The following is a 138156-nucleotide window of genomic DNA, read 5'->3' on the forward strand; positions in this document are numbered from 1 at the left end:
TGAGGTGCTTTAACTGCGAAGCAGGAAGTTTCGATGCATTTTGAAATTAAGCTGGCTGATGAGGATGGAAAAGTTTCAAATTTGGTGGGAAGAACAAGATTTTTCTCTTTTTGTAAACACTAAAAACGATACAGAAACGTTCCTAGAAAATAACGGGCAGCTGATGTGCCCAATTTCTATCAGTAACATATCTTGTACAAACCAGGAACGTTTTCCGCTAGAATTCAGTAACCTTTCTGAAATTATCCTGGAAGCTTCATGAAAAATTCTGGAAATCTTTCAGTTTAAAGCCAGTCGTGTCTCTGGAACTTTAGAGTAAACTTAAGTAGGTATAACATAATATCTTGACACCTTCCAGATTTATCAAGTAAGTTCCAAAAGCAGTATTGTAAATATGGCCGAAGCTAAGAGGGAATTGCAAGCAAGCATCAAGAAACTTACTCACCTTGTTTGAAATTCTTGAAAGCTACGCAGTCTTATTTACTTATTTACTCCTTTCGGGAGATTATTCAGTCTGAACGGGCCGTAATCGGACCGAAGCCGATTTTATAAACTGAGAGCTAAAAATATTTTTCACAACAGTGAGAAGTTTGCGTTCGTGAGACTTGTATTAATTCAGAAAACGTTTGGACAATGATGCTTGATTTTTCCAGGAAGTGTATAAAGACTATTAAAATCCCGAAACGTTACACGGGCATACTCAGTAACGTTTCGGAATTTTTTACAGTGAAGATAATGCTAGACAAGAGCTACAATTTTTAACGTATGTATCACAGTTTGAGCCTATGTGCTTCAGAAAAAGAAAACATTCAACCACATGAGTTTTCATAATGATATATACTGCTGATTTACAATATAAGAAAAAAATTAAGATTCCTTTTTTCCAGCGCACTGTTGACTAATATATAGAGCGTTATTACAGTTTCCCCTTACTTATAGTTTTCCTCAATATAAGTCTTTGATTTAAACTTCCACTTAAGTTATAAAATCGTTCAAAATGTGCGATACTGTTAGTAGTAAATGTTTCAATTTGCTATCAATATTTTTCAATCTTTGAGCATGCTTTGTGTTTAAAATATAATTTGCATTTTTTCTTTGTAATGCCGTTGGGAAGAAATCTGTAATACTGCATTCACGGGAAAGATAGACAAAATGTTAACTAAGAAATGGGCTATTTGGCGACATCAATCATGTAATTGGCTTAGATAAAAACTAATTGTAGCGAAGCAGACGACGATCGAAGAGTTTGTCTCGGATCAAATGAATGGCTATCAATTTACGGTATCCACGATTTTAAAAGAATATAAAAGAATCTGCCAAATAAAAATTAACTGAATTAAATGTTATGAAAAGCTTGGAAAAGCTACGAGAGAAGAAAGCAAAGCAAAGCAAATTGTCTGAAACAATCGCTTCAAAATTATTTCTTACATTAATAGTTGTAGGAAAAAAATCTGAAGTTGTCGGGTCAAAGTCAAGTACAAGTAGGCGAATGCGTAAAATGGAGAATGATTCCCTGTCTCCAAACTAAAATCAAAGATGAATATAAAGCAGTGATAAGCACCGCTCTTCTGGTGAAAAAGAGAAGCTTATCTGAAGACAACAGTACTAGGAAAGCTTTATTCAGAACTTTTGTTTTAAATATATATCTGTTGTCGAGTCATGTGTGAGGATTTGGTGTTTATAAAGTGAAGCCTCTGCGGAATCTTTTGTAAGATACTCTTTGAAATTTGCGACACCTGTTATTGTATGGGGATGGGGATGGGGATGAATGAGTGCTGCTGGAACAGGTCCCTTATGTATCTGAAAACAACGTGTATACGCCATGGTGTATTTAAGATATGTTGGTGCAGTACATGATACCTTAGCAAGTAACGGCGAAAAACCAGTGTCATTCGCGATAAGATCAGCCCGAAAAGGAAACAACGTGTCGGAGTATAGTGGCTGATGACAGTGTTGATATTCACTATAAAGTAAAAGTTTGCTCAAATCTTCAGTACATTTTTCGGGAATCCGTGTGGAACGCTGTAATTCAATGAAAGTGTTCCAGTATTTCTAAAATGTGCTCTAAATGGGCTCAGTTAAAGGAAAAATAGTTGAGATGTGTTTCTAACCTCTACCAAAAGCGCACCAGATGTGTCCTGCCCAGAATATTTGTTAAATTTAAAGTTGGAAACACACACTTAAAAAAAGTCCGCAATATTTAATTCGCTTCTTAATTATCATAACGTGGAATTGCAGCAGACAGACGCGCCAAAGTGCATCATTTGTGACGTCACAAAGGCCACGCCTTGTTTGAAAAATCGGACATTTAAAAAAAATAATTAAAAAATAACTGTTGGGAAAATGAAAGTATTTTCTGCGTCCGTGTTATTATTATTATTATTATTATTATTATTATTATTTGTTTATTCTATCAATTTTGGTGACTAAAAATAATTCTTTTGACTGAAGGAAACAACCCCATTACATTTGCAAACAGTTTTAATCGGCAACAGTTTAAGTGTACAAACAGTTTTAGTTATTTCAAATATTGCAGCGTTATATTTCTTCTTCCTCAAATCTAACAACGGAACCTATATCTAAAAAGAATTGCAGAACTGATCCTAGATTTTTCGGGGGAAATCATTAAACACCTAACGGTTTATTAGTACCACATAACTTATGGATAAGAGAGAATTGCAGATACCGGATAAATCTTCTTTAGTTTATTGATACAAATACACATTTAAGTAACATATCTTGAAAGAATTAAATTTGCAAACAGTTTTAGCATCTCAAACATTTTAGCTTTACTTTACCTCCGTTTTATATAGCTTCTTCAAATGGTATCTAGCACCGAAAACTATTTCCGAAAAGAATTGCGGAACTGATCCAAGAATTTTCGGGGAAATCATCGAGCACCTAACGGTTTATTAATACCACACAACTTAAGGGTAAGGGAGAAAAAGAAATAGTACACCTCCACGTGAACGAAGGGAGAGAAACTTTCGCAAGCTAATGGGAAATCAATTTCGTGATAGAAACTTTTTTTGCGTTTTTTAATCAATTTCTGGGACGTTAATTAAAGATATTTTTTTGTTAAAAAAATTTAACAGCGACATATTTTGTTTGGCAATGAAATAAAATCTGGATGTAGGTCAATGCCAATGGGATTTTAGAAACTAATATGTTGTTCAAACTTATAAATTTATGTATATGATTCCAAACGGATATTCGTGAATAAACGAGGAAAAATACAGGAGAGAAAGATATGTGTGTTGTTAGGTATGATTAGAAATATTTCCTGTTAAATTATTTTTATTCATTTAAGTTTAAAGCTATATGCAGTAATTCAGAGTTTTATAAAGTCACAAGTTCTTTGTTTTAAACTGTTCTAAACATATTTTAACTGTTTTACTGCTTTTGTTGATAAAAAAGGAAAGAAAAACTGTGTCGTAAAGACACACGATAAAAGTGAAACTTTTATCTCCCTCCCCCCCATTCTGAACCGTCACTCCATAGCACGTTAACTATCATGCAGGCTCTTATTTTTTCTGCTTCTGAGGCATATCCACAACAAAACTATATTTTAATAACGAAAGTAGCTTATTGCAACGAGAAAACTAAAGAATACTCGAAATCCGCTTTTTAATTGTTGCCCAGAAGAAAGAGCAACTAACGCTTTATTATTTCCTTGATAAACTGCATCTATTTTGATATGTTTTTTATTTTTACTTCCTTTTTTTTATGAAAGCGATCAAATATTTTTATGAAAAATAATCTGTTAGCTTCATCGTTTGAACGATGCTACTACACTGGCCTCAAAAAGTTAAGGTACAACCGGCTTTTTGCTTCTAATTTGCAAATGGATGAATGTTGAAAGAAAAATTTAGGAGGATATGTGCACTAAATAGTTTTTTATTGAATGCATCATAGAAATTTGTATAAGGGTATTGCAAAAACGATTTATAACAAAAAAAGCAATCTTTGCTGAAAAACCTATTTTTGAAGAAAACAGAACATCACAGCATTATGTAATAAAATGTCATAGAAACAATTCAAAAATGCGTTCGAATAAGGAATGTGTCCCCCTTCCTAACTTGAATGCATTGGTGGCATCGATTTTTCATGCTGTTTATTAAGTTGTCGGACACCGGAATAGGAAGCGAAGACCAGACACAGAGGAAGCCTTGTTCCAACTCATGTAACGAACTTGGAGCAGGATTTAAAGCGGTAACCTATCTGCCAAGATAGTCCCAAAGACGTTCTATCGGATTCAGGTCTGGAGATCGAGCTGGCCATTCCATACACTCCAAACCGTGGTCCTTAAGATACTCTTCAACAATCTGAGCTCGGTGAGTTCGTGCATTACCATCCCTCAGAATGAAGTCATTACCAATAGCACCAGCAAACCAGCATGGATCAAGGATCTCAGACCAGTCAGAGTTCCTCCACGGAACACATGCAGGTCAGTGTGACCACCGAACGAGATCCCTGCCCAAACCAAGATTCCACCCTTTCTATAACTGCGCCCTTCAACAGTATTGGATTGCTGGTATCTAGTGAGCTGTTCCCTCCAGATTAGTAGATGCCCTAAATCAATCTCTAAAATGTAAATCTGTGCTCTTCTGTGAACAGCACAGAAGCCCATTGCTGCTGGGTTCAGGAAACATGTTCTCTTGCCCAGTATAAGCGGATCCTTCGCTGTGGTCCGTTGAGTGGAACAACTAGTCGTCTTTCATAGAGACCTGCATTATGAAGACGAATTCGCACCGTAGTAGCAGAAATTCTTCTTCCTGATGCTACAATGTGGTCTGCGACGAGCTGCGGTACAGTTGTGGTTTTTCTCCTTCGGACTGAAAGAACTAAAAAACGGTAAGCTACATGTGTTGTAGCTCGTGGTGGGCCTGGAACAAGTCTTCTGTACAGAGAATCTTCTGATTGGTATTGATGACAAAGTCGCTAAACAACACTTCGAGACACATTGAGACGTCTAGCAGCATCAGCTTGAGACAATCCTATTTCCATCCATCCAATTGCCAGCCACCTTAACGAATCGGGCAAACGACGTCTCTGAAACATTTTCTAAACTCTTTTGGCAATTGACACCGAAACTGCCAACAACAGTTGAAAATTCAAACAACTTACACACAAAAGTACGAAAGCTTGAGATTTGCATATTTTTTTCTCACTCATAAAGATACGTTCTTTTCTATAAAATAAAAGCCATCGTTTTTCCATAAATGCTTTTAAAAATCGCTATTATCATTCATGTAGACTACGCATTTTATTGTTACTGCCATTTTGTTAATGGTGAGCTTCGAAAAACGTGTTGTACTTTAACTTTTTGAGGCCGGTGTACTTTATTTGGTTGTTTATTTACTTTTTACGTTTCTATTTCATCAGATGAGAGAGAGGCATATTTTGTTTCTAGAAATTAGTTTTAAATAATGTTAAAAAGGTACGTTTGACAGAATTTGCAGTTTTAACTAATTAAGAGAGTTTTGACTGGATGCTAGAAAATCTATGTAGGTGTACGGGAAAGTAGGCTCGTTTAGTTCTAGATGGAACTTTTGCTTACAAAAACAATGTCAAAATTCGGAAGACGTTTTATGAAGCTTCTATGCCGTTTGTATATTGTTGAAATCGTACATTAAACTGTTCTTTCAACAATGTCATTTTTCTGTAAGATGATTTATGTTCCAACATTTTTTTTCAAAAGGCATCCATTAGTAAGTTCCAAAAGAAAGTTTTTCTCTAAACTTATCTAATTCACGCTTCGTAGTTTAGCTAAAATCAGTATTTCATTTCAATTTAGGTATGTATTCCTGTTTTCAGAATCGCTTAAGAAATAAAAAGCTTGCGCATCTGAATACATCATTCCTTCAACTGTTCAACTAAATGCATATTCAATGATTTATCGTTTTACGATAGTAATTTTAATGTCTTTAATAAAAATAAAACATAAAAAAGTTTCAATACAAATACATCTCATGAATATACAACAAATTTGCCTTTTAATGCTTTTTTATTCATTTCAAAAGTAATTTCTTTTCAAATTAAATAATTTTGCTCTAATAATTGCGCATTTAATGATAAATCATTTTACGAATTCTACATTACCATTAGAGGTGTAAAGAGTAGCAATCAGTGAGAATACTGACAAAATTCTCATATAAATAATAGCTGATGATCGAGTAACCCACGTGCTTTAACAATGAAACTCGCGCCACGACATGATAATTTGATAATGCGTGTTGGTAATGTTTAACATGATGGGAAAGGCTTTATCGTGACAAGGCTGAACTCGATCCGGTAACTTAACTGTTTTACTAGTAAGACTGTGATTTCAGGGCAATGAAGAAACGAAAAATCGGTCAACTATGAACGCTACCTACTGGAGTTTAGGGTAAATCTACTGAAGTTAGGGTTACAGTTTCAACAATCAAAATATCACCAAACAGGTAATGGCTTCGTTCAAATGTAGAAGCAATTTTCACCCGTCATACCTTAACGAGCGACTTTCTAGTTAGTGCAAGCAATGCAGTGTAATAAAAGTGTCAGTTAAATTTTAATGCAATTATTAACATTTCTTCGTGCCCCAGGTGTTTCCTTTTAATGATACAAATGTTTTGATAGCTATTAAAAATTCTCAATCACAAATTTTCCGGGAAATTTGTAAGAAGTTCGGAATCTGTATGGGACTTGAAGTCTACCGGATGCTTAGAAAAATTATTTTTAATTTTTTTAGCCTGTTTCAAAGATATGGTAAAAATTTGAAACCTTTTTCAGTTAAATATTTTTTTACATATTGCTACAGATAATGATTTTTTTTAATTCCTAATTTAATTTATTTTTATTGTTATTTTTACTTATTTCTTAAATCATCCATTTATTTCTTATTTTTACTTATTTCTTATCATTATTATTATTATTTCTTTCTTTTTTTTTTTGACTTAGCTGTTTTATTGCACATTATGGTGTATAAAAAAAATCTTTTTTGGAAAATTCAAAATTTCAAGTTGATGAAAAGTTGCCCCTTATACCCACAGTATCACAATAAATAAATAAATAAATAAAAATAAAAAACATTTAGGTGTCCCGCGCAAGGCCAAAAATTTATAATTTCTTTCCAAAAACTCATTTTTTTTTAGTATACACACTTTTTCAATAAAAGATTTTTGAAAAAAATTGACATAACTAAGAAAAAATAATTTCTACCTATGTTGGAGTTTACTTAACCCTTGCAATTGGTTTTGGAGCAATTAGTTTTTCCAAATTCTGTGCTTTCATTCTTTAAACTTTTAATACCGCATCTCAAATCAAAATGTATTTCGACTTCGCGAGAAATTTACAGCATACTATATACAGATTCGAATTTTAAGAATTAAATGAATGTGCTTGTAGCAGGTTGTTGCACGAATTTTCGACACGGACTTTTCTGAAAGAAAGCATAAAATATAAAGCCAAAACAAAGTACACATTTTCTTTAATAAAAAACAAGTTTTTATGTATTTGTGCCCGATTATGTCCAAAACTGGATTTTTTAACAATTAGTTACTTAACTACCAAACGATAAGTATATATAATTTTTGTTGAAAAATGTAATGAAATTTCATATTTAGTCAATATTTATCTACTCCAAGTTGCATGGAGCCTTAAAACACTCTTCAAAGTTCTTAATTTTTCGAAAGTGCATCAAGAAGATGGAAATTATGCAAAGTGATCTCATTCAAATTTTAAATGTTTGTTTTAGAACACAACTGGTTCGGTCTGAGTTTGATGCTCCTCGATAATTAAACTTGAGAGTCTTTGAGCCAAGCACTATTTTTAAGAAAGCGCCGAAGCATTTGTTTGATTTCGACTAAAAGATTTGAAGTAACGATTTCATTGAAGAGGACTCCCAGCTGATATTTTGTACATGAATACATTAGAGAACTTGATAATTTTGAAGTTAAGGTAATTAAAAAGTAAATACTCTGAATTTTCGACAGTGTACTATGTGGTCTACCTTGAGTCAAATCAAAGTTGCTAGTGCTATGGGGTTGTTTCCATCAGTCAAAATTACTACTTTTAGTCACTAAAGTTGATAGAATCACCAAAAAAAAAAAAAAAAAAGCATGGAGAGAGAAAAATCTTTTTTTCTCAAAAATGTTTAACTTTTAATTAATTATTTTTTTACGTCCGATTTTACAAACAAGGCGTGGTCTTTATGACGTCACAAGTGATGAACTTTTGCGAGTACTCCAATGGCACACTGAATGTTCACGCTTGCTGTCTACCGCGTTTCCAGGTAATGATAATTCAGATGCGAATTAAATATTGCGCTTTACGCTTGCTATTAACAATATTGTTGCCACTACATATGAGCAAAGAAGCAAATTAAATAATCCGCTCTGCGCTAATGGCATCAGTGAATGGCATTTCATCACTTCTGATAAGATGTGCAGAAGTTTAAAAAATTAAATTGAATCTGCTCACCGATGAAAATAAATTTTCAAAAATTCATAACTTTGGCAAAATTATTTAAAAAATTGTCAAATCCTATGTTTTTAAGCATGCTCTTCCAGAAAAAAATGCTTTTAAAATTTCGGAAACGGTCCCGTTTTGCATGAATTTCTTGTTTGGTTGTTAATTAATACAGACTTTTAATTACTAAAAAAAGGGTGCATGTGTGTTCATTGAAATAATTATGCGCATGCGTTCGAATTTATATTTCGTAACGTCGTACAGTGCAGGTCTGGTTAGTTAAAGTATGACTTTGAGATTTTTTTACCTGCTTTTCGGGGGACAGGAAAGGAAAATTGGCACTGAGTTGAAATTTATTACTTTCGTGGCAGTTTGCAAAAATATTCGAACTCAAATCCGCGCCAATAACACATTTATTTCTCACTGACTATAGAACTATAGAATATAGAACTATGGAACAATATGTAAACATTTTCGTGATCATAGCTGAACTAATCAGAACCGCACCCCTATAACTCTCTTTTTGAATGTTTCTTTACCTTTTTTTTCTTTATTTTTTAAAGAAAATTCTTTTTACTTAGTCGCTTTTACGTCCATAAAAAAAAAAGCGGATGGCAGTGTGTCTTTGGCAAATTTGTATCTTTAACCACTTTGTGCTACTTTCCATTTTCTTTCAATATTGGGTTAAAAAAAAATATTTTCTGCTTTTTTAAATGGCTTTTCCTTTCTTAATATTTCATTGTACTTTAAGAAAGTAAATAGAAAGCACGGTTCAACATGAATAAAATCGGGAAAATGCGTAAGTTTCATGCATCTTGAACACAAATGCATGTGATGTATGAAATTCCATGCTTCTGCCGAACGATGGGACAAAAACTTGTTGCTCAGTAAAATCAAGCACCATTATAATGAAATAGTTTTGAAATGGAGTTGGAGTGTAAAATCTTTTAACTTATAAATTATTATTTCTTCAAAAAAGGGGGGAAATGGCATTTTGTCACCTCATAGCAACAGTAAGACATCCTACTGTTACTTTTGGACGACGATATCGAACTGTTATTCCTGAATGTTCAGAGCCGATATTCGTGAACGTAACGGACATGGCAAGTTTTTAAGTAGTTCGACGTCGGTGAAGATATAGTTCTATATTGTTTTCGAAAATTTTTCTACGTTGATCGGTTTAAGGACCGTTATTCCTGAATTTTCAGACCCGATATTTGTGACCATAACAGAAGTGGCAATTTTTAACCGACTTCAAAAAGGAGGCGGTTATCAATTTATACCGTATGTATGTTTTTTTTTTTTTTTTTTTGTCCACTCATAGCGTCTCACCTAGTGAACCGATTTTGATAATTCTTTTTTTAATGGATAGGGGATGGCTCAACTTAGGTCCCATTACTTTGTTTGACCATACTTGTTCTTTAGAAAAAAAGTTATGGGCAAAAAAACAGTAAATTTTATGCAATTTCCCTATTAAATGATTAAAATGATATTGTAGCGAAGTTCGTACCTATCATCCGTGGATAACGGTGGCTCAGTGGTAGAATTCTCGCCTCCCACACGAGCGACCCGGGTTCAAATCCCGACTAGGACAAAGTGAATTTTACTAAAATTTCGTTTCTACTGTTTTCCCGTATTTTCTCGAATGTTCTATTAATTTCTGTATCTTTCCAAGTCTGGAAAGTTCCAGCAACTTTCTCAAGTTGCATATAAGGAGATGTAACGTTCATTCGTGGTTCTGAAAAAAGATCTAGAGTTGAGACTAACGAGTATTCGCTTCACTTGGCTTTCACATTGTCTTCGCTATCTTCATCTACGCGACAATATGAAACTCATTGTTATAAAAGTTTGGTGCCATATAACAGTAACATTAATAGTAATTGTAATGATATTTTTTTAAAAGCTTTTCTAAAGCAATACAGTGATATAGAGCCGAAATTCTTACTAAGTAACTTCTTACTTTTACTGAAATATCTACATTTACACTAAAAAGAATGAAATAAAAAATTTTTGAAAAGAAAATAGAACCGACTTCAAAATTGCTCTAAAAAGTGAAAAATAATTTTATTCTTTAAGCACCATCGATAATACTTTTAAACATAATTTTTGAAGTTGACACAAAAACGATAGATAAGATCATTCACAGCCATAACTCAACTACAACTATAAGTTTAACCAGGCCTAACTTCTTCACTACCACATACATTATGCATTGATAACAGCATATTTGAGTAACGATATAAATGTTTCGTTCCTAACTTTGGATAATTTTCTGAAAATAATATGAACGAAGCATCGTTACTCTGGATTTTACTTTTTGTTTTTGTGCCAACTTCAAAAATTATGTTTAAAAGTATTATCGATGGTGCTTAAAGAATAAAATTATTTTTCACTTTTTAGAGCAATTTTGAAGTCGGTTCTATTTTCTTTATATAAATTTTTTATTTACGTCGTTCGACGTCGGTGAAAAATGTAGCTCTATATTGTTTTTGAAAGGTTTTCTACGTCGATCTTTTTTTCTTTTTTTTTTTGTGCTACTAGGGAATGGTACACATGATAAGATTTATTCCTTTTTTAAAGTTTTGCGTCAGATACGTACATTTACTTTTCAATGAAAACAAAGTCTAAAGTCATCCAACCTTTCAACTGCAAAGTATATAGAATTTCTAAGTCTTTTTTCTCATTTTATTTATAATCTCTTTCAATGGTTTCAGTAATAAATTTGAGGAATTGTTACGGTATTGTAACTTAGTTATAAATATATTGTAGATCTCATAGGCGAACGCTTTAAATAATTTAGGTATAACGCCTCATTCCGTTCAGATGTGCGAGCTCACTTTTAAAAATTTTAATGAAATTTATACGGTAAAAATTACTGGCATCCATATTGCCATTGCATTTTACCTTAAAATCTTATTTTACTGGAAAATTGTACGGTAAAATAAAAACAGAGCTCTGTGGCTAGTTGCGTCGAATAAAAAAGGACGATATGCGGGCAGCGAGGTTTGAACCTGGGATACTTTAATTCCTAGACCCCCTATACCAAATGAGGCCCGACAGTAGAGCAGTAATGGAAAAATTATACGCTTCGCTCCATGGGATCTGACACTTCACGTGGTATATCGATTGGCGCTGCAATCGCTAACTTCTTCCGGTGAAATTCTTATGTATTGTAACGGATTCGGTGCGACTTCCACTTTCTTGAAATGAAGACACAGTTCTTGATAAAAGCACAGGAAATTTATTTACACTCTGTACAGGAAAGATCGTCAACAACTGCTAAATTATTCATCAGCAATTAAGCAATTATCACACAACACCGTAAACTCAACGTTTACACACGTATTTACTTCCAAATACGAAAACAACACATCGAAATGCCTCGCAATAAACAGAGCAAAAATGCTCTCAGTTCGAAATCTCAATCGAAACTAAACTGTTTATCCATCGCTAACGGCTTACATACACCGAAAAGAAATCTCTCAAATATTCCAGAAAATGCTACAACGTTCTACAACTACACTTTCATTGATAAAATCAGTGAATGAAATAAGAAAAAAAAAAGGATAGGGGGTTGTATACTTTAGTCATATGTTAAGGGGTTGTATATTCATTACGGGAAACTATTTACAGGTTACGTTACTACAATAATTACTATTTACAGAATTTGTAACATTGCCCCCTTCCCAAGGACTGCACGTCCCGGGCAATACAATCCCCAGAAAGGGTGCAAACACAAGTCTATCACAAGTTCACAAATACACACATTAAATATTAACCAATAATGCATAGGAGACACAATAATAACAAGAAATATTACTAAACATTAAAAGCAAAAAAAAAAAAAAAATCTACAACTTTTATGTTATCAACCATGGTTGTTTACGTAATACTCATGAACTATGGCCATAGTATGGGGCTAACCGATCATAATGTACAACCCTAGGTTTTGCATTAGGTGATTTTTGGATCCTCACTACGACGTCATTCAGTCGGTTAAGGACTTTGTAGGGTCCATCCCAATGCGACTGCAACTTGGGTGAAAGACCTTTCCGTCGGATGGGATTCCATAACCAAACCTTGTCGCCTTCGTTGAATTCATATCCAGTAGAACTTGTGTCGTATCGGGTCTTCATCTTCTCCGCCGCGATGTTGATTCGCTGTCGTGCGAAGTTATGAACGTCTTCCAACCGGGCCTGGAGATCCTGGATGTACTCCTCAGGCGATGCAGGCACATCCGGAGGACGACCGAAGACGAGATCACAAGGTAGCCGAAGCTCTCGTCCGAAGAGCATCTGAGACAGGGCAAATCCGGTAGTCTCGTGGACAGCACTGCGGTAAGCCAGCAGGAACAAAGGTAGCTTCTTGTCCCAATCCTGTTGATTTCTGGATACCATAAGTGAGAGATTATTCAGGATTGTGCGGTTAAATCTCTCCACCATGCCGTCCGATTGTGGATGTAGTGGTGTTGTCCTAGTTTTCTCAATTCCGAAAATTTGTCATAGGCCCTTAAACACAGCAGAGATGAAATTCCTCCCTTGATCGGAATGAATCTGCAAAGGTGTTCCATATCTCGAGATCCAATGTTGGACTAGAGTCTCTGCTACGGTGGTAGCCTCTTGATCTGGAATGGGATATGCTTCCGGCCATTTGGTGAAGTAGTCGATGGAAACAAGAATGTATTTGTTCCCATCAGCAGTTCTTGGTAGAGGACCCAGGATGTCGATCCCAATTCGTTCGAAAGGAGCTCCAACGTTGTACAGATGTAGCTTCCCTCTGCTTCTCTTCTTCGGTCCTTTACGAGCAGCACAGGCGTTACAAGAATGGCACCACTTCTCCACGTCATCCTTCGCCTTGCTCCAGAAGAAGCGCTCCCGAACTTTATTGAGGGTTTTCAAGACACCAAAATGTCCTCCAGTCGCACTACTATGTATTTCTTTCAGAACATCTGAAATCCTTGATCGGGGAAGTAGTAACTGCCACCTAGACGTTTTGCCGTCTTCAGATTCCCATTTTCGGTACAGTACTCCGTTCCGTAAATGGAGCGAGTTCCATAAAGCCCAGTATCTTTTTGTTGCAGGAGTGAAGGTGGAAACGTCCTGCCAGCGAGGGCGTCGACTGTCACTTTCCATGAACTCCAAAATTGGTTTTATGTCTGGGTCTTCAAGTTGATCTTTTCGAACTTGGTCATCACTCCATGGATCAGGTTCTGATGAAGTTGGAGTCACTGTCACCTGATAGGCAGTAGGGCTAGTCGTTCCATACTGTTTCTCGATTCGGGAACAATAATTGCAGTTCTCAGGACAGGGTCTCCTTGATAAAGCGTCTGCATTACCGTGAGACAACCCTTTTCGGTGCTTGATCTCCATGTCATATTCCTGGAGCCGCTGTATCCACCTGGCTATCTGGCCTTCTGGATTCTTGAAGTTCAAAAGCCAAGTTAACGATGCATGATCTGTCCGAAGCAGAAACTTTCGGCCGTAGAGGTAATGATGGAAGTGTTCTACAGCTTTCACTATGGCCAGTAACTCCTTTCTGGTGACGCAGTAATTCCATTCCGACTTGATAAGCATTTGCTCCAGTAAGCGATGACATGTTCATTGCCGTCAATTTCTTGGGATAAAACAGCTCCAATGCCCTCGTTACTCGCATCAGTGTCCAGGATGAAGAATTTTTCAGGCTGAGGATAGGCGAGGATAGGCGTTGATGTTAAAGCCTCCTTCAGTCGTAGAAATACATCTTCGCATTCTTTGGACCATTCAAACTTTTGCTTGCTCTCCGTCAGCTTATGCAAAGGTCGTGCAATGTTGGAAAAACCCTTCACAAACTTCCTGTAGTACGTGCAGAGCCCCAGGAAACTTCGCAGCTGATGGATGTTTTCGGGACGACTCCAACTCTTGACCGCAGATACCTTCTCTGGATCGGTTTGTACACCCTCAGAAAAGATGATGTGACCAAGGTAGTTCACTTCCCGGCGGAACAAATTACATTTGGACGGGCTTAACTTCAGGTTGGCTTCCTTAAGTTTTTGCAGCACCTTCCTAAGATTTGCCAGATGTTCTTCGAAGCTGCGTCCCACGATGATGATATCGTCTAAGTAGACCAGACAGGATTCGTAAGAAAGTCCTCTTAACACTGTCTCCATAAGACGCTCGAACGTAGCTGGTGCATTGCAGAGGCCGAAGGGCATAACTTTAAACTGCCATAAGCCTTGTCCAGTTGTAAACGCTGTCTTTTCTCGGTCCTCAGGGTGTATCTCAACCTGCCAGTAGCCGCTCTTCAAGTCCAGGGTCGAAAACCACTTGTGTCCGGAAAGAGTGTCCAAGGTGTCGTCTATCCGTGGAAGAGGGGAACTGTCTTTTTTGGTGATTTCATTCAGCCGTCGGTAATCGACACAAAATCTGGTGGAGCCATCTTTCTTTCGGACTAAGACGATGGGAGCAGCCCAAGGACTGGATGAAGGTTCGATGACATCATTCTCCTTCATCTCTTTCAGGAGGGTCTCAACTTCTTCCTTCTTGGCGAATGGTAGTCGTCTTGGATGCTGTTTAATAGGGGGGTGTTCTCCAGTGTAAATCCTATGCTGCGTTAAATTCGTACGGTCAACATCCTCCGATGCTAATGAAAACAGATGCTTGAAGTCATCCACCAATTGTTCCGCAGCAGTTCTTTGATCTTTCGATAATGCCGCACTCCCAATTAACTTCGATGTCAAGGACTCGGAAGACACAGTCTCGGGGGAATTGATTCTTCTAATGATGCAGTTTACTGGAGTACAAGCCAACACTTCACCTTTTCGGATATTCCTTGGCCTTTCACTCACGTTGGCGACTCTCACAGGAATTACATCCTTAGAAAGGTCCACAAGCGTAGATGCCACCAGCACTCCCTTTAGGCTATTGCTTAGGTTACGGTATTCAATGAGTCCAAATCGAAAACTATTGCTTTCTTCAATGGAGAAAGGTATTAATGATTCTGACCTTGAGGGAATACATAAATCTGTTTGGGCTATTATTTGATGAGCGGATTTTACATCATTTTCAACGTTGAAGATGGCTATGTCTTCTCTCATCGAGTGCAGTTCATTAGTCTTGAAGTCAAGGGTGAAGTCGTATTTCTTTAAAAAGTCCAATCCGAGAATGAAGGGGTCCATGATATCCGCAACGAATGCCGTATGATGGTAGGTGGCATTCCCAAACACTATTTCCAAGTCCACTTTACCCTCAATCTCAATTTTGTCGCCTGTCACAGTCTGGAGATTTACGCGTGGCGATGTCCACAACAGTTTCAATCCAAATTCACGAGCCACGTCTGTCCTAACGATTGTCACATTGGCTCCAGTGTCGACAATCAGTTTGCAAGGATTCCCATTTACATGGGCGTAAATGAAAAGTCCATCACTGCCACTACTAGAAGAGGAAATCTGCAGAGCTCTGGTGGTGGTGATTTCCTTCCCTCGCGTAGCTTGGCGAGCCGGACAACTCCTTCGCAGGTGTCCTTCACTACCGCATTTCCAGCACTTCTGCTCTTGTTTCTTTTGGGCTGTTATGCTGCTCATATGTCTTGCCAAGTCACAGAGTTGTCTCTCGAGTTCAGCGAGTTGGGACGACATGGAATCAGAAACATCAGCTTCCAGAGTTCGGATGGGATGGCGATCCACACGGGATGCTTGCTGGGCGGCCTCCAACTTCATCGCATACACAACAGCAGAATTTAGGTCTTTGACATCCGCCATCCGTAGAGCTTTCTGGATTTCCGGATCTCGAACCCCGTCGATGTCGAGTGCCAGGTTGTCTCGAACATCCGCAGGACAGTCGCAAAAAACAAGATGAGACAGTCTCTCGATGTCCGCCGCAAGCTCTTGCAGGGTTTCCCCGTTTTCTGGAAACGGGACTTCAACTGGAGTCGGTTGAAATCTTTCTGGCACTTCTCACCGAAGCAAAGCTCCAACGCAGATGTGAGGGCGGCGAAATCCAGGCGCTGGCTGTCCGGAAGGGTCTGGAGAATGTCCGCTGCGTCACCTCTCAGGGATGCTGCAAGATGACAGGCCTTGGTAGCAGAGTCCCATCCGTTCGATTCCGCCACTATCATGAATTGGGTCTTGTACACCTGCCACGAACTTTTCCCATCAAATGTGGCCAGTTTAATGGACGGTCGAGCAACAGATGTGGGAGCGCAAAACTGTACAGAGCTGCTTTCCGCGGTCGCCAATCTCCTTTCCATGTCTTTAGTTATTTCTTCCTTAAATGAAGTAAATTTCTTGTCTTGTTCTTCCAACTTATTTTCCACATTGGCGATGCGCTCTTCCACAGTATCAAATTTTTCTTCCAGAGCATCGACTTTATCTGCCATGGCGGTTAGTTGATTCTCCATCATGGTTTTCATCGACGTTAAGTCACTTTTCTATTCATCTTGACTTGTAGTAATTTTAGTAGTTAAATCACTATTTAACTGTTCTTGGTTAGTCGCTAATTCATTTTTTAATTGTTCTTGATTTGCAGTAAAACTTGCAGTCAAATCACTTTTTAATTGGTCTTGATTCGCCGCCATATCATTTTTCAATTGTTCTTGATTAGCCGCCATATCATTCTTCACAGAGGTGATTGCGTCAAGAAGTTGTTTTAATTGTTCATCCATTGCGCGAGTAATCACCATAAAAATCAAGTCCAAATTTAAAAAGTCTTTATGAAAAAAAATGTCCAAAGTCACACTTACTCCAAGAAAGTCCAGAAGAAGCCCCACATTGGGCGCCAAATTGTAACGGATTCGGTGCGACTTCCACTTTCTTGAAATGAAGACACAGTTCTTGATAAAAGCACAGGAAATTTATTTACACTATGTACAGGAAAGATCGTCAACAACTGCTAAATTATTCATCAGCAATTAAGCAATTATCACACAACACCGTAAACTCAACGTTTACACACGTATTTATTTCCAAATACGAAAACAACACAGCGAAATGCCTCGTAATAAACAGAGTAAAAATGCTCTCAGTTCGAAATCTCAATCGAAACTAAACTGTTTATCCATCGCTAACGGCTTATATACACAGAAAAGAAATCTCTCAAATATTCCAGAAAATGCTACAACGTTCTACAACTACACTTTCATTGATAAAATCAGTGAATGAAATAAGAAAAAAAAAGAATGGGGGGTTGTATACTTTAGTCATATGTTAAGGGGTTGTATATTCATTACGGGAACTATTTACAGGTTACGTTACTACAATAATTACTATTTACAGAATTTGTAACATTATGTACTATACTTTATGGTAATATTTTCCTTAAAATATTCCTGAATTTGCCGGCTGGTGGCGTGATGGTTAGGCACTGCGCCTTCTACGCCTGGAACCCAGGTTCTGACCTGCGTGGCCAGTCGGTGGATTTTCGAGGTGCAGAAAATCTTCAGTGTCCATGTCGTATGATTATTGGGCATGTAAAAGATCCCTTGGGTATTCATTTGGCTTAGAATATCCCTCGTCTAAATTAAATTCCTAGTGCAATTTCGCATCAAATGAGAACCCAGGTGCCTCCATCTGGTGGAAACTGGGCGTCAAAAACACTACTGTGTCATGCTTCAGCGCCTTAATGGTGGCACACGAAAGAGTGACGCATTGCTGGGGAGCGCACTAGGTCTGGTTATGGCCCAGACGCCTCCTGAGGTGGATCTATTATACAGCCCCAATAGGAAAAAAAATGTTCCTGAATTTTCAACAGTGTACTATGTAGTACCCCTTGAGTCACCTCAAAGTTGTTTGTATTTTATATTTAAGATGCCAACAAGAGCTTTAGAGTTCCATATTGTCATAGCACAATCAGTAAATTATACCTCTGTCGGAGAAGTTGTTTTTATTGACGAGTAAAATATACCAAGAGGTAAGCAATTGACAATGCACTGGGTAGTATTATAAGATATTATTTCACCTATCTACATAACTGAACGCCACACACCTATTTGCAGCTCAACATTTGTTACATTTGATCAAGCAAATAAAGTTCCAATCAAAGTCAGTGTCAAATTTAGTGCAGATATTACACCTGCATCTGTGCACCACAATTTCGCCATTCATAGCTGACATAACGCATAATAATTTGAAACCTTTAACATCTTTTAACGTTTTTTCAAAGTTATCTTGTATAATTTTGAATCAATATCAAATTGATAAAACAAACAATCTTCAGTTGAAGGCGTAAATTCTTTTATTACGTTAAAAAATTCAGTTGATGTCTCTCTGAACATTTATGTTTTGTTATTTCCTAGTACTTTTCTGCCAAACTAGAATGTTTTCTCTTTATCCTTTTCTCACCACCTTCCTTGCCCCGTAAGTATGTAGATAAAGATATTCATCTTTAGCAAATCTGTAACTAAAGCTTTTAAAAATCGAGTAATTTTATGTCGTTCCTAGTAAAATGTAAATATTAAATATAGAAAAAAATCTCCATAAAATTTTAATCTCTATCACAAAATCCAAGTTTTACACATGCACACTATTATTACATTCAAAATTTGTGTAATAGATATTGTTGTTAGTTACTTCTTACTGCAAATAAGCAAAATTTGATGATATGGAATTATAACGTACTATTACTTTTATTACTTCTTCTTATATTATTGAAACTTCCATGTTTTATAAAATATAATTCTAATGCGTAATAAAATAAATTGTTACCAATAAATCAATACATCTAATTGTATAATAATATAATTGTTACGATCTCCAAATTTGACCTAGTTGTAGAAATCAAATTATTTTATTACTGCACTACATACATAAATGCTGGGGGGGGGGGGTGCACCAAATGGAAGTTAGTGCTCAATGTCTACAAAAAGCAGGGCTGAGGAATTGGAAATAACATGACCGATTCCGACGAGAATTTCGGAGCCTTCAACTCCGACTCCTTTATCCCAAAAAGAGTTCGACTCAAACTCCGACTCCGAAAACGCTATTATAGTTTCGGATTTAAAAGTAAAACAACAGACTCCGACTCCGTCTCTTGGAATTTTAAACCTTCCGACTCCCGACTCCGACTCCGATTCCACAGCTGTGTTCAAAAGTCGCAATCGGGTCCTGTCCACAACTGTAATTTCTTGCAATTTTTTCTTCCGGAATTCGAATTCTTTTCCGACCTCAGTTCTAGACGTCAATGCCCCACTCGAAAACACCTTCGGACAATGACTGAAAACCTTGGAAGCGTCCATCCCGAAGGCCGCTCCGGTGGGATGAACGAAGAGTCAGGGTCGAAACTCATCCCAAGGTCGATTTCAGGACCTCCAAGGTGATTTCCGAATTCGGCGGCTCTCTGGAAGGTCACCCTCAGTCAAGGAACCCACGGAGGAGAAAAGTTGATCTTGAGAGAGAACGGGGATCAGTGTCAAGGCTTTTGGGAACGGGCCTTGGCCTTGGATGGGGTGTTCCCGTGGGCCAGGTCGATGGTTTTGGGCAGAGAATCCTAACCTTTCTCTCGCGGGCATTGATCTCACTGTCAAGGTAATGCGCCGCGAAATCCCACGATTTCCATGGTAAGAGAGGTATTTCTTATAAAATCCCCCTGCTATCCTTAAGTTCGGGGGGTGACATTCTTTGGGTATGTATAAATATATATATGTATAAATATATATACAAATATGTGTGTGTGCGTGTGTGTGTAAGTGTGTGTGTTTATAAGCATTTCCAATAAGAAGAACCATATTTATTATTGCTTAAAAAAGGAAATAAAACTGAAACTTAAGAAACAAAGTAGAAGAAAAAACTGGATTTATCTTGAACTAGACGACGAAATATTTTTGCTGAAAAATCAAATGATTAAAGGAAAAAAAAAGAAAAAACTAAAATCACATTAAAAATAAAAATATAATGATTTAAAAGATGTAGATCAACCAGGGCCGTAACCAGAATTATGAGTTTCAGGGAAGGTTTTACCAATCACATTTCTTGTGAAATCGATATAATAAATCGAACTGAATTTCATACATATATTTCATTGAGTTTGTAGCAAAAGTTAATTAAATTAAATTATGCTTCTTTAATGGCATTAACATGATCAAATGTAAAAGATGGACGCATCGATTAAATGAAGAAAAAAGTCTGATGTGTATACTACATCACTTCTTCATCCCTGTTAAATATTCGATCTCTTTCTAATATCTCAAAATAATTGATGCGTGTACTACATGCGGGCATTCGAAGTACTTCTTAAATTCATATATTTTTTATACTTGAAAATATGCTAAGTATAGAGTTTGGCACTTTCAAATTTAACGAGTTTTGAATGTTTTTGTTAGCGTCAGGTAGTCAAAAACTGAAAGAAAACGCTGCATTGTTTAAAAAAAATAATAATAAGGTTCGCAATAACTACCGTGAAAGTAAATACTGCAGATAAGGTATTAAGTTTATGTAATTCTGCTGTAATAATTTCATTTTTTTTAAATGAAATTGGGGAAAAGTATACATAAAAAAAAAAAAAACAATAATAATAAACAATAACAATTTTGATCAAATCACTTCTCAGCTAAAAAAATATTAAAATTGGTTCATCTTTTTAGGAGCTACGATTCCACAGACAGACACTCATAGACAATTCAAACTTTTTACTCTGATCTGGTTTTCTTCTGGGGTTGAAAACATTCTACGTAAAAACTTTTATTTGTCATGCATTTCTTCTCTCTCTTTCTGAGAAAAGTAGTCGCCAAATTATGTGTGTTACTCACAAACACTGCGTGATTGTGTGTATAGACAAATATACTACAGATGGGGCAAACATAACCTGTCAGCATTGTGAAGGCTACGCAGATCCTAATCTCAGCATAACGACGTTGCCAGGTTAGGTTTGCCCAAACTATCGACAAACTATGAATACTTAATGATTTTTTTTCTTAAACTGGATTTCTCCACGTCCCAATCTTCAGTGAAAACAGAATTAGCTAAAATGGCAGTAACTGCGAAATAAGATGCAATCAGTAATTTTTCTATATAAAAACTTCAAAAAGCCACTTTCAGATTTACATAAGTTGTTCTTTAATATTCATTTCTTATTTCGAGAAGCATGTACTCAGCATTTAAACATTTTTTTTTTTTTTTTGTAAAAAGTTCCTGCAAAGCTTTTTGATCAACCACACATAAATGAGTCCCTTCTAGTGGGATTAAAAAGAGAGTTATTAAGAGCACATTTTTTCTTAATATCATTACCCACGTTCTAATTCTTTTCTTTCCATTTCTTCTTCTTAATCTCTCTCTTCGTCTTAAACCTCGACCCTTTGCTAAATTAGTGAAAGAAAAAACAAAACAACAGCCAGTGCGAAATCTGATTTTCTCACACCGTGTTCTAGAGGATTACTATCAGGCTTAAGTACCACTTCTCGGAAAAGGAGGTTGATTAGGGGCAGTCATCGTTTCTGACAGAAACACAATCTCTCTCCCTCCCCACACGAAAAAGTACTGAGCGTTCTCCCGTAAAAGCTTTGATTAGAGAGCGACCACATCTTCTGCTAAACGCAGTGTGATGTGGACATGAACTTTGGTTTGCACATTGGAAGAAAAATCATTAACGAAATGTTTATTCGCTGAGTTAGGTTTGTTGAAGTACGTAATGAATCTTATTTAATGATGTAGTTGATTTTATTGCATTTTGATATGAGCAAAATAGATGAACATTGAATTTTCACTGAACTTTTCAGGTCAAAAACTGAAAAAAAAAATTATTTAATTTTTGACGCCTTGAATTCAAATTATGCATATTTCTCGCAATTACGAATTGCGATAGGACCCTACTCGTTGCATCTCATTTTTCTACTAGTGGAATGGAAAGGAAATGGCCACGGAATTTGCACCTGTCTAATAATGACTGGTGGTTTTCTAGATAAGGCAATACGAGGCACATCCATAACGAAGAAATGATGATTAGGATGCGGTAATAAAGATAAGGATTTTATGGCCGATGTAATTAACTTTTAAAATTTTTGTTTAACTTTTAAAATTGAAAGTGACATGGGAACAGTGAACAACGAATTAGTGTGTCTCACTGTTCCCTCATTGCAAAACATGAACTCAATAGCTGTCATTCTCAGACAAAGAAAATTAAGAACATCTTCAAAGAAAATTAACAATTTTTTATTTTTTTAAACTCTTTTGTTTCTAAATGGTTGGCCAAAAATTTAGTGACACATAAAATTTACAAGGGAAAAATATGAATATTTTCCTTTAACTAAGAACTAAAGTTTAGAATAATTTTAAAATTCACCATCATATTCTGCTAAAGCTTAAACGCACTGTACAACAAAAGTAAACTTTACGTAATAAAATATTGTGTTTACTCTAATAGGATTTTTTTGTCGATTCATTGATCAGAACATGCAACGAAACTTTAAAATTTGCCAGTGAGCTGAGTTACGTAATTCGAAAAAATATTTTCTTAATGACAGTTACTATACAATTCAAACTGGGACAGTATAGGTTATAAACCCTTCAATGTAACTAGTATATACGTACGGTATATGTTTCATTTTAAAGTTTTTCGTTAAAATATGATGCTCATCCTGCATTTTTCAATCGCGCTGAAATGTGCCTCAAGCTTGTTCATATGTGCCCCGCTATAGGGGAACATGTGAACATTTAAATACATTATTTAAAAAATCCATAAATTTTTACTAATAATAAAGCTGAAAGTTTGGATCTCTGTCTCTATGCCTAGATATCTGGATATATGTGACGAGCATAGCACTTAGACCGTTCTGCCTATTTTCCTGAAATTTGGCACAAAATTAGTTTGTAGCATGAGGGTGTGCACCTCAAAGCGATTTTTCAAAAATTCGATTTTATTCTTTTTCTATTCCAATTTTAAGAACATTTTACCGAGCAAATTATCACAACGTAGACGTGCAAATTACCATAGCGTAGACGAGCAAATTACCATAACGTGGACGATCAAATTACCATAACGTGGATGAGCAAACTACCATAACATGGGCGAGAAAATTAACACAGCCATATTGGCGAAGAATTTATCATCAATTTTTTGCAAATATACAGGCGAACCAATCGACCTATTAATTTTCTGCTAAGGGCAAAGCCATGCGGGTACCGCTAGTTAAAAAAAAATATATATATTTTTTAAATCCCAAAAAAATCCATGGTACAGAGAAAAGACTCAATCATGCGGATACTTTTGCTGTGAGATATTGATATATTTTCTAAGAAATTAAGACATGAAAGAAATTGTTCACATGTCCTCCCTCCATCTTTTCCCCTACTTTTACATATAAATCTTCGATTTCCAGAAAGCAGTAGGTTCGTGGAATGCTGCTCGTTGTGTGTTGTTCTCAGAATCGCAGAGAGCTAAGGCGGGCTCCTTGTCAGTTATGTCACCAGGCCCCTCCTGCCCCCCCCCCAAAAAAGAGAGAAAAAAGAAGAAAAGAAAAAGAGAAAAAACAAAAAAGAGGGGGGGGGAGAAAAAGAATTCATGCTGCTTACTAGAAAACAATTAACTCTATTTTGTGCCACAATAATAAAAACCTAAAGAGTAAATTTCACTTAATCTTTACGTTTTCTCTTATTCGGAGTTTTTTCTAACCTTTTTCTTTCTTCCTTTGTATTTTTTTCTTTCCTTCTTTTCTTTCTTTCCTTTTTTTTGTGACAGTGTCGCCACCCCTCGCCCCCAAGCCCCGGGCCCCTAGTTTCCGACTAGGCTGACATGGCCTCTCATCGGGCTGGTTGTTCCAGGAATTATACATAGAATGTACCAAAAACGGTATATCTCCAAGCGGAATGGAACCATATGCCACTCTCTCCTTGCGTGCTAAGACGTGCAATCTGATTTCTCTCCACATCTTCCGGCCGGGAGAAGAAGCTCCTAATGGCCAGCTTCTCTCAACTACGGATTCGCGCAGAAGTGAATTGAGCTGTCAGAAGGAGTGTGCTCGGACACTTGTCACGAGCCCAATTAGATATCCCGAGCCCCGGGGCTTCAATTCGGCAATGGACTTCTGTTTCCTTTCTTTCTTCGCAGTCAGTTATGATACCCGCCTTTTCGTCGCGGCTAATTTCGAGTAATTGCTCTTTACTTTAAAAAACTTTTGTGAAGTATCTTGCTTAACGAAGTAGTCACGTTTAACTTTCAGAAAAATCAGGATCGAAATTTTAGTTTTTAAAAACTCGCGGGAATAAGTAAGAATTGCTAACAATCGTTTATGAACTACGCATTGTTGATCGAACGATATGATGGGTACGAGTAAGCAGTTGAGTAAAGACACAGGAAGTTCCAAAATATTTGTCACATTATCCATTTGAATTTATTATCTCCAGCCTCCAACTTGTTTCTTTTAATTTACGTATTTGAGTCAACTCCACACAAACTTTATAAAAACAAATACAGAATGTTATAAAATCTAAATGATACATGTAGTCAATTTGCGATGTTCATTCATCGATGCTGGATTTTTTTTTTTTAAACGCTTTTAAAATAGCATTGCTTTTATTTTTAACATTTGATTTCCGTCTGCTGAAAAATGTTCTTTTCTTTCTTTTATTTTATTACTAAAATGCGTAGAAGTTAAAAACTATTACAATTTCAGGAAAACGATAAATAAAGAAACGCAGTGTTGCAGAGTCAGGCGAAATTCAGTTTTTGCACAAGTATTAGGAGGAAAAAGAATTTTGGACAAAGGTTTTCCTTTAGTTTTTTTTTTTTTTTTTAATTGTGATATTTTTAAAAAAATCTCAAAAAACGCAGTACTTTAAAACTGGTTCCTTTTACACAAACTACATTGAAATACATAATTCATATACAAATCTTGGGTTATGAAATTCTGAAAGCGTTGTTATGCAAAATACAAAACTCCCAAATTTGGATCGTTTGGTCATTCAAGCACAGAAAATTTTCCTTTAAATATTATATCTAAAAATACGTTGCTTACTCGAAATGTTTCAGAACCAAATGATGTGATATTTAAACTGCTTTCTTTCTTTCTTTTTTTTTTTTGGTTCTTAGCCTACTTTCTCGTTAAAGTCAAAAAAAGATTTTTTTTAAAAAAGGCATGAGAGTATCCCAAAAAATCGCTAAAAAGAAAAAAAAATCTGAAAAATAAATAAAATAATCAAACAAACATTGAAAAATTAAAATTGGAAAGTTGGGTTTCAAAATAGGGAAAATGGGTCATTCTACAAAAAACTCGCTTTTTTATGTCCAGGGGGGTTAGTTTCAAAAATATTTATTTTTAAGCACTTTTTAATGAGATTTAGAAAAGTATAACAAATTTTAAAAATGATCAATACAAATTAATGACGTTATAAAAAATTTTAAATGCTTTTTTCACTGAACGGAGGGATACTTGTATGCCTCCGTTACATATCTCAACACATTTCTTCCCATGTACTTTTTCATTTATTTCCTCAATACAAAAAAAAAAAAAATAAATAAAAATAAATAAATAAATAAATAAAAAACAGATTTAATAGTGAAATTTAAATCATTTGATGGTTTTTTAATAGGTTAAAAGAATTATGTTATAAAATAAAAAAATATATAGCATTCATGATCTTTTGAATCACTGTCACGGTATTTCTTGTATCCTCCGCTCAGGATTTAATTAAGTAATAGAATTTCCTATAGACGGCCGTACTGGCAGCTCATTACAGAAGTTTAGAATCACAAGTTAGTCCTTGTCAACTCTGGGTCTTCATAGTGAAGCTAAAAACCTAGTATGAAAGAATTTCAGCATTATTCTCTTTGAATTCAAATAGGTTCGTTTTTGAATTAAAAAGGAAAGAATTGTTTGTGTACAAAAAAAAAATTTATAGTTAAAATTGAATCACTTTTTTTAAGTGAATTCTAAATAACATGTTGCATTAACCCTAAATCAACACAATGATCATAGCAAAACATAAGTATTTGTATCCTCCGTTACAGTATAAATGTAATGGAGGATATACAATCAGAAATGGAGCATACAACTTTTTTTTTAAAATCCATTTTAAGAAAGATGTGTACATTTTAATCAGTTCAAATCGTGTTCATCATACAAGATGCAATGTTCATTTAAATGAAAAGTTTAAAAATAACATTTCAAGTACATATTTACTCTATCCGTTACCCTCCGTTCGCATCCAAAATTTTAACTACAAAAGAAAGTTACAAAATAACCAACAAAGAATGTGACTAACTATGTGAGAGTAAAAAGGTGCCTAAAGGGAACAATATAAAGTAACTTTTGAAAAAATTGACGATTTTTTTTTCATGAATTCCAACTTCAAAGACCTACGTTTTTTTCTATAATGACACAAATGTGTATATGTATTTCTGTCTATACCCGTAGAACAGGGCGGCACGGCCACATCTATTTTACTTGTTTCTACCCTTTATTTCTTCATGAAAAAAATTGGGAATTTGTTCTTTGGAGGGTGGCTAATGTTTCTCGCATCTTCCGGAATATTTTGATGAAATATTTTTAGGCGAAGATGCGTTTCTTGATTAAATTATGTTCACAGCTGAACTCGGAAAATAATCCATCATTTTCTTTTGAGTAAAGACATTTGAGGGTAAAATGGAAAATGGTTTCTGACGCTCACTGACGCTCTTTCAAAATGTTAGAAACAGGATTTCGGAAGTGCTTCTGGAGCGTTTTAGTCTTTAGGTATTTTAAATTTAAATTCTTTGTTTTCAGTTTTGTTAGGTTTAAAAAGAAATTCGTTGATAGAAAATATGTATGTTCAAAAAATTATAAGTTTCATCAGTTGCACTGACTCAAGTGTTCTCTTCTGCCGAATCTTTATCTGAAAATTTTTAAATTGAAATTTTCCTATTTTGAGCTTTGTATGTAACTAATACTCGGTGTACTTTCAAACTGAAAAAAAAAACACACACAACTTTTTAGCGTATTTACATCATTTTTTTTCATGTTAACAGCATGGAGCAATTGGATAGCACAAATGTTTTCCAAGTAACTATGAGGGGTACGGACAGGATTTTTGGAAGAATCAAAACATTAAATAAGAAGTAAACTAAAGTAAAATACTTTAAGTTGAATTTAATTATTTTGTAATATTTTTTCAGTAACAGTGAAACTTTTTATTTATTTCTAGGTGTAAATACTTTCAAAAAAGTCTAATTTTTCTTCATATTCTGCGGAAATCAATGAACAATAGTAGCAACTATTTCGTTTACAATTTTTTTTCTTTTTTGAAAGAGAAGAACAATCGTGTGGTAAATTTCGATAACGGAGAAAACTGTTAACGCACTTTAAGTAGTATAGTTTCAACAATAAAATTTTGTTTAAGTTTATTTCAATGAATATGATTAGTTCATTCTTAATGAATAACTGGTATAACACAAACTAATTTATTTTGAAAATACGTTATTTTATAACATTCGTATGATTTATCTGTTTAGCAGAACTGTTATGGCTCATTCACTTTAAAGTAAATCAATTGCATCGAGTAGCGCGCTTAAAATGTATCATTTTTATTTGATATGGACAAAGATCAATTCATTTACCACTGATTGATTTGCTAATGATATGCCGTTTGTTTTTATTTTCTTTTATAACTGCAAAGGAAGTTTAGTTTTAACAGCCAAGTTTGAGGTTTTTCAAAGTCTTGGAATAATTACTGCCTTTTGTGAACCATTAAATTCCAAAAACTCAAAATATTGCTAATGTATAGTAGTAGACGCTTAGTGCTTAAGAACAGTATGCATTACAAAAAGGCAACAATGATTCCATTACTACTGTTAATACATTTCTAAGATTTGAATTTGAAAATCTTGGGAACAGAAATACGTCGTGAAGCATTTATATGAATAAGGTATGGAAATTTTTTGAATTTTAAATTGTAACTCCTTTGTATTTGACAGATAAAAGATGATTAATGTGTATACCTAACCTTTGCGCTTTTAAAAATTATATATATGTCTGACTTTTTTTATTTTTAACAATATCGATTCCTAAGATGGTGTGCGAGTTTTTTTTGAAAGATATACGATCCCTTGCGATATACTTATGTGCTTATTTTTCTAAATTTTATTTTTTCTTTCATTTTTCAAAGCAGTGTTCAGCATTTGACTTTTCGGGATAATATTTTTGAGTTCAAATTGAGAAGAAAAAAATGTATGTGCATCGTATGGATTCATTTAAAAAAAAAAACTGTTCTCAATAAAAAACAAAACAAAAAAAAAAAAAAAAAAACTTTTTCAAGGTATACAAAAAAAAAAAAAAAAATGTGATTTAACTATTACGAAATCAATATCGATATAAAAATATGATTATGAGAAGCATTTGAAAATAGCGAGGATTTTGAATATGAATACATAAAATGACCTAATGTAGGATTTTCAATTTACACAGTTTACATATTATATTTTGTGAATGAACCATTATGTACGATAGTGAATTTGTTTGCCAAAAAGATTACAAACAAACGAGTACATAATAGATAGAGAAGTTTTACTGGTTTTAACTAAAAACAATTTTACAGATTTTTGAATGAAAAACCCAATTTATGATAGGTACACACTATTTATAATTTTTAATGAACCGTCGCAAATAAAAAAGCACGATTTATTTTTTTATAAAAAAAAATTATAAAAAGGTTACAAATAGAATGTAAAACAGTCGAGAAACAGGATAGATGGTTAAAGACATTCAAAAACTTTGAACATTCAGTTTGCTTCGCTTTTTCAAAGCTTCTGCTTGCTCTTTTTGTCCTATTTTTTCAGTTGATCAATCAACACTTTTTTTTTATGTGGGAGTAAGTTATTACGGAGGAAAATCCAGATTTTAAGTCTGTATTTAGGTTTTGCTTTTTAAAAATGGTGGTGTACGCGTAGGGCAAAATTTGGAAAATAAGACGTATCGGTAACAATTAGACTCTCGAAAGAGAAGAATTGCACTGAATTTTAAGGAATACTTAGTATTCCTAAAACTCAATACTTTATCTTTAACTGATTGTGGGGAAAACATTTTCAGATGAAAAGGACTACTCTACAACTGATTCAGGGTACATTATGCTTACCGATAACTTTTAAGTCACCTGTTTAATAGTAAATTAAAAACTTAACTGCAAAAACTCTAGAAAATCAGAAGACCCACTTTGTTCTGTAGTGTGTGGTGAAGCTTTAGATCGCAGCTAAGTAGCGACAATACGCCATCTTGGGGCTAAATGCCGCTTTCTTGGTACGTTTTCTATAATGAAGAAGCGTGTTTTGCTTCTTGATTAAAGATTAATATAGCGTTGATAAGAAACCACAATCAAGAAGCAAAACTCGCTACTTGAACTGATGATAAAGCACTATCAACAAGCAACACCATAGTAGACATAGGAAGAAAGCGTCGTTTAGCCCCAAGATGACGGAAGCGTCGTTACTTTATTCTACGATTCAGAACTTTAGTGTGTGGTAGGACAAGTTATGCGGTCAATTCTCACTGCACTGCATCTTCAGAACCTTTTTGTTTCTGATTTTCCGACGTCCAAATGGGGAGGAAATTTCTATATTCTATACATCCTGACTGTTCTATAATTTCTTCTCTTGTTTGTATATTTCTGGAAACAATTTTTAGCAGTGCTCATTTTATTATTTCATTTCAGAAGTACCGAAGGGATTTATTTCCCCATTACAGACGGAAGGACGCCAACCAGCACCACAAAGAAGAGAGTTTAAATCACACACCAAGTACGCAATGATGTAAATTTCAGCATGATTTTTTTTTATATAATTCTAAGTCAGATTCTAATACTACTCAAGTTTACCTAGTTTACTGATTCGCAAAGACAATTTTTCGAGCTAAATTCTGCCTAATCTTATTTAATTTAATGTCAACATTTGTTACAATCTTTATGTTGATATTCCATTTTGCGTATAAGGTATGTTCGCCAAATAAGGCCATGTAAAACAATAAGCCCCCCCCCCCCTCAAGCTTCTATGTAGTAAAAACTTGAAAGATCGTGATTTTATCACCATGATAAAGACTAACTGATGATAAAGCACTATCAGCAAGCAGTTTGTTATCAACAGGCAAAAATGTAGAAGCAGCTATTAAGGTTTGTGTTCCAAATAAGGGAAACCTAAAGTTCAGAGCGTAAATAGTATCTCATTCATTTATGATTCAATTGGCGCCAATATTTGTAACTTAATCATCAGTACAGAATATATGAATCAGAAAAATAAAAGTAGAAATAAAAACCCTCAAAGCAAGTTTTTTTAGCAATAATTATGTCTTTTTTTTACTGTATATGTTTTCTGAACATGAGTGTTTGACAATAATGTGAGAATCTAATAAAAATATCTCTGACATTGCAAAAATGGTTGAAAGTTCGGCATAAAATGATAAATGATCTCAGAAAATGTGCTCTTCTTTATGTAGTATCTAACAAACATATTTATTTAAAAAAGGACTTGAAATTATTTCTCTGTTTTTGTATACATAAGTGTTCATAAAAATTTGGTAACAAAGAGTAAAAGTACAAGAAACAAATCAAAATCCCACGCTTTCGTTGAACGATGTAATAAAGGCATTTACTATAAGTAAGGTTTTCTTGAACTCGAAAAATTAGTAATAAAACAACTGGTAATGAAAGACAGTTAAGAAAAAAAAAACAATAACAATATTTTCAAGTTGAGAAACGCTTTTAGCAATTTAACGTATGCGGTTTTTATGATTGCGTGTGTTGCATCTTGCATACAGTTAACCTTAAATGGAATGACTTTTTCTGCATGAAATATTTTTTCCTTTCTTTCTGATATGTGATTTTATTAAAACAAAATGAATTTTTTTGAAAGAAAAAGTAGAAATAATTAGAACTAAATACTCTCCAATCAGGCATTTTTATAGTTAGTAATATCTAAAAAAATTAAAAATTATATACATTTCTTTTCTATAAGGCCTTCAAGTAAGGCGAACTAACTTTAAAAAAGATTTCTTTCAGTAGAAAAAAAAAAGAAAAAAGGGACTAAATAAAACTGATCTATTTTGAAAAGCGCTAATGAACTCGACTTTAATAAAGTTTTCTCGAAATCATCGGTATAACGATAATGATTATCGGATCCCGTTGCCACCTAAAATCGATATTTTGCTGCAGCTGAGCCCTAACTAGACTTTTCTCTTTCCCCTTTGCAGCCTAAGAGCTCTTACGCGAGTCTCTTAAGAGCGTTTGTTTGCGTCAGAGTCATAATTTCAGACTAGCGGTTACCTTTTCGGTTTGATTACCATTCTTGATTATCAAAAGAGATAGTCGCAAGAATAAGTTTACTGAGCTCGAGTGTTTCTGAAAACAGAGAGAGCAATTAGTACGACGGTGGATTGCATTTTATCGATAAGAACTGTCTTAATATTTGCGATTCCTGTAAGATTGTGCTCAAAATAAAGAGTTATTTCATGTTAAGGTTCTTGACCTAGCTGAATCGGGGAGGACTTCATTTTTATGTTGAGAAATATCAACTGATCAATTTTGTACAACTGAATAGAGAAAGAAAAAAAAAAAACACCGGTATATTTATTTCAAAATATGCTTTTGATTTCAATAATCTTCTTTTTCTTTTTTTTCATTTTTTAAAGAAATATAGTACACTGTTAAAATTGCGGGTTGTATACGGTACTTTTTAGGGTGAAATAAAAAGGGTTACACTTTAAGGGGTGGTAGCACCACTAGCACCTTTATATGATTGCCAATTGACTCCTTAAGGGTACCATTTGGCCCTCTGTGGCACCCTATGGCAAACTAATTTGGTTCCTTCTGGTATCCTTAAGGGTGCCAAAAGAGTCAAATAGCAACTTTAAGGAGGTGCCGCAGGGGCTACAACGTTTACCCTAATACGTGCCATACGCAACTCTCAGTTTTAACGGTGTAGACTCCCTGAGCCTATGCATCTGCTCCTTCTTTAAGGGATATGGCGAGTTTTATATAGTCATCGATATTAGAGTCATTGCCAAACCACGTCATCATGCCATTTGATATTTTTTTGCAAGAGACGGTTGTACATTTTAATGCAGGGTACAGGGGGTTTTCAAACTGAACCACTACCATCTAAAACCTGGCTTGCGGCAGCGAGTCAGATTTTAGATGCGTAAGCCAACCAAGTAATATTTTTCCTAGGTTTGTTTAAATCTACTGAGTTTTTTGTGTAGTATTTATACTTTGTCAGTATCTAATTGTACATGAGATAAATGTAACAACTGTCTTCAAAATATTTAATACCATCATGTAATTCAGCTCTTTTATTCTGTCTTATGTAACATCAAGAAATTTGATTTTACTTTTTTTATGCTTTGTTTCACTAGAAATTAAGAATGGTAAGATTCCCAATAAAAATACTTTTAAAAAGTTAGATACCTACTGGAAAAGATATTTAATAAGGCTATACAATACGTTTTTAAAAGGTAATAAATAGCATTTTCACGTATAATAACTGATGAGGATTAAGTAAGAGAATTTTAATGTTATGGAATTGGTAGCTACTGAAATTTGTACCTCAGAGCCAGAAGGACGTAAGTCACATTATGATAATTTTACAGAGGAGAGAAAAAAAAACTTTTTTCTGGTTCATGCAAAGGATAGGACAAGCGCTGTTTTAACCGTGGTAAAAAAAAAATGAAAAGCACTCTTTTTTACGAATTACGTTCACAGGGCTCGATAGGGAATAGACTTCACCATACAATGCACTAATAAACAGAAAATCGCAATTTTCGTCGTCACTCTGGATCTGAGGTACAGAAATAAACCGCTATGGCATCAATTTTTAAGTAACTTTGATTATTTAATGTTTTAACCCAGTGATTCAAGAATGTTAGTTTTTATGCTAACAGAAAAAAATGTTTTACTTTCTTTGTGGATTAATCCGACGTCTGACATCATTTTTTTTTTCGATTTTAATCTTATATACTTAAAAACCCAATATATGTATCTATATATATACCTATGTATCTAAATATGTATGTATCTATACTCGAGTTACTACTCCCGAATACCAGTGAACTGATAATCGAATCAGGTCACAATAGATTCGTAATTTTCCCGTCTTTATGTTTTGCTATTTAGCATTATCTTCCGGTAATACTTAGCGGAGACATTCAAATAAAAACTATATATCTATATTAATTATGGTACTTAGATTTCGACATAAAATCTCTATTTTTCAACTCTTTACTCAATTTAAATTATTATTCAGTGCTCCATCTCTACTTTCCGTAAGAATGCTTTTATTAAAATTGCTATATTGAGAAGAAAGATCTGTTGCCGTTTTTTTTTTCTCGAAACAAAAATTCTGGTTTTTGTTTTGAGGTTTTTCCTGCAGTTGGTGGATTTAAAACTTTTCCTTTTTGGTTATTTATCCGCAATCTGCCGCAAAATGTGTTACTGGTCTTTTTTTTTTTTTTCAAGCCTGATTGTTGAACACGCGTCACTTGACATAACTTTTATTTTCGAGTTAGACCGGGTAAAGCCGGGCGATGCAGCTAGTATTTAAACTAACTGGCCACTAAAACGGTGGTCTGGTTAAACTAACGCCGGTTGATCGGGAGTCTACTGTATTGTATATGTAATATTCTTTATTTTAAATAGTTGAAAAAACTAGCACAGCCGGAAATAGGCTTTCTGAGGCGGGGGGGGGGGATATGGTCATAGCAGCACTAATATGCATGTAAACTTTCAAATACCGTATTAAGAGTGGAAAAAATACTAAATTCACGGGCTTTGGGAAGGGGGTGGGGGGTAGCGTTTTGACTTTGCGCGGAACTCCGGAACGCAAAGATCAATCTTTGAGTGTCATGCTCGCCATGAAACTTAATGAACTTTCAAAAATATTGTGACATGCTTCTTCACATCTGTCGACATATTCTTTTCTAAAATGTCACACCACGCAGAAGCTAAAATTCTTTGTGTTCTGTCAATCCGCAAGGAAAGGGGAGGAAAGCATGGAATAAGCACCTCTAAAGGCATATTTCAAACTCCACTGGGAGTAAGAGAAACCATTCAATATTCCAGCACTCTTTTACAACGATGTTAACGCATTAGTAACTGCTAACAAATATTATTAAGTGTATATAATTGCATCGAAATCTTTAAATGTGTTATAGCATCAGTCATAGAAATAATAGTAATAAAGGAGAAATTTCACAGATTAGAAAAATAAACCCTGTATCATTTATAATGTGTGTGTGCTTGCTTAATTTTTGATGAAATTAAGACTTATGAGTGAAAATATGCATGCTTGAAAAAAATTCATTTTTCAAAGATTCAAAGATGTGCATGTGTATGAGAGGGGGTGGGGAGTTAAAAAGAAGTCCTTTTGCTCTTATAGAGTTTGAGTAGTATTGTATAAATCTTATAAATAGCACATTTCATGCTTATACACTTTTAATAAACAAACAAAATGAAAGAAATGATGGAGGTACGTAAAAACAGTGCAACCACTATTAAATGTTATGTATATGGGAAAAAGAGCTCTCAAAGTTATTCCGAAGAACCAAAAATGATTTCCTCTGAAAGAAAAAAATGTCATTGCAGTCACCAAGCAATAAATATTCCAATAATGTTGCAGAACGTTTTAGCTCTTTTCTATAGATCCCACTGTGAATGCTGATCTATTCATGATTCAAAAATAAATAAAGTCTATAGAGCTTGTTTATTCCCAGAGGGGAGAAAGGAGTATTGTTAAGTACAAGCAAAAAATAGTTTGTGCTAGTATGAAAGAGTTGAATATGATTATAAAATGAGTTTGAAAATGGAAAAAGTTGTTGTTTTGGGTAGCAAAATTTTATGGTAGTTCCGTTTCAGGAAAAATGATTTGCAAAGTTAGCGAAAATTATGTGAGATTTTCTAAAATCATTGTTGACTAAGTTAGTAATAACGGAACAGCAATAATATCAATTATTTCTTAGTAGTGGATAAAAGTTGTAATGATTTATTGACTTACTGGTGGAGCGAGTAATCGCTTTTAATTTCAACGCTTCTTATTCACATCAGCTGAATAATAGCAGAAGAATATTTCTTTCACTCTGAGCTATCCCATTTAGTTTGTTTTCAAAGGATTTGAGAAACTAATAATCAAAAAAATACATTAATAAAATGAGTGATTCAGCAGTATTGTATGTTATTCATACTTCATTTGATTGCAAACACTTATGATGACAGTTAATCCGAGCATGCCGTGTCAAATCGGACAAATCGCGAATTTTTACATTTTAAACGATATTAAGGTTTTAAATACCACCGTGAAAGTACGCGAAATCTTTAAAATCAAAGCTCAGATAATTTTTCTTCGTTCCGATCATTGGCGTCGTCAGCTGAAATTTATTGGGGGGGGACCATTCTGACTCTGACATTTTCAAGTTGCATTAAGAAAAATTCGTATATATATATATATATATATATATATATATATATATATATATATATATATATATATATATATATATATATATATATATATATATATATATATATATATATCGATTTACATATTACACAATAAGAAAAAAAAATACATTTTTTCTAGACTGCACATGGGATATGAATATCCGTGCTATTTCTTTTTCTTTTTTTTTTTTTTTTTTGAAGATCAATTTCTCCAAGATGTTTTCGTGAACGTAACATAAAGCAACATGATTCAACCGCTTTTGTGTCATAGTCGACCTTAGATACAATTTCAGCTTTCTTAGCGCACTGAAGCTTCTTTCAGCTTTACAAGACGAAGGGCGGCACACCAAGAGTAGCCGCACCAAATTTTCAACATTTTGAAACAGTGGACAATTTAATTAACCGTTCTTAATGAATGAAATCATCAAAAACGAAATCCAGCTTTATTGAATCAGCCGCTTTATGGAATCAAAGCTGTTTAGAACAAAATGTGACTCATATAAGCCGCGACAACTGTATAATTAAATTTTTATAATACATAGTGATAAACCCTGCAGCTCTAACTTCTTGGCACAAGTTGGATTCGAAGGAGTTTAATTTGATGTCTTTTAATTCAAAAATTAAAGTATATAATTCACCGTTATGACATTCACGGTGCTATGAAAAACACAACTACAAAAATAAAATAAGACACAAATAATTAAGCTCTCATAATATCATATTTTAATAATGCAACCTTTTAAAGTATTTTCTTAATTTTTTCAGATTTTTCGTAACAAATGCACCAAAATTTTGCTTTTTTGTTGAATCCTCCATACACTCAATGCATATGAAACCAAAAAAAACAGCAAAAATCATGCCCATGTAAATACAATAATTTTTGATTTCTCAAAGACAGCAGGGAAAGTGCCCCTCCTGATCCTCTTTAAGTGACAGGCCTGCCTTAAGAGGCACACCCCACAGATTGAAAAGTACTGGCCTACACAGAGAACAAACAGCATTTGGTATAATTGAATTCTGATCAGCGGACGATGGAAAATAGATAGAGAAATGAACTGCTTTTTTCTGACACGTGACAATAAGTTTTAAAATGGTTATTTCAATAAAATTTGATCAGTAAAGCAGGTTTATTAATGGATAATTTTCTGTTAAGCTTTAATAAGTAAAAGGAGTATTTTTTATTCCATTAAAATTTATAAAAGATGAAACATTAAAAAAAAAGAGAAAGTTGAACGCATTAGCTCCGATAGGACTCATAATGTCAAAATATTGACTGTAAAGCATACCTGATTAGCAGGCATTCAGGGGCTACTCTATAGGAGGTCACTGTAAACTTTCATAAACTTTCCTTTCCCAGAAAATTTTGTCTGACGAGTCTTCAAATTTCGAGTAGTTTTTTGTGAAATATTGCATTAATAAGATATCCTCATTAGATGTAGTGATGTGGGTAATTAGGCATTTCATCCGGAAAATCGAGAAGTAACCCCATCTGAATAGTATAAAATCGGGGAGCCCCTGCATGTATTACACTAAACAAAATGATACTTACCTATCACGACCTTTTGACTTTTTGAAGACGGTTCCGTTGATGTTGATGATGATTCAGTAGTTAAAAATTGCCTCAGGTTCATTTGATGTAGAAGGTTTGCTACATTTTCCCGTTTCAAGCCACCTCTACATAGCCGTAATCGAATATGTAAAAAAAAGTATTTTTACCAAATAGGAGCGCTCTTCAGGTCACCTACTCTCAAGGAGACCAACAGACCACATGAAATTATCTTTATTTTTGTCGGAACGTTTCCCAATAGGAAAGCTCCTTTTATTTCTGTCTTTTTTTTTTCTGGAGATCTTGCGTTTCTTTTTTCGTTGGTCTGTCGGAAGTGACATAACAGTATCCATCGTTATGCTGGCTTACGATTTGCTTTTGAAATTGCACGTTAATTTTTAGACTCCTCCTCTTTTTTTTCTGCAACGTAACGCTTTTTTAGTCAAATTTGAGATGCCGCAAACACATTTGAGAAACCGCGCTTCGGTAAGGTATTTGAAGCCACGTGTTGAATAATGTCAAACACATGACACGTCTCCTTTCCCTTTCTACCCCAAACATAACCTTTGACCAGCTAAGTGGTCTTCTAAATTTTTGTGTATCCTTTGGCCAGGGTGTTGTTGCCAGCTGCAAAAAAACCGCCAAAGAGGTCTGGTGTCTCATTTTGTTTGGGTAACGTCGGGGTCGCCATAAATTGAATCGAATCGGAGAAACAAACACTGCAAAACTCGAAACAGAAACCTGGAAGCGCCGAGAAACGAGATAAGAAAGAAAGGGGAAGAAACTCAGAACCCCGTCTGACTTCTGTTGACTTAGCACGAGAGTCGTAGGGGGGGGGGGGGGGGGGGAGTTTCAGTATCTCAAAGTTGTCCCGTTGTTTACCCCTATATACTTTCCGACTTTCCATTCACTATAAACATAACCTATTTTGTTTTTTTTTAGTTAATTTTTTTTTTCGATGTTCATTTCGTTTTATTTGATATGAATTAAATATGGTAAATTTTGCATTATGCTACTGTTTAAAGTCTTCAAAGCAAAAATATTTTCCCCAAAATAATGAATTTCATTTTGACAATTACCGAAGGGGTCCGATTTTCAAATATTGAGGGGGTCCGGTCCTCAAATATTGGGGGGGTCCGGACCCCTTGGACCCCCCCGGCCGCGACGCCCATGGTTCCGATTTAAGTTATTAATGAAGAGTTATGCTATGCCCTTCGCAGTTTTCCTCCTCAAATCACTGATTGCCATTATTTTGAAAAAGCACAGTTTTGGGAATATTACATCAAATAAAAGCAGTGAATGCAGGTGTGGTGATGTTACCTCATCGGTGCTCATCGCTACAGTGTCCGCTTTTTATACAAATCAGTTTTACGTTCCAGACGTCTTGGTCAAAAACTTGTTTTTATGAGGAGGGATGTTGATATTCGTATTGTTTCTCATGTATTTAACGAAACTATAGTTAACGTATAAACGGTGTCTCCCCAGTTTCGCCCACACGAAATCCCCCCCCCCCATTTTTCAGTTTCAATCAAACCTTTTGATGTAGTAAAGGGTGAACACATTTGAAATGTTGGCGAAACTGAATGTTCACCGTGTAAACACAAGTTGAATTTAATACTTGTAAGTGTTAGAATAAGAAAATTGATAAATACAGAACAACAATGAAACCGCTCATTGCTTTTTTGCAATTTAAGCTTTGTGTTGAATAGCCAAAACATTCCTTTGTGTGTCTCACGTCATCTCAACTAAAAGGATATTCATAACATTTTATGTTATTTTAGTTTTTTCGCCCTTTAATATATTGACTGTGCCTTTCCAATTTTTTTTTTTTTTTCATTACTTAAGGAAAATACAAATTTATGAACTAAATAATTTTCTGATAGGCACATTATAGCTTATTTAAGTTCTTACGTGACTGAAGTTAGTTCAAATCTTTGACATATTACTGGTAAGACACTCAATGGTTCTAACTACCAGTCCAGCCTTATAAGGAACTCTTTTGTGTATGTTCGTAATTTAAGGTAGTGAGAAGCAAAGGGTTGTAAGTGGACTTTTGAAAGTTTTGAGTAAAAGCGCGAAAAGCTCAAACCATAAGTAGACTTTCATTTAAAAGTTTTTCTAACAAGATTAAATTTAACAATTTCAGATTACAGGTTTCAAGACCTGTTTTCTAGATCATTTCTTCCGTGAAAACAAAAAGTAAGTTGTAACGGGGTGTTGTAATAGAGCAGTGTTTCTTAATTTCTTTGATCAGTGGAACTCTTTTAAATGCTCACTTTTTTCGTGGAACTTTTAGTTTTTTGTCTATAGTTTGCAGTGGTGTGGCTAAGGTTCTGTTTGAGAGGGAGCCCAGGTTCTTATCTCAGACTATCGTATTAACTATTTGTGGTTAAATTGATAATTGAATATAGACTTAATTATATATCATGGTAATTATTACTAACTGCTAATTATTATTTATTTATTATTATAAAACACCAAAACACTCCTATTTGCATAGGCGGATGGTGCCCCAAAAAAGTGGAGGGAAGGTCAAAGGAGAGGGGACAGGTTTGGTCGGGAACACACCCTTAAAGCCAAATTTTTTCTTCAAAAATTGGGCAGTTGAATTTTTACGTAATTTTAAATGAATTGACCTTCTTCCAAAAATTCGAGAAACGGACTCAAAAAGCAGGTTCAGATGGCCGCAGAAGATTCCCTCCTACCCCCCAAAGTCAAACTCCCATTTTAATTTTTACGAAATAATAACACGAAAAAAGCATAAAACAAGCACTTATTAAATTCGTTCTTTCTCTAAGCACGTGAATAGTTTATCACTATCATTTTTCGTTCGACCCTTATTATTACTTGTTTTGTACTTAGAAAAGTGGAGGAGCAAAGTCCTTTTACAAGAGAAAGTGAGAGGGCAATTGCCCTCACCCCCCCTCGCATGAGCCGCCTACACCTATTTGTGATTCTGAGTGTTTTTAAAAGGGATAAATAACCTCAGAATTTATGCATCAGTTTTATGATTATAATATTATCTTGGTTAGGAAAAGAAATTCTGATGTGTTTTTTTACCTACAATACTGTTAATATTTCACTAAAATTTACAAAGAAAAAGTTTTTAAAACTTTAAAACTAAAAGGTCTTATTTAACAAAATGTCTAATTTTACAACAATTTTTAAAGTTATTTATAAATCAGAGACTTTGATGGCACTGTATGTTATATTGACTTAAATTGGTTCTCACTCGTGAAATGTTAAAATTGGGCTTTCAACTGCTGTCAGAGATAATGGGAGATTGGCTAGTATTAGTGATAGAATATTTGAAATTTACGTCAAAAATCGTAATTTTAGGCAATGATGCAGGAAAGGGAATTTGTGGTATTTGATTTAATGTGTGATAAGTTTTTCAACACTGAAGTCCCTTTTAAACTATCGTTGGGGATACAAGGGGGTCAGTAGCTTCTTCTGGAATTTTTTCGAAATTGAAGTGTTTAAAATTGAGAAAGAGGTGCTTTATGACTGATCTTGGAAAACTTTCAAAGTTGAATCTGAAAGGCACAATTTTAGGCGGCAAATAAAATTATTCCTATAGTGGCTAACCCTGATTGGTAATAACGCTCAGATTAGTATTCGAAAGCAAAAGTAAATTAATTTTTCATTTTGGGAAAGCGTTTTTTTTTCGATTTTTAAGTGGCAAATTTGAAATATGTGGAATTAAAAATGCAAGTCTCTCATGGAACCCCTGAGAATGCTTCGTGGAACCCTGGGATTCCTCGGAACACAATTTAAAAAATGCTACAATAGAGTGTTGCAAGTTAAAAATTATTTTTGTAACTATTAAATGACAAACTTCTTGTTATTAACATTTTAAGTGTTAATTGGAACCTTCTAATATTCAGTGCAGTATTTATTTGTTTAATATTAAGCTTATTTGTATTTTGAATTCTTTGTGCGGTTAGTCAAGGTCATGCGGAGCAAAGTGGATGGGGCAAAAGGAAATAGTTTATTCATTTACTTATTCAATCTTTTATCAAATTACTAACGTATTTATGTATTAATTATTTCATTTGCATCCCTTCATTTAATATTTCTCTTACTATTTCATTCAGCTTTTTATTTTCTTATTCCTTCACTATTTTATTAACTGTTTTATTTTTGTCATTTTTTACCTTTGTTACTTATTTATTCGTTTATTGTTTCATTTCCTTTTCATTTATTCATAGATTCTTTTATTTACTCATAAATTTGATCAAAAATATCTTGAAAAATTGAAAAAAAAGTTTTAATTACTAAAATATTTTATTTTTCACTTTGCCCCATGAAAAAGAAAAAGTGAAAAATTTCCATCTTTTTTTTTCTTTTTGAAGGTACGAATTTACTGCCAAAATTTAAAAATATTGTTTTAATGCAAGTTTTATTATAAAATACATTGTTCTTTCTTAATATAGCGTAATTTTCTGAACAAATTTTTGCTTTTCCATTTTGAAGAAAGTAAGTTAACTTAAACTATTTCACTTTGCCCCACATTCCCCTACTATGCAGTAGAAACGGCGCAGGTTTTTTTCTTTCTCTTCTTCGGAAAAAGATAAATAGAAATAAAATATGAGCAAAACTAAAAACATAAAATATTATTTTTCAAAACTATCCCAGGTAGCATCAACTCATCGGATTTTGCTCGGCCGATCATCGACTCCTCCTAAACTCATCGCGTAATGCACGCTGATATCGTTGCGATCAGAATCCGAGATCGGTTTTCGATGAGCTGTTTTTTATCGGAAAACTATATCCTTACGATCAAATTTCTCGATGAAAATTTGCCGAGCTGCATTTCATCGGAAAAAGAGATCGTAACGATCAAATTTTCCGATGAAAATTTGCCTAGCTACATTTCATCGGAAAAAGAGATCGTAACGATCAAATTTTCCGATGAAAGTTTGCCTAGTTACATTTCATCGGAAAAAGAGATCGTAACGATCAAATTTTCCGATGAAAATTTGCCGAGCTGCATTTCATCGGAAAAAGAGATCGTAACGATCAAATTTTCCAATGAAAATTTGCCGAGCGAAATTTCATCCGAAAAAGAGATCGTAACGATCAAATTTTCCGTTGAAAATTTGCTGAGCTATCTTCCATCGAAAAAAGAGATCTTAATGACCAAATTTTTCGATGAAAATTTGCCGAGCTACATTTCATCGGAAAAAGAGTTCGTAACGATCAAATTTTCCGATGAAAATTTGCCGAGCGAAATTTCATCCGAAAAAGAGATCGTAACGATCAAATTTTCCGATGAAAATTTGCTGAGCTACCTTTCATCGGAAAAAGAGATCTTAATGATCAAATTATTCGATGAAAATTTGCCGAGCTGCATTTCATCGGAAAAAGAGATCGTAACGATCAAATTTTCCAATGAAAATTTGCCGAGCGAAATTTCATCCGAAAAAGAGATCGTAACGATCAAATTTTCCGTTGAAAATTTGCTGAGCTATCTTCCATCGAAAAAAGAGATCTTAATGACCAAATTTTTCGATGAAAATTTGCCGAGCTACATTTCATCGGAAAAAGAGTTCGTAACGATCAAATTTTCCGATGAAAATTTGCCGAGCGAAATTTCATCCGAAAAAGAGATCGTAACGATCAAATTTTCCGATGAAAATTTGCTGAGCTACCTTTCATCGGAAAAAGAGATCTTAATGATCAAATTATTCGATGAAAATTTGCCGAGCTTCATTTCATCCGAAAAAGAGATCGTAACGATCAAATTTTCCGATGAAAATTTGCCGAGTTACATTTCATCTTAAAAAAAGTAGGTCGTTTAAATTTTCCGATAAAAGTTTTCCCAATCTAAAATTTTTGGAAATCTCCCAACTGTTAAAATAGGATAAGTTTTATTATTCGAATATCCGACTATTGATCAAACGTAAGGCTATACGGATCAACATTCAGGGTTGAGAATCGGAGGAAAAATGACTGAGACTTTGACTCCGAATCCGACTCCTGGATTTTGGAAGGGTTTACTCCGATTTGCTGCAAAATCAATTCAACTTTAACTCCACGATTCCAACCCCGATTACCTCACTGGAATTGCGAACAAAATGAGACTCCGACTCTTGAATGATTTCTCTCTATCTCCAAAACAATTCCATTCTGTTCAATTTGACTCCCAAAAGTACCGACTCCGACTCGGTTTGCGAGCAAAATGATCGACTCCGACTCTTCACTAGCTGGCGCCACAAGTATATTCACTGAATAAAATTCTCACTTTCCGTTCAGAAATCTGTCATGGCCTTGCCCCCCGATAGATGGCGCCACAAATAATTTTTCATTTAATACATTATTTTCCTCCTTGTAGAGAGCGTTGCTTGTCTAGTGGTTAGCGTATGAATATCGTATTCCAGAGGTCTAGGGTTCGATTCCCGGCTAAAGCGACTTAGATTGAGCTCATGAATCACGTTCATCAGAAGTTGTTAAATTAGAAATTAACTAAACAAGTTATTAAAGTATATTAAATAATTGTCCCAAATGACGTCATCCGAAAATACCCCTTCTGAAAGTTTTAAAGATGACGGAAGTGTCACGTGATCATCCAAGATGGCGGACCCATCTTCCCACTGTTCATTTTTTTTCCTCCTGCTTGTCCCTATATCGCGGTTGTTATTACTTCTCATCGTATTTTCATACTAAATTCATCGCCTCGGAACAGCACTGCTCGTATAATGGTCCAAATCTCATCGTATTTTCATCCAAAATTCATCGCTTCGGAACAGCACTGCTCGTATATTGCTCCAAATCTCATCGTATTTTCATCCAAAATTCATCGCCTCGGAAAAACACTGCTCGTATATTGCTCCAAATCTCATCGGTATAGGGAGCAAAACTCATCGGATAACGATGATCGGATTCTACTATTGCCGATGAGACATATTGGAGCAATTTCCGATGAAAACTCATCGGAATCCGATCATCGGCCGATCATCGACCGATCAAAGTTTGATCGGATTTCGATGAACGGCCGATGATCGGCCGATGAGTTGATGCTACTCGGGATCGTATCATTTCATAATGCATTAGTTCAAAGAAATTTCAATTTTGTTTGCCCCATGGAGTTTGGATTTGTCATGCTCCCTCAAAATGTAAGTGATATGCTTCTGTTCAAAATACGCATTCACTAATGTACTGACTTGAGATTGAAATATTGATTTTCTTTAACTCTTTGATTTATATAAACTCATAATAAAACTGATGGTTTTAACTGTATTGAAAGTATCTTAAGATATACTTTTCCCTCTACTTCCTGAACCGAAATTAATTTTCAAATATATTAATTATTTTATTTCACACTGAAAGACCCGTTTTGCATACATTTACTTGCAGCTCATCATGAGGAACATTTGCAAGAATACAAAGTACATAAGGGATCCCATGCAACGGTTAGTATAAATCTTCGATCATTTTCCATTTGAACTTTTGCTTCAAAATAATTTAATAAAGCAAAGCATAACATTGAAAAAAGTGGAATGCTACAAAATGTTTATCTTGAAAATTTTCAATATTGTAAAATTGTAACATTGCAATACTTCAATTTTGCAATTTATTTAACAAATTTCGATGTTCCAAATACTGTTTTATTGACAGTAAGTTGTTAACATTTGACAATTTTAATAATTCTTCTTTTTCTGCAATAATTCCAGATGAACATTTTCCATTTACTGACGGCAATATTTTAAATAATTTTTTCCTTCCAGAATGAGTCAAAACAGTTTTGAATGCACTTTATCTGTTTAATTTAAACCAAAAGCTCTGTAGTTTTCCAACTTTTCTCTTCTTTCCATTATATGTATTTTTGTGGGTATTTTGTAACGTTAGTTTTTTTTTTTTTTTTTTTTTTTTTCGTGTTAGTCTCATTTCTTCAATCCAAATGAAGAAGAACATTTCCTGCCACCTAAAATAGAGCTTTTAAGAGGAGAAAAGGGAGATGTAGGAGCACCAGGACCACCCGGACCAATCGGATCTCGAGGTGAAAAGGTAAAAGAAAATTCTCTTTTCCTTTTCTTTCTTTTTTTTTGCATACAGTAGTTTTAAATACAGTTCAAAAATATTTTAAATAAAACCATGATAAAAAATTATGATTATTGCCAATTACAAAGCATAATTGACGCTATTTTTACAAAAATTAGAAAAATAAGTTAAAACTATCGAATGCTTAAAGGTCAAGTAGTATTATAGTTTTTTTTTTTTTTTTTTTTTTTTTTTGCAAAGGTGAACAATGATATATATGGTGCTAAGATAACAATATATAATAGTATAGGAAAAACTAAAAGGAAAAAAAATCATCAGGAGATATTTCTTTAAAATTATCTTCTATCTGAATTCCGATTCCTTATTTTTGAAATCATAGCCAAAATTTGAAGTAACGGTGTGCAAGCAGGAAATTTTTGGTTTCCGCAGAAAAGGTTCTATGAATAGAATATAAAATTCAACGTCAATTTCTTCGATTTTTGGGTACACTTCAACCCGAATGTACTGTATGAAAATGCATATGTGTAAAATGCAATTGATTAAAATAAAAAATAAACGAATCTTTATTGCAATAATAGTTTTTAAACATAACGATGTTTTTTTTTTTTTTTTTTTTTTTTTCAGTTTTGAAAATTGTATTATTTTGCATTTTGTTATTATTCCTTGAGTTTTGTTTGAGACCAGTTCAACTCTCTCGTATTGATAATTTTAAGGTACAAGAGTTTATTTGTAATGAAAGGCTAATTTCATTAGTGGTATACTACAAAATAAGGAACTGGGATAAATTTTAAGGAGCATTCAATTACTAGTTTTTAAAAAAAATGAATTTTCTCACGAAAATGCAGAAAATGCAAACAGTAACTTAAAAAATCTTTAATAATTGAACAAGTAGAAAAGCAAATTAATTTTCTGCAGTAGATGAGTCTTACTTTATAAAGTACAACTAAACTTAACTATATATTTTACTTCATAACTTAATGCTGAAACAAGGATAAAGAATAACTTTAAGCAGTCCTTAATGTTATATTTATTTTACTTTAGGATGATTATGTGTCTTTAATATAAAAAAGTGTATTTGATTTGAAAAAAAAAGGATCATTTGATCCTTTGATCAGTGTGATTCCAAGGAACTGATCAGTGTGATTCCAAGGAAAACGTTTTAGTTACATACAATTATTTCCGCACTAAAGCGAAATTTTATAATTGCATAGTTTAAGTTCCTCCTTGCTTGGACTTATTTCTGAACTAAAATCGTATTCTTTTCATAAAGGGGGAATGCATTTATTTTGGGAATCCTCGTTGGAAAAGGAAAGACAGCCGTGAGGATTGGCTATTTCCTGATATTGGATCTGGAGAAGGCCCGGTAAGTCACTTTACGACGTTAAACATTTTCCATTGTAGAAATTATCTTTTTAATAATGATCTCAGTAGATTTTTTAAGGCCTTATGCAAAAGTCTTAAATTATTTTCTGCAATTGACAGTTTTTGTAATTTCTGACTTAATCAAGATTTTGAAAATCGCTTATTACGATAGATTTTAAATTTACATACTATTCATCTACCAATGACCTATCACTAAAAATCGTTTTTTCCTTTATTTTCGTATGGTAAAAAACTAAAATTTTTCCAAAGTTAAATATTGGAATTACAGCGCTAAAGAAGTATCCATAAGAAAGTTTTGCTAGAACTAAATATAATAAAAACATCAGTGTGGAGTACGAACTTTCCCACATTTGTAGAATCACCTAAATCAGCTGTGTCTAACCTTTTTTTAGCCAAGGGTCGCACCTCATGACAAGATGAATCTTGCGAGCCAGAACAAATATAAAATTTAAATATGCTTTTTATTATTTTTTTTCTAGATGTCGTGGGAAAACGAAGAAAAGGGAAAATAATTACTAACAAAAAATTATTTCTATCATTACTAGTACACACTTATTTTATTGATTGGAAATTCCATCTCTTTTTCAGAAACCGATTTTTTTTACTTCAAAATTTCAAAATCATTCCTAACACCGAATAAGGATGATCAGTTGTTTTGGAAGATTCCAGAATATATTTTTTCGATTCGTAACACAGATCACAACAACGAGTCACATGGATCAGCTTTGGTGGCTGTAGGTTGGATACCACTAACTAAATAATTTATTTTTAAGAGAATCAGTTGGTTATTTATGCGCCATATTTAATCGTTAGCTACCAGGGGGTCACCATATAAGAAAAACGCCTTAACAAAAATAATGTTTGAAAATAAAATCTTGTTTCTACTTTTTATCACCACTTTCCTGTGCCATTAAAAAACAAATCTTAGAATCAGTTTCAGTCGCATTTAATATCGTTAAAAGATATCGTAGCAAAAAAAATAAATGAAATATTATGATGAATGACAGTTTCAGTGTGACTAAAAATATAAATTTCCGTCATTCATAACGAATTTAAATTATTTTTATTTATGTATACATATTAAGTATATAAATATATTTTTTCTGGAGCTATATCAGTATATTTGTTTTATTTCTAATGAATAATAAAATGCTCAATAAAGTTTTTAGGTACTTAATAGAGAAATAATGGTGCAAGAAAAAAGAATTGTTAACTAAAAAAAAAGGTTGAAATAAATACTTGAAACTTATTTCATTTCTTATATAATCCCTGATTACTTTTAAATTGTTTTTAAAACAGCATACACAGTTGAAGGTGATTTAGAGTTGAGAAAGGTAGAGTCGAAGGAAGCCATAAATTTTCACGTAAACTCAAAAAATATCGAATTTGTTAAGGTTCCCTAAATATAAAACAAAGAACTAAATATTTTGAAGCTAAATTATTAAATGGGAATATAATTTCTGAATAATGAGAATGTAAGAAAATGAAGTGTAATGTGATGATGTTCCATTATTGGTAACAAATTGAATTATTTTTACTCATGTATATGCATTCAATTTATGCTTATTCTTGGACCTTTATTAGCACAGTTGTTTTATTTTTAATGAATAAGGTACTATGCAATAAAGTTCTTAAGAGCTTAATAGAGAAATGCTGGCGCATAAATTGTAAGTGCTATTAAAAAAAATTGGTGAAAATAAATACTTATGTATTTTCAACATGGTTATCTTAAGACGCGCTAACAGTATGGGGCCCGTTATGTATGCTTATTTTACTCAGATATTTTTACATGTTTTCTCTAGCCGAGTGATTTTAGCACCACACTGGATGTGGATGACGCATCTAAATGTCAGTGCAACATATCTGCGCTGGATTTGCCACCAGGTGCTCCTGGGCAAGATGGTAGAGATGGAATTCCAGGCATACCCGGACACCCGGTAAATACTAATCACTAATGCGTATTTTAAATTTCGACAACCACTACAGTCTTTAATGCAAACTACATCAATATTATACACTTGCAACCTTCCAATATGGAATATTGTTCATTAATGGCCGATGACTGTCTTTGTGGTTGTTCTTTCACAGAATAAATGCTTCCCAATCAAAGGAAAACTCTTGTTTTCATTCATCAAGACATTTTAGTGACCGCCTTGAGCTAAGTTTTAAATGAAACTACGAACCTCTTCTTAAATTTGTTTTCAAACACGAAGGATAGTTACTAAACATATGGAGACAATTTTAAAATTCCAAAAAAATTTTTAGTCATCAAGCGAATTTTCGAATTTTAGTGAATATTTTCAGTCGTTGAATGGTATTTAATGAATTTTTGTGAAACTTTTCTGTAGTGCAAAAAACATTTTAGACAGAAATTGAGATAAATTATGTTTTTTATCGGATGTCTTTTAATAATTCACTTATTTTTAATTGAAAAAGGGTTACTCTGTAACCCCGAAACACATGTCTGCAGTAATCTGCAATTTTGTGTAATATTTCTTTTTTATTTTTCAAACACAAAACGTATTTATTCAACCTTATTATTAAGTGTATTTAGTAAATTATCGCCCATTAGCCAGGGCTAAAGCAGAAATACATGAAATACACCGCCAGCTCAGTCATTTCCAACCGAGGACTGCAGTTTCATACTTATTAGCATTCATCAGCCCGGCATAGGAAAGTGAATGAGCTGGAGATGGAAAACCTCTTAAGGAAGCCAAGAATGCCAAACAAACTGGTAGCTAATATAGAATTAGCATAGACCAGACGAGTGACCGAAGCAATGGTTCGGTTCAACTCGAAGATTGAAGGCAAGGCATGGTATATTCAGTAAATTATCGCCCATTAGATTATTCTTGCCCTGCCTTCAATCTTCGAGTTGAACCGAACCATTGCTTCGGTCACTCGTCTGGTCTGTGCGAATATTAGCTACCAGTTTGTTTGGCATTCTTGGCTTCCTTAAGAGGTTTTCCATCTCCAGCTCAATCACTTTCCTATGCCGGGCTGATGAATGCTAATAAACACGAAACTGCAGTCCTCGGTTGGAAATGACTGAGCTGGCGGTGTATTTCATGTACTTGTTATTAAGTCCTTCCCATTTTCCTTAAAACTATTTTTTTTATTTTTTTTTTGAGTATTTTCTTCATGAAACACTTATGGTTTATTTCTTAATGATTTATTTTTATTTTCTTAATCAGTAATTGTAAATTAGAAGAATTTGTAAAATAGTTTTTCAGACAATGGGGATTATATTCTGATGAGGGTATTATTTTTTTTCTAATTAAACTTTAAAGTCAATTCGTTTTACTCATCAAGCATTTGCGATTTCATTTAGGGCATGCCTGGACCACCTGGAGAAATAGGCCTTCCTGGTGCCCCAGGACATAAAGGAGAAAAAGTATGGTTCATGATATTTTTATTTTTTAGCTCTACTCTGGAAGGAATAAAAATCCTGCTTGATGTTCAAATAATTTTAAGCGATCAAAACTTAATTCGTTTTAAATTTTAAATTTGTTCGCTCATATTTCCTTTAATACTCATGAGGCGTAGCGGAAACTTTTACTTTAGATGCATACTCAGTTTGCTATGAGTGCTATTGAACTTCGTTACAAGTAGCGAACGTAATCACTGCACGAAAAAAAAAGTACTTTTTAGTTTGAAATAACCAATGAAAATACAAGTTAAAATTGCTTTTTAAGGTGCTCTAAATTTCATTGGAGAACCCAAAGTTAACTTTTTTAATTTTTCCTTTACGAATGCCTTTGGTTTCAAATTTAAACCTCAGCACCTTAAAATTTTGCAATTGAACGATTATAAATAAAGTTGTTTAAAATATCTTATTTTAGAACACTAATTGATCAATCAAAAACATTGCTTTTTGATCTCACTCCGACCTCAGACGGCGTAAGGAGTAAACTATTCTTTCTGACTGGTTCAACCAACTACATGGCTAAGAATTAAATAATCTTTTACTCACATGACTCTTTTCAATTTAGTTGAATATCTAATGCACAAATAAATCACAATACATAACCTTCGTTTTTCTGTTGAAATTCATCAAAAATTTAGAATATTTTTCGTTATAAAAATATTCGAAACTCTATCAGGAATTAAATAGCTTTGAAAAAATCTTTCAAACTTAAAAAAAGAATTTCACGCTATTTCTTCCACGTCATTATAGCAAAGGTAAAATTACGTCTATAATATTTTTCCCCCTCAAAACCATCCAAAAATACACGTAATAACTCGAAAAACTTGCAAAATTTGGATCTTTTGACGCATACAAAATAAGAAAATACCACAGTTTGATCTGTAGTTACTACAAAATGAAACCGCATGTTAAAACAAAAGTATCATTTCATTCAAAAATCATTTATTATCGGGTCTATCTTTTTCCAAAATAAGATTCACGCGAGCAAAAGAATTATCGTCATATTTATCTACGTAACAAACTGCTGCGAAAAATAAACAAAAGCTAATGTCAATCCATGAATTGCTAGCAGTGTTTCTTCTGGTGATGAAAAAAATAATTCGAAAAATAAAGCTAAAATTAATGCAAAATTATCACTATTAGACAATTCTTGATTGTGAAAACGAATTTGACAGAAATGAGATTATGATTTTATTATTTATCTTCTTTCAATCAAATTTTAAATGTATATTTTATATTTCTTTCATTTCAGGGTTTTCCAGGTCTTATGGGTCCTCCAGGAGGCATGGGGTTAAAAGGTGAACCAGGGCTGGATGGTATACCTGGTGCTCCTGGTCCCAGGGGCCTACCTGGTCCTCCAGGTCCTCCTGCATCAGCTACTTCGCACAGAGGAAGCATTTTCGACGTAGGACTTTTTTCCCTGAGTGTCTTCATTTTTTTAAATGATAAAAATTATGTCTTTTTTTTTATCCACTAAAGGAAAATTTTTATTTTAATGCTCTTAATTCAAATGCATAAACTGGTAATTTTTGATTTTTTTTTCTTCAGTGAATTAACGATTAGAAACATGTATTCCGAAAATAACATAAGGGGCTGATCAGGATTGATATCACACTTCTTTTCAACATACTTGACCGCCCCCCCCCCCTTTACCCTTTCTCAGTCACAAAAAGTCACACTTCACCTTATGCCACGCTCCTACTCCCTTGTCCTACGTCACGTTAAATTAGAGTAACGTATCATTTTTTAAAAATGTGTGATACCACATTTTTTGTTATTCCCTCTATTTCCCCCTTTTTACAAACTGTCACAAACTGCATTTCCAAACATCAAATAACCACTCAAAAAAGAATGTTTTAATGATTGATTTTTAATGATTGCTACGTTGGAGCCGGGACTTATTAATAGGATTGACATTCAAAAACTATCCAACAAACAAATTTTAATATTTCCCAGTATTTTGTGTTAATTTGTCTTATTCATATTGAACTCATCAATCAAAACTTTGAATGTTTCTTCAATATTTCGTGTTAATATCTATCTTTTTGAAATATTGCTAAATTTAAAGTAAAAAAATAGATTCAGAAACAATTTTAGCTAACTACTATAAACGGATTTTTTTTTACTGCACGGGTAAATCCCGTTACAACGAACTTCATGAGATTAAAAACTTTGTTTATTGTGAAGGGAATTTTGTTGCAATGCTATTCAATCAATGCAATAGAACTTAAATCAGGACTAAAAATTTATTTCGTTGAAACGAATATCTAGTTGTATTGGTATCCATTTTACCGGGATCTCACTGTATTTAATTTTAAATTTCTTGGCTTTAAAATAACTTGGTGTGATAGAGACAAGATGCGTTCGTTCTTGTTCAAAAGTTAGTAACGTACTGTTCGTAAAATGTGTCATTCATTCATTTAATGTAGTCTGATCGTAGTAAAAAAGAAAAGTATTACAGCAATAATTAGCTCCATGATTTAATTGTATTTTGAGCGTTAATTGTTATAAAAAGACTCTTAGTAGCTTTTTTTTTTTTGGTAATGTTTTGAGAATTTGCGTTGTTTAAGTTCTTTATTCACCTTATTCAAATAAATAAAACGATGTAATTACGAATAAAATCAACTGACAATGAATAAAAATGTCTTGTTAATGAATAAAACGAAATAAAAATTTTCAATCTTTTTTAGTTTTTCATATGCTTTAAAATTTCATTTGCAGTTTATTCATTTATTTTTGCTTTTAGCACATGCACAAATAAATCAAAAATGAATGCATTCTTACACTCTTTATCATTTGCACTTTTAAGAATCTTACCACATTTCCTTAAAATGAACGTGATTATTTTTTTCCCAGCTGGATGATACTTTTGGTGGAGGAGTGTATGGAACCCCTGGAGACGGCCCTTTCACTTCCTATTTAGGCCGTCCTGGACCACAAGGGATTCCGGGCACTCCCGGAGTTCCCGGACCCCGAGGAGAAAGAGGATTTCCAGGTCAGAAGGGCGACAAGGGAGATTTGGGCTCTCGTGGATTGAAAGGAGACAGGGTACGTAGACCTGATTCTGTTACATCATATAAAGTTTGATAAAATGAATTATCTTGTTACGACTTTGCTTCAATGAGATTTGAGTTTTATTACGCAAACCATTTAGTAAAATTTCTTTAATCCAAGCCCCCGAAATCCGAACATTCATTAATCCGAACAACACCAGGATGATTGCATTTTGTAAATAAAACTAACTTAGCTTGAAATGAGTGACTGTTTTAATTTTGAAACATTGACTAATTAGCATATTTTGCACGGAAGTACAGTGCTGTCTGTTTATCGATAAAAAGAATTAATACTGTTTATAGTCTGCATTTAGTATTAATTAAATAAAGAATATTTTACGCTGCAAAGCATTTCTCTCTTTTCTGTAACACTTATGATCCATTTAAGACATGTTCTAGCTGTCGTTATGTACAGGTCATGTGAAAAGTAGAATACTTTCTGTAATCCGAACGATTTAATAGTCCAAGCTCAACTCGATCCCAATTTGTTCGGATTGAAAAAGTGCTACTGTACTTAAACTAGTTGTTTCAGAAGAATTATACATCAAGAAAAATAAGGGACTCAATAAATAAAGCATAAAATGGAAAAAAAAAAAAGTTTTTTTTTGTAATGAAAAACATTATTATGATTTCATTTCAATGTATGACTTTTTTTTCACAGGGATGGACTGGAGACAAAGGTACTAAAGGTGAGCATGGAGTGCCTGGAGCTCGTGGCATAGCAGGAATTCCTGGTCATGATGGAATCAAAGGTGCCAAGGTAACTTCAACTATCTTTTCATGAATTCTTGAACTGAAATCAACTTGTGATAAAATGCGTAATACTTAAACCCTTTACCAGATAGTCTCAGTACCTATAAACAAATCTGAAGAAGGCATTGAATGCTATTCTTAAAGTTCTAGACTTTACAGATTCAATAGCAGAAAAGTTCGCGGTCTGGCGATTTAGTATTCCATAATTGAGCATTGAAATTGGGGGAACTGGTTGTCAATATTAAGCTAGTACTAAGTTTTTTAAGGATTAAAATAAAAGTGGTGCCTTATGTTTTTTGCATTACAAACAATTTATCTGTGGGGAGAACGAATGCAATGCTTTGGTTTTGGAAATTCATCTGTCAAGATAAATCCAAGTGACATTGACCATATTTGGGGCAGACGTAAAGTACTGTTATAATGCTACAGTTAGGATCTACGTGGCTCTCACACTGAAGCCACTTTAGGTTTGTTTCAACTATACTTAGGGTATGCTACATTTCAGCTCGCGGTTGTATTTTTGCTATAGCTTATTTTGGGGGGTGGGGTTGAATCTGTGTTACACGCATGAATCTAAAAATTAATCAATAAATAAACTTAAAAACAGAATTAAATTGTTGCGTTAAATAATTTTACGTGCATTACCATCGTTTTGCGCAAAATTTAAACTAGATTCAATGCATTAAGCACGAGCATTATTCATTTTCAAATTTTTTTGGGGTCAAATTTAATTTTTGGCATCCCACCCCAATTAAGTTCATTTGTAGACATGACAGTTAACATGATATTTTTATTCATGCAGTGATGAATATGGAATTATTTCTTCAAAAAAGCATTTAACTTAAATGGAGATATCTGCTAAAACATTTAATGAGTAAATTATTCAGTGGTATTCTCATTTAGAAAACTCATTTTGTCATTATAGTTTTATGTAGTATTATTGCAGAACAAAAAAGATAAATTCAAAATATATACAAACTATTCTCTTCATTTAGGGTGACCCTGGTATCCCTGGAGTAGGCATCCCCGGTCCTCGAGGCCCACCAGGTCCGGCTGGCCCCGTGACTTACTATGGTACAAGTAAAGGACCCGTAGGTGGTTCAGAAGATGAAGAAGGAATCATGATCATAACGAAGGTTTTTTTTTTTTAAATATATTTTTAGTCTGTATTTTCTGAATTTAACAATATTATTTTCCTAACTAAAATCATGTTATAAATCAGCAATAAAATTCCTAAGGCAAATGACTAATTTTCTCGTCTTTTAGTCGTAGTCATCTATATATATAAAAATGGATGTATGTTTGTGGGTGTGTGGGTATGTGTGTATGTTCCTTATACAAATCCACATTTTTCGTCGGATTTCTTCCAAATTTGGCACAAAGGTAAATTGTTGCTCAGGAATTCATATAGGCGGGTTTTTGGAATTTTAAAAAGACCCAAAGAGGTCTAATTTCATATTTTGAGTCATAAAACTCTCTTTTCTGCACGAACGAATTTTTGTATAGTTATGAATTTAGTCTAAATGAAAAGTCCGTAAAAAACTGCCCTAAATAAAGTTTCTTCAAAGATTAACTTTAATCGTTAAATTTGTGAACCTTGGTTCAAAGCAAATGAAAACGGTTATCAACATATTACCACCAGGAGTTATTTTAAATGCAATCAACACAAAACGTATCCTGAACGCTGGCCGTCAATGCCGTCTAGCGATGAGCGTTAAAGCATGTTTGGCGAGAAAGCCGTAGGTATAAAAAATGATGCTGTACATCGTTTCTTAAACTGCGACCTACGAAGCCCCCAGGGGTTCATTGATGCTGCTCATGTTGCTACTTAATTTGAATGCTACCGTTAAATCATAAGTTTTAAATATTGTTTAATTATAAAATCCACAACAGTAATTGTTGCGTGTAATTTTTGATCAGTGTTTTTCCCGTTAATAGCAGATAAAATACGAACATGAGTAAGGTAATAATATTGCATTCAATATTGACGTACAATCTTCAACTGTTTCAGCATTAAACTATTTTTTATTAAACTACATCTATTTCATCCTTGCAGCAAAAATGTAACTTAATGTTCTATGATCCTTATGACCTTATGAAACCAATTTGCAATATGTAAATTTTCTTTATACTATTCTTTGATTTACGTAGAATCTTTAAGTAATTCGGTTCAACTATAACCGATAACCTAATTCGGTTTAATAGAAGTCGCTTCAGGCTGTCAAAGAAAAGGGGTAAAAGTACGACTAATAAAGCAAATAAATTGCAAAATAATCATAGTAATGCACAATAGCGCATTCGGAATTTATCTCTCAAAGGGGAGGGATGTAGTCAAGGCTTTCTTTACATGTATCTATAAATATAAAAATGGACGTATGTTTGTGTGTGTGGGGGGGGGGGGACTGTATGTTCCTTATACAAATATACAGTTTTAGTCGGATTTCTTCCAAATTTGGCACAGAGTTAAATTATTGCTCAAGACTTCATATAGGTTGGTTTTTGGAATTTAAAAAAGATCCTAAGAGATTAAAGTTTACATTTTTAATCATAAAAAGGCTGTTTTCGACATAACGATTTTTCATATTGTTATGAATTTGGTCTGAATGAAAAGTCTGTAAAAAATGCCCTAAATGAAGTCTCTTCAAAGATTAACTGTAATCGTTAAGTTTGTGAACCTTGGTTCAAAGCAAATGAAAATGCTCAGCAACATATTACCACCAGGAGATATTTTAAATGCAATCAACACAAAAAGTATACTTAACAGTGGCTGTAAAATCGATTAGCGACAAGCGTAAAACATGTTGGCAAGAAAGCCGAACGGAAAAGAAATGCTGCTGTTACGCGTTTTTTGAATAGCATCCTGCAACGCAGGAATCATTGCGGTTTCCGACGGTTCTACTTGCTTTGGTATTTCCATAGCAGTAATGGTAAAGCGAAAATATGGGTCAGTATTCTCTCCATATGAACAGCCCAGAAAATACGAAAATTAATTCGGTATCAATAATTCATTCATTATCCATGTATAAGCTTCAACAATTTAATGTTGGATGGTCTTTTAAGCTAATATGCATATATTCTTTATACCATTCCATGATTTACGTCGGATCTTTACATAATTCGCTTCAACTAAGTTTAATCGCTGAAGTCTCACAAAGAACAGGGGTAAAAAATACTAATTTCTCAAATAAACTACAAAATAATCATATTCGTGCGTAGTAGCGTATCTGGAATTTGCTTTTCAAGGGGGAGAGGGGATGGTCATGACGTTTCTTACATGCACATAAACTACCATACTAGGATTGCCAATGTGTGCTAAAATTAAAGGTTGTGCACCTTTTTTATCCGCAAAACCACACGGAAATATAATTCGGCGGAATTCATTCAGTTTGGGAGGGTTGGAGTTTTAAGTTTGGAAAAAATGCGAATAAATGCAAATTTAAATTTAAACTGTTTCAAACTGCAAAAAATTGCTACGTTTTTTATCTAAAGAAATTTATTCATTTGAAATTTTATATTACCTTAATGCTCGAGTAATAATACACCTGATGAAGCATCTTCGCCGACTAGCAATAATTTTAAATCTGTTAGCGGGTATGATGCAGCTTTTGACACACAGAGATTACTATTTAAAGGCATGATGAAATATTACTCCACAATATGAAGTTTTTTCTTCATCGTGAAATAAGTTGAAAAAAGCTGCATTCCAATTGAAAAGCTAAGTTTGATAACTGCTATTGTAAACAATCGAAAATTATTGGAAGTTTGTATACAGTTGTAAGTACAAACAAGACATTTATTTTTCAAAAAATTTCACGGCCTACAAATAATTAAAAAACAAAATCTAACACGGATAGTGACCAAAATGCACACGCCTACTTTTTTCTCTATAACGCAGTTTAATTGACGGTTTTTAAATAGTTCGTTCACTAACTTCACGTCCACCTACTTCCATTTTTAATGTTTTACATACCTTAAAATAATGACTGTAATGTAGTCAGTGGACCCATTCCCACCTCTCACGACGATTGTATTCCTCTAAATTAAAGTTTTGATACTTTCTAAGGAATACTCTGTCTAAAGCAACAAAACTTAAATACGTGCTCTCTCTCTGCCTGCATCAGTGTGAGCTATCATGTATAACATTTACGGCAAGTATTAGGTTTTAAAAATTTGAACTAGAACTTAAATCTTGACAAATTTCAAATTGTACAAGACATTAATATTACTATCTAACTATCATTTTTATGTACGAAAACAGAAATTCGACGTCAATATAAGAAAATAAAATGTAGCTGACGTGCGTCTTTTTAGGTAAGTTACCCTTATCCAATTTTACTCTATGGCATTGCACTAAATCAATGTGGCAAGAGCGAGCAGACACATTTGGTAAAGTTTTTTTTTTTATACTAAGCAAACTTCTTTTGCGAAATGTGCTTGCCTGAAAACATACAAAATAACCTATCACTTGATACCTTCATTCGAAAAACTCCGCCAATAAATCCGTAAAATGGAGTGTTATCGTCTATTAACAACACTGACTGAATTCTTTATTTTCTGTACGGTGGACTATTTGTTTAGATTTTGGACATTGAGGCTGATTTTAAATTAATCTGAAAATATTGTAACCATGTCCAAGAAGACTTTTTTGTATATATTTGTGCCTAATAATAGGGATTGACTTTTATTTTTTGGTAAGCTCATGACTCTTTCTAAGGAAACATTCAATGATTTATTTCCCAATAAAATGTATGTAAAAAGTACTGTTGCATTTTTTGATGTATTGGGGAAAACAAAACCTACAATGGGGGCACAACGCTTTTCTTTCGAAGCATCACGTAAAAGGTTGTCCCACAAGATGTGCGAAAGACAATCATTTGTTTTTGCATTAAGACAATTTACGTACCGCCTATCTGATTTAACCTCAGACAACGTACCAGTGGACACTACATAGCCCAAACAATATTCCCCATACTTTTTTGCCTTAAGTTAATGCTAATTTTTCTTCAAGTGCTTGATTTTCTGTGTTATTTAATGTGTTTTGAAGATATGATCCTAGAAAGCGTTATGAATGTATTTTTTACGCTCATTTAGATAGATTTCATTCAATTGATTATCCGAAAGATATGTTGCATTAAAAAGCACCCGGGCAACGCCGGGTAGTAAGCTAGTAGTTTTATAAAATTATTTATTTTATGATATAATTTGATGCATGATATTAAACTTTTATTGTCGAATTCATTCCTCAATAAAGTGACTGTAAAAACTACAGTGAGTAAAATGTATGAAATAGGCATAAAAACACAGCATTTTCTATTCTATTTTTGTTTTTCTTTGAAAATTTGTAGAAGGAAGTTACCACTCACCAATGCATCTAAGAAAAATGTTTTAAATACTTTTTTTTTCCAAAAAAATTACGAGGTGTTCACTTATTGGTCGGTGTACCCTTACTAATTTTCAATTTTGAATTCATTTTTCTGCCTTTTTAAAAATATGAAAAAAAATATTTCAGGGAGAAAAGGGCGATAAGGGAGACTCTGGAGAGTCTGGAATTCCTGGTTTCCAAGGAGAAAAGGTATCGTACTTTCATATATTCGTCTTACTCAAAATTAGGCTTCAATTACTTTTTAAGGAGTCTCATTTCCTTCCAAGCATTTTTTAAAATTTCAGTAATTTTTGTTTCTTTGAAACCATAACATGCATACGTATTTCGTAATCAATAATTTATTTTCAAAAAATTAAAATACAGCTTACTTTTTTTAATTCAAAAAATTTAGAAAACTTTCAGTTTTTTAAAATCTTTAAGTTTTTTTTTTTTTTTTGCACTAGTATGGAAAACGCTTTTTGCTAAGCGATCACAGTCATCCTCTCTTAAAATATATGCATTCATTTGATTTTGTGTTTATTAGAAAGTTTTATTTTATTAATTATGTAAAAAATCGTAATTTTTTAAAAAAGTTTGGTTTTTAAAGGTATAACATGCTCTAAACATTTTGAGCAATTTATAAAATTCTTATCCAATGCACAGTTTTGCTAAACATAGTATCCTAATTCCAAAAAGTATTATTTTAAAGTTGTATCTTAAAAAGAAAAAAATCCTTAATGATTCTAATGACATGAAAACACAAAAAACAATCATGGAGAAAAATCAATTTTAAGTTTTTCTTTTTAAGAACGCATAGCGAGCATGACTTAAAACCACTCATAACTTTTTAAGTATTTGAACAAAAGCAATGAAACTTTTTCCCTGTGTTTGGACTAGTTTATAGTTTTGAAATAAGCAATAATTTTTTTCAAAAATGTTTGATCATTTTTGAGGTACTGTAACCCCTTTATAAGAGGCTCCAGTTACATTTAACAAAGTTGATACAATCCTTTGCGTTCTGAATAACTTTTAAATGAATAAGTAAAATTAGTTTCAAACAAATCAAAAGTAAAAAGAGTAAAAGGAACAATGCTTCAAACTTTGTGTTTTCACTTTGAGTAGTTGATTAATCATACTTTTCTCTAAAACTACATGATGATTACGATTCCTTTCATTTCACGGACTTATTACATTTAAATGTACCTTGACCTATGTTGGTCACTTCGTAGTTGTCAGTGAATTTAGGGTTGAGTTTTTTCACAGCCTTAAAAAGATATTTCAATATTTTTAAATTATGCTTTTTTGGCATGAACTTAGATCTATAAAATGTAATGAAAACTCAGTTCACAAACATTATTAAACCCTTTTTTAGGTTTTATCGACAATATTTGCAAAAACGATTTTTTCTCTATCGATTTGCAGCACTTTAGGGACTACTTTCCACAGGTTACTTCAATTTTTTCAAAAATAATTAATTATTTGTTAAATAACAAAATATTTACAGCTAAGCTTTCATTCACAACAATATACTTTATTTTATTATTGTTTCAAGGTTTCTCCAACTATTCGTTGTAAGTTTCCTATTTTCGTATTTACTGCATAATGCACATGATGCCAATTGCTCTTCTCTTCTTTAGAAAAAAATATTTGTTAAACAACAAAATATTTACAATTTAATGATCATTTACGACACAGCAGTATACTTCATTTTATTAATATATGAAGGTTTTTGAATTATTCATTGAAAGTTTTCTGGTCTAGTATTGATTGTACACTAGGGTGGGTCATCATCCTATGGTTAAAAAAAAAGTTTCCTATTTCCGTCGGGCAGGGCAAGAAAAAGGTGCCAAATGACGTTTTAAGGTTATATATAATATTTCATTCAATGAGGAGTTCATTTTTTCCCTCAGGATTGAGTTTGAAAACCCGCATTTTTAAGGAAAAAAGTCTAATTTCATTAAAAATACTGAAAAAGAGAGTTACAAATATACATAACAACTAATATAAGTAAAATATCTTACATCTACAAAAAAAACCTATGCATTGGATAAAGCCTGATCTTGTGTTTTCTATTAATTTTCTCTAATTTCATTCAAGATTAGATCAATGTAAGATTGTAATGCGAGTGGCAAAAGAAAGAGGTATTGAAAACGGCAGTATTCTAATTTTTAATGCAATGAAAAATAATCACAAAGATGCACATCATTTATTCTCATTATTCAACGTTTATATTGTTTTCTTTCTGATTAAAATGAAATTTAGAGATAAAAAGGAAAAAAAGGAAGTTCTATGTTTCACTTGTCTAGTTTTAACTCTTCTTCACTAGAAATGTCGTATTGTCTACTATACTATACTGCGTTCAGGAGGAAGATAGACTAGATGTAGGTAAAGAAAGGCACCATTTGGTGATCGCAATCGCGTGTTTGCTGCCAAGAACATATTGGTGCTAAGCAGACGGTGAATGCGAATACTATTGGTTATCTTGTTTTATTCAGGAGAACATCCCCAAAACTGTCATAGTGGCAAACCTCCTATCAACCTATTTGTTTACTCTTGGCTTATTTTTTCCTTGAACATAATTTAGTGTATGTCATATAGCAGTATTTACAAGTAGCATTAAAAGACAAATTGTATGAATATTCCTTTGCAAACAAAATAATAGTGATACACTAAACTTCTCGTTGTAAATAAATCTTTTGCACTCCCTCACAAGGAAAGAAATAAATAAAATTAAAAAAGGAAGAAGATATGTCAGTTAACATCTCGATCATAACAATATTTTCTTTTGCAGTATTTCATTTATTTTGAAATAAAATCATACTAATACATTTTTAGTTGTTAAATATTATTACAAATCGATCTTGAAATTCAATTGTTATATATTATTTTTAAAATTAGGGTGATAAAGGAGATCCTGGATTAGATGGATTGCCCGGAGAAGCAGGACCTAAAGGAAGCGACGGACACCCTGGACCCCCGGGGGCTCCCGGCCCTATATCGCATCTTGCTCCCGATGGAACATTAATTATTGTAAGCAGCTTTACAAATTATTTCTTTAGCACAACTTGCTTTTTTATGCATGGCAGTATAATATAAACAGTTCTTATATGAGGCAGTGAGAATCAAAGAGATGCAAGTGGACATTTTCAAGTTTTGAGTAAAATGCGTATAAAGATTACGCTCTAGATAGGCTTTCATTGATTTTTTTTTCTAAATCATGTTGTATAGCAGCACCTACCAGGGCTACTAGTACTATCTCTTGCCCCAAGACAGAGGAGAGTTTCACCTACCATGTGTACTGTATACCTAGTAAACGAAGCTGATTATTTTAAAATAATTTGAAGACTTAAATCGAACAAAGTTTGCGTATGTTCGATATTCTCGGTGACGAATGTCTTTCAAGACTGCGTTAAACGTCGCCTGTTTCGTAGGTCATTCCAAATTGTGGGAAGAGGTCGTACGTGAACAGCATCTTTCACTAACCCCCACCGGAAAACATCGCAGGGTGTGAGATCAGGGGAGATGAACAGCGAAAAGAGCAAAAAATCTTGTATTCCATAGTAGTCATGTCCGAAAGTTCCACAACAACTTAAAAAACACTAGGTTTATTGTTCCATCGTGTGAATATAATGAACAGAACGAACTTGGGTAAATTGTAACACTTGAGTAATGTAGAAACTATGCAACAACTTTCTTGAAAATAACCAAAAAATACATTATATTATTGCAAATCAGTATTACAATGGTACTAACAATTATATCGACTAAAATTACAGTCAAACCCGTTTATAACAACAAGCACAAAGGGATCGCGATATTTGCTCATTATAACCGAGTTCTCATAAAAAGCGAGTTTGTAAAAAAAATCATAAAAATTTATAATAGTTGCTTTTTTCATTCTTGTTAATCACTGCACAATATCAAATTAGTTGGTTACTCTTTGCTTTGAACTGTCTCAATGTCATACATAATTTTTAAATGTTTCTTTACTCCACAAATTTAAAAAAGTGCTATCATCGCTTGTTCTCGGGGTTTATGACTGACCACTAACTTTGTTTGACTTTGGAATGTTGAAGAAGATTTACCAAAAATGGATAGTGTTAGGAGACTCCTCGCTTGCATTCTGACCATATTGTTAGACGTGATATGGAACCCACAGGTACAAGAACTAACTCAAAATGTCTACATACAAACTTTATTGATGTCTGCCATCCACACTACAAGGCGCAGAGTTGCGCTTCCTCTAATACTAAAAAGCAGCCGACGACCTGTCAAGGTATTATTTTACCTGGAACCGCCTGCCAGATAAATTGCTTTACAAAAAAAAAAATGCATGAATCACAGTAAATAAAGAATTGAATAATTAAAAAAAGAAAACAGTTCAAAGTTCTTTTCTAATCCGTTTCACAACAGATAGGCTGAGCTGGAAGTTAATAGAAATCTTACAAATCACAAAAATATTTTTCACTTTAAGCGGGGTTTTCTCGTTAAAAGCATCCTCCCATGGATTTAACATTGTACCAACATATTTCTGATTTTCGCTCTAAATCTGGGTTTTCGTTAAATCAGGGCTAGTTATAAGCGAATTCAACTGTTCCATGAACTCGATAACAAATTGTCGGAATTCACGTCACAATCTACGTATTGACTCGTATCTCAACCTCATCCGATTTCTGGAGCCCCTCCTGTTTCTGAAACCATGCAAGTTTTACCTCAGACTATTTCGTAAAATAAATCTAAGATGTGAAAGAGTTCACTTCGATCTCTCAAAGTTGATTCTGTAAAAGTTGTTTCACCGCCAAAGCAGTGTCGATGCAGTGAAAACCACCTGTCTTAGCTACTGATTAACAGGATTTTTCGTAGTTTTGTTTTTAAGTACGTAATTTGGATAATAGTTTTTTCGCATCTGAGGTCATGTTAAAATTTTCATTTTCTAACTGTCCTATCTGTGCTGTTTTGGGTTGATTACTATCTTTTTCCCTTATTCTTCTACTTACGTAATTAATGTTTTTTAAGATAGTTTTCTTTTTCTTTTTTTTTTTTTTTTTTTTTTTTTTTTTAACATTTAGAATGTTCTTTGCTCACAGTGAACTGGAATAATATTTAGTCTCTTTCCTTCGGATCATTCCACGTCAAATAGTCTAAATTAAATAGTCGGCCGTGCTCTCATGTCTCCGATTTTTCCCATTATTTTTTTACGAATATCTATGAGAACAGCTCAAATTATTTTTTTTAGATTTTTTGAATAAAAATTACGCTTTGGAGATTTTTTTCAAAAATTCAATTTTTAATCATTTTTCGGAATCACCGTTTTGGCATGAATTCAGAAAATCTCTCTAATTTCTTGATTTTTCAACCAATTAAGCTGAATTTGATATCAATTTCAAGCTAATATTTTTCCCTTTTAGTGTGAACGACAGAAAGTATTCTATGAACAGTTGGGTGTTGCCACTCATTATCTAAAGTCAGTTTTTATGTTTTTTCATTCGGGAGATTAAAAAGTTATATCTTCGGAGTACCTACTACGCTCTGCATCGTTTTTTTTTTTTTCTCTTTGTAGCACATTCAAATCATTCTCTTGCTATGTAGAAAAAAGTAGAAGTGTGTTTTTTGTTGTTTTGAAATAAAAAAAATAATTTGTTTTGCGGAAAATACAAGTTTTCTATTACTTTAAATCCCTTTTAAGCTTAAAAAAGTCCAAAAACTTTTCAGAACAATTAATACTGGACTCACAAAGGATTTGTATCGATAGTTAATCGCTAAAAAGTAATTTACTTTTGAAAAGAATTGCGCAAAAACATCTGTTTCATCAGACTTCTCAAAAATAAATAAACACTTTTGATAGAAAGTGTACAAAATATTAAGAATAATAATTTGAAGAGTAGTATAAAAATATTTTTAATGGACTTATTTTGCTTTTTTTTTTTTTTTTTTGACAATAAAGGATGGAAAAAAAATTCTGTTGAAAACTTTTCTTAGCATAATCTTGTTTGGATTACGTTACACCTGACAATGAACTTCTACACTTACAGTAAGTACTCCACAGCTCTAGATTTCTCTGAAGAAGATTATTTTTGCTGACTGAAGTATAGTTAAAAACCTCTTTGAAACTTATTAATAGAAATTCTGACTTTTTCATCTTCTGATACAAAGGAAATAGTAATTTTTTTTTAAATGCCGTCCGCACAAGCATACCTTTCATTTCACATTTTATAATCGACGAAAGCTATGTGTCGATTAATTTTCAAAGGGAAAGAAGAATGATGCGTATTGCATGAGTATTGTAAGAGCGGAAGTTCATTGACAGGTGTAACGCGATCCAAACAAGATAATGCTAAGAAAAGTTTTCAACGGTATTTTTTTCCATTATTTAATGTAAAAAAAAAGCAAAATAATTCCATTAAAAATATTTTTAAAACTATTCTTCAAATTATTATTCTTAATATTTAGTACACTTTCTATCAAAAGTGGTTTTTTTTTTTTTTTTTTTTGTGTGTGTGTGTGTGTGTTTATTTATTTATTTTTGCGAAGTCTGATGAAACGGAGGTTGTGCACAATTCTTTTCAAAAGTAAACAACTTTTTAGGGATTAACTATTGATACAAATCCTTTAAGAGTTCAGTATTAATTGTTCTGAAAAGTTTTTGATCTTTTTTAAAGCTTAAAAAGGATTTAAAGTTTTAGAAAACTTGTATTTTCCGCAAAACAAATTATTTTTTTTATTTCAAAACATCAAAAAACACCCTTCTACTTTTTTTCTACATAGCAAGAGAATGAGTTAAATATGCTACAAAAAAATAAAAAAATGTGATGCAGATCGTAGTAGGTGCTCCGGAGATATAACTTATTTAATCTCTTAATTGAAAAAACATGAAAACTGACTTTAGATAAGAATTGGCAACACCCAACTGTTTATAGAATACTTTCTGTCATTCACACTGAAAGAAAAACATATTAGCTTGAAATTGATACCAAATTCAGCTTAATTGGTTGAAAAATCAAGAAATTAGAGAGATTTTCTGAACTTATGCCAAAACGGTGACTTCGAAAAATTATTAAAAATCGAATTTTTGAAAAAATCCTCCAAAGCGTAATTTTCATTCAAAAAATCTAAAAAGAATATAATTTGGGCTTTTCTCATAGAAAAATAATAGACAAAATCTGAGACATGTCGGCACATGGTATTAGGCGATTTGACATGAAATAACTCCTTCTTGAATTCAATTTACTCAGACTGCAGTTGCCTTCTTTTCTAGTTTAATTTTACTACATTTTGCAATTTTTTTCCCTTTGAGGACTGTTTACATTTTTCAAAATGTCAAACAAAAGCTAAACGAGGCCTCAAATGTTTCTATACTTTTTCAACCAAAAAGAGAGAGAGAGAGAGAGAGAGAGAGAAATGTATTAAATTTAAAGGAAAAAAAAAACTTTTTTTTGTCAAAAATTCTCAAATTTTTGTCTTTTTTTTTTTTTTTTTTCAAATACTTTTTTAAAAAAATCTCTCTTTTTTCTTTTCAGTTGGGGAACTTTTCCTAGTGATGACCTTTCGTTTTAATTTTAAATATAGTGAAATCTATCAAGATTTTTTTAAACCTATTTTCACCATGTGGTTTTGATCAGATGTTCCTTATAACGAAGTTATGTATAAATATTTCTGCATTCTTTCATTAAGATACAAGTTTCTCTTCAATTTTTAGGAAGAAAAAGGTGAAAAGGGTGAAAGGGGAAGACGTGGGAAAAGAGGTTACCCTGGCCCACCAGGTCCACCTGGACCACCCGGGGAACCAGGAATCATCAGTGATATACCAGGGTTTCCGGTAAGTGCAATGTGTTTTCATGTGCCGGTTTAGTGATTCAAATTTCATTTTAAAGTATTAACAAAGGTATGTTTTGTTGGATAAAAACGAAAAAAATCCACTGATATGAACAATCTTGGTACCTTATATTACAAGAATGTATGAATAAATGACAAAAAATTATATTTCATGATAACTTTTGCCACACGTTAAATTCTCCAAAATAAAAATGTAATTAGTTGTTGAAAGTCACCTGGTTGTCAGTTTTTTAATATTGATTTGATGCAGATAACCTAAGTAAGTACCTGGAAAAAAATCGGACAGTGCTATAAATTTTATTTTCCTTGTAATAAGGATTTTGATTTTCCTACGTAACATTTCGTTGACATTTTTTCCACTATTTTCAGATAGCTACTTGAGTCTTCAAGTTTATATTCGAAATGTTTATATATTATTTAAAAATTCATTCTTGGATGCTTAAAATAAACTATTGTCTATCATTAAGCTTTAATAATATTTTAGTTTTAACTTTCTATGATTTTAAATAACAGTTTCTTTTACTTTTAATCTGCCACTGAAGAAGGAATTCGTAGTACAACAGGTATGTAATACCTGAGTTGATTTCACTCTGAAATTTTTTTAAGATACTACTATATGGTTCAAAGATAAGTCAGTCTTTTGTCAGAAACTTTTATGAAATATTACCACAGGCAGGAATATGTTTATAAATTTTAGGGACGCCCTGGAGTTCCTGGTCCTCCAGGACAAAAAGGAGAACTCGGGGAAGCTGTAAAAGGCGAGAAAGGCGATAGGGGAGCGCCTGGACCCCCTGGTTCTGGTGGATACGTCAACCCGGTAAGCTGATTTACTGTTTTTAAGGAACTTTACCTATAATTTTTGAGGAAGTTTTTTTTTTTTTTTGCAATGATCAAATCCACTGAAAAACAAATTTTAACGAATTTTCTGTTCCTCAATATACTTTGGGTGTCCTTAAAAATCGGATTATTATAGTATTCAAGGTGCTGAAAAAAAATGTGTTTGCAAAAATTTTCTATCACCCTCCAATTTTCAGAAATTTTATTTATAAGTTTCGGATTACATATGCTATCTCTAATAGCAGTTAAAAGTTTACTATATACAGTGGCTCCCAAAAGTCTTCGTACACCTACGACTTTCAACGAAATAGGCCCCAATCCATTGGTTAGAATTAATATTTCGGAATAGGTATTTAATTATAAAATCTATGATCAATTTTTAACAAAACTACATGAAAAGTTTTTAAAAAATATTAAAACTTAATTTTTTAAAAATCAAAAACCAAAAAGTGCCGGAAATTTTATCTCACAAAAGTCTTCGTACACTTTATAAAATGTCTATATATTATTGAATAATCTAACTTTTGATTAAGTTATTAATTAGTAGAATATCATACAGTATTCATAACACCTTTTAAACGTCTGGGAATAGATTTCATTCTTTTTCTTTCTTTTTTTTGCGTAATTTCTGAGTAAGTGTTCAACCACACTTCGAGTCTCACTGTTTCTAACTCTATTTTTGTCTTAAAGCCCTATTTTCGTAATCTAGCCTCCAGATATCTCTAAATACGTTACATTAAGTTAAAATCTGGAGATTGAGAGAGTATTTTCTAAACTTAAGGACAATTTTCGAGGCACTAGACGCAAACGTTGAAAACCGTGTGCTTCTTATCGTTATCTTGATAAAAAACGAAGTTGTTTCCAATAACCAAATTTTTGGCTAAGAGTTCAAAATTGGTTTTTAAAATATTTAAAGGAACAGCATGATTCATTATTTCATCAAAAAATTACAAACTACCAAGTCCTGATGCTGATATGCACCCTCACGCTAGAACGCCTCCACCGTCCTGATAAACTGATCCAAATAAGTTCTTAAGATTAAGTTCCTAATTTTTTCTTCGACTTACAATTATACAACAATTTAACCAAAAATGTTAAATTAATGTTTATCTGTAAGTAAGACATGATTCTAAAATGATTTCAGCTTATTTATCTTTGATTTTGCGACGAAAAGCGTAAGCTTTCTGTTTTACGCACGACCAAGAAAATTTCTGCGGGAAGAGGTCCCATTTATTCCAGCTAATCAGAGAACTTGGTGAACAATTTTAGGTGAAAATTAAATGTAAAATGTTTTATTTAACTCTGTAGAAACTTTTACAGTACTCAAATGTGTATTTTTCATACATTTTTTAACTTTAAATCTCCGACCACGTTTTGTCAACTTTGCCGGTTGACCTTTTCTTACCTTGTTTTCGGTCCGATTCCTTTCTTTAAAGCATTTTATCGAGCACTTTACTATACAACCAAATAAATTAACTAATTTAGAGACATTTGAAACCAATTTACCACTACTGTGGGAAAAAGATTCAAACTTTGAATGGTGTTTGCTGTTTTTTACGAATACCAGCCTTTTTACAGTAATAAGCACAATATTAAGGAATAAATAAACAAAAAATTAAAGCCAAATGACTTATAAGGGTCAACACAATGCAAAAATATTAATAAAACGACATATGATAATTTTAATCGTGAATTTATTCGAAAATATTTGAGTGTACGATGACTTTTGTGGCGTGTTATTTCTCTGTCTCTTCGTTTTCTGACCCATTTCGAAAAAAAGATCCGTCAATATTTTGAAAAAAACCAATGGGTTGTATTTAGAATGACATAGGAATGATGTGAAAAAATATTGAACTTCATATTCGAATTCAGTTTCGAGTTATTTTGGTTTTACTAAAAAATTTCAAAGTGTACGAACACTTTTGGGAGCCACTGTAGTTCTTTTAGGTGCATTTGATCCATAGACACATATTTTTTTACTCATTACAGCGATAGAACATGTAACAAGAGAGTAGAAACCGAATTCACTTTGATACGGCTCCTTGAGCAGATGGGGCTAAGCTCCGTTTCATTTCGGTTTCACGCAAGATCACATTAGTTGAAGTTGTCACAGTAAGTTGGAACAGCAGGACACTACATGAACATTATATCAAAAAAGAAATGGCCAGAGAGCAAGCAATATATTGCAGGTGAAAAAAATGCATGCAAAACGTTCCTCTAATCGATTTAAAAAAAATATTCCCCCACCTTTACACGTAAAGTTGGGATTGGTGAAGAATTTCGTTAAACCAATTGACAAAAAGGGTGTGGATATTAATATTTGAAGGAACAGTTCCTATTATTCATTTATGCAAAAATTTAGGAGGGAAATTTCGTTGAACTACAGATAAGAATGCTTATGAAGGACCAAAATTTTGTAGCTAATTTAAGTGATTTAGGAAAAACAGCATCGATTGATTTTTAAAATGTTGTGACACAGTTCTTAGGAAATAATAAAACTCCTGATTATGAAAAATTAATTTAAGACATGTTTATAAGTTACAAAAAAATTAGGATGTTCAATGTCACTGATTCCCTCCCCCCCCCCTCCCCGAAAGTATGGAAGCTGTAAGCGACGAGCATGGGAAGCGCTTCCACCAGGATATTTCTGCAATTTAAGCGAGAAATCACCGACAGTTTACTCCTAATATGCTCGGGATTACTATTGAAATCTTATTAGAATATATTTTATTTAAGTTTGTGTTAGTGCTAATAATAAAGCATCCGCAGTTAAGGCAATTACAGCTACATAAAGTATGAAATTTAGCAATTTTTTTTTTACAAGTGTCATTATTTTTTTTTCATCAAAAATCTCTTTCATTCTTCTACAACTTTTTAAACAATATATATTTTTTGTGTTTTATGCTAGTTTTAAGGCTTTGTACTTGTTTATAAAACGGTAAATGACGAAAATGTTGTATATGTATTGAATAAATGTCATTAAATTGAGAATTTAAAGATTTTGGATTTTTCAAAAATCTGTGGGTGATGGAATACTTTTATTGTTACATTCTTTTTCAGCACCTCCTAAAACATAAAAGTCACTACTAACTTAATGAGGAACAGAAACCTTGTTGACCCGAGTGAAATATGGTAATATAAAGTATTAGCTGACCCGTGCGAAACATAAGCGCTTCACAGCGGCAATTAAAAATCCGATTGTTTTTAATGGCAATTAGTCGAAAAACAGTCACAATGTTAATTGTGACTGAGTAAAACAGGCTTGCTTCTCCATTAAAGTATTACGATAGAAATTGTCTTTGTGGCAGTATAAAAATGTCTCCTCATTATCCCGAATCAGAAATAAGCTCTTGCGTGGTCAGACGTCTTGTTATTAAATATATATTATGCGGAGCGTTATTTTCATTTATTCGTTCTTGCTCCCATCTTTTTTGCCAGTGTGATCACGAGGGAGCTCACGGCGCAAACTGTGCCATTGAAATTTTTAGCGGAGTTGGTTTTAGGGGAATTTTCATCTCATTTTAGTGGGTCTAGTCCTTGGGAGGTAGTACTTCATAGCAATTGAGGGGGTACGGCATTGCGTTTGGAGGAATGGGCACCCCTGCATTTTGTTTGAGATCGGTAATTTTGCCTTGTTTTTAATTTATAAACTAACATACTAAAAGAATAGGGGAAGGTGGCCCAAAGCGAGTAGGTCGCCCAAAGCGAGTAGGCCTTCGTAACCCCCTCCCCTCCATGGTGTATAAGCGGCGATGCATACATATGTCGTGTTTACCCGTACAACCCCGAGTTTTTATCAGTCCCATCAAAGCAGCAGTGAAGCGGTTTGTCGCAACCAGGCTCAAAATATAAAAAAATGATACATTTCTAAAAAAAAAATGTAACTTGTGATTAGTCAAAGACCGGTTTATTTATTTATTTATTTTTTTATTGTCAATAATAATCACGTTATTCTGACACCACCCACCTACAAACTACAATGGTCATTTCGTTTGTTTCTTTTTTTTAAATTTAAGTTTATAATTATTGAAATAAAAAACGTGCCTTCGGGCAAAGCAGGTATAGGATTTAATCATATATTTATTTATTATTTCTTGACACGATTTTCTATTTCAATAGGATCAGTATAACTTTAAAAAGTTTTTTTTTATTATTACAATTAATTAGTCTATTAATTTAATCAGTTATTTCTTTTTGTTTTACAAACAAATGTGCTGACTTTAAATTGGATAAGTACAACTTTTTATAAATATTTTTTCATAATGGCAGGTAGCTAGTCAGTTATTTTAATCAATTATAACTTCATATTTAATTAGCAAATGTACCAAACCACAATCAGTTAAGTTTACTCGCTTTGGGCCCCGTGGTAGGGTAAAAGGGTTTTTTCAAGTGTTTCTATATAAATAAATGTTGGGTTTGAAATAATACAAAAATCACTTTTTATTTTGAAGTTCTAGAACCCTGCTAGGAAATTAAACCGAAATTGTTGCGATAAAAATTAAAAAAAAAAAAACTATAATTTTCGAGCGTTCTTCGAAAACCTACTCGCTTTGGGCCACCCTCCCCTATTAGTATGCGACAGACAATGACTACAACTATTTATTTAGACTACTAAAGAGTATATTACTATACTTGTATAGTTTTTTTTTTTTGCTCAAAGTATAAAAACAGTTTTTGGCAAAACTTTTGTTAAACCTTTTCTGCATTTCTGATGTATTTTTTTGCATTTAACAGTTTTACTTATACGACTACAGATAGGAAAATCATTTGCAATGTATTTATTAATTAAAATGTTAAATTAATTGCGCAAATCCAATTTATTGCATGTCTTGCAGGATGGAATGGACATAATAACAGAAAGTAAGTCAGTTTTCTATTTGCTTATTTGGTTTGAACGGATTTACTCTTTTGTAATTGTTATATTTTTCATATTAGCAAGTTCAGTGGTGCCCTTGGCCTACCTACTGCCCACGGACCATAAACGGCCCGTAAAACTGATATATGTGGCCCTTTATTACATTCAATGTTACAAATTGAAGACTATGCTCTGGAAACTTCCAAAACAACCGATCAATGATAAATTGATCAATGAACAATAGTCAGAAATTAGTTTCTAAAAGAAAGGTGAAACTTCGTATTGATAAAATATACATGTAGTAACACCAAGTGTTCTGGTTCACGAGATCGTCTTAAAATAAGAATCAAGGTGTACTCTCCGGGTGAAAGGAGGTAGGTTGGGAAATACTGAATCGGACTATTTTTCTTAAATATCTTACATTCAAAGTGTATTCAGTCCTAATTATAAAGTACTTTTATTCAAGAGAAAATTATCATCTCTTATAACCGAAAAAAATAATCTCTTTCTCCTTCGAATTTTGGCTGTCGCTATGTCATAATTAAAACACCCAGCTGAAATTTATAGTTATGACAATAAATTTGTAATAATTATATAATCATAAATATTAAATAGATTATATCATGTCTGTCTGGTCCACAAATGAATTACCAACCCTTTAGCAAAAACATTGCCATTAACTCATAAAATATCATTTAAAAGTAACTTCTGGTACATAATAGTAAGTACTTTGTTATTTATAATTTAATTATTTTTGAAAAACAAAATTAGAGCTGTTGGCGGGTTCTACTTTAGATATGGGGAGGTAGCTGCCGGAATAAAAAGTGGTGCAGCAATCCTATGAAGTGAACATTTAAAAAAAAAAATATATCTGTTCAGTGAATATGCTTTGTTTTAAATCAGTCTACTTAAAGCTTAATCAAGGTTTTTTTTTTTCTTTCTATGTACTCAACTCTTTACTTATTTTAACCAAACGTTTCGTGCTGCCATCTAGTATCATACGATTTGTCTAAACTTTCTGCACTTGCAGCTCCATTTTTATAAGAAATGGAGCTCCCACTTTGCACTTTTCTCTAATTTCCATAACAAAATATTTTTCATGCCAAAAGATTTACTTTATTTTCTGCACACATTGTTTTTGTACGTAGAAAAATAATCGATTTAGATAATAGTAATTTCTTGTAGTCCTTGGTACTACATGGGCATATATATATATATATATATATATATATATATATATATATATATATATATATATATATATATATATATATATATATATATATATATATATAGCGATGTACCAGAAGTAGTTGTCAAAAGGGAACGATATTTTTCTTACGTAAGGCGAAAAACAAAGTGATTCCCGTCCCTAGGGCCCAGCTCGGAATCGAAGTTGTGTCGTAAGGTATTTTCTAAAAGTTTTAAGGGGGAGGGATGTCCAGTGACCAAAATGACAAATGACTCTGATTACTGTAGACATCCCAAATAAGTGAAGGTTTTATTAACCTGTTGAGTCACCTCTACTGTAATTGTGCTAGGCAATAAAGTCGAGCGTTGAGGCACAGCCGTCTCGTACAATGTCCTACGTCACATTTACTGTAAACCCAACCACTAATTCAATCAAATTCGTTAAGCTCTTCAACTTACCGTCCCAAACGATCCCAAATATGCCTGGTCTGTGAAAAATTGGGGCATCGATCAGGACAGAGAAGTTGATAACATAAGCAGGAAAGTAGTCTCCTGAAGCCCTTGCAGTGTATGAGAGCATTGTCTTGTTGAAGGATGGCTCCTGGGAGCCCCATCATGAGTGCCACTACTCCAACACATAGAGCAAGCACAAACGTACCGTTAGTCTGTCATGCTGTTGTAGATTAATACAAGGGCTGAGACCCTTGTACCATCATGGCATCCAATAGTGTCACCCCAGCTAACAGTGTTGTACGCCGCTGAAAACAAAAATCAAGAATGGGTTTCTCACACGGTCGCCTTAATTTGGAGTAGTGCTGCATTCGAAACGATTGAACTGCAATTGAGTGGACCCAGATCATCTTCAGCCAAGATCCTGATTCAATTTGGACATTGATGACAAGCCTGTACTTTTGAGGAGAGCCCGCTGTGAACGGCCTAATAGTGCCTTTGCTTTTCATTTTTTTCAGTCCAATTTTTAACAGGACCATGCTCGATCACACAGAGCGAGGGTGTTAGGGGACTTCCTGTTCCACATTATCACTTTCTCCGAACTGCCCGACCCCTTTATTTTTCACTGATCGATCATGTCATGGATCACTTTGGACCGTAAGTTGGACGGTTTACGAATGTGGTCGAATTAGTGACGTCTCTTAGTAAATGTTTAGTGAGATTGCGTAGTACATCATACGGCCCTTTTAAGCCTCAATGCTTCCTTGTCAATATCGCCTCAAGCACTCATGCTAGAGGGAGCCAAATAGGGTACTAAAGCCCCCATTTATTTGAGATTCCTCTCAGCAGTAGATGATATTTTTATTACATTTCGCACACACTTTCTTGCACCAATTTTATCCTCACTTATGTAAAATTTTTGCTTTATTTGGACGACTCCTTCTTGGCGCATCAATTATTTTGTAATTGATTGTGTATAAACCTGTTACGTCACTGCATTCATATGAAAGTAACATAAAACTCTAGTAAAAATATCAAATAATATGAAAACTAATCATTCTGCGGTTTTTAATATTTTTTTTTGCCTTTTAATACGACTCGTATAGCAGAACCCACTGTTTAACCACGAGTGCCCCTATCTTCAAGAACAATGGCTCCCCCTCCCACCGTCCTACCCAAATACTACGAAGACCTCTCCCCAAGAATTACCAAAAAAACCCTTCTACTCCCAAGAAGAGAAAAATAACCCTAAAATTATCCTCTCGACCCCTTCCCCCAACTGTGCACCCCGGATTTTACTGCTCAGCAACAACTAAACCTTCGTTATAATATGGATCTATTTCTGACTCGATAACTGAAGTTGAGATTCTGACATTTCAGACTGCTTTAACTGAATGAGTCTTCAGTTAAAAATGAAGTCTTGATAGTATTAAGACTGAAGATATTATCTCCAGTTAAGAGACTGCAATGACTGAGACTAAAAGTTTTTCGTTTCAGACTGCTGCGTCTTCCTTGGTACAGAAGAGAATAATATTACATTCTGAAAGTAATAATTGACGGCTTAGTATTGACAATTGTTTGTGTTTTCAGTCAAAGGTGAGAAAGGTGACAAAGGTGAAAGAGGCTCCATCGGACCAGAAGGAAGCCCAGGGATTACGGGTCTTCCTGGTGAAATTGGTCCCATCGGTTTGCCTGGACCGAAAGTAAGTACAATTTACCGGCAACTTGTTGTAAAAAAGTTAAAAGCAGCAATGTTGCGCCAAATTTCTGCTTTGCATTTAGTTTTGGTAATTAACAAGGAAAAAATGCTTCTTGTAAGAAATTATGTTTCAAATGATACACACAATATTTGTTAAGAATTACTAAAAAGAAAAAAGGTATGTAAGATGTTTCAATGAGGAGTCAATGAATTTTTTAAGGCACCATCAGATTTCATATATATTTAGAAAGTTACAGGAATAAAGAAACGTGCTCAGAAATATTATCATTCTCCCCTTGAAACTAGATGCTGGTGTAATTGTTTTTGTATATGCTAATATGAGAGACCGAAGTTGAAGAATGTCTACATTCATGCGTGATTCATTAAAAATATATTGGGTGTTTCGGCGACGTCTTTGGTATATGAATGCTGATATTCACCGGCTAATGTCGACATTTACCAGATTTTAGGCTTTTACAGTAACATATGTACCGAGATTAGTGTTTAGCAGCAAAAAAATCATGCGGTTCGAATTAAATGTCCATTGAAAATATATTTAAATTTTAAGATATTCTTTTATGCAGTTCATATACTCATGTTCAGAGTTCTAATGCGTTAGATAACTTGCAAGACGAAATTTAAAGTATTGAATGAATACATATTTTCATCATTAATATTAGTAATATCTTCTATAATACTTTTTTCCTTTTTCTGTATGGTATGATAAATAAACAATAGACGTTTTAATTGCTCCTGGGAAAAATAATTTTCAATCATATAAACACTAAAGAAAAATAACAATTTTTTAAACATAAATTATAAATTTTCGTATACAACAGTTTTGTCAGATGATCCAACTTTGTTTTCATTCCAAGGGCTTAAAAGGTGATCCAGGACTCCCTGGACCTCCAGGTTCTATTGCATACATCGATGAGAAAGACGATAAGTACGTCTACGTTCCAGGACCACCAGGACCACCTGGACCTGTAGTGAGTAGTAAAAAAAAATTGGTTTTATTTTGAAGATATAAACAAATAAATAAAACTTCGTTTAAGAAATTTGAAATACAGAGTGCATCAATCGATAATATTGCATCCAAAATTCTTTTAAAAAAGAACAATTTATGGAGGAAATAGAGTATTCATTGTTTTCGTTTATCTCATAATTTTTGGAGCCCAAAAGTTAACAATCAAGTTGTGTTGGTTTTAAAATAAGCGTGAAACAATCTAAAAACTACAGTTGATTGTGAGTAAATAACTGATATGGCATCTGAGTAAAAAGTCATATTGTAACTGACATTTTTTTTTTTTTTTGAATTTAACTTTTTATTGCTCGCTTAATTTCTCGCTTAGATTCACGTAATAACTGAAACCAAGGTTTCAAAGAAAAATTTAACAGGATATCGCCTTGGGAATAATTAAAGAGGTTTGAATGAAATGCTTAATTAATGTAGCAACAATTTTGAACAGCACATCCAAAGTTTTTAGAAAGAAAGAAAAACAAAGCAAGAAAATGTTTCAGAAGATAAAACGTAAAAAGTACTAGGGTCAGTTACGTCGAAAAGAAACATGGGGTAAATGAAAGCAAACTCTATTATACACTTGTGTTGATTTTTGAAACTAAACTGTTGGTGACTAAAGGTTAGGTAATATATAAAAGAGATTCTGATTCTGAGAGTACTATGTAGGTGTCCACACTCAGTGCCACTACTATTGTTTTGAAAGTATCTTGAGAATGGAGTTTATCTTGATCGTCGTTGCGTCCATAATGTCCTCTCTGGGTCTCTAATTGATTCAAACTTTACATACTATCATGGTAGGGTTGTGAACAACACATTCATACATTTATAGATAAATAATACAAATGGAGTAAGGGAATACGAATGGAAAAGCATACTTAAGGGTGTAAGGGGAAATTAAAATTGAAACTGAAATGTTTATGGAAAATGGGTAAAAGGGACCAGATTGTAAAAAGCGGACTTTTAGGGCTAGAAACTAAACAAAAAAAAACTTTTTTTGGGGAAAGGGACCAATTGTAATTTAAATTACTGTTTATGTAATTGCTGCAATGATGCTATGAGCCAAATATTAGAACAGCGTATGGGTAAGGGTCATTTGCCTAAATGTCAAAATGATTTGCAGTTACAGTAAAGTTCATTGTTATGCAATTTATCACGGAAGGGACAAATCTAGCGATGTTGTTTACACATTTCAGGGTCCGATGGGAAAATCCCTTCCTGGCCCTCCCGGCCCTCCTGGACCGCCAGGACCCCCAGGGCTACCTGTAGGGAGCAACCCATGGCTCAATGCTACCAGCTCGAACGGAAAGAAAGGTAAGCGTGAGAATTTTTCTTCAGCAGGTGATTTAGTATTTTCCGTTTAGATATATTTTCCTTGGTCGCATTCGATTTGTGAAGTTTTAACTTTTCTGGATCATGCCTTTTTCAAGTAAAAGTATGATGCTTTGACAACTGTTTTCTTGCACATTAAGATTGTTTTAAATTTTAAAATCAATGTATATGACCCATAAAGCTGACATATGTATTTGCATATATGTTATGGTTTGGTATGCACATAATAAGGTATTATTCCAGGTAGACACTATTAACTGGAAAGTTAGCCCATACGATTAACCAGGAATTATCACTGTAAATGATCATATCAAAATGCTGCCCAACTTGAAAATGTATTGGTTACATTTCTTTTTAAACAGGAAAAAATCTTGCAATGTAGTATTAATCACAAGCAAAATTGAATTATTAGCTTTAAGAAGGAAATAAAGTTTTTAATACATTATCTTAGTGAACTTAAAATGGAAAAAATATTTGTTGCTTTGGTTATTAACTTTTTCTTAACGAAATGACGAGCAAGGAATTCTTAACATTGGTTGAAGTTTCCAGTACATCGTATATTCCATAGTATTAAAGAAAAAGCAGATAGTGGAAATTAAAGTTCGATTTTGTGCATTGAATGAAATTTTGGATTTAATAATAACTTAATATTGTAAAGCATAGATTGTAAAAAATCAATCATTCAAAAATATACATTATGCAATAATTCAAAAGCACGTAATTTAGCTTAACTGGATCTGCTGTGACTTAAACTGGATGCTTAAAACTGCGTATGAGGGAACATTATGAACGTGTTTCTCCAGAAAAAGAATTTGAAACATAAAGACACAAGAACACATGAAAAGACATCCTTCATATATAAACTAACTTATTTTGAAATGCAAAAGTGGTTCCTCGTAACCCCGAAGCACGTGCATGCAGTAATCTTCGATTTTGTGCTGTATTGCTTTGTGTTTTCTAATTTTACTTTTCAAGCACAACTTATTTATTCAACTTTAAATAAAAATAATATTTAAATGTAAAGTTAAATTTTTGAGATAAATATTTCCCTTCTCAGAAGACAACAGTGATTAAAAGCAAATGTAGTTTCTTTTCGCAGAGTTTAATAGGTTCATTTTCAATGAGTTTAGTTATGACTTTCAATACAAAGTTAAAAAAGTTTCATGTTTAGCTTCTTAAAATGTAAATTGGGCTAAAATATTTTACTTTTTTTGAAATATTAAGCAGGGACTAATATCAGTTTGTTTATCCACATATTTCTTCGGTATTATTATTTTTTTTAACTAGAGGCTTGAAACTAATGGAATTAAATGTGAAAAAAATTCTTGCTATGCTTTCCCAAATAAATGTATCTATACTAATAGATACAAAAGGATGCAAAAAAAAACACCCACACACACACATCTAGCTCTCTAATTTCTAATAAAAGTGTGCAATATACTAGAAGGAATTAGAATGTAGAAATAACACTAAAGAAAAGTTATTTTAGCTATAGCTGTTTGCTTTTATTTTATTTTATTTTATTTTATTTTTGTTGATGCTTGATATTACTTCTCATTAGATGTAAGTGTGTGTGCATACTTATATTTTATCATTCGGTAAAATTCGAAATTTCATTTGGTAGTTGGAGAATTTTTCCGCTTCCAAAAGTTGACTTTGGGTGACCATGAAAAACGTTTAAAAAAGTTCCACCTCACACACAAAAAAAAAAAAAAAAACCTGGCATCTATTCACTCTATTTTTTTAATTTTTTTTCCTCAACTGAACAACTTTTCTACTGTTTATGTATTTATCTTTATCTTGATTACAGAAGACTTTTGTCCCAATAGAGAAGGAGCATTCCTAATATTATTGTTAGTGAGTAGAAAGTTTAGTAGATGGCAGCACTAGAGCACAAATATTTTGGGAATACTGCATTCTAGAGGGAAAGTATCGATAACATCCAACAGATGTTAGATAAATATCACATGGTTGGACGGACGCATGATAAAATTTATGTCACCGTGAATGAGAAATCAACCAACTTTAATGTACGCAGTGCTGAAACTTTCTGTCAGATTGACAGTGAATGAAACTGATTTCACTTCAACTCAACAACAATGGGAAAGCTTGAGTACTGTGATATTTTGCTTTTGCATCTCAGATGAAAGGAATGTAAAAGAGAGAGAGAGAGAGGAAAGAAAAAATATTCTCTGCAATGTCTGAAACGAGCACCCAAGTCAATGAAAATATTTTGATTCAGAAAAACGATAAGGTCGTGAAATGCTCGGTTTTTGCTTTTTACAGACGTAAGGGGGTGGGGGGAGAGAGAGAATAAAAAGTTTTTCGCGGTTCGTAGATCTATCTGTCTCTTCATATGTACATTCCAGGATCTTATGAATTCTGGCGAAGGAACTTGTGAAGCTATTAATTCTGTTGAACCATTTCCGAATATTGCACAGATTTTCAATATACTGCTCTTGTTTTTAGGCAATATACTCTTCAAATTTATTTTTAAGCAAAGACGAAGTGTTGTAAAATGCCATTTCTTATCTTCTAATAGCAAGCAAAACGTTTGGATTTCCAAATTTCAAATCGATTGTATTTAATTTTTAGCTTGGTATTTTAAGTAAAGTTAAGTAAAAAAGTAACTTAAAATTTTAAAGATAATAATACAACGTTAATAGGCGCTAGCATTCAAGAAACTGCAGGTGTTTCGGAATTAGAAGGCATTGCTTTTTCAATCAAAAAGAAGCGAAATTATGGATGAAAATATATCTGACAAAAGTGGGCTGCCTTTTCATCCATAAAGCTCACTTCCTTTGCATTCAAAAAGGGATTCCTTCTAACCGCGAAACAAGCTTCCCACAAATTCGTGTATATTAATGTTGTGCAAATATCTTTTACTTTTCAGCACAAAGGTATAAATTTAATTTTAGCTTAAAGTGTAGTTCTTTTCTCTCGTGTTTTTTATTTTTCTTCTTTTCTTTCTTCTTTCATTCTTACTTCTTTTCCTCCCTTATTTGTAGGATCTATGATTCCAGATAGTACTTTCGAATCGTTTTTACGTCTCACTCATCAGTGCCTGATAAAAATGAAAATAAAAGTTTTTTTTCCTTTCAGCGGGGGGGGGGGGTGAAAAATCTATTGACCCTTTGAGGGGAGAAGGTATTGGGCAAAAAATTCTAAAGACGATTTTTAAAAAACATACAGAAATAATTTTATTTAATGCATTATAATTTTATTGCACCTTGTTTTCATCAATACATATAATGATGTTCGAATTTTCTGAATTTATTTTCTGTTTTTAATGCAATGAATACTTAACAAGAATGAGTAAAAGAATACATTCTCCCATCTTGCTAGAAAAGTACCGGATTATTTAAAGCTCAAAGTACGTCCTATTTATTATTGACGCTATTCTCACCACCAGAACACTTTTTTTTTAACCTTTGAGTCGCACTGCAAGATTGTATATTGGTTTCTTGAAAACACGCAAAACTCCGGCACTCTAAAACAGCAAAGCATCGAACAAAGAACTAGTGTCTCCGCAAACGTTTTTAAATCATAAACCATGAAATACTAGCAAAATTCCAGATTCATCCGATTTGTCATCAAAATTCGAACATTTCAGCTATTTAAAGTTACACGTTGAAAATTTTCACTTTTCGGAATGTCAGTTTTAAGTTTCTTGAAAATTTCTGCTGGGAGTGAAATGATTTTCCCCATGTTTATTACGCCTTTGATATGATTGTGATTGTTTTCTGTTGCTTTTAGGTGGAGGCATCAAAGGCCTTAAATCTTTGATGCGGTCAGAAGGTAAGAACAAATTACCCCTTGCACTTTCACTTTTCACAACTTTTTTTATTTCTGTTTTCTAATAAGGCACGTGCTAATCCTGAAACATTAAAAAGAATGTTGTAAATCCGTTCTTACAAGAAGCAAAGAACATGAAAAATCCCCGTTTTATAATGTTTTTGCACAACGTAATAAATATACCATCGAAGCTTTGAAACAAAGAAATAAAATCAGATTTACTCAAAAACTAACAATTTAAGGACAATTACCCTTACTATTCATCGTGTCTATTGGAAGTTTTTCAATCTCTGATATTCATCAATTTTAAAAAAATCGAAAAAGAAACATGGATGTGTAAGAAGACAACGTATCTACAGCAGTATTCTACTGGTAAAACAGAGATCAGAATTTTAAAATACAGATTATTATGAATAAAGTGGGTTGTTAAAAAAAATCAAGAATTGCATTTGAGTAATATCTTTTTCCCTATAAGAGACGTTCACAAAATAAAAAAAAATGGAACATATTACTTTTTCGAATGAAAAAATCATAATATCTGCTTTTAACGATGTACTTGGGTCTATGTTCATAACTATATACAGGTATTTGTACATTTTTGATGATATAGTTTGCTAAAATTAATTTAAATATGTAGATGTTTTCTTAATTGTTCCAAATTGGGCAAAATACAAAAGATTTGAAAACTGAAGTATATTTACCACATGAACTTTATAAACATACCTATTATCAAGAGATACTTTTTTAATTAATTGAAAAATATTTAAATGATTAAAGTATAATTGATAGAATAAGTATTTTAACTCATGTTCAAACGTTTTAAGAGGTATATATAACTAGAAGTATAATGAGCTGCTTGTTTTTTCCGAATTAATGTGACATATAAATGTCATACACATGATATTGTTATGCATAACTTGCAAGGAAATTTACATGGGCTTGGACAACTTCTTTTAAATGTTGCTTGAATTTTTACTCATTACGCGCAGTTCAAGCAGTTGCAGTGTCGTGTGAAATTATATTCAAAACACTATGAGGCTTTCACGCTTCTTTTGTGAAAAATTAAACCCTGCTTGTAATGATGGTCGTTGTAATTGTTAGTTTCATGGATTAGGTTTAAGTTTAAAAAAAGAATGCATTTGCAAAACCAGAATCAAATTCGAATACCATCATATGAGGCAGTGAGAACCAAAGGGATGTAAGTGAACTGGACATGTTCAAGTTTTTCGTAAAACGCGTTTAAAGATAACGTCCTAGGTAGGCTTTCATTGAAATGTTTTTATAAATCATGATGTGTAGTAGCACTTACCAGGGTTACTAGTAATATGTCTTGCCCCAAGAGCACAGACACTCACCTACCATTTTTATTGGTGGTCTCCAAATTTTTATTTTTGGCACTTACATCCCCTTGCTTATCACTGCCTTATATGCTATAAATTGGACGACATAAACATCTTGGCAAGTTCAGCCTAACATTTAACACAAAACATAAATCAGGCATTATGATTCAAATCAGACATAGACACGCTGATTCAGATCTTTCCTAAAAGGTGAATCCTTAGAACTTTTAGCGAATTTAACTAAATATTTGGCTACAAGTCTATCCCGAAACTCTGTGCACACACTTGTTGGTTAAAGTACACCTGTCGATACGTGTTAGACTGTTCTGACCTTGTTGCAACTGTTTTAAAATAATAGTTGATGAAATAGTTACATGAAGAACATAAAAAGAAAAAATAATATGTTTACAGGATTTCCAATGATGAAAGGTCCTCCTGGACCACCAGGCCCCCCTGGACCACCAGGACCATCAGGACCGCTGCCTACAGAAGACAGCAAGAGAAGTCAGCCGACAGTTGTTCCTGGGGTATGTTATGCTTTCAATTATGTTTCGCATATCGCACTATTGCTCGTTAATTAACGCACTTCCCTTCAATGCAGCACTCTATTGCAAGATACAGGCACAGTTCAATGCACCGTTCATCAAGAACATATAAATATGAACAAATACTATTCCTTAAAACTACCACGTTGCGATCTCTTGGCTCAGTGAAATTATGTTCTTAACTATTTATTCATTTTTTTTATTTATTTGTATTTGTATGTTTAATTATTTACTTATTTGAATTTAATAATGTAATTATATTTATATATATATATATATATATATATATATATATATATATATATATATATATATATATAAAAAAAATAAGATGTTTGTGTGTGTGTGGCGCGCATCCCGGGAAAACGGTAACGCCTAGAAAGATGAAATTTGGTATACAGGTGCAGTTTTTGCTGAAGATGTGCACCTCGGGCTTCGATTTTTGATATTTTGATTAGGAAAAAAGTTATTTAATGTTTTATGTGATTTTTAGCACTTTTTAGTATTTTTTACCTCACAGACCCCAAACCAATCGCACCACACAAATATTTTTTGTACTGTAGGGTAGGAAATTTAATTTTAAATATGATTAAAAATTTGAAGACAGAGCAATTTTTGTATTTTTTACGAATTTTTGAAAAAACCTTTAATTTGCAGTTTTTCCTGAGTTTTATTTTTTTCTAATATCATCCTGCGAGAAGTATCAAAGCCTCATTTCTAAAATTTAAGTTGGTAGTAGTAAAAACATTTCGCCCTCTTCAGAAGAAAAAAGTTCTTGAAAATACGCAATAGTTTTTTTTTTTACAATTTTTTTAATGCTGAACACATCATGTCTCCTCACGCATCGGTCGAAAAAAAGCGTTCTTCAATCTCTTATGCTTGTGACGTCTACTTGGATTTCGATTCGATATTTACAATGGAATCTTAATCGCATCAATGTTAATCCTTTTTTTTTTTTTTACTATATAGCTTACTTCTATATTTTATGACGTCAAACGTTCATCTTTGTCAAACGCTACTTTTTGCACACTACGGGGATTTTTTTTTTTTTTTTTGTTCTATTTAAATTTTTAAAAAAATCAGTTTTTTGAGTGATGTTTGTTTTTATTAGGAAATGGCCGGGAGGTTAAAATAAGTAGAGATGGATAAGAAAATTTAGAGATAGATCGTAAAGGTAGATAGCCGCCGAAGGCGGCATACTTGAAATAAAAAGGTAAATGACAAGTTAGCCAAACAGCCGCCGTAGGTGGCTGCTTGCACAGAAAGGTGAATGGCGTAAGAGGGTGAACCAGCTGGATGGTGAATATATATATATATATATATATATATATATATATATTTATTTATTTATTTATTTATTTATTTGTGGAAACTTATTAGTTTATCTTTATTCAATCATTTAGTTATATTTATTTATTCATATTTTTATTTATTTCTTTTTTTTTCCTCTTCTGGGCTAGATTCTTCTGATCCAAATGAAACTGATTTAGCACGGGATTTGGTGCTACGTATTTACAATGAAGTTTAAAACATATGTTCTTAACATGGTAGCAATTTTTTCTTGAAAATGTATTTATCAGAGTTTGGGATGCAATTCGATTTTTCCAGTGTAAGGGAGGCCTTCCTCCTGATCTTTATAATTGTATGCCGTCACTATACCTGGGAGGGGGGGAGGGAATGTCAATATTATTTGACTATTTAGTGTTCAGTGTATTTCCCCATTGAAAAAGTTTGTCTTTGATGATTTGTATTTTTTTTCCAGAATGTTTAAGAATTGCTAACAAGTGATTTTTTTTTCACTGTAACATTTCGGCGGGAATCTCGCCATCCCACCCAAATTTTGGCCCCTGTTAGGTGGCTAACGTTGAAATCACCAAGCATTCGTATATCATAATCAAGTAATTGATCATGAAATTCAAAGTTACGTTTTACTTTAGAAAATATAAAAAATATGGAAACAAAAAAGGTAGTTAAGTTTTAAAGTGATTTTTCAATCATTTTTTATGAATTTCAGGCTGTGACTCTAAAAAATGTTGATTCACTTCTTCGAGTTTCAGAAACGAGCCCTCTGGGTACTTTAGGTTTTGTTTTAGACGAAGAAACTCTATTGGTGCGTGTCAGTGGTGGCTGGCAATATGTGGCGGTAAGTGTTTTTGTACTGTATTCTTTTTTTTTTTCAGTTAATAAACAGTAGTACTGAAAGTACTAAACCTATTATAATCTTATTCAGAAAAAATGCCTTGTGTATGAGGCTGAAGTCGAGTGAAAATTTCAAATATCTCTAGTAGGCAGTTCCATCGTAACGGACTATTACTCACAGAAGGGAAAATGACCTTGCTGCTTTAAAACAATTTTAAATATTCTTATATCATACATTAGTTTCGGTAATTCATTGCATAAAACGGCAGAAATAGGGTATAGGTAGTTCGTTCCTTTAATTTTTATATAAATAAAAGTCACACTCCAAATATATATCGTCGCCTTAGAGCAACAGTAAGATACATAATCCGCCGAAATAACACTAAGATATATTACAGTTGCTCTGAGGCGACGATATGTCCGGGGTAAACTCGGAAGCTACCGGACCGACTTCGTTGGAATTTTCAGTTGGTGTAGGTTAGTGGTGGAAAGGTTTATAGACCAATTCGAAAAATATTCGATGAATAGTAATATTTTTATTCGAAATTCAATTTTTTGAGCCAAAAGTGAAACTTTCTAATCGAAATAATTATTACATCGTTTCAATTTTAGTTTAATTCGAAAGAGCGGAACAAATTCATATTTAGAACAATTTCGGCCTACGGTTAAAAAGAACAAAGCCGATTAATTAGCGAGGAAAAATTATGTAGACATTTTAAGTAAGTTAAAACCCATATTTATCGACATTTGCATCGTTTCGACAGGCATTTAGATTTATGCCTATTAAGTAAAAATTAGCTCATAAATCTTTATGCAAATAATATATTTAATGCAAAAGAGGTGTAGAAATAATTTTCTCACAAAATGTGTTTAGTGTGTTATCACATAACGTGAAAGCAATTTGCATGCGTAACGAACTAATATTTAATACAGAATAGACAAAAAAAATGAATTAACAGTGCCAATTGCACTATAACCGTTTCTTAAATTTGAAATCACTATGGTGAAATAAAATGGACAGCTGCTTGCGGCTCACCAAGATTTTCGGTTCAGTCGAAAAAAGGTATCATTAGCTTGAAATTACCCAACTGCAAAAATATCAATCTGGAAATTATTCCTGCAATACTGCCGTGCTACGCACAAAAATCGTATCTGCTGCCATGCTCAAAATGAGAAATTGCTTTTTAAAGTAATGCCTCCATATACTAGATGAAATTAGTTTCATTAAATAATATAAAAAATATTTATGCATATAGTCTTCAAGCAGTACGTTACTGCGTGATTAGAAATCATTTTATGATTTTTGATGAAATTTCGTATAATTTTTATTCTGTACCGAAACATTCTCAGGTTTTTTATAATTTTTATCAATTTTAGAATTTATTAGCTAAAAGTTTCAATTGATTTGTAACACTAAAGAATTTTTTGTATTTTTTTCAGCTTGGTTCTTTAGTTCCTCTTCCATCTGCAACAACAACGGTAAATATACTGATAGAGTTACGATTATTTTAAGCCCGAACTTCTTTAAAATAATAACAAATTGAGGCACCGTAAAAGAAAGTATCAAGTAACTTATTATAAAAGTTTATTCATAAAAATAAAACACACCTTTCAAAAAAAAAAAAAGTAACAATCTTAAAAAGAAGTCTTACTCTTGATGTTAAAACATATGCAGTCTAGATTTTTTTTTGCAGATGTTTTTTACAAAACCTTCATTTAGTCAAACTATATTCGAATGACTTATATCACTCTCATTGTAATCACGACATAATAGTTTCCACTGAAACTCTATTGCATTGCGAAATGAACAGATATATTTCCGCTCTTTTTCTTCATCAGATGGTTCAACTTTCATAAAAGTCGGTCTTTTCAGTTCACTAAGAACCTACGAATAAAACTTCTGCACACTACCGCATAGTAAAATTAATAACACAATACGCTATTAAAACTAATCTTTAAAGCCTTGAAAGATATTTTGAAAATATTAACCAACATTTAAATTTTAATAAGCATTCCCGCACAAACTTTGAAATGGAACATAGCAGGATTTTTTTTTTTTTTTTTGTAATGAAAATCGTATTTAAAATTTTGCAAATTATAAATTACTCTCATTTTGTGAATGCTCCATTTTCTAAGTTTTCAATGGACAATTATTTTATGTGACTAAACTTCCCTTTATATTCGTTTCACATAGCGTAATTTTAGTTGGAGGAAACTACAGTTTTAATTGAAAATATGATGGATAAAATCTTCAATGTGCATTTCTTCATAACTTGCAAAAGATTATGGACATATTTGGAAACGTTTTGAATTCAGTGGTAATAACGTATTTTGTACAATTTTTAAAGGTTCTGATGATAAATTGAAGTTGAAGTAGGAATGACTTCACTTCTTTAATTTAACTGACTCTTTTCAATCATCAGCACTACTCGAAGCATCTCAGCAAACTAGATCTGTAAAATTCCGCAAAATGAAACCACGTGGGCTAAAGGAAAGGAATGTCAATCTGCGATGTTATTTAAGCCAGATGCAATTAGGTCTTAAGTTTTAAATAATCAACAAAATTGCCATTCTTTAAGAAAACAAAAGGCTTATTATTTCAGTAGTAATTACGCAGCTGACTTGTTCATATTGTATAAATAGCATATCTGTAAAAACGGTTTATTGCAAAACTCTTATTCCGGAAGTTGGCCATTGCACTGTAAAAGCAATTCAGCGACGCTCCTGGAAAACAATGGGCAGCTAATGCACCCAATTTCCGCAGTAACATATCTTGCTAAAAACAAGAACGTTTTCCGCAAATAGTCAGTATCCTTCCAGAAATTATCTTGTAATTTTTCAGAAGAATTCAGAAATATCCCGGTAAAAGTCAGTCATGTCTTTGCAACCTTTTAATAGGTTTTAAATAATAGCTTGGCACCTTCCCGATTAACAAGGATCTCCTAAAGCAATATTGCAACCATGGCCAAAACTAAGACAGAATTGTAAGTTAGTACCAAGGATCGCTCTTGCCAGCTATTCTTGCAAAGTACGGAATCCTGAGACTTATACTTCGCTCTTATTGGGAGATAAGTCAATCTAGACTAGCTGAAATCAAACTGAAGCCAATACTTTTAATAAATACGCTTAGTTAATCTTTAAACCGGTAGCTAAAAGCTTTTTTTACGACAGTGAGAAGTTTGCATTTGTGAGAGAAATTTGTAGCAATTCAGGAACCTTTTTGACAAAGATACTTGACTTTCACAGAAAATTGACGAAAGCCTGCGAAATCCTGGAACAATGACCGAAACTAATCTGTGGCGTTTCGGAATTTTCTTACAATTTATCTACCTAATACTGAGATCATATTTTTTTTTATAAAGTAAGGTATTTGGCAATCCACGGATTAACGGACAATTTGTCCTGCACATGACAGCTCATATATTTCAATCACGAAATAACGTAGATAAATCACGAAATAATAATTTAAAAGGGTAATGAACAAAATTTTGTTGAGTAAGAAACAAACATTGTGTGATTTATTAAGTAAAAAATTTTGTTCATTGCCCTCTAAACCTGTTACTTTTCAATGAAATATATGAGCTGTCTCGTGCTGTACCACATGGCGAGTTTTTTGTGGGATGGCCTTATATCGTAACAATCGAGTGTATTAAATGCAATGTACAAATATGAAATTAGTGCTCTGTTCGCAATTTACTATTGAACTTCGTTTCTATGATTTTTAACTAAAAATTCTCAGTACTTCAGGATTTTGTGCAAAAATGGAAACTCCCTGTAGTAAAACAAATTTAGTTACTATAGTTGAAACGTGTTTCCTCCAAAGTGACTAGAAGTTCATTTCACTGGTGAAATTCTTGTTTTTGATTTAAAAAATCTATGTCTTATGTACGATTTTGTGACGTTTGACTAATATGTATTAGATCAAAAGTAATTTTAAGAGATATTGTAAAATACCGTAATGGCTACAATGTTATCATTGTTATATTTTTATTGTTGTTAAACTTCAAATTTGACTTTTCCAATTGCCTCAATTGTCGTAATGTTATGACAAACGGCAAAATAATGAGAAAATATAAACTCGTGTTTAGAAAGATTGGTTTTAAACACTAACTTGTAATTTTAGAACATATTTATAAATGTAATCTGAGTGTTCGATAAAGTTCTCAAATGATAACATCAATTAATAAAACATATTCAAATCCCCAATCACTCTTTATCTGATCATTAAATAAGTTTGCACGATTTTCAACAGGTGTACTGATGAGTACTACCTTTTATTAACGACCTGAGAGACACGTGTAGAGTAAAATAAAAGAATAAAATCAATTCCTTGAAAAACCAAATCAACTAAGCTTTGAGATCGTAAGAGTTCATTGATGGCTTGAGCAAAAGTGAAATTATGTCATCAGGCTTCTTATATATTGTGTGGTTTGTCATTGTAGCATTTATTTTTAATTCCCATTTTGACCACGGTAGTAGAAACTCAAATCATATATCACATTTTTTTTCAAGGAATTCTTTCATGACATTCTTTTTCCTATTTTCTCCGTCGAATATTTTCAGTTGTAATTCACTTTGATTTACTTCGTTGGTTGGATCGTGTAAAAGGCTGCGTAAGCACACAAATTAACTTTCATCCAAATTGCTTTTTTTTTTCCTATGATTTCACTCGTAAATCTCGAAAGCAGATCGTAATATAGAGATTATATGTCAAATTATTTATGACACTTTTAGCCGAGGTGGGAATTTTAAATGAATTAAGAATGTTGTAACTGAATTAAGAAATTATTAAATGACTTCTTAATCTGCGCGTAATAAATTGTTTTAGTAACGAAATGGGCATTAACTGGTATGCAATTTCACTGGATTTGGTTTTAATCGCGCTATTTTTCACATTGTACTTTTTTTTCTTTTATACATTGCTTTGAAATAAATTAGCTGTGCATTACATACTAGACGTCCTTAGAAATAGAAACATCTGGTCTAGTAGATTTTATAGGAAGATTACTAAGGATAAAACTATAATTTTTTTTTATAATTTCAAACATTCATTTTCTTCAGAAAAAATGAAGTAGAGCATTCCATTATTTACTTTTAATCACTTTCTCGATTTTTTTCTTTTTTATTTATTTTTATTTTTTTAAAGTAAAATATTTTGATTTGTGACGTCATCTCAATGTTCTTGCTAATAATTTTCAGAGATAAAAGGATTTGGAGATAAAAGCTACTTAATGGCACAATTTCCCTCTGTTGGAAGGAAATGAAGATATCTCTTCTTCTGAAGTAGCAAATGAATAATAACAAAAAAAAAAAAGCTTTTTTGCGCTCCAATTTTAGTAAGAATGTCTTAAATACGTCATCAGTGACTTACTACGAAGTCACGATGGGAATGGAGCGTTATCTAAATGAAGAAAGCTTTACCTGAGAGTGAAGTTGTGATATCTCGTTCAAAGTTGAAAACCAGGTTCTTACTTTTGCGGCCATGTTTAACCACGTGCTTCCGTCAATAGAATAATTGTTGTTGTTTTTTTCCATCTTGATTTATCAAACCAATTTTGTTAAATAAATAGATTGGGTTGAATTTTAATGTTAGATTTATTAATTCATATAAAGTGGTTGAAAACAGTCATATGAAAATTTGTTTACAGCCACTGATAATACACAGATAAAAAAGAAACTGTTTTTTTTTTTTTTTTTTTTTTTGTAGAACGATCGGAACTGTAACGGAAAGGAAAGATTTCAAATTGCTTAGAAAAAATTCACTGAGAGCAAAAAGTCTCAACTTCGTTCAACTTTGTTTTTCGGGAATGTGCATCAGAACAAAGTCATATGCGTATAATGTATTTTATTATTCATAATGTTTGTTATTAGCACTAGTCAGTGGTTGGAAGTAGCGCGCTACAAGTAGAGACGCTACTGTAGTAGCTACATTTTTGAGTAGTTTGTATTTTAGCGCACTACTTTTTAAAAAAAGTAGTGTAGTGAGTAGTTAACTACAAAAAAATAGTAGTTTGTAGCGATTTCTGGAAACTATTTTTAACTAAACTGAAAAAAAAAAAAATCAAGTTTCAAATGAATTTGACTGGCGCAAATTTTACACAAGTACATCAGCGAATGCAATGAGAAATAAGACTCATAAAAATACGAGCTGACCTCAGGCATTTCATTTTTACGCCATACGTTCTATCTGTTCGACGCCATTAGTTTGTTTGGCGTCGTAATTTTCTTTATTTCACCAATATTTATATTCAAAAACGCACTTATTTTCGCGAAAATGAAGATATCGGTGATTTCGCGAGTTGAAAATTTGGTGAATTTTATATGAACAGATCGAAGATTGAGAAACAAAAATATTTTAGTGAGGCTTAAATTTTCGACAGTATTCACCAAATAAAAAGAAGCTACTGAAACTATTATAGAAAAGGATGAAATTGAACTGTTTTGGAGGACTTGCAATAAATGCGAGCATTACAGTGTATGAGAGTATGATAACGGACATTTTTCTTAGTGTCTTCTGATGAGCTAATTTATCAATTTTTTTTTTGTACAATCCTCTTACGGTGTGTTTGTATATTAGGGTGTCCCCCCCCCAAAAAAAAAAATCGAATGTTGATTTTTTAAGTCGCACCACTCTCTTATATTTTATCCTTTTACGTCAAAAAAAAAAATCATATAATTTGAACAACGGCAACAAGTGCCGATTATGTCTGAAAGTGTGAACCAGCACTTGCATAATGCTAGACCAAAGTAAAATAAAATGTTTTTTTAGAAACTCAACATTTCTGTTGATAAAACGTTGCTCCTACACCCCACATATGCACCACAAAAATCTTTATTCAAATTAAAAACCATTTAGATATCCCACACGTGGCCTAACATTTATAGTTTTCTACAAAAAATTAAGGTTTTGATACATATTATCAGATATGTAAGATTTTATAAAATTATGAAGCTAAAAAATATAAACAGTAAAGTAGAAAAGTAGATAATTAGCGTTAAAAAGAAATTTTCGCTTTCCTGCAATTTTTAAGTCTTCCACATAGTACTCAAAGATATTGATTTTTTCCAGGTTAAGTTAAATTTTTCATTTAAAATATATATTTTTTTTATTATTCGTTTGTAATTGTTGATCTGTAAATATGTTCGCCAGTAATTTTTGAACTTGATATTCTATTTAAATTTATATGTAATTTTTTGAAAGATAACTGAAAAAGTAAGAAAAAACAATTTTTTAAATAAAGTTATAAATTTTAGGTCAAGTGTGGCATATCTAATTTTTTTTAAATTTTAATAACTGTTCTTGTGGTACATGTGGGGTGTTGGGTACAGGGGCAGCGTTTTAGCTACAGAAATTTCGAGTTTCTAAAAAAGTTTTTTTTTTTTCGATTTGGCCTAGCATACAAGTACGGTTTTACACTTTCAGGTGCAAGTCGGCACGGGTTACCGTTGTGCGAATTATATGAAACTTTTTTTCATGATTGTTTTAACACAAGAGGAAAAATACAAGAGTGTATGCGACTTGAAAAATTGACTTTCATTTTTTGAGGGGCAACCTATTGTGTATGCTTTGTATTTACTTATTTTTTGGAAAGTAGCGAAGTTTTGAAATGTACGACTACATTTCAAAAGTAGTTTGTAGTTGCTACGTTTTGAAAAAAGTAGTTGTAGTTGTAGTTCGCTACCAAAAAAAATGTAGTTTTTCCAACCACTGGCACTAGTCATTCACAATGTTTATTATTCAAAAAAAGTGCTAGTGTTTTATAAAATAGTATTTCAAATAATTTTTATGAAATTTGATGGAATGTTAGAAAAAAAAATGTATGCAATACTTGAAACCAAGCAGTTATTCACAACTTATCCTTAATCATAAGATAAGAGCAAATGTGTATTTATTTGTGCCATGAATTTTGCAGTTTGTGAACTGTCTGGGTATCTCAAGGAATGCGAAGTTTCTTCGCAACACTATGATTAAAATTTAAAATCAGAGTGTAAATAGGGAAACACAAGAAGTTAAAAGAAATAATGAAATAAACCATTTATAAATAATCCTTCGAAACGTAGTAAACAGTTCTGCGAACTTGTCCAAATAAATAATTTTCATCATTAAAAAAAACCGTCCGCACAGCTCTCTTTCTGTTGAAATGTAAAAGACTCTATTCCCACCCCCCACCCCCGTTTCCAAAAATAAAATAAATAAATTGAAACTTAGAAAATAAAAACAAATCACAATAACAATCCTTATTTCATAGTTAAAACCAAGACTGCGGAGTCGAAGTCTTAAACTTCAAGAGTCGTAGCCGATTTCAGTCATTTTACAAATACAAATACAAATACAAATGTGACGACCAGCAACAGGCTCTGGGTCCAGCTAGGCTGGTCCTAGTTAATTAATTAGTCCCCAATGAAGATCAATGGCCCTCTTAAAGCTATCCACTCCCTTGCTCATTACCGCCTCTTCCGGTAAGCTATTCCAAGTGCCCACGACCCTGCTAAAGTAGTAGTTTTTCCTGATTTCCAAGTTAGCCTGAGATTTAAATAGCTTAAAACAATGACCCCTTGTCCTGCTTTCCCCGCAAAAATTTAATCCATTTACATCTTTCATTTTGATAAATTTAAATAACTGAATCATGTCCCCTCTGACTCTCCTTTGCTCCAGGCTATACATGTTAAGCCTATTAAGTCTGGTATCATAATCTAAATCTGAGAGTCCCCTTACTAATTTAGTTACCCTTCTTTGAACCCTTTCCAATACAAAAATATCTTTCTTCAGATAAGGCGACCAAAACTGAACAGCATACTCCAAATGAGGTCTTACTAAACTCCTATATAAAGGCAGAAGAACTTTCTTAGATTTGTTTGAAATAGATCTATTGATGAACCCAAGCATTTTGTTGGCTTTGTTACTGCAATACTGCACTGTTGACTAAACTTGAAGTCCTGATTTATAAAGACACCCAGATCCATAACATTTTCTGCCTGATTTATGACTGAACCCTGTAAACGATATCTCATACGCTTATTTCCATGACCTAAGTGTAGCACTTGACATTTCCCTACATTAACTGCCATACCCCATTTATCTGCCCACTTAGTAATATGATCTAAATCCTCTTGCAGCTGTTTTACTTGTTCTTCATTTTCGACAATCCCCATAACTTTTACATCGTCAGCAAAACAATTCATGCTTCCAGAAATATTTTCATTGATGTCATTCATAAATATAATAAACAAAAGAGGCCCTAAAACTGATCCCTGAGGAACCCCACTTAAAACATCACTCCAATTAGAATGATTTCCTCTCACAACTACTCTTTGCTTCCTACCAGTAAGCCAATTTCTAACCCAAAGTATAGTTTTTCCTCCTATTCCAATATGTTTTATTTGGCGTTGCCATGGTTACGTCTTTTTGATTTGCATGTTTTTTCTTTCTTATTCACGAACTTTAGGATTTCGATTTTAACAGAAAATCTTAGGTTCAAATCAATTCAAGCATCGAGCTAAAGAGCAAAATATATTACTAGAGACCCCTCCAAATCTGCAGTTCTTCCAGGAAGTCGAAATTGGACTGATTTTTAGGTGAAAGATTTAAAGTCGAGAATCGGAGTTGGACGCTTTAAAATTCCTAGAGTTGGAGTCTATTATTTTTCTTCCGACTCCGCGGTCCTAATGAAATAACAGCGTCAAATATCACAAATTGCATATTACTGCAGATATGTGTTTCGGCGTTACAGGAACGCCTTCTTCAATACAAAAGAAATGAGCTTATGGATGAAAAGACATCCGACAAAAGTAAGGTATGTAGTTAACTTCTTTTCTGTAACCCGACAGTGGACCAAACATGTCCGCCACGGGACTTCAGCACCAAAAACAAAGAGCCACTTCCCGAGCTATTTAAATCAGAGAAAGGCATCCCATAAACTTGATAGTAACCATTTTCTAAACACTCGTAATCAGTGTTTTATTGGACATCAGATGGACGCATCTTTATCTGCAACCTATATTTCTGCTGACAACGATCAGTTTGCTACTGCATGTGTGGGGCATGGACTTCTAGTCCTCGCCGACACTTGCTTTTTCTCCCAAGTAGCTGATTCTCGCTCTCTGGGAGGCCATTTACGGAACAGTTTCACGTAGTTGTTTGAATTGTATAACCGGCAGAGCATTTTTTATCACTAAGTATCAAACCCGCAACAGCAGATTCGCAACTTGCCGTTGCTTGCTTTGCTTAACTTTGACACTGACTCGAATGTTACACAGACAGATATTTTATTGATGGAGTTGAAAGCCGAAAAATTAAAATTGGGATGCCGATTTTAAATGTCGATTTACTTGTAAAGAAGTACATTAACATGGAACAAAATTTAGAAACATTACGGTTCTTTTTTGCTAACATTTAACGTTATTTTTGTAAGTATTATGCGAATTATAAAAATCAGTGAATTTTCAGTTTAAACTTAAACGCTGCTTAACTTCATAGTTTTGAGAAAAAGTAAAAATTTCCTTAAAACTTAACTGTAATTGTAAAATAAAAGTATTTTGGTTTGAAATTTATTTAAAAAAAATAGTAAGAACATATAACTAAATAAGTAAAATAGAACTAGTCTTTGTAACTAGTTGTCGGAATTAAATATTAAACTACTATGAATAATGTTTTCTACTGTCGAAAAATGATAATTAATAGGCAACAGCGTTGTTGAGAGTTGAATAAAACTACAATAGCACATTTATGTTTAAAAAAATCAAATACAGTAATTTTTTGTTCAATTTCTGGAATCCTTAATCCACATCATAATAGTTACACCAATAGACATAAACGGTGATAAGATGGCTCAGCTCTGAAATCGCGTGTCAAAGAAAAACAAGTGAAAGATGAATTTTTAAGTTTGTTTCACAAATTAACTATTTTTGCTAAGATAATAAAGTTTGAGAAAAAAATAGCAATCGCATTTTTAATTATACATGACTGGTTTTGCATAAAAGTTACACAATTATGAAAAGTCAAAAGTTCTTGTTAAATTCCAGCTTTGTTCATACTTTGTATTTTTATTCTCAGACGACGTCCACAACTCCAGCACCTCTTAATCCACCTGTAGGAAGCATGAAAACGGACAGTGCACCCAGGGTGAGTAGTTTCAGCATGGGGAACTTTCTTTTAAATGTCTTTAATGTATTGTTATGTGAAACTTTCTGTGAAAAAAGTCTGAACTCAAAATAGTATTTTTGCATTAACATTTTCTTGTCAATTCACCAAACGAAAAAAATTATCTGGTAATAACAGAGTGTGGTAGAGCAAGAGACATATGTATAGATAAAAAAACCATTTATTGGTTTATATTACATACAAAACTAAAAAAGAAACTCACTGAGCTGATCAACAAACTTAAGTAAACATCTGATCCGGCATTACATCATTTACACTATCTTTCTATCAACTAACAACAAATTTCTAAATCCTTATATTGAACTAGAAGAAATAGCTACGCCATCTAGGCAATTTACATATTGTTGTTCTTCGCATTTTCAGTTCGAATACTGTCATTATCGAAGCAGTGTTCACGTACAGACGACATTGGAAGAAAGTTTACTTAAATCTCAGGCCATGCTTCTTTAGTACGAAGTGTACTTAAATCGAACTGTACCCCCCCCCTCCCCCACTAAAAATGAAGCGTTTTGGTTAAACCAGGTCGGTACATGAATTTTATTTGTTTTTCAAGTGAATCTCTTTTTGCTAGGGCTTTAAAATTCTGATCCACAACCACTTTGCTTGCCTTTTTAACGGTTGCCAAAACAATAAAAAACAAGAGTAATATAAACTTAAAATGTTTCAGCTTATTAATTGAGGTAGGGAGAAGCATAGGGATGCAAGTGGCAAAATTAAAAATTTGGAGAGACGCAGTACAAATGGTTGGTGAACCTCCCCTCTGTCTTGGGGCAAGAGATTGTACTATTAGCGCTGGTAGGTGCTGCTGTACAGCATGATTTAGAAAAAAATTTCAATAAAAGCCTACCTAAGGTCTGATCTTTAAACGCGTTTTACTCGAAACTTGAAATAGTCCACTTGCATCCCTTTGATTCTCATTGCCTCAATTGTTGCAAAAAACAATGGAACATAATAGTAATTATAAAGTTAGTATTGTTGTTAAATTTAACAAAAACACAGTTAAAAAACAATTAATAGACAATTAATGTACAATTTTGTTATGAATGTGCTTAGACAGACAGAGAAAGAGCAAGAATGGCGTGAGAGGAAAAACATGCGGGTGAAGTGACAGTATTCAGAATGGAAAACGAAGAAACGATAAAAGTTTCACTTCTATCATGTGTCTTTAGGGGCCATTCATTAATTACATAAGGGTCCCGAGCGGGAGGGGGTTACAAAAATCTCTACATACCCTTACTTTGGAGGAGGGAGGGGAAAAAACATTCTTACGTAATATTTTCCAAGTCGATATTTTATATTAGAAATCCCGCGGTCAAGTGGTTTGGGAGGAGATCATACTTCATTTGCTTCTGGAAGGTAAAAAACGTATTAGGATGAGCTGTTTTGTACTTATTTTACAAAAAAAAAAAAAGAATATTTTAAAATATAATGAAAGAATTGCACTAGTCACGGCATGTTTTTTTTTTTTTTTTTTTAAATTACTATCGCATCATATAATATAATTTGAAAAATAAAAATTTTTGATTTACATGAAACCGGGAGTTTTAGTCTAACTGATCCTTTTCTAACAAAATTTTATTATTTTGTGAAAAGAAATGGAATATTACATAAGAACAGGGGGGAGGGGTTTGAAAAATCTTACGTATCCTTACTTAGGACGAGTTGGGTCAAAAATTGCCAAAATCATCCTTACGTAATAAATGAATGGCGCTTCACGACACACATTAACTGCTTAAGTTTTATCTCATGAGGTATAAATAGAACCAATAATCTGTGTTAAATATCTTGCAGAGTCAAAACATTACTGGTTGTTATTTGAAAATTTAAAATTATTGTTCATTTTAACGTGAAGACGAGCCCTCACTAAAAGCATTAATATTGTCGTTCTGTAGAGTTTGTTAATCCTGATAAATTTCTTGCGTCCCAATCTTATGCAAATAAGTGTTTTTTTTCCCCTCATTTATGTTTTTTTTTCAAGAACTGCACCACCTGTTTGCATAATTTATTCCATTTCAAAGAGATTTGCCGCTAACGTACATTATATATCCAACATTTCAATTTTTTCAAACTTAACAAAAAGAAACCAGTATCAAACGGAAGAAAAGTATTTTAGTTAATTTGCTTCACCTTGAGCGTATTCCAATTATATCATCTCCTAAAGGCTCATTTTTCTGTTTAAATTATAAATTGATTTTGCATGGAGCAGAACGCTATACTGCGTGGCAAGTAATGATTGTCTCGTGTGAGAATAATTTAGAATTCATTCACGTCACGTGTTTAATTACAAATTTATACATTATCAAAGATAGAGTTATCAGTTTCAAGATTGTCACGTAGTATTTTTCTAGAACAAATAAGTTCCGATGTTTTACTTTTAATCGTTTTCTTTTTCTTTATCATTTTCAAATAATAATTGGTCTAGCTTTTTTTTGAGATTTTTGACGCACATATACGCATCTATTCCGTTTTGCTTTCGACTTTTTTGTTTTAGTTTATAATCAGTATGCTATATTTAGTTCTACTATCAGTTAACAAAAACGTGCTTTTTTCCAGTAATTAACTTTTTAACTTAATCCCTATCCCATATGTAAAGGAAAAATAATAGTTACTATAAAGTGAGTTGTAAAAATTTTCAGATTTATTTTCAATCATTGAAAAGGGGGAAAAACTGTACCCTTCCCTCCTTTTTTGTTTCTAAATAGAATTGAAGACATTTAGTGCATAGAGTACCACGCATTGAACACAATGCCCTAAATGTATGTATAATGATTAAATGGTTGTACAAAATTCTTTTACTGCGTAATATTAAAATAAGGCATTAAGTAATTTAAAGTAACTTAGGTAACTTTAGAAATTAAGTTTATTATTTTAGATAGAGATTTTTTGAAAACACAACTAGCAGTATCTATATGTAAACGCTCTCATTCATAAACTAAAAGTAAAAAACATGATACTTCAATTTATTTTTACTTGCTAACTAATTATTTTATATCTTTTGCATACTGACAGATAAGGAGGAAGGTAAGTTTTGGTTTTTTTCTTAATATGTGTAATTTCTAGTTCATTACGTATTACCTGTAGAAAATGATAAAATAATATTAAGATATCCGACTTTAAAATCGACATTTTCAATGAAATATACCAAATTCTTTCTATGATTGCGTTTTGTAGTCTGATTCATGAGCTTTCCAAAACTGTCTTAGTTTTTACTCAACGTAAATTACAACTGGAATTATAGCAGCATTATTACAGAGTCGTACATGGAACTCCAGACCGGAAGTTGCATTTAAATGCGTTTTCTGAAGAATGATATTTTTGAAGAGAGCTGTCTATTGTGACAATGATATCTAAAAAAGTTATTCGGGTATTGATGTGAAATTTTCTGAGACAGTTCTCTGTAATATGCTTGATGTTTTCCTCTGAAAGCTAAGATGAATTTCTGAATTAAGTAATATTTTTATGTAGATACGTTTAAACAAAAGCATTTGTTTACAAAAAAATAAAAAATACCGGTATAGGAACTTTGTTCAGCTATATTTCAAAACTATTTTGAAAAATAAGAAATATTTTAGAGCAAAACACACATAAATGTCATTCAAATGTATTACTACAAGGATTTATGTGTGATTAGAACCAAATTTTGTCCATTGCCGCTAGCGTAAGACACGTTTTTTCTCTATTTTTCTTCAAATTTGTGTATTTTTTTTTAAATAACATTTTGAGATCTTGTTTTTACATTTTTTTCATAGTTTTGAAACAAATGTAGTCAAAAAATAAAATTTAAAAAAATGTCCAAGTTGTTTTTCAAAAAAGTGTCTTTGAAGGCAGTCAGATACCTTAATCTAAATGAAGTTCAACGGTTTTTATTTTGAAACTAGTGGCACCCGCACGGCTTTGCCCGTAATAGAAAACTTAAAAGGTCTTTTGGTTCGCCTGTATATTTACAAATAATGTATGGTGAATTTTCACGCCAATCGGCTTGTACCACGTCACAGTTCCACGTTATGATAATTTCGTATCTCGCCAATTGGCTTGTGCCCATGTTACGGTTCCACGTTATGATAATTTCGTAATTTATCATAGTTTTTTTCTTAAAATTGGAATAGAAAAAGAACCACATCGAATTTTCGAAAAATCGCTTCGAGGTGCACACTCCCATGCTACAAACTAACTTTGTGCCAAATTTCATGAAAATCGGCCCAACGGTCTAGGCGCTATGCGCGTCACAGACATCCTACAGACATCCTCCGGACATAGAGACTTTCAGCTTTATTATTAGTAAAGATGGCCAGGGTAACTCCAGAGTAACAGACGCATCAATTTTTGCATAAAACATCTTACAAAGACTCAAAATATGTTAGTTTCTTCTTCCGTACACTGTAAAAAAATTTCGAAACGTTACTGGTTATCTCCGTGGAACGTTTCGGGATTTCAGAGGTTTTCACCTATTTCCCCGCAAAATCAAGTATCTTCGCAAAAAGGTTTCCTGAATTGCTAAAAGATGCACGAATGCAGATATTTCACTGGTGTGAAAGATATTTTTTGCTACCAGTTTAAAGAATGACTGAGCATGTTTATAAGGTGTATCGGCTTCAATTTGATCACGGCCCGTCCAGATTGACTGAACTCCCCCAATGGGAGCAAATAAGTCACTGGATAGCTGCAGCCTTGCGAGGCAGGAATTGCAGGCAGGAAATATGGTTGGTTCTTGCTTGCAATTATTCGCGCAGCTTTGGCCATGGTCGCAGTAATGCTTCTGGACCTTTCTTGGTAAACCAGGAAGGTTCCAATCAAATACATTAAACCTATTTAATTTTTGTAGAAGGTTCACGACTGGCTTTAACAGGGGATATTTCCCAGCATTTCAGGAAGGTTACTCACTTGTATCGGAAAACGTTCCTGGTTTTTGTAAGAAATGTTACTGGTTGAAATTGGGCACATCAGCTGCCTATTATTTTCCAGGAACGTTTCTGAATCGTTTTTACAGTGTACAAAGCAATCAAATTTGGAAGATTTACAGAAACAATGTTTGAATAATACTTTATGATACTACTAAAATAATTTCAATATTTAACTGCATTCTATAAATATAGAGGTCACGTTCTCTAAAAAGTTCATGCAAATGAAGAAATAATTTGACATGTTTGGCGTCTTTGTTTGGTGTTTTGTGCAACTATTGACGCGTCTGTTAAAATGAAATCGCCCTTTAATAACTCTTTATTTGAAGATGTGAATGTAAATGTATTACATATTTAGAATATAAAGAAAAACTACTACGGTACATACTTCAAATAAATAATATAGCTTTTACTGTAGTTATTTATTTATTTATTTTTTGCAATGCGTAAAAATAAAAATAATAATAATAATTATTATTATTATTATTATTATAAACAATTTCTTAACTAAAGTGTGTAAATGTTTCGAAAAACACATATTTTACCTGATCCCGATGTGTGATTATAGTTTGAAAATTTATTTCACGCAGCTTGGCAGCCTTGTGCACATTTAAGAATATTTCCATCAACATGCTACTCTGAAAAAAAGATCCTACCGCTTTAATAATTACCTTTTTTTTTTATCCTCTCAATTGATATTTCCATTATTTGATTTCATTCGGCTAGATGTTTGATGTTTGTAAGTAGCGCTCGGATTCAACGCATCAAAAAATCACCAAAATATGCAAATATGCACTAAAAATACCTGAAATATGCACTAAAATGTAAAAGATATGTACTATTAATTCTTATGAATAAATTATTTTGTATGAAAAAAGTTGTCACAGTGTTAAGTAAAAAATGATCACCCGATCTATTTTTGGATTTTGATAAAAGAGTGCAAGATACATATTAAAACAATCATTCATACAGAAAATGCTGTGTTCATTAATTGAATTTTTATTACAAAAAAGCACAATTTGTTCTTCGAGATTTTCTCTAGCAAATCATCTGTTTTTTCTATTAAATTCTTCACTCTTTTTTTCTTTTTTATTGGATTATATTTTCATGAACTAGATTTTTATTTGTCGCATGGTTTTCCCTTTTTTTGAAGGAACGAAATATTTATTTTTTTTTAAATCAAAAATCAAATGAAAAACACAGTAAGGTGCATTTAAAAAAATATTGCCATTTTTATGCATTTATACGCACCAAAAGAATGAAAAATGTTTATTATTAACTGTATCGCAAATTTAGTAAATGCTAACTATTTGAAAAGAAATATTTAGAAAAACAGTTATCATAAGCATGGTTACTTTGTGACTGCCAAGGTGAGATTGTGACACGTGAACTTTTTGATTAGTTTAAATATTGCGCCGCTTTTGCGCTTAGGTTACCGGGTTGATTCGAATCCCGGTGACATATTTTATGACGCAGGATTTTTGTATAGCGTTAACAAACCCAAACTAACTAGTAACTGAGCTGTTTTTCAATTAATTAGTGTAAATTAAAAAGGTTTGTTTAATCGTCAAGCTATTGAACGGTGAAACCCGAAACAACAGGTGTTGTTCCCGTCAAAACAAGTAAAAAATTTATTTTTTATAGTTTTTTTCAATTCTGAGTGCTGTAACTAAAGTTTTAAAGGCTATATTTTCATACACAATTTTTATTTGTTCTGTATGTCAAAATAAAGTTTAGTGGTGATACATTTCTACTGGGCTCTTTTTCAAACAAATTTTAAAAGAAAAGCAAAATTGACTGCGAGGTGATATTGTGAGTTATTATTATTTGTAATTGGAGCATTTAATAAAAACTTAGTTTGTACTAATATGTTACTACATAACCGAAGAGTCTAGCTACACATTATAGTAAATATATCTGAGATCGAATCCTTTTTATCGGGTTTAAATGCAAAAAATTAAAACAAGTGCCACAAAGTATCTCCGATTACGGTTCTCCTTTCATACCGAAGATAAGTAAAAAGTGTACAACTCTTTTAAACTGTGGTGAAGTAATGTCATTTGATTACTAACATTTAAAATTAACACAGCTAGTGGTATAATTCATTGAGTTATATAGTAAAAGACCACAATTTAGCAAGCATTCCCTGTATTTGTTATTATTACTATTATAGGGATTGCAATACCGGTATACTGAGCACCGATATTTGGAGCTATTTTGCAATTTCGTAATTCCGGTATTAGATGGAGTAGAATACCGGTATTTTCGGTATTAGCTAAAATTAATAAATAGTTTTTAATGAAAGAGTTTTCAATTTAACTAATTAGATACATACTATTGCTTTAAATATAAACTTCTTTTTCGATGAGACAGTTCCAAAATCAATCCATTGACGTAAAACTTGGATTCAAAAGCACGAGTTTATCGAATATCAATGAATAAAAGAAGCGGTAGTAAATTACAAAATGACATTTCCTTGACTTGCCCTCTAGTGAAAACTAATTTTAAGTGTACTTACGAATGTGTTTGTGCTATGGGAAATTTATTTCAACCATCAAATGCAGCAATTCCTTATATATGTGTTTTTAAGTATTTGTCTCAACTGTAATGAATTTTGAGAAAAGCTTTTTATTGTTAGTATAACAAGCATAAATTTGCTGTCACCGGTATCAGCCTGATGTTCTGTCTCGCTAGTCAGTTTTATACCAAGCGAAATAATATTTATAATGCCTTGAGCTGTAAAGAGGTAAAGGAGAATTTGTAAAGAGATTAGACATAATTAGTTGTAACAGATTTTCAGAAATTTACATAATTGTAAAGAATTTCGAGAAAAAAAAAAACGAAAAGAAAAAAAAAACTAACAAGATTACATTTATAATAAGTTTGAAACCCAAGGGTTAATAAAAAGTAGATATAAACGTATTCTGACCAAGAAGAAACAGTTGAAGAAGATGTTAATACCGGGAAAGAATTTGTCGCTCGAAGAACAGTTTCAATATCGTCGCTTCAGAGCAACAGTAAGATATCTAATCCCAGAAATAATACTAAGATATCTTACTGTTGCTCTGAGGTGACGATATGTATAAGACATAACTGTTCAGCTATAAATAATAATAATAATAATAATAATAAACTATCCGCAATCCAAAATAAACATCCACACTCACAAAAAGGATTTTTTTTTAACCAACGAGTAAGAACCGAATTATTTGACGATGAAGGACTTCCAGGCAACTACAGAAGCATTATTAACAGTACCATCGGTTTGCTTGAATTCAGAAAGAATATTTTCAACTGCAGGAAAATTTTTCACTAAAATGAATTCCAGGCTTAGTGACATTACAAAAATGCATTACGTTTCTTGATATTATTGATTTTTATAATGACATTTGTTTCTTCATTTTATGTTTGTTCACAAGAAGAAAATAATGCACTATTTGCAAAAAAATAATTAAATATGGCAGCAAAACGTTGTTTTTGAACATTTTTTTTGGGAATTTTCTAATACCGGTATTAATACCGGTATCCTGGTATCACGTTCAAAAATACCGAACACCGGTATTATATTTTTGGTCCGGTATTGCAATCTCTAATTATTACTACTATAATATTTACATGTATAATTCGGATTACACTCTGTTTTGTCACTTTATTCCTTGTTGAAATAGTTGCGGATGGCAGCTCTCAATCAACCTTACACTGGAGACATGCACGGAGTGCGAGGTGCAGACTACGAGTGCTACAGACAATCCAGGAGAGCCAATCTCAGGGGGACTTTTAGAGCATTCTTAGCTTCACGAGTGCAGAATTTAGACAGCATTGTCCGACATAAGGACTCCGATCTGCCCATAGTCAATATCAAGGTAAAATGTTTGTTTTCCCCCATTTATCGTTATTATTATCATTATTATTATTGTAATTATTGTAATTGTTAGTACTATTACTATTAGTGTTATTATTATTGTTGTCGTCACTGTAATTATTGTTATTGTGATGATGATTATTATTATCAGTACAATTATTATAATTAAATGTTATTACATTATTATTATTATTATTATTACGATTATTATTACCGGTATTATCACAATTATTATTACAGTTATAATTTTTTTAAATGTTATTAGTAATTATTATTATTATTACCACTACAAATTTAATTACTATTATTATTTTTTTAATTTTATTATTATTATGATTATTGTTACTGTTATTACTACTATTGTTATTATTTATAGCATTGTTGTTGTTGTTATTATTATTATTATTATTATTATTATTATTATTATTATTATTATTATTATTTTTGTTGTTGTTGTTGTTGTTGTTGTTGTTGTAATCATTATTGTTGTTGTTGTTGGCGCTTCGTTCAACTGTATTTTATTTAAATAGTTCATCTGCACCTATTATTTTGCTTTTATTCATTTAGGGAGAAGTGCTCTTTAATTCTTGGAAGGACTTGTTTGCCGGCACGGCGGCTCCATTCTCTTATCCACCAAGAATATATTCCTTCGATGGACGAAATGTGCTCACTGATAACACTTGGTGAGCTTTTAAGATATTTAAAAATATTTTCTGCATGTATAAGCGTCATTCTTCAAAAAGTGTAACTTTTCTGTCACACGCCTTTTACAGTAAAAACTTTAAGGAACTATTCATTTAACAATGCTTCTTAATTTCATCAAAAATATATCTATTTAAACCTGCCAACATTTTCTTAATAATAATTTTTATTTTAGTATATTTTTGGTTAGCAACAGATGAATTCTCACCTTCATGGCATGTCACGCACCTTGTGTGACTGTTTATGTTGCTTAATAATTTGTTTAATTAAAAGCATACACTTATTTATCTATTATTCCTTTCACAAGTGTATATTTAAGTATATTTAATTTTTTTAACATTGGGTTTTAGTTCGTTTTAGTAGGACAAGGAGTCATGTCACACAATAAATTCTCACCTCCGCTACCTAAATACAAAATACCATTCCTTATTAACACCTGGTAGAAATGCCATCAAATTTTATTCTCCAAAGAAGTTGTGAGAATTTTGTCGAAAAACAAGAAAATTTTGTTTTAAATTAAGTGTGGTTATTGTGACTTCTCACCTTCGTGAACTTGAATTTCAAGGATGTAAATTAATGTAAAAAGAGAAATGAACATATTTTCACATGCTCTCATGTGCAGCTTGTAGCAAGGAAGAAAAAACTTTTTTCCCTGAAAAAAGTGTCTTTTAGGTCCATATTAATGGAAAATTGCTCTCCTCCGTAAATCTCATCACTGATTTGGAAATATATTAATATTACACTATTTTTAACACACATTTGAACTAAAAGAATAACTAGAAACTAAGCCATACTTTAATTAAGAGTGATTAATGTTAGATTTCCACTAATCATTAAAATAGCTCATTGTTTGCACAATTAATAAAATTACTACTTTGATATTAAATAGGGAAGTTGCAATCTATTAAATGTTCATATTTTGGCTATTGGATATTGTTAATTGACCCTCGAAACTAAAAAATTCACCATCGCCGAATTTTAAAACACCGTGATTGATTTTTAATGAATTTTTAAAAATCCATGCGCGAAAGTGCGCTTTTCTGAAACGTCACGAGTTTACGTCACAAGGCACTAATGGGCAGCCTTCCGCCGAAGATGCATTGTTTTCGCTAGGGACATTTTGAGCGCTCTGATATTTTTATGTTTTAGAAATTCAATAATCCTTTTGAACACACTATGGAGGCCGGATTCGTTAAAGCACAATCTAAATAATCTTCCTCAGGTAACATCAATAATGAAATTCGAATATTTCCGAGAGGATGAGAGGTTTAATGTTCCAGAAACGCGAAGAGTTAAATGCGAGGAGATAAGCCTTTTACGTTTCGTCTTCGAAGTCGAATGCACGTCCTTCGGCTTCTCCCCTATCGGAAGAGCGCATGACGTCACTTCCTATGCCATTCGACGTCACAAGCGTTTGAACTTTAAAAATTAATATGAAAAAAAAAACTACTTATCGTATCGCAAAAATTTTTTCACCTATGCTGTTCATATAATAATAAAATTGAAAAATTAAAAACTTCCCCATTGGGCTCGATTTTTAAGAGCTAAAACTTTTTTTTTCCTTTTTTTTATTTCCGTGAACAAGGAATTTTTTTTTATTTACAAGTAAAATAATTGGAACTTAGCTGGGCCATTGTTTATGGTTTCTTCTAGTAGGTAACACTTTCATGTAAGAATGAAAAAAAAGAGAAAACAAAAAAGGTTTCGAAATTGAAAAGTATTTGCGTTCAAAAGTTACGTTTTCCGGAGAATGACCCATATAGAGATGCCTCAGTTGCCAAATCGATTAACTCCACTTTTTGAAAAAAATCCTCAATTCTGCCTTAATAGTGCAATAAATGCCATAATCAATGCATAGCATGTAAATTTATATTAAAGTTTTGGTTCAGTACATTTCTGATCGTGTGATGGCAGAAAATGTAACACGAGTTCCCATTCACTCCTATGGAAAACACAATCTTCTTCATCACTTTTCTCGACTTTTTGTTTTATGGAGTTAATCGATTTGAGAAGTGAAGCATCCATAAAAACACTATACAGTAAAATTTCGTGGCACATTCCGGAAAAATAACCAGAAAGGAACCATGTAAGAATGAAAAAAAGAAGAAAACAAAAGGTTTCGAAAATGAAAAATATTTTCGTTCAAAAGTTACACTTTCTGCAGAAGGACCCATAAATAGCTGGAGTTTTAGCGGTTAAGAAGTAGGTGCTGCGGTGACTAGATCTGGTTAAAAGAAGGTTCTAAGCTAACGTCAAGTAATGCTAGATGAAATTGCTTAGTGTTTGTCATATTTATCCCCTTTTCCCCCCCCCCCAGCTAAAAGTTGCAAAACATAACTTACACCATACATATATATTAAATTTCCTGTCCCCCCCCCCAAAAAAAAAATCATTTTTTCCCAGTTTTTCGATAAAAATTCGTGTTTTAAGGGATTTACTTGAAAATCAAAAAGCAAATGGTTTCCTTTCCAGGCCTCATAAACTGGTGTGGCACGGATCAGATCGTCTCGGAGTTCGAGAGATGGAGGCATACTGTGACGCCTGGCATTCAGAAAGTACTAACAAGGTAAGTTGAATTTGTTTCTCAGTCAACCAAAATGCTTTGGTTGTAATATAAACGTTACACTGTCTACTCATATTTGGCTAAACAAGCTGAGAACGACGTGCCTTATAAATGATCACTGGACTTTTAGTTCCAAATGGGATCCAAAGACAAGAACATGATCAGAGGGTCAGTCCCAAAAAATACTTATTATTATAATGAAAAAAGGTTTGAGAAGATTCATTAGAATAAGAACAACAGTCTTTAAAAAGTTCTACCGAAATAAAAACAGTTCGTTAATATCTCTATTACAATAAGTACAGCAGCCTCTAAACATTCCGATTTGAATGCGAATAGTTCCCTAAAAAATCTCTCTAAAAAAAGAGAAGCATTTCCTAAAAACACCTTTTGTAATTAAAAAATCAATCCCTAAAAAAAACAATTAAGATAAGAGTTAAAATTTTAAATAATAGTTTCTTTAAGAATCACCATCATTGTACGGAAAATATCCCCAATTCAGGTAGAAATTACAGTAGAAAAAATTAAAATAGATACAATGCCCTAACAACAGTCACTTCGTACAACTAAATTTTACGAATTACTATACCTCGAATTTCGGAACAATAACTAGATGTAAAATAAACAGAAATAGAAAAAGGGTAAAGAAAAAAAAAGTAGAATAGAAAATTCCCGCATGATTTAAATGCTGGCTGTCTATTGAACTGTAATAGAATATTTCTTTTTGTTTATAACTTATGCACGTACGAATTTCATTAACTTCGGATGGACTGTTACAGTACTAGGCGGTGAGGTTCATTAAAATTCCATTTTGTTTTTGTTTCCTGGATTAAGAAGTAAAAAAAAAAAATGATATAAATGTGAGCGCAATTAATGATGAAAAAAAGTAAAAATGCAAATAAGACTTCGATGTAATTATGCTACAATTATATGAGTAATGATTTCTTTTTTTTTTTTTTTTTAAGTGGCACTGGAATTGGAATAAGTTAAATGAACGTGAAAGGCATTGGCCGTCTTTTCCTTCCGCATTTTTTACCTATGTAAATTTTTTGAAAGATCGCTGTTTTACAACTTTCTTTGTTTCCTACGGTTTAAAACTTTTTTGTTTTTTCTGCTTCAAAATTAGCTATTAAATCAACATTTTTCAACCAGCTTTGAAAACATCATTGTGGTACTCATAATAGGGTCTATACCTTGTGCTTCTAAAATGGTTACTTTGAATTAGGAATGTTGGTAATTATCTATTTAAAAGCTATCCCAAAGTAACTAGGATTCCAGTGATTTTAAGTATTACAGCCTGATAAAATACATTTCAAAGAAAAGAAAAGTATGTTTGACAAAAGTTACAGTCTTAGCTAATTAAGAAAATATTAATCAGATATTAGAAAGTTGATGGAAAACGGGAAAGTAGGTTCGTTTAACTCTGGCCGGAACTTCTTGTTGAGCAATCACATTGCTTATTGTTCTCATTTGACTGTTTTTGGCGTCTTTTGATTTTATTCCCCCCCCCCCCCCGCCTTCCTCTGCAGCACCACCGTCGACCGGCCCCTCCCGATGCTGCTCCTCTAGCGAAAACCGCCTCCTGGTTGCGCCTATATCCTACACACACGCGCATACACACACACACATACACACACACACACACACACACATACATACTGTCCGCCTCCGAGAAGTTGGTCCATGGCCTTGATTAAGTTCATTTCTTTCAAGAGAGAGCAATCAGTAAGAAGACAATTTGTTAGGCGCAGAGTTGGGATTTAAGCCTTTGGACCTTCAGCCGTTTTTCCTCACCCCTATTTCAACAAATGGAATCGTTTGATTGGCCAGCCAGTTGAACTCAACTTTCCAGAGGTGGGAAGTACACACACCTACACATACATACACACATACTCGTGCTTGCATACAGACACAAACACACGCACCTACATACACATACACGCACTCGGTGATTGCGAAAAACATAATTTGAATTCAACGTGTCAAAATTCAAATTTTTTTTTCTTTTGAATCTCAAAAAGTGTCACTTATTTCTAGGTCGGTGTCGCTAGCTCACTTCTCCGGCATCGACTGCTTGATCAGGAAAAGCACCCTTGCGACAGGAGCTTTGTAGTCCTCTGCATAGAAGCGACAAGCCAGGACGACTTCAGAAGACGGCGCAGACGGGATGCCATTCAGTACCACGGAGAACCGTTCAGTCCCGAGGAGTATTCCCGATTGCTGCAGAGAATCAGCAAGTCCTGAAGAAGCAATGCAAGCCACCTATGAGCCTCTGTTGAGAAAAAAAAACTCGTCTTGCGTGAGGATGTTTTTTTAGTTACGGTTTGTTGCTGATTTTAAAAAAAATGGTTTCATCAGTACATTATGAAATGCTCGTGATCGTCTTTTCTGCGTTTTAAGTTGTTGTGTGGTCATTTGCCTTTACCTCTATCTACTTTCATAACATTTCAATTTGGCATAATTTTATTTACAACCAATCTTCAAGTGATATCAGCAAAAATCATTGTTTTTCAGTTGCATGAAAATGTTCATAAGTATTTTTAGCAAATTAATAAAAAACAGTAATCGTAACATTTTAAATTACTCAATTTCCGTCTTTATTATCTTTAAAGATATTTTTTCATTTTTAATTAATGATTCTTATTTGCTAAATAACATCAAAAAAGCGAAAAGATGGCGAAAATGTTTGAAAAGATATCATAGCTCCTCTAAAAATAAAGGTCTGGAATAAGAAAAATTACAAAGTTCTAATTTATCCCCTTGGATGTATTTCTGTGCTCAAATAATTTTTAAATTCAATTTTTTTTCAATACTCTAATATGAATAATGGTACAGTTAAGAGAAAATTATATTACAAATATGTGAAGCCTCTTTACTTGGTAAATGTTAATGATTAAAAGCAAAAGAAATTACAACATATGTAAAAGGAGTAATGATTTAGTTTAATTTTAGGTTTATTCAAAAGTTCAAGTTATGTTTCCAGCTTAATTCGTAATTTTACTTTTGAAGAAAATTGCTGTTTATGGTTTTTATATTGAATTCATTAACTTTCATTAATGTGGCGGCAAACAATAAACTGTCTGTCTACTCTTCACCTAATCTAAAGTCCAAGCATTTAGCTGCAAAATTTAAAAATCAGTTGAATATCATGTTCAAAGAAGACGAGCAGCTATGGTGTTGCATTGAAGTAAAAATACATATCGTAAGCAGCTTTTCCGAACAATCATGAAAAATCATGATTTTCATCAACATATTTTCACGGTGTTACCAACTTGAGTTTCATTAGCTTCCAACTTGCTGTGGCATTTATTCATGTAATTTATTTTAAATATTTTCCTGATTTACGTGGAGCAAAATCGAGTGTGATTCCACAACAAGTTTACAAAACAGCATCATATTCCTAGAAACAATCTCAATTATTTATTACTTATTACTCTTCGAGAAATCTTGATTTTAAGCTATCTTTTTACCCTATTATACGAAGTACAGGAAGTAATGTGTGTGTGAAAAAAACTCAAACTTCGATCAAAATGCCCTTATAATTCTTCTTCGATTGAATGTGGAATATAGTATCCCACATAACTCAAAAACGGTATTTCGCATCAAGTTGAAATTTTGCATGAGAAATTTTGTAGTCTCTGTGTTGTCGAAAGGTACGCCTCTTCTCTTGGTGGTGTTCAGATGTTTTAAAAGAGATTGTTTGTACGTTTTTTAGGTGAAATTGACTTTAATTCCGATGCAGACGGAAGTAAAATCATAACTTTACCACCACTTGGCGATATTTCACCTAGCTTTTACTCACCAACTTGGCCTTTTTGAATCCGAAGTCAGTTTGGCGATATTCAGCATGATTCTCATAGTATTAACATCAATATTGTCGATATTTGGAAAAGAAATCGTTGCATGCAAAGTCTTTTCTGCATTTGTCCTCAATAAAACTAATGATATTAACTGTTTAAGCTGGAATATATGATATAATATTCAAACGAAATGTAAAAGGGTCGGTGTATGATTATACAAAAATTTTATGAACTAGTACTAGTGGCACCATCTTATGAACCTTATAATTTTATAATTAACCGTTCTATATTTAGAACTCTAAAATTAAATGAATTGAAAAGTGATAGGGAGGTTTTAAATAAAGCAAATCGATCAATATATACTTCTTCGGATTAAAAAAAAAAAAACTTCAACTTCAACCGAGCCGCAGTAGGTGACGAACCGACAAAATCCAATGCATCAGCAAGTTGAAAGCTAATGAAAATAATAGTGACAAGTTTTGAATTTGTACGTCATTTATTTGTATCTATATACCATTTTATATTGATGGTTCGATTGTTAAACATGTTTTGTATTGCCATTTCAAGTTTTTGAATTTCATAATTTACTACAACTCTATTGAAATTCTCCTCAACTTGTTAGAATTTAAAGCCATGTGTAGAACCCTTCCTACGTCAGTTAGTTCCAGTTTAATATAGTGTGCAAGATATCTGTTTTATTAAGGTGGGTTTTCTTCCTAATCTTTGCATTCGAAACGTTATCAATTAGTGATGGCAGAAAATTTCCTGGTTTCGCGCTTTAATCTGTTTTAAAAATTCAACCATTCCTAGTAAATAAAATAAAGTATGTGATTCAAATGTTTTTGTTAACAAAATATATTGTTGTTTTACCAAATAATTATTATGAGTTTTAGTCCTGTGATACAGTTTAACATTTTACTATTCTTAAAATGGTAAAAAACTTTTTAAAAATATATTCCAAGAATTAAAAAAATAAAAAATAGATTGAACTTTTAGCAAATTTATTTTAACAAAAACCATTGTTCTTATTTGATTGATGTTTTCCTGAAAAGTTCTCGCTTCGACTAAAATTTCTACCGTTATTTGCAAGCAATATACCGTTTTTACAATATATTGCAAGGAATAAAACCTTTTTAACGAATTAGTCAAAAGTTTAAGAACTACCAGATACTAATAATGTAACCAAAATATAGACGCTTCAAATTTCGCCATTTTTTTTTTCAAGCATTACATATTTTTGTGACTTTTAAAAAAGTGTAAAGAATTTAATGATAGGGCTTTAGTAACTGAGGGAAATTATTATTTAAGTCAAGCAGAGTACGGTATTTTCTTGGTAAATCGATCCAAAACTATTCCACATCCACAGGAAAATGATAAATTTATAATTATCATTTTCTATTAAGTTCTTAAACAACAAACTTGATACGAATGCCTTTGATTTAGAAGAAATCCTTCAATGGAACTTACATTTTGTATATTTTATACAATGCCAATAGACTTATAATTATAGGTGTATTTTTTAGTGTTTAATAGATTTTGTATAGGTTACTGTTGCGTTTTGTTTCTCTGATCCCAAGCAATAAAAGCATTTTACCCTAATGATTCGATTCCTTCTTCTCAAAAACAACGGTTTATTTGAAGCAGAGTTCATTAGATTTGGACTGCAGTTGCGTGAAGAAAATTTTGTATTACTTTTTTCGGATGAAAATTTTAATTCAAATAAGTGTATCAAAATTTTCTGGAAAGGTTTTACTATTTCTAAAAGAGGCAAGCAGTAACACTCGCGAGTTAGAAAAGGGAAGCAAAAGTAAACTGGTAGGAGGAGAGGATGATTTTATAACCTTCAACCTACTGATTAAATAACTTTAAGTTTTACTTTTATGACGAATGAAAACCATTAAAATATTTTTTTAAAATTAATTTTAAAGAGTTTCGTTTCTAATAAATGGTAGGTGAGCAAATGTAGGGATAAATAACATCAGTTTACAAATGACACTTTATTTTCAAATTCTGAAACAGAAATGACATTTCTAACACAATTCCAATCACTTGGTACTCAAACTTAAGGCGTAACGCTGAGAACTGGGGAGATGCGGATAAAAGTCACTTGGTACTCGTGAGTATTTTTATATAATCATTGATGTTATGCAATATTTACATTAAAAAAAAAATAAAATGCTTTAGGACAGCGGACATAAAAAGTAATTAACGACAAATTCCATTTGACGGCTCCTAAGTTTCCGTTTTCAATTTCGGACTCTTTTTTTTTAAATCTTTTGAAGGGGGAAAGTAAGGGAAGCAAGAGTAAATAACGGACATCCACTGGGAGAATATCAAATTGCTATCTGAAATGATATACAATTATACAAGTCTAAACCAAACTTTTTCTAAGTAAAATCCTCACTTATTAGAAATGTTCCTTCTTTTTCATTCCAGCTGAAGAAAGAGATTCCATGTGTACAAACACAAGGCTGGGCGAGAGTGGGTTGCTTTAAAAGTTGTTGGAATGTTATTATAAACTCTAAGTGAAATTTTTAATAAGGTGATATTTTTTTAAAGCTAAAGTATTTTACAACTACATTAGTAGAGAGCTTATTTATGAGTTTGAACACTTAATTTCAAGTTTACCGATAACTACTTCTCGTGTGTCACCATTGGTTTACCAATGTTTAAGCATGCTTTTTAACAGTTTAACAGTTGAAATAATTTTTTGAAAAGGAAATATGGCATTTTTTTGTTGAGGGGAAGGGGGGGGGACTAATGCTTTGCCCTTCTAACGCGATAGTAAACTAAAACTTACTTTCCTTTTTTTTTCCCCCTCAAACTTAATTTTTGTCGATTAAGTATTGCAAAGGATTGCTCAAACCCTTGAACAAGCAACAGAACAGTGAGTTACATTTTCAAAATTACATGATTTAATTAAATATGTTTCAAAGTTTATTATTCGAGCTATGAATACATTTGATGCAGTGAGAAGCAAAGAGTTGTAAGTGGACATGTTCAAGTTTTGAGTAAAACGCGTTTAAAGATAACATCCTAGGTAAGTTTTCATTGAAATTTTTTTCTAAATCATGCTATATAGCAGCCCCTACCAGGGATACTAGTACCATCTCTTGCCCCAAGAGAGAGGAGAGGTTCACCTACTATGTGTACAAGTTATCTCCAAATTTTTAATTTTGCCACTTACTTTCCTTTACTTCTCACTGCCTCATTTGATGGAAATTTTATACAGAAAGCTTTTCATTCTTCGAAATTCTTTCTTTTTTTATGTGCAACATAACTTCTGAAACAAAAAGAAAATTTAACATTTATTTAAGGCAATGGAAGTTTGTTGTTCTGTTAAAAGAGAAGGGTCCTTTCTCCGGCAGTTAGAAATTTTGAGCATCCGCCGGGGGTCGCTTAGACTGCGTTTCAGTTATTATAAATCAATATTGATGTGTAAAAAAAATATTTTAGATTTTTCAATTGCATAAAGAATAAAGTGCTCTGAAGTTGTTGAATTAATTCTTTACTTTTGTCAGTGTTAAGCCTACGGTAAAATTCATTTTGATATTTTCTAATTACTTTGTTTTATATTCCACTAGTAGTACCCGCACGGCTTTGCCCGTAGTAGAAAAATTAAAAAGTCATTTAGTTCGCCTGTATATTTACTAATAATAGATGATGGTTTTCTCGCTAATTTGCTCGCCCTTGTTATGGTAATTTGCTCGTCCACGTTATGGAAATTTGCTCGTCCACGATATGGTAATTTACTCGTCCATGTTATAATAATTTGCTCGGTAAAATGTTCTTAGATTTGAAATGGAAAAAGAACAAAATCGAATTTTCGAAAAATCGCTTCGAAGTTCACATTTCTATGCTACAAACTAATTTTGTGCCGAATTTAAGAAAATTGGTTGAACGGTCTTGGTGCTATGCGCATCACAGACATCCAGACAACCAGACATTCAGCTTTATTATTAGTAACTAGGGGCATTCGCTCGGCTTTGCCCGTAGTAGAAAATTAATAGGTCATTTGGTTCGCCTGTATATTAACAAATAATGGATGATGAATTTCTCGCCAATTTGCTATGTTAAATGACTCGTCCATGCTACGGTTCCACGTTATGATGATTTCGTAATTTGCTATTCCCCATTGTGATAATTTCCTCGGAAAAAGTTTCTTAAAATTGGTATAGATTAAGAACAAAATCGAATTTCGAAAAAACGTGCTAACTTTGTGCCAAACTTCATGAAAATCAGCCGAACGGTCTAGGCGCTATCGCGTCACAGAGATCCTGACAGAGAGACTTTCAGCTTTATTATTAGTTAAGAGGAAGATGAAACAAAACTTTAAAAGTGTACTCAGAATCAGTGTAATTTTCTTGATATTTCTATGCTAAAAATGACTTTTTTTTCTTTAAAATTAGGTGACAAAACTTTAATTTCTGTATTACACAAAATATTTTGAAGTGTTCAAAATGTTTCGAAGTGTTCAAAAATATCCATTGAAATTATATAAAAATACTTTTTCTTGTACATATTCTACTTCAAGACTTTTTCTCAATGGAATTGGTTTGAAAGAAGTTCGTCTACTGGACCAGGATTCATTTGCAATTCAAATTCCCCGTACCCCCTTGTTGTTCATGTTTGAAGATTTTTTGGGTCACAAAACGAAACGAAAAATTATTCAAATCAAGTAACGAAACATGTAGTCTCGTAAAGATGTTTTGAACAAGAAAAAAAAAGATGTTTTGTTCGGATTTTAAATTGTAATCTTAAAGCTAACAGCTTATATTGTGGTTGATCACTGTTATAAGTTATACACTCCTTTTCATGCTTGATGTACCACGGTCGGGATGTTACTTCAAGTTTTGGAAGAAATGAAACAGTACGTTTCCACAGATAAAAGAAAATGCCGGTAATATTTAAATTTGTTTTAAATGTGGTAGATTAAAAAATAATATCTAAAATAATCACTAAAAACAACTACAATATGCAGCATCTGAAAGTTACAATACTGTACGGTTCAGTCTTAACACGGTAAACTCTCATGACAAATAATGAGGTTTGTCAAACTAACACGAAATAGTTCTTCAAAGCAAGAAAAAATAATTTGACACAAATTATTTCATGACTGAATCACAGAATCTTCATTTTGCAGCACAGCAAACAAAGCAATAATTAACTCCAAACAGAAAACCCTCAACGGCGTCAAATTCCGCAATGTCTCAAGAAGATGCGATCGCACAATTAACAAGCAGCTCGATTGCATTGCCAATCAGCGCCCATAAAAGGCTAAACTGAGCTCTTCCTCTCCATTAATCGCAACCAGCAAAAGAGAGAGAGGGAAAAAAAGCCACCGTTATCTTTGTTTCAAGTTCTCCCGCAAACAAAGCTAAAAGTAAAAAATGAATCCACCCCAGACGTTTCGGAGGTTAAACACAAAGATCATGAACGTCACTTAATATCCTTCCCGTCTCAATTCTGACGCTTTTTTTGATTAAGTAATCCAGCACCCGATGGGACGGCCTCACAATAGAACGATGCCTCTGGCCTATAATTACGGCCTCCTCTTTCGAGCCTACCTGGCGAGGCTGGGGGAGTGGTGAAAAAAAAGGACTTGATCGTTTCTATCAGGGGTCGGATAAAAATAGTGTGAGAATTATAGTAGCGGCAGAGTTGATTGAAAGGAAAACGATTGGGTTCTTCACTTCTTCTCATCTTTTTCAAAACGAAACATTTTACTTTTTGTTATTAAAAAACTTAAGTTTTTGTGTTTTTATTTAATACTAGTGGTACCCGCACGGCTTTACCCGTAATAGAAAAATTCAAAGGTATTTTGGTTCGCCTGTATATTTACAAATAATGTATGGTGATTTTCTCGCCAATTGGCTTGTACCCATGTTACGGTTTCACGCTATAATTTCGTGTCTCGCCAATTGGCTTGTGCCCATGTTACGGTTCCACGTTATGATAATTTCGTAATTTACTCGTCCATGTTATGATATTTTTGTTCTTAAAATTGGACTAGAAAAAAAACCACATCGAATTTTCGAAAAAATCGCTTCGAGGTGCACACCCCCATGCTACAAACTAACTTTGTGCCAAATTTCATGCAAATCGGCCGAACAGTCTAGGCGCTATGCGCGTCACAGAGATCCAGACATCCTACAGACATCCTCCGAACAGAGAGACTTTCAGTTTTATTATTAGTAAAGAAAACAAGAACAGAAATGAAATAAAAGGGCTACTCCATTTCCAATTTAAATAGACTGTAATTGTTGCATAAAACACACTACGAAGACTTGAAATATGGTATAGAACCTTGTTTCACTGCATAAACTTTATGAAGAGTTTGGACTCTACTTCAAAAAATGCAATTAAATTATAAAGATTTGTAGGAACAGTAGTTAATCACTATACGTCCGTTATTGAGCAAAAAAAAAGTATATAAATGTCAGTGGCGTCACTATGGGGGAGCGAGGGGGGCGCTCTGCCCCGGGTGTCACCCGACTGGGAGGTAAGACCCAAAGCGGAAATGCAAGTTTTTGAAAAAAAATAAAGCTAAAATGCATTTCTGAGACTAAATATTTGAATATTTTTCAGGGGGAAACCCTCGGACCTCCCCCCTCTCCCTCATCCCACATCATGTAGCGAATACTAAGGATTAGGTTCATATTGCCAATACTTAAACCTACACTGTAACAAATTTCGGAAACGTTTCTAGATATATCGGAAACGTTTCCGAAATAGTAGGAATCCTTCATCCAATAGCGAACTCCTCAATATTCAGAAAGCTTTTTGTTATTTCAAGATATCTAGAAGCGGAAATGATGACGCAACGTTTCGAAATTTATTTCATCCTTCCAACACAGGCGCCAATGAGTCGGAAATAACGAGAACTTCTTTTTTTCTTATCTATGGTTTCTGCAGTCAGCAACTGTTTAGCATTGGATTGCTTGTTATTTCATGTCTAGAGAGTAGTAAAATGTGTCGAAACTAATTTTACGCCTTTGCATTTTGGACTGCCCTTGATTTTATAGACGATGTACGCAGCTATTAAGTTAGTTAATAACCATTTGCTTCTTTACAATTTCCAATGCGACCATAATTAGATATATATTGTGTGTTCAAGAGTGAATAGTTTCAATACCCGTGTTTATACTTAATGAAACGAAACCCTTTGGATTACTTATTCAGTTGTAATGGAGGTACTTAGATTTACTTCCGCTCATGTTCACTTGTAAGTATTAATGAATATTTTAAAACATGTTGTTATATACATTTATATTTTTGTTGATTTGCATTTGATGAGGCTCCAATTGTAACTGTTTTTGGGTTTATCGAATTAATTTAAAGTTATCCTACATACCTATGTGCGCGGTGTACTATTTGTTGTAACTAACTGAAACTGATTAATTACGCAAAAGAAGTAAGATTTATATTTGAGAAGCAATCACAGAAAAGTTATTTCGAAATACTTGGATGTACATACATTTTGGTTTAAAAAAAAAAAAATCAATTGTTTAATTCATTAGAAATATGGTAATGCATATATTTTCTAGTATTGTAATATTATATATAGTTAAGAAATTAATTCATCTGCTAATTCATTTTGTTAAATGTGGTTAACAATAAAAAAATTCCTTGACATTAGTTCCGAAAATAACATTTCCTTCGTGGATATACTAGTTTAATGTAGGACAGTTAGGAGGAATGAGTCAGTGGCAAAAATGGAACAGCTGCATTTACATGCTGAAATAAAAAGCAATATTATTTCATGTCATCGTTTTAAAAGTGATCAGTTTTTAAATACTATGTTATTAATATGCAATGCACATATGGTGAGAAGACGAGGGGCGTTCACCACGCAGACTGTGCCATTGACATTTTCAAGGGGTTGCTTTTTTTAAGGTGGGGGGCGCTTTATATCATTTTATGGGTGCACCATCACTTTTATGGTGGGGGGGGGGGGACTCTCGTATATATAAAATGGAATAATCATGTAATAGAGTTCAATGTTTTAATAAATAAAATATATAATGCATTTTGCGCACACTCTAAATCAGTAACCTATTTTGATTAAGTATCTATATTTGTGATAAACTGGAAAAGGGCAAGAACAGAGGAATAAACCCGAATGGTTCCAGCTGAGGGACTTTGGTGTCATATTTTAATTCATCAATTTCTCTGTTGGTACTTTTCGGTACACTTTGTTCGTCAAAGAAATTGACTTGACGTGAACGAATTTCGGAACGCAAAGTGTAGGTAAGTTCTGTCAAATTTTATCCGAAAATATAAGCTATCAAGTTTGATACAAGATATGTTTTTAAGTTCTGCATTAAAAATACAATATGTTGATAATTTTGTCTTGAAAATATTGAGAGAAAAACTGAAGTTTAATATTGTTTAACAAACAATCCCACTTTTGAGAAAGTACTCCCCTTCCCTCCCCCGACGATTTTGTGATTATGGATGAAACTACTATATTATTTCATAAATTTTCAAAAATTTATAACTGTGCATATGTTATGCTGTTAACCATGCTATTTGTCATTAGAAATTCAGAAAAAAAATCCACGAATGATTCTAAAATTGCTTGTTTCATCGCTCTTAGATATGAAAGAATTGAAATTGATATGGCATGCAATACTATTAAAAAAGAATTATTTTTTAGAAAAAATCACGGAAAAAGGATTCCGAAATTCTCAGAAACGTTTTTGAAAATTGTTTGGAGAATTCCGAAATACTCGGAAACGTTTTCGAAACTTTCATGAACCGCAGCTGCACAGAATACTCAGAAACATTTCTGGAAATTACGGAAAGAGGATTCCGAAATACTCAAAAACGTTTCTGAAAATTACAGAAAGAGGATTCCAAAATACTCAGAAACATTTCTGGAAATTATAGAAAGAGGATTCCGAAATACTCAGACACGTTTTTGGACATTACAGAAAGAGGATTCCGAAATACTCAGACACGTTTCCGGACATTACAGAAAGAGAATTCCGAAATACTCAGAAACGTTTTTGAAAATTTCATGAACCGCAGCTGCACGCTATACTCAGAAACGTTTCCGAATTTTTTTTACAGTGTAGTAATAACTTCCTCTTAAACTTAAAAAAAAACGTACTCCATTATCCTTCCTAGTGTTTCAGATACGTTTCAAATGATTGAGGGGTCATCAATTGTAAACTCTCTTATTTTTCTGACCTTGGCACGCCCCTGCACATCGCACATATGCGTCAAGGGCAAGTTATCTAAACAGAGTTCATAGTTTTTACTTGTCGTATGTACATTAGCCCTGCTAAAATATCTTTATAACACAAATGTAATTATTTCTGAAAATTGAATGAATTTCATGTTTCCATGTTTATATGGAATATCAAAACCTTTTTTTTCTTTGGCGTTTATGGGAGGGATGATGACATCACAAATTACTGCCCCGGGGGTGTAACCCATGCTAGGTACGTCTCTGCATATATATATATATATATATATATATATATATATATATATATATATATATATACAGGGGCGGACTGGCTGACTTTGTCCCAGTCGGCAAAAAAATATTTTGGCCCACCTCTGCATTATTAAAAAAGTTAAATTAAAGATTACCGGATCTCGATTCTTTCGAGGCGAGCAATGACCAACTACCGCTAGTTCCTATATTCCTTTAAGTTTCTAAATCAAGTTTTTAAGTTCTAAAAAAAAGAAAATTGTAAAATATAAAACAAAATTAACACTGACACATTTTTTATGTGCCTTCAAAGAAGTAGGATACTAATGGTTATAAGTCTTAAAAGGTACATCTTTCGGCTTCTATACGGACAACATAGGAAATACACAAGGAAATGAGGGAACAAGGACGCAAGAGAGAGGCGATGGAGGCGCTCGCCGCTCTTTTGATCGGGATTCGGCAGTCCCCCCCCCCTGCATCGGTAGTTTTTCAAAATTGAAGTTCCAAAACCCAAGCGATTTCAGACGAGATCTTTACGGATGTTAAGAGGAAGAGTTTGGAGGGAGGAAGGCCTCCTCCAGGTATTTTGCAAAATCTAAGTTTAATGACGCGATTGTAGACCTTTCAGGCAGGTAGGATTGGGGGAAGAAATCAGTTCAGTGACTTTCCTCCGATAATTATTCGAAACTGAAGTTCCAAAAAAGCACTTTTTAAGACAAACTTCGATCCTGTTAGAGGGAAAGGATTTCTGAAAACCCCCCGAATTTACTACGAAATTGAAGATCTAAAATGCAATTTTAGAATAACGCTTTATACGGAAAAGGAAAGGAATACGTTCCGGGACCTCCTTAGATAAATCACTATTTAGTTGTTATGTTAAAAACGATGTAGTAGTCACCCACTCCCCCCCCCCCCCCCCGCCCCGATGCACATGTAAATTAGATACGTAGTAGAGGTGAGTTAACAAATCAACTGCCCCTGGGAAGGAATCAGGTAAATCCCTCCGAAAATTTTTCGAAATTGGTTGATCTATATGGGCCTAAGATGAAAAGAATCGGGAAAACGGATTCTAGTTTCCATGCAAACGATGTTTTCAATGTTGGTCTCAAAACCCGCAATTTTTACAATTTTCGGTAACGTTAGAGGAGAGGGGAAAGAATGAATTTTGTTTTCTTAACTTTTTTTTTTCGAAATTGAAGTGCATTTTAGTCTATATTTATTTACAGCAGAATGCACGGGCTCTTTCCGGAAATTTTCCAAAATGGGAAGTTTTAAAAATGCAATTTGAGGCTATTGTGAGGCCTTGAGAACCTGAGCTCCGACTCTGACAATGTTTACCTTTGTTTCGGTAAATAGGGAGGGGTAATTGGCGCTAAGTTGAGTTGAGAAACTTTCTTAGTAGTTTTTCAAAAATATTCCGACTAAAATCCGAGCTAATAACACGTCTATTTTTTACTAAACTCCCCTAAAACAGGTAAACATAGTCAAGGTCACAGCTCAACTAGCCAGAGCTGCACAATACTTTTGGTAAAATTAATGGAACAGGGAAGCATTGGGAACACTCTACGAAAACGTTTCGACTTTGAACTATTAAAAAAGGCAAAACTATCTTTGGTCATATTTGAGAGAGTAAGAGGGTCAGCATTTAAAAACTGAAGTATCCTCGACCCAATTTTAAACTACATTTAGTTACTACAGGGAATCCAGTGACTCTCCTTCGGAATTTTTCGACATTGAAATTTTAAAAACATAATCGTATAATATGTTTGGACACATTAATATTAAAGGGGACAGTTTTCTCGAGTGTTTCTTCCAAGATTTTTTTAGGAGGGCACCGTGCCTTTCCACTTTTAAGCTAACCTTTGACCCTTAACTTAATCAACCCTCCTTGCCCTTTAAAAGTTTAAACAAAGCTCCACAAAAGCGAATTTTTTTTCCGAAAGATTCACACCAGCTGGTCCTTGAAACGTCGCTCCCTCTTTTCAATCACTTATCTCCACAAGAATATGATTAGAATATATCTGAACCTTTTGTGCATTACCTTTAAAAACTAAACATCGAAAAGCTTTTAATATTTTAAAAATAATTACTATCGAAAACACTTGAACTTTGTATGTATGAAAAAGTAAAAGAAGTCCCTTTTTTATTTGACAAAACTTCTCTTAAAAAGTACCCTTTTATCTGAAAGCGCACTGCCCTTTTTTTTGGCCTGAGGGAAACATTAATTCCCTCTAGACATTTTTTTCAGAATCTGAAATCAATTTTAGGCTATAGTGCAAATAAAAGGGTTACGGAGTTCTCCCACGGAAATTTCTATGAGTGAAATTTTAAGCTCGCTTTAGTGACTTTAAAGGAATGGCGAAGGTTCGAAGACTTTGTCTGGCAATTTTTCGATGTTTATATCTGGAAAACACAAATGAGGGTCTTGATGCAAGGACCAAAAACCAGGTAAGTCTAGACTCACTCATTTTTGGTAAGACCAAGAAATAACATCAGCATCCGATAGAAAGGGGAGTCTTTCTCAAATTATTTACTACAAAGCAGAGGTCTGATCTAACATTTGTGTCTCGTTGTTGCACCAATCGGCCCTATCTATATTCTTCACAGGCAAAGATGAATTTAAGAAAGAAAGGGAAAAGCTTGGACGTAACTGGTTCTTGCATCTAAGTCCTCAATTGTAGACTTAAGACAATTCGTTGGTGACTTTAGGACGGCAAAAGGACCTCATACCTGAAATGCCATAGGGGCCCCGTTAAGTCTAAATCTGGCCCTGATTACAACTAATGTTGCTCAAAAAAAAAAAAAAAAACAAACAAACCTTGCATCACCCCCCCCCCCCTTTCTGAATTCAGTCTTAAATCCTCCAATGTTCAGGAGCTCTCCCTACTAAGTCGAAATTTTGCCCTGTTTCAGATTCAAATTATCGTAGTCCAGACTTGCTTTCCCGTATGTGTTTCTGAGATGAAAGTACTCGTATAGCGATATAGACCAATGAAATCTCTTTCCAACCAACTTTGTCTAATGGGTGGAAGCGCCTTCAATTTTTGTTATGTACAAATATAAGTTTTTAGCGCTTTTTTTTTTTTTTTTGTCCCAGGCCTTTTTTCAGGTCACGTCGGACCCAAATTTCTCTGTTCCCCTTCGTTTACTCAATGTGAGAACCATGGCCCCTTGAGCTCTAAAAACTAGAGAGAAAGTTGGTAAGAGAGGAAAAATATCGCACGTGTTGAACTTCGGCTACTTACTTTGTCCCTGCTTAGGATGGAAAAAAAAAATAAACCTGTTTCCAAACGCTTTTTTCACATACAGTAAACAAATTACATTTTTTTTTAAATTCTGACCCTTTAAAAACTGTTAAGTATGAATTTAAATCTATTAATTTCAATAAAAGAATTGCTGGAAGTGGCCCATTCGGCGGTTGGCCCAGTCGGGGATCCCCGACTAGCCGACCTGGCCAGTCATATATATATATATATATATATATATATATATATATATATATATATATATATATATATATATATATATATATATATATATATATATATATATATATATATATATATATATATATATATATATATATATATATATATATATATATAATTAAATTTGACTGACCAAAGTTGAAAATACAATTTGTAAAGGAGTTTTTTTTTCATCCGTTGTATTTAAAGTATAATTCAAATTTGGGGTTTATAATAGAAAATAAGTATATACGTAATGCTTGCTCGTATAATCAGACATTATTATGAACGTTATGAGATCTGATAGACAAGGTGATTTTAACCCTAATTATTGAGCAGTAAATTGTAATTCGTTCACAGCGTAAGATAGGATTCCGTGCTATATATTTGTATGATTTCATTTCGAACTTCTTTATTCCTAAATGGAGGTTATCCCTACAAATATTATTTGCTTTTATTCAAAATTCGTGACATATATCCGATTTTGATGAATAAAATTTTTTTTATTTAATTTCTCTGTAGCCATGAACTGTTTTTAACTTCCATTGACAAATCCGTTGTCGATACAACGGACAAATAGTTTTACCGTACAGGGGGTGTAATTAACTGCATAATTGCTCCAGAAAGGCAAACCATGAATATTCGAATCTGAAGTTTATTTCAAATAATATATTTTGATTGCACTAAAAGTACATAAATTTAAAAATTTCAATGAAATTGGTGCATAGCCATCTTTTTCTTTGGAAATGAACAAAATAGTTATTTTCTTGTTATGTATCAAAAAGTTCACCGAGTTCTACTAAGGGCTATTTTTTTTAAAACTAATAACCATCATGTATGTAAGTGTTTATAAATGCCCACCCCCCCTCTATGAAAAATTCCCCTCTACACCACTGAATCAACTTCAATACAAGGGACGTTTTTGATTTTTTTGCAGAAAAAAACAGCTAGAAGTTTAAATTTCCTTTTGCAGTGTTAAATATTTAAACTTAAATATAAACGCAGATTATACCGTATATGAGGCAGTGCAAAGCATAGGGAAGTAAGTGGATTACTTAAAGTTTCGAGTAAATCACGTTTAAAGTTCAGATCCTAGGTAGATTTTCATTTTACAAAAAAATTCTAAATCATGCTGTACAGCAGTACCTACTAGAGCTACTAGTACTAGAACCCCTATTTATAAGAGGACAGGCCGACTTATCCGACATTTTGGTTCCAAGACAGCTTTGGATTCAACCCTGTTTCCAGTATTTAATAATTACGTTATAACATTTGCTGGTTGCTATGTCGTAAAACAATTGATGTTCAGTTGAGTAAAATGTCACTTAAGGTCAATCTAGAAAAATTAATTAATTCAGTAATTCAACAAAAATGTTTCGGGAAATGTTTTCTGTAATGAACGTCATTTCCACACCTAATTTGACCTGTATTAATTAAATTATTTTCATTTGCTGAATAAAATAATCAAACATCAATCAGGGCACCAGTTTTTTGCAACGAGGCTTTTTTGTAAAAGCTCATTTTGTGCCCCTGCAATTTTGGAACCAAAATGTCGGATAAGTCAGCTCCCCTGATATAGTGGCCTTAATTAGTACTATTTCTGGCCCCCAAGACAGAGGAGATGTCCACCTACCATTTGTTGCACTGGTTATCTCCAAATTTTTCATTTTGTCACGGACATCCTTTTGCTTCTCACTGCCTCGTTTATGCAGTGAGAAGCAAAGGGATGTAACTGGACTATTTTAATGTTTCGAGCAAAGCACTTTAAAGTTCAGGTCCTAGGTGGGCTTTCATTGAAATTTTTTTCTAAATCATGTTATACAGCAGCAACCACCAGAGCTACTAGTGCCAACGATATCTAGTACCATCTCCTGTCCTTCAACAAAGGTTGTTCTTCCAACATTTGAACTGATATTCATCTCCAAATTTTTAATTTTTGACACGTTTCTCACTGCCTGATATGTAAAAATAAAATTTCGTGAAACATACTTTATTATAATCGTCATAGGAAAAAATTAATTAGCTCTGTGATTAGAAGTTAATTAACAAAAAAGCACATATGTTCATTATTCAGCCTTTAATATTATATTAATATATTTTTGATTCCTCACTGATCTGGTTTCAGATCAGCGAGGATTAGCAACAACAACATATAGTTACGGTTTCAACTGAATTTCTTTGATTTAATCTAAACATATACTAGAGGTATTCAACTTAGCAGTTAAAAACAAAACTATTGAATAAGATCATTATAATAAATTCAAAACTAAGATTTACAACACTAATCTCTTTCCGAAACAAACTTCAGATCACGGCCTTGCTGCAGCGGAAACGAAATTAGCTGCAATGAACGCGGGGACGGAGTCAATATGAGTATTATAGCTTCCCATACAATTGTACGTACACATGTAAGTACTGAAGAACTGAAAAACCTACTATAAACTCCTTCAGGGGTGACTAAAGAAATTTAAATTCAAGGGTTCTCAACCCCCTAAGAGCAAGGACGCCCCTCCTAATATCACGAAGACCCCCAAAGCAAAGAGCCCCCAACAGGGAAAAACGCCCCTGAAAACGACACCCCCTCAAAAATGTCAATGGCGCAGTCTGTGGCATGATCCCTCCCTCCTCCCAGGTGGCTGTTAAATTTACATGTGGCATGAAAAACATTTCACGATGCAATACTCCCTTGTATGTGGAATGTTTCCTCGCTTATAACTTCGTTTAAAATTACTTCCACAATTTGTAGATACTTACAACTACTTTCCATTATTTTTAAACCATATAAAAAACCCTTAAAAAAATCCAAGCCTGTACATTAGGGTGGGTCGATTTTGACTTTTTTTTTGAAATCTAAAACGCCTGTGGTGGGAAAAGTTCTGTATTGGCATCAAATGCTCGCATAAAAAATTTAATATATTTAGATCCCCCGCCAGTCCCTTAAAATTTGGCCAAATATGTAAAAATTGACATTTTAAAAATTTTTTAAATTTTTTTTTTATGTATAATATTTTTAATCGCCTGTGGTGGGAAGATTTGTGTATTGACATCTAATGTTCATTAAAAAAAATTTTTGGTAATTAAAATATATTTACACCTTCTGCCAGGTCCCTGAAGTTTCGCTAAATATGTAAAAATTGACTTTTTATAAAACTTTTTTCTTTTCATTTCTTATGCATTTTTTTAATCACCTGTGGTGTAAATAGTAAATAGTAAGACCCTTTGTTTGTGAACAAAATAATTATCATATCATATATTACATTACCACCCCTGCCGGGAATATGAAATTGCGAATTTTTCCTTTTTTCTTTGCTCCTTCTGCTTAGTTTTAACTGTCAAAGAGACAGATGGTGTGATTACTCCGAATGTTTATTTTTCTTCTTCTCTGTGATATAATGAAACTATTTAAATCACCCACCCCCAATCTGACAAATCGGTCTGTTCTTGGCACACTGTAACAAATTTCGGAAACGTTTCTGGATATATCGGAAACGTTTCCGAAATAGTAGGCATCCTTCATCCAATAGCGAACTCCTCAATATTCAGAAAGCTTTTTGTTATTTCAAGAAATCTAGAAGCGGAAGTGATGACGCAACGCTTCGAAACCTATTTCATCCTTCCAACACGGGCGCCAATGAGTCGGAAATAACGAGAACTTATTTTTTTCTTATCTACGGTTGCTGCAGTCAGCAACTGTTTAGCATTGGACTGCTTGTTATTTCACGTCTAGAGAGTAGTAAAATGTGTCGAAACTAATTTTACGCCTTTGCATTTTGGACTGCCCTTGATTTTTTAAGCGATGTACGCAGCTATTAAGTTAGTTAATAACCATTTGCTTCTTTACAATTTCCAATGCGACCATAATTAGATATATATTGTGTGTTCAAGCGTGAATAGTTTCAACACCCGTGTTTATACTTAATGAAACGAAACCCTTTGGATTACTTATTCAGTTGTAATGGAGGTACTTAGATTTTCTTCCGCTCATGTTCACTTGTAAGTATTAATGAATATTTTAAAACATGTTGTTATATACATTTATATTTTTGTTGATTTGCATTTGATGAGGCTCCAATTGTAACTGTTTTTGAGTTTATCGAATTAATTTAAAGTTATCCTACATACCTATGTGAGCGGTGTACTATTTGTTGTAACCAACTGAAACTGATTAATTACGCAAAAGAAATAAGATTTATATTTGAGAGGCAATCACAGAAAAGTTATTTCGAAATACTTGGATGTACATACATTTTGGTTCAAAAAGAAAAAAAAATCAATTGTTTAATTCATTAAAAATATGGTAATGCAAATATTTTCTAGTATTGTAATATTCTTCACAAAAAATGTGCCAGTATTATTTATCTTTTTTTATTATAATTTATTCATTCATTAAAAAATATTTATACCATTAGAAAATGACCATGTTATCGATTAGTAAGAACATAGTTATGCAATTAATTCATCTGCTTATTCATTTTGTTACATGTGGTTAACAATAAAAAAATTCCTTGACATTAGTTGTTCCGAAAATAACATTTCCTTCGTGGATATACTAGTTTAATGTAGGACAGTCAGGAGGAATGAGTCAGTGGCAAAAATGGAACAGCTGCATTTACATGCCGAAATAAAAGTAATATTATTTCATGTCATCGTTTAAAAAGTGATCATTTTTTAAATACTATGTTATTAATATGCAATGCACATATGGGGAGAGGACGAGGGGCGTTCACCACGCAGACTGTGCCATTGACATTTTCAAGGGGTTGCTTTTTTTAAGGGGGGGGGGGGCTTTATATCATTTTATGGGTGCACCATCACTCTTATGGTGTGGGGGGGGCACTCTCGTATATATGAAATGGAATAATCATGTAATAGAGTTCAATGTTTTAATAAATAAAATATATAATGCATTTTGCGCACACTCTAAAAATAAAATCAGTAACCTATTTTGATTAAGTATCTATATTTGTGATAAACTGGAAAAGGGCAAGAACAGAGGAATAAACCCGAATGGTTCCAGCAGGGGGACTTTGGTGTGATATTTAAATTCATCAATTTCTCTGTTGGTACTTTTCGGTACACTTTGTTCGTCAAAGAAATTGACTTGACGTGAACGAATTTCGGAACGCAAAGTGTAGGTAAGTTCTGTCAAATTTTATCCGAAAATAAAAGCTATCAAGTTTGATACAAGATATGTTTTTAAGTTCTGCATTAAAAATACAATATGTTGATAATTTTGTATTGAAAATATTGAGAGAAAAAGTGAAGTTCAATATTGTTTAACAAACAATCCCACTTTTGAGAAAGTACTCCCCTACCCTCCCCCGACGATTTTGTGATTTAAATCAAACTACTATATTATTTCATAAATTTTCAAAAATTTATAACTGTGCATATGTTATGCTGTTAACCATGCTATTTGTCATTAGAAATTCAGAAAAAAAAATCCACGAATGATTCTAAAATTGCTTGTTTCATTGCTCTTAAATATGAAAGAATTGAAACTGATATGACATGCAATACTATAGTAAAGAATTATTTTTTAGAAAAAATCACGGAAAAAGGATTCCGAAATTCTCAGAAACGTTTTTGAAAATTGTTTGGAGAATTCCGAAATACTCGGAAACGTTTTCGAAACTTTCATGAACCACAGCTGCACAGAATACTCAGAAACATTTCTGGAAATTACGGAAAGAGGATTCCGAAATACTCAGAAACGTTTCTGAAAATTACAGAAAGAGGATTCCAAAATACTCAGAAACATTTCTGGAAATTATAGAAAGAGGATTTCGAAATACTCAGACACGTTTCTGGACATTACAGAAAGAGGATTCCGAAATACTCAGACACGTTTCCGGACATTACAGAAAGAGAATTCCGAAATGCTCAGAAACGTTTTTGAAAATTTCATGAACCGCAGCTGCACGATATACTCAGAAACGTTTCCGATTTTTTTTACAGTGCACTTAGCCAAGCATATATGAACCAAATAGAAATCGTAACGAAAAACTCAGAGCAGAAGAATCGGTATAGCTTGACTACGAAGAGAAGGCGGATGACCTTGAAGCGAAACCCCATTTTGTATCATTTGTAATAGGTGGAATCAACCAGAAAGCACCTAAAAGTGAGAGTCGTTCTTACTGATCCTATCTATCACAAAATAATAACAATCAACCTATTACAAACGACACAAATGATGTGTTTGCTTCAAGGTCAGCCGCCTTCTCTTCACGGTCAAGCTTTACAGCGAATGAAGTGTTATCAAGCATATTAGACTATTTAAAAACAACCCAAGTATCTACTGTGGATTTAATTGCAGTAGGATCAGATGGAACAGCAGTCAATACTGGTGTGAAAGGTGGTGTAATAAGACTGTTTGAGCTGCATTTAAAAAGGCCGTTGCAGTGACTCATATGTCAATTGCACGCCAATGAGCTACCTTTACGCTATCTGTTACGGCATCTTGATGGAAGCACTACAGGTCCTTTTACATATGATGGTCCTATAGGGAAGCTTCTTGGCACATGTAAGCGGCTACCAACTATCAACTTTAAAAAAATCGCTTTTGATTTGTCAACAGTTGATACAGACGGACTTGGCACTGACCAAAAATACTTGTATCAAATGTGTCAAGCAATATGTTCAATAAATTGTTCAACATCACTGTCCACCAAATCACCAGGAAAGCTATCTCATGCTAGGTGGGTTACAACAGCAAACAGATTACTTCGTTTGTATGTTGGTACAAAAGAGTCATCGCTGGAAATAGGCACTATTGTAGAATACATTATAAAAGTGTATGCAAAAGTTTGGTGTTTGATTAAAACTGAGCCTTCATGCACAGCCGGTGCACAGCATCTTTGGGAAGTTTTCCACTACTCAAGATATCTTAGCGATGATCTGAAATCAGTAGTTGACCCTGTTACATAAAGAAATGGTTTTTTTTTTTTTTGGTCATCCAGAAAACCTGCTGATAGCCATGATCAACGACACGCAATCCTCAGTAAGAAAATTAGGCTACAGAACAATCCTGAAGGCTCGAACTTTTACTAATGAATCTGTTCGTGATTTTGTCATTCCACCTCTAAATTTTCAAGCAAAAGACTATACAGAATTGATAGATTGGCAAAATTGTGTCCTTACAGATCCTCCACTCACCAAACATATACCCAATGCGGAGCTTGAGAAAGTAGCTGAAACGGGTGACGTTATTGAAAGTGAGAGTTGTGGAATTTACCATGTCATACACAAGCGGTAGAAAGAGTAGTTAGGTTGGTGACAGCAGCATCTTTATCTATTCATTGAGCAATACGCCATGACGGCTTTATACGTACAACATTGGCTTCCCGAAAATTAATGCCAAAATTTGAAAACAAAGCAATGTATAAGGTGTAAAACTTCTTGATCACAATAAAAAACTCCAAGGTAAATTCTTAGTCATTTTCCCCTAATACTTCGGGAAAATGAGCAAAGAGCTGCTGTAAAACTGCAACGACGGACTTCTGGTACTTTTATCTTTTATACCTATGTTTTAATCCTAAAGAATTCTATAGTGTTATTATAGAAAAATAAAGTATAAAAAATGCTTAAATAAAAAAAAGTGTTGGATAAAATTTTTGCTTTAAAACGTCAAGATTTTAAAAATTATGAAAATATTCCAAATTTTTCCGGTTGAGCGGAGCTTGAATATTATTATTATTACTTATGAGTGAAGAATCTTACTAGGCAATCATTTTCACTACAGGTGATTAAAAAAATTAAACATGAGAAATTTTAAAAATAACAAATAAATGTCAACTTTTCCATATTTGGTGAAATTTCAAGGCACTGGTGAGGGATCTAAATATATTTTGATTCCCTCCCCCCCAAAAAAAAACATTTATATGAGCATTAGATGTCAATACACAACCTTTCCCACCACAGGCGATTAAAAATATTATACATAAGATTTTTTTTTTTTAATTAAAAAACGTCAATTTTTACATATTTGACCAAACTTTAAGGGACTGGCGGGGGATCTAACTATATTTTGATTTCCAAAAAAAAATTTTATGTGAGCATTTGATGCCAATACACAACTTTTCCCACCACAGGCGTTTTCGATTTAAAAAAAAAAAGTCAAAATCGACCCACCCTACTGTACATACTATGACGAATACGTTGTTGGAGTTTATTTATGGTATTTCACCACAGTGATTATTTTTGCGCCTATGCGAGTCTACTGTTATTCTAAAACAGACAATAGCAAAACCCAAACGAACCAATCAAATGGCAATATACTTTCTTATTGTAGTACAAATAGCCAAGGAAAAAAAATAAGCCAAAACTATCATATGCGAGAACCATTATATACGGTATACATTAACGAAACTTCTCCCGCGAGTAGTTTAAAATCGTTTACTGTCTTCTGATTTGTTTGTTGAGGAATTGTATTTTCCCGGGATTCTTGTAATGAACACTTTTTCTTCATTCAAATAACCAAACCAGTCTTTTGTAAACATCCTTTCTGTTGCCTAGTCGCCCATTTGTTTCTCATTTTAAATCTCAAACTTTCACATTCATTTCTTATTCTTCTTCAACAGATGTCTCTTCCACTTAAAACTAAATGAGCTCGAGCATTCTTGTTTCTGAGGCATTCATACAGGTGCGTTTGCAGTTTCGCGGTCATTGTTGAACGTTTCATTAGTCTCGATGCCTGGTAACGACATAAATGTTGTGGTTATGTTGAAGAAACGTCTCAAAATTACATTGTGAAATGGGAAAGAAACTGCATTCGTGCGCATATTTGAGAAATTTTTACGAATATTTTTGTTTGTAGTTAAGGAGTAGTTTTCCATCAACAAATATAAACCTTATTAGAGAAGAGACCCCAATTCAAATAGCGTGTACTTCTATGAATCATGAGCGAAAAACACTTTCTCAGGAATTTGGAATTTTGTGTTGATTGCTAAATTCTGATGTATTTACAAATTGTAGTGAGCAACTCGTTTTTCTTTTTTTTCCCCCCTTTTTTGTTTGTTCGTTAGTTACCGCAAATCATGAACACGATACTCAAAAGGAGGATCACGAAGTCGTTTGTGAGATTTTAGAACATATATCACGCTCTTTTCTGTCCTTTATTTCATATCATTTGCTCGATTTCATTCTGGTTAATAAATATTGTAATGAAGATTTATGAGTAAAAATATTGAATGTTTTTACAAGAAAAAAAAACTAAAAAGAAAAGAGAGGGAGTAAGAAAATCGCAAGTATATAATTCGATTAAAAATGCTTGAAACCTGTCGTATGTACTAAAACACAAAATAAGCAGGTATTTTCTTCAATACAAATTATCCTACTCAAATTTAGCACATAAACTATTTTAACGCACGCAATTCATCTTCTTCGTTTTGTTTTTTAAATGTCAGAACGGTGTTTTACACATTTTCTTTCATTTGGTTAATTACTTCATGAAATGACAGATTAAAATTATTGTCATTATTATTATTATTATTACTGTATATTGTAACAGGTATTATTATTATTATTATTATTATTATTACTAGAAAATCGTCCGTCAAGATATGACGGGTGAAAACTGCTTCTACATTTGAACAAAGCCGTTGCCTGTTTGGTGATATTTTGATAGTTCAAATTGTAACCCAAACTTCAGTGGATGAACCCTAAACTCCAGTAGGTATCGTTCATTGCTAACCATTTTTTTCGTTTCTTCATTCTCCTGAAATGACGCAGTCTTTTCAGTAAAACAGTTAAGTGACCGGATCCAGTTCAGCCCTGTCACAATAAAGCTTTCCCTGCATGATAAACGTTACCAACACACATTATCAAATTATCATGCCTTGGCACGAGTTTCATTGTTGGAACACGCGGGTTACTCGATCACCGGCTAGTATTTATACGAGGATTATTAACCCTTTCAGTCGGAATTATGAAATATTGGACCGAAAATGTTGATATTTGGTACACAGTGTACTATGGCACAGGGTATCTTATAGACGAAATTTTGAGTTAGTAGGAGAAAAATTAAAAGAATTATGGCCCGTCCAATATTTTGGACTTATATTTTTGAAATCAATATTTCATATACAAAAACGATAAAATACTGAAGAAACTTCATTATAAAATGTTCTGCAAACAATTATAAAACATAATATAAGCGTTTGAAACGATTAATTAAAGATTATATATTTTTGAAAAAATCCGGAAAAAAACCTCGCTTTTCAGATGAAAATCCATGGTTGGAAAAATGAGCCACTCTCAATGCTTTTATGTCAGTGTTGTCAATCCCAAAACGAAAAATTATTTTAGATTATAATAAGTAGAATGTAAAGAGTCAACTACAAAAAATCAACTGATTAAATCAATTTCTAAATGATTAGCAGTTGTTTAAAGTGTATGTCCGGTATACTGGACACCAGGTCTGAAGGGGTTTTAAAGAGTCGAATGCATATTGAGTTAGTAGCAAATACTTTTTCTGACCCTTTTTAGCACTTGTTTGCGACACTTGGTAGACACTTTATAGCACTTGGCGAGGAAATAAATTCTTTTTTTTTTTTTTTTCAAAAATTTATTTCTGGATGTTAAAAGAAATAAATAGATTTCAATTAACAACATTTATGAAGAAATATTTTGAGCAATTTCTTCGTTTAGCAAGTCGAAAAGCCAGTGAGATGACAAATAGATACGTTCTCCGATCCGAGTAAGATGTCTTGATCTCTGAACTCGAATTTTTAACTAAATTCTGACAGAAATGTTTAAAGTGCTTTCTCGTGTTAACAACAGTTTTGATAGGTAGAGGTTTTCACTGTTTAATATTTTTCTAACTTTACCATGTGAAATACGTAGCAATTTCAATGATTTACTGATGTCTCGAAGAATCTAATTCCACTTACTTTCTTGTGAAATGTCTTAGTGTTTAACAAAACAAAGTCAAATAAAGAAATAAAACAATATTACGATGAAGTATCTGTGGGACAGTAATATAAATGAGGTCTTTAGTATCAATACCAAAAAAATCCATGATTTTTCGATCTAAGATTTTCACCCATAATTTGATACTTCTTCGTCGATACCATCACGCCACGAAGAGATCGGGAACGAATTCCTATGAATCAGGTAGAAAATTTTCCCAAATAACATTCTTTTTTCAAAACCAGCTTAATCCATGACCCTCCAACCATAATTTAATAATTTTTCATCGATACCATCGGGCCACGAAGCGATTAGTAACGAATCCCTTTCAATCAGGCCGAAAACTTTACCAAAATCCATTTTTATTTTAAAACCAGCTCAATCCGTGCTTCTACTGTGCGACAACTGTAAAAACGTACGGGAAACATCAGTAACATTATTCAAATAAATTGATTAATCAACGCACATTTTTGATTATACACTGTGCAAGCTAGAAGTATCGAGATACCACATGAATTTAACTGTACTCTGAATGGGAAATAGTCAATTACTTCAAAACCAGCTCAATCCATCTCTCTACGATAAAGCTACTGTAAAAAGTACGGGTGTCATCAACAACATTATTCAAATAAATTGCTTAATCAACTCAATTTTTTGACTATATAATGTACAGGCTAATGCATGGCATGCGATTAAGATACTCATGAATTTAACTGGAATTTGAATGAAAAGAAAGGAAAACAAGGTCAATTTAATTCAAAACATTTTTTGCATTCCATTTAGCATGTAAAAAAAGTTTTAAAAGTTTAAAGATCAACAAGCTAAATTATTAAATTGACCAACGCTTTTTGAGCCAGAACAATCTACATTTTCTCAAGAATCAGCACAACATTGGATTTTCATCAACTTCATTGTTGCTGTTACTGAAATTTTGCTTTTCTAATTCTTCTAAAAGTTTTCGTTTTTTGTGCATTTTCTAAAAGTTGACCAGCGTATCCCG

At 33.0% G+C, this 138156-nt stretch overlaps 1 protein-coding gene across 1 annotated transcript; it reads left to right on the forward strand.

Moving 5' to 3' along the window:
• Positions 1-44422: 44422 nt before the first annotated feature.
• LOC129216665 (collagen alpha-1(XVIII) chain-like) lies at positions 44423-111780 on the forward strand. Its single transcript, XM_054850882.1, has 25 exons — positions 44423-44455; positions 45222-45347; positions 46612-46704; positions 48527-48661; positions 50056-50118; positions 51404-51556; positions 53008-53199; positions 53866-53964; positions 54953-55093; positions 62218-62349; positions 67016-67135; positions 67850-67969; positions 72825-72849; positions 76076-76188; positions 77060-77173; positions 78399-78516; positions 82291-82332; positions 84081-84196; positions 86229-86357; positions 87794-87832; positions 97407-97475; positions 106081-106275; positions 106842-106957; positions 109449-109542; positions 111574-111780. Exons 1-25 carry the CDS (start codon positions 44423-44425, stop codon positions 111778-111780), a joined length of 2784 nt encoding a protein of 927 aa, XP_054706857.1.
• Positions 111781-138156: the final 26376 nt, after the last annotated feature.

Source organism: Uloborus diversus, chromosome 2, assembly GCF_026930045.1.
Source record: "Uloborus diversus isolate 005 chromosome 2, Udiv.v.3.1, whole genome shotgun sequence".
Lineage (NCBI taxonomy): Eukaryota > Metazoa > Arthropoda > Arachnida > Araneae > Uloboridae > Uloborus > Uloborus diversus.

What these genes read in the sequence shown, in the direction of transcription:
- LOC129216665 (XM_054850882.1), top strand. Translation starts at nt 44,423, where the DNA reads ATGGAGTTTGGATTTGTCATGCTCCCTCAAAAT. An exon ending in CTGGTGGATACGTCAACCCG is followed by an intron (nt 67,970 to 72,824) that starts GTAAGCTGATTT and finishes CATGTCTTGCAG; the next exon opens with GATGGAATGGACATAATAAC. An exon ending in GTGGCTGGCAATATGTGGCG is followed by an intron (nt 86,358 to 87,793) that starts GTAAGTGTTTTT and finishes TATTTTTTTCAG; the next exon opens with CTTGGTTCTTTAGTTCCTCT.